A 141,092-nucleotide genomic window follows, 5' to 3' on the forward strand; every position below is an offset into this window, starting at 1 on the left:
TAGACAGGAATAAGATAGTTCCTCCTGGCAAGTAATGGAGAAGATTAGGCTATGCTGTAATCCTCTTTCTAGATCTGGTCTTCAGCTTTACACTTGGTAGAACTTTATCATAAGGTCAACTCATGGCATAGTAAAGCCACTAGAACCGAGTGGGAAGGCAATTATTGTGAGGTGATACTCCGAAACTAGATAAGATTTTGTGATTTGTGTTAATACAAAGAATTGGATGTTACCTGCAAATTCTTGAGCAGAAATGCATGTGCAGATCTTTGTGGACAGAGCAAGTGTCCTAGTGCCATGTTCTAATGTATGCTTTTATCAGGGTTTACCAGAATGTGATCGATACTTTTGCAGAAACTATGTTTATGTTGTTAGGCTGGCCGCAGACCTCAAATCAACAATTGAGGAAGAAACACCAATTGCCGATAAAAGCAGGAAGAAAAGCTTGAAAACAACATACTATCACAAAATAGCTACATCAAGGAGCATGAATGGAATAGTTAATGTGTTTTCAAATCAATATAAGCAGCTGTTGGGAATCTTTAAGTTTTCAGATCTATGACATTGGAACACTTAAATAGTTAATACTGTAATTAAACTAATAGCAATAGAGAAAACAAAGATTTGGAACACTTAAATAGTTAATACTGTAATTAAACTAATAGCAATAGAGAAAACAAAGATTCTCCAACAAATATATGGCAGTTATTCCAGAGTTTCTACCAAGGAAACCAAGAAAATCACAGATTAAACTACATATGCATCACTTTGATCCCCCAAAAGGAAGAAGGCTAACTTACTAAGTGACTTCAGGCCGATTACTCTTGAAACCATTAGCATTAAACTGAGGTCCAGAGCCCTTTAAAATAGATCACAAAGCTACATCAGCTCAATTGTAAGTATCAGTTTGCATTCATGAAAAACAAAGGTGCCAAAGACTGGAATTAGTGTCACAAAAAGATAATTGAAATTGCACTAATCAGTAGACTGAAAGAAAAAAACACTTTTAATAGCAATGTAAATTGGGAATCCTCGACCAAATTGTAACTACATCTCATAGTATGTGTCCTAGTAAATGAAGCTCCTGGAACTTGGATCAGAAACAGGAAGGGCTTGAGACTCCCTTAATTTTTAATATCTTTTCAGATATTCTTCATAGAATTCTGATAAGAAGCAATAGAAATGGAGCTCTAAGATTTGCTTCCTCACATTTAGACAAGGTAAATTTTCAGAAATAGGTTGGCATTGCTTGGCTAATAGCTTGGGAGTAGATTTGGAGGAATGCACACATAAGTTTTATGCAAGGGGATGTTGAAAATTTTCAAGGAAACTGAGCTAACATGGAGAGAAGCTTGGGTATAGGCAATATGATTACAAATAAACAAAATTGTTTTCCAACATATAATGAGAGAGCACATCATGTGTTATTTGTGATTGTAATGTACTTCTAAAGTTTAAAGAGAAGTTTTACAAAACGACGATTAGATTTGCTATGTTAAATAGAACTGAATATTGAACTATGAAGTGAGCACACAAATAGAAAATGAGAGCCAAAAGATGGATGTGTACATATGATGATGGATATAATACGAAATGAGAATATTAGAGAAAAAGTAGGGTTGCGCTTATTGAGAGAAAATTTCAATAGATCGCACATTAATCATGAAAAGGAAGATTATGAAGATTTGATTGACAATGATAAAACATGATATAATTCATTTAAATATAGATGGAGATATAGTAGAGTATTGAGTCCAATGTTGTAGGAGGATACATATAGTTGATCCCGCTTAGTGGGATAAAACCTGGATTGTTATTGATGTTGTAATAAGAGAGGAACAACAACCAACTTTTATCCCAATAGGTGAGATCGCCTGATAAGAGAACACATCACTATATAATTGTTTTTCAAAATTATAGATTATGGTTGGTCAGAACGTATGTGAAGAAGAGGCTGAAAGCTGAATTCACAGGGGCAAGTGAAAGCACTGATAAATTACATTATAAAATTTCAAATATCATTGAGGGATGGGAGCGAGCAATTATCCAAACAAGGACAGCAATAGGAATCCAAGTTGTTGATTATGGACATGAAGTAGTGCCTTAAATTATAAACCACTAAATCCAAGCAATGCCCTCTAGATCTTAAACCTCTAAGCACTTCTTGATGACATCTATATTTTTTTTAGATGATGTTTATCCAAATTATGAGGCTTTTGGAAAGTCTATCAGCCTTCATATTTGCTCGATTTTAAATCTTTAAACACGTCTTTCAAGTAAAAATTTGAAGACAAAGAATTGCAATTCTTTTATTCTTCATATCATAAGCATTATAAATAAAATTTTATCAAATAATTAAATTTCTAACATCACTCAATATGCCAAGGTAATGTTAGACTCTTCTATTGCTGAAATTTGTAGTGCAAATGTCTCAATAATGAAGGATGATCTCGTAATGGTTAAAAATTTTAAGTTTGAAGGTTCAAGATTACTAACAAATTAGTTTATGCCTAAAACTTAGTTTATTCTCCAAAATAGTTTAAACAATGAAGGTTCAAGACATCCCAACTGCAGATAACAATTAACAACTAAGCAATACTCCTTGGTTTACCTTTTTTTTTTAAAAACTTTGAATAAAAAAAAACATATGACTTCCCGAATTCTCTAGCAGAACTTTAGTTCTTTTATTTATCATAAAAACCAGTTCTAAACGTGCAGTCAATGCACGATCATTCATTAGATATAAAAATAAGTAGCCTCTTGTCTTCATTCAAAGTGTTCATACTGATTAGCAAGTTTATATTACAATTTATCGATAATGGCTACTCTTTAGTCCTAATAATATTAACTTAATAACTTAAACATGGATCAAAATTGGTCAACGATGTCCTGTCAATATCTGCATTTGGTGCATCAACAACTACCAATTAAACAAACCTTAAACTTGTTTAGCTTCTAATTTGTTTTATATTTCAAGTTGTATGAAAGAACATATCTTCAAGGCCCCCAAAAGCATGAAACTTGACCTATGTGAGCATATTAAATCATCAGTGTTGTACTTAATTGTGTGGTTTCCTATTTAATTGCATTCATAAACTAAAATAAAATATTTTTAAAAAACAAACAGTATAAATAAAAAAAAATCCCGGTCCCACGGAAATTTCCCACCGATCACCAGGGTAAATCGGGAAGCGCATACGGCGGCCAATCCAGATGCCCAGCATCCTTTGATTGCGTTCCTCATTTGGAGGAAAATTCCTACAAATACGCCGTAGCTGGAGATCGAACCGCGAGTCCCTAGGTCATAACTCGGATATCCTACCGTTGCACCATTGCCCCAGAGACAAACAGTATAAATAAGATAGAGGATGATGTGAAGACACTAGACAGACTAATTATCAAAATAATGTTACTTACCAGGGCATGTTAAAATAGGAGAAGTATCAAGGGGTGAAATGAAAAGATTGCCTTCATGATGCTGCTGCTATAAAAGCACAGCCTTCTTAGCGGAGCTCGTCCATGGCGGAAGAAGATTTCATTGGCATGGACTTCGCCGGATATTCTCCCCGGTCGGAGGAGTTCGAATTTCACATGACCACTGATGACGACCCAGCCTTGCTCTCTCCGGCCGATGAACTCTTCTACAAGGGGAAGCTTCTCCCTCTCCACCTCCCCCCGCGCCTGCAAATGGTCGAGCAGCTTCTGGACAAACCACCCTCCGCCGACGCCGCCGAAGCCGCCAACGATGAAGGAACCGCCTACAACTCCTGCAACGCTAGCGGCGCTCATTTTCATTCCCACTCGCTTCCTAAGAAATCATGGGCCAAGAAGCTCCTCAACCTCAAGATCAAAGGTCCGAAATCCTACTTGAGGTCCTTTTTCCACAAATCCAGATCCTCCGACGAGGACTTGAAGACTTCAAAGAGCATGAAACGCGATCAAAATGAGATCTTGGCGGACGACGAGCACTTGAACAAGTCCTCTGTTTCCTCCTCCTCCGCTTCTGCGACAAAGTCGTTGTCCTTCTCGAGCGCCGCCAACTCGGGCGGGAAGTCGACACTGAAGAGGAGCAGCAGCGTGAGCTCCGACGTGGAGAACTCGATCCAAGGAGCGATTGCCCACTGCAAGGAGAGCCAGCTGGCAGTTGACTCGGAGGCGGCCAGGAAGAGCGCGGGCAATGTGGGCTTCTACCTCCTCTCCGTTTCCAAGATTGCTCTGGACTGCGAACAGAGCAAGAAAACAGAGATGATGCAGTTTGACTTTTGTTTTTGATGTTTTCATGTACGAAAAAAAGTCAAAAGATCATCTTCGAGCTCAATGAATGTTGATCATCCAGATTCTTGACATCGATTTGCACCTTCAGTTCTGCACAAAATTAATCATTCTCGACTCTTCAAAATCTAACTCCAAATGGTTTTAAGCAAACAAAGATTCATGAATACAATTATCTTCAGAAAGAATATTAATGAAAAGAACTTTTCTCCCCTAGTTAAACTGCTTAATTAATAAAGAATTCCTACAAAATTTGTAGATAATCGTTCGCATAAAAATAAACTATCTAAAAAGACAACCACTTGTTTATAACTGTCTGAGTGTTCTTAGAAGCCAAGGAAAAATCTATTAAATGAACACAAAGCCAAGACCACGGCAATTGTAATAACAGTAGAGCTCCACTTGTTCAAAAGCAGCAAATGTTTCATAGTGGACACACCCACTGAAGAAAAGATTCAAGCTTGACAACAAAAACTGGTGAGAAAAATTATTTGAGGTGGAGACAAATAAATCCTAAACTATGCAAATGCGTCTTTAAAATAATTGACATGATTGAACTCAAAAGAAGCAGAGCAGCCCACTTCATGAGATGCTGTGGAGCATTTGCTAAATATGGAGACATATTTTAGTCAATTTGTACAAATTTCAACATCCTCAAGTCGACCCCTCACAGAATCCACCTCGTTGCTTCAATTCAACTCCAGTGTCTGTCTTCAGCTCCTAGTGCAGTCCGCAAGCAGACTGCTGCACTGCTGACTCTTGACTACTCTTCGGCCGCACAGTCTTGCAGCTCCCCCATCATTGTTCTTGTCAACCTGGAACCAATTGTCACCCTATTCGATGGTGACACGGCACCATGTCATATCAGTCTCAGATGAATCATCAATGAGTGTGTTTGGAGTCCATTTGAGAGGTAGTGCAGTGACACCAGAACAGCTGCTTTAGTGCCAGAGTAGTTTGAATCAGCTGTTGGAGATGTGTTCAGGAGCAGCTGGTGAAGAATGAGAGTTTTCTAGTTTGATTTCCCATGTATCATTCATTGTTTCCTTCTCGCTCATCCATGTAGTTTTGTTGCTGTCTTTCCAACGTATTATGTTATGCCCACTGCTAAACTATATTTCCATTTGGTCAAACAGTGTTCATATCTCATGCTCAAATCCACAACAATTTGATGCCTTGGATGGAAGCATTCGAGTCTTGAGAACGATGACTGGCATTTATTTTTGCCTTCTTCTGCTTGTTCAACTGTTCTTTATTGACGCTTTGCAGGAGTCTTCGAAGATAGAATGTGAGATGCTTCACGCTGAGGAAGTATGTCATCACAGCTTAGACTTTGAAACCTTTTTGTTGAATGTTTGCTTGCTTAAAGACGTTCTTTGTGCCACTGAATTTTGTCATCTACTTTGAAGATTAATCAGATCATGCCTTTGTACCTGAAATCAGTTGATCATGAAAACGTCATAAATTTTGTTGATTTCATCGTCGGCTGCTGCTTTCAATAGATAAAAAATAAAAGGATGCAGCAATTTAGCACAAACAAAGAACAAGATCCAGCAGATAATATGGTCCTTGAACTATGAAAAAGGCAGTATATAGCTAAATATATTCTGAAAATAGGTCTTGAACAAATATAACATCAGCTTCTAATTTTCACAACTAAACAGGATGAACTAAGTGTATATGACCATAGCCGATGTGGTAATAATAGTTATCTAAGCAATCCAAACTTCTAAAGTAATAGAGGATTAACAAGCAGCTTAAGTCCTAACATAAAGGATATAACTGTTTTCTCTTAAGTTAAACTGTTACTCTTAAAAGTTGATTAGCTCACTACTTATTTGTTAAGAAAGAGACATATATATACATTTATATTCTAAGAGTTTTTCATGTCTTGATCGAATGGTCCTTGGAAATAACAAGAGAGACGCTACACAAATTGCTTACCAGACTAGTTGCCTACCAATGTAGAGACTGCATACCCTCTTAACCCTCTACAGCTACAACTACTACATTAAACTACCATACTACTACATGACACAGTTTAACACAAAGTTTCACAGCGATAAAAACATCTGAAATAGTTAGACAACCACATTATATTAGCAGCTAAGCCTCCTGACTAACTGAAAAATCTAAACATAAAGAGGTTGTCTAGTCTTGAGGACTCCTCTGAGCGAGAAGTTTCTGCAATTCTCATTAATTATCTTTGTAACACTTGGCTTTCAAATGGATCCTCAGCATCCAACCTCAGAATATCCTCCTCCATTAGCACCACTATCAACATCTCCACCTTCACATATACATCAATTCCTTTCCCACATATAGTTCTCAATATTTTCTTTTTGTGACCTCAACTGTTTAAATATCCTCTTTCAGACAACCAAAATGGCATGTATCTAGCATATGTTAGAAGTTTGATGAATAATCCTTCAACATTTCTGGCTCCTTGATCTCTACTATTAATTTCAATCCACAGCAACTCTGACTCCTTGATCTCTAGTATTAATTTCAATCCACAGCAACTCTGACCTTGATCTCTCCAAACAATCCCACACCCCTTTCTCTATACTAGAGACATTGATCCTCTTGGTCATGTTGTGTTTAAAGAGATCTTCCAATTCATAGCAAAGGAGCCTTCCCTTGATCACCTATCACTCTAGAATAAGACTTCGCCCTCATTTTCCACCTTGTATCTGCGTCCAGCTAAAACAAAATTCCTCACAGCCATTACATCATTCCATATAAAAGACAATCTATTTGCTTTAGGTTCGTTTCCAGTGTGTTCTGCTAAAGTATCTGTGTTTAATCATTTGATAATGAAAGACAAGTATCAAATATTGGGGGGGAAAAAAGAATTGCCATGTTTAAAATAGTAAACTCATTATAATTAAATTTACAACTTGAGAACTCATGACTGATGTTCTCTTTGTGCGCTCAACATGTGCAACACAACATGCCTAATGTTGGTGTTGTACGATATAAATATCAATTCTCTTAATTATTGATGACGATATTATACTAGACTAATTTGACAAATTTAGAGAAACAGAAATGGAGGTAGGCTGAAGCACACTGTCCTAGTGTAAAATTGGAACACTCATGTGGATTTAATTTGATCCTCTCACACCTAACGATACAATAGGCGGCACTGCTTTTGTCGAACAACTATTGATAGACCATTTCAATGTTAATGGGAAAGGTCAACAGAGCACTTGATTCGGAGTTTTCCTTGGTTGCTTTACTCGTTAATTTAAGGTTGCGTTCTTAACTATAGTATTTATGCATCGCAAGCATAGGCCTTTTTCTTCCACACAGACTCACTATACTAAATACAATTCCGATATCGAAGCACTTCCTTTCTTGCCCTTAATTGTAAAAGCAAGTATTTCGAAGAAAAACTCACTCATGATATCCATTGCTTATTCCCTTGAGATGGATCGTGCGAGGAGGGGTTGACGGCCACTTCATCCTAGGCGGCGCCGCCGGCGGCGGGGGCCTTGTTCGGATTGGAAGCCATCAGCCTCGATAACAGTATGGATTCCGGCGAGGAGTTAGGGTTTTATAGCATCGCACGTGCATAATGTTCCGGTCCATTTTGAGCAGTCAAATGAATGGATCGGGCCGACCTGGTCCTGTCCGGCCCATATATGAATTCTAGGGCATTAGTAATCCCTATATATAGAAAACGCCAACCCAAGCTCACGCCTCTCGTTTGATTCCATCTTCGTCTAGGGTTTTGCGCCGTGCTCCCGTCGGCGACTTCATCCTATAACAAGGTGTGGTCTTTGTCTTCTGCTGTGCTCAAAATTTTCTTCTGTCGATGTGAAGGATCTTTGCTTGTAGATCGATCCGGTGTTTTAATGTTTGTGGAATAGCTTTCGGTTGTTGTTTGATCTCCATATCTTTGTGTATGCTTTATATTCTGCTTTTAGCGTCGATCAAGGTTTTCGTTCGCCTGCGGAATATAGTTCTTCGATTTGTATACTGGATTTCTGAAGCTTCTGTAGTATGTTGATAACTAAAGCCTTGGCCAAGTCCTCGTTCTCTCAACAATGCCTGCTTTTTTAATTCAAATTTCAAACTATGTGGTAAAAAGTGCAATTTTTTTTTAGTATAGCGAAAAGTTTCACTATTTATCTGTAAAAGCTTAAAAATTATATGGTTGTAATTCATTCAATCTACAAATTGTAATTCCCTGTATTTCGTTCGCTGAACACAATCTAAACTAGGCAAACAATGGCTGAAAGTTTTTTCGTTTAATTGAAGAAAAACATGAAAAATTGACCTTGATTTAATTGAATATTACCTATTTGGTTTATTCTAGTATAGTTTGTCCATATAAACCTGGATCTTCAAGCAATAATGTTGTTAGAGCTCCTTTTTTTGGATGATTCTCCAAGCCTTCGCTGGCTTGGGTCTAACCATGAATCAGCTGATTCTTTCTGTGATTATGTTTGGATTAGAAATATATGTAGGAGGTTTTGATCTACATTGCAGATTACTTTTGGAACAACTTATAATTTACGTTGTTTAGATTTGAACACCTTAACACTTGACCTATTCTTAAGTTATAGCATATGGTCAACACTTGATTCGTGATTACAATTTGTAGATAAATCTTCATATAAATTTGATTCTTTCTTGTTTCCGCAGACTTGATCAGGATGGTGAGAGTCAGTGTACTGAATGATGCTCTCAAGAGCATGTACAATGCTGAGAAGCGCGGAAAAAGGCAGGTCATGATTAGACCTTCCTCAAAAGTGATAATCAAGTTTCTCCTTGTCATGCAGAAACATGGTTTGTGCTTTTGACAACATCTTTGTTCTGTTGCCGCAGCCATTTCATTTTGATGAGTTTTATGGTTGTGGGTTTGCAGGTTACATTGGTGAGTTTGAGTACGTGGATGACCACCGTGCTGGTAAAATAGTTGTCGAGTTGAATGGCAGGTTGAATAAGTGTGGTGTTATCAGTCCCCGCTTCGATGTGGGTGTCAAAGAGATAGAGTCTTGGACTGCCAGACTGCTTCCATCTCGTCAGGTAAATTTGCTAGAATGTTTTGTTTTTTGTTTCTATATTCCTTTTCATTTGTTCTCATTAATGTTGGATGATACTAAACTGGTCTATTTTTCTTTACTGAATTACGCAGTTCGGTTACATTGTGTTGACAACATCTGCCGGAATCATGGATCATGAAGAGGCAAGAAGAAAGAATGCCGGTGGCAAAGTACTCGGCTTCTTCTACTAGATCCATTTTTGGCTTCCCTACTTCCATTTTTCTGATGAGTCTGATTGATTTGCTTCAATGTCTTATGTACTATTTTTGCAAAACCATCTGAGTTTACATCTTAATTGTTGAATTAAGTGTTCAAGATCTTTCTGAATCTTCTTCTGAAGCAATGCTGAATGTGTGATTGAGTTTCAGTTCCAGTTTCATCTTTTATCCGTGTTGGTTTCTGCAAGAAGAATGTGTGTTTGCTGTTATTTTTCTTAACAAAATTTTAGTGTGCCTCCACTTCAAAATGAATTATTTCTCTGAATGGGCTTCCCCCCTCAACGCCATGGTCGCCGTCGCGTCCTTCGCCCCATTGCTGGCATTCGTCCAGGCAGTCATGCCCGCCCGGCCAGCCCCTGCCGTGAGGGTGCCGATGGAGGGGCCGGCGCGGGAGGTGATCTGCTTCCCTGCGGTGCGGCAGTCGACAATGGACCTGTAGGTGCTGCCACTCGCCGCCTTGGTCGTTGGCGGCTCGACCTGCGTCATCCGGGCCGTGGGGTTGTGGGAGTACGAGGACGATGCCATCGACTCATAACCGTATCTACTTCGTCGCCATGCTTGATCTGTACGCACAGAAAGAAGCCGAGCTCTTCCCGAAAAGCCTCAAACACGCCTTCTCCTTCTTAGAATAAGATATTGATTTTATTGGAGAAAATGCCTTGCTCAGAAATTTCGATTGACATAATCAAACGAGTCTAATGCACTGAGGTAACCTATTCCCTCTCCCAATTCTCATCCTTGTTTGAATTTGGCTAGGGTTATCAAAGTTTCTCTTACCGGTCAGACGATAGGATTGGTTCCAACTTTAAGAGGCATTTTGCAAACTTCTTTGTTTTGTGTTTTGATTTTGCTATCAATTGGAGCTTCATTCCCTCGAGTGGTGAGCTCGTAAGTTCATCATCTGCTTGATTTCTCATACTGTAAATTGAGAATGGAAACTTTCTTGACTCCCTTCTTCCACATGTTCTTGAAACAAAGAAAGCTTTGAAGCATTGCTTGATTCTAGCAGAAATATTACTGAGCAGATGAGAAAATTCATGGCTAATGGTAAAGCCCTGAATGCAAAAGATTTATTGCAAAATCTCATTGAAAAATTAGATGAACAATTTCAAGATGAAGATTGATCATTTAGCAGTTCAGATGCATGCCAAATGCAAGGCAATTTGCAATGTGTTTTTTTCTATCGATCTATGATTTTCTATGGAAAAAAGACTCCATGCTAGCTACTCTTTTGGGGAAACGGAATCAAACAGCAAACAAGCTCGTGATAATTGATTGGCCAATGATGAACTGGAAACAAAGAGATTAACAGCGGAAAAGGCGGCGGACGAAGTCCTTCAGCGGAGCCGGCGCCGCTCGATCGGTGACTTCCAACCGTTTGAAACTGATGGCGGCCCACAAGATGAAGAGGACGAACACCCAGAGGAGGATGTCGAAGATGAGACTGGTCTTGGGCTGCGACGAGATGAAGGCGAGGACGAGGCTGGAGTAGGCAACTGCGAAGGGCCACCGGATGAGGCGCGACTCCACGCGGACTCCGGTGAGCAACGCCAGCGTCATGAGCATGGAGTTTCCGAACCCAGCCCAGCTGGCGGCCATGAAGAGCCAGTAACGGCGGCGGTGCTTGTCGCGCAGGATGGAGTCGCCGGCGTGGTCTCCGTCCTGGTAGTAGCCTCCGGGGAGGTTGGTGCCCATTTGGTAGGTGAGAGCTGTGATGAGCGTGGCCACGACGAGGAGGACGTTGCAATCGTTTCTCTCCCAGCCGGCGAAATGCCTCTGCTCTTGTTGTAGTTGCTGCTGCTGCTGCTGCTCGTGTGATGGTTCTGTCGCCGGTGTGCTTTTGTCGAGTCCGTTCATCTCTATGCTGACCGCCGGCGGCTGAGACATTACGCAAAGGCTGAGCAGGATCGGATCAAAATCGATGAATTAGCGGCTACGGAGGAGGAAGTGGAGTTGCCTCTCTTAAGTAGACTTGGTTGACTTGACTGATCCCGGAATTTCCAAGAAAGAGCAATGCAATTGCGGAGAAGAAGGTCGCAGCTTTTCCAGTTCTACAAGCCAACATCCGCGTCGAGTCGTCGACGACAACTTAAAATAGGCGGCAAGACATTTTCAACACGCTCTACCGTGGAAATATATAATATATCCCAAGTGAAGTGACAAGTGAAGCTGAGGAAGGAAACGGAAAGACTGATAAACTAAAAATAAATAAATGAGAGTAAGCTAGAAGAAGAGATCGGAAAGGTGAGCAGGATGCAGAGTAAGCTAGAAGAAGAGACAGGAAGTCTCGAGGCTATGGTGCAATGATAGGACATTCAAATTGTCACTTAGGAATCCGTGATTCGATCCCCAGCTATGGCGTATTTGTAGAAATTTTTCTTTAAATGAGGATCGCAATCAAATGATGCTGGGCATCTGGATTGGCCATTGTGTGCGCTTCCCGATTTATCCTGATGGTCGTTAGGAAACTTCCGTGGGACCGGATCGATCACCCCAGTGATTGAGTCAATACGACTGACTAAAATTTATCATTTTTTTTAGACGAAGAGACAGGAAAGGTGAGCTTTGGACTTTAGTCGGAGGACTCATTTTTGAAATTTAGAGAAGAATTTTGTATATTTAAGAATTTCTAAATATGTTTAATCATTTTAGTCCTATTTTAATTTATTATTTATTCTATCAATTCGGATATATATATATATATATATATATATTATCAATCTATTGATAATAAAATATATCTGCGTTTTATTTTGGAGCTGTTTTTACTCAAACAACTCTACTTACTTTTGGAGTCGTTTCGACTTAAAGATGTATTTTGAATAAAAATTTATAGGTAAAATATTATTTTAATATTTTTAAAGTGGTGCTAATAATAATGATAATAAAAGGTGTCTTGTAATTTTCTATTAAGTATTTTATTATAAATGTCCTTAAATTTACTGAATTTTATTTTAAAAATTAAACAAATCGGTTCAATCTTCTAGTACACACCTACACCTAAATAGATTAATCGGTTCAATCTTATAAGCATATTCATAAGCATATTTGATAAGTCTAATGCTCGATTCGATGAGATCAAGTTTGATTTAATTATTCCCTTCATTAGGAAGATGAATTGAAATGAAAGTTGGGTTAATAATATAATATATCGATAATTTATCAATATGTACCTAAAAGTGTCTGAATTTGTATTTATCAAAGGACGTATTTATTTTTTTCAAAATACATTTTGATTTGAGTGTTAACATAAAGACCATAAGACATAGAGAGACTCAAAAGGTAGAAGAAGAAGAAGACCATATCGGTCATAATTTTCATTGGAGTTGAAAGAGATACGACGATCATAGTTATCAAGATGGTCAGAGATTGAGGTCGAAGAAAACAACTCAGTCAAGATTCTTCCATAAATGTCTTAGTGGGTTTCTTTGGACGAGCATTGGAGTGGGTTTCTTTCGAAAGAGTTCATCCGAACGAAGCCCACAGAGAATGTTTTCTCTTGGGATGTCTGTACGTTGATTGGCTGACAGACCTAAGCGGTCCCATCGGGTATCAAAACGAGTTGAGAATTTAATGCATTTAGGGATGAAGATCTAATAAGATTCTTATTTTAAGAATGAAAAAAAAAGTACGTTAAATGAAATTATATGCCGTTATAATAATTAATAAAACATCCCTAATTCTTCAATTTACAACCTCCCTACAAAGTAACACCCATCGACGCCCTCTCGCCAAATCGGACGGTCCGCAACCGCCCAAACCCTACCATTCCATTAACTGATAGAAAGGGCCGTTTAAGGTTCAAACTCTCTCGTGCTCTCGCAACGGTAACGACGCCGCCCGTCAACAACCGTTGCCGCATCTGCCCCCTCTCCAACGCGCACCGCTAACGCTTCCGTCACGTCGCCGTCACGCCGCCTTCCTTTACCCGTCCGATATCGAGCAAGTTCCCTTTTGCTTCAACGGGCGAAGGCGAAGGGGTTTCCTTTTGAACTCTCCGGCGGAACGCGAGCTTCCCGCGAGAGCGTTGCTTCGATTCGAGGGTTTCCAGTCCGATCTCCGGGTTCGGGCCTTCGTGCTCTCGAGGTACTCGATATCTGAAGCCCTCTGGATCCTTTCGTGGTCCTGATAGAGGGATCTCTAATTTTTTTCGTCCTGAATTTGTTTTAGAATTTAGATCTCAGCTTCTGGATCCCTTCTGAACCTGTTCGGATCGATCCTTTTCTGGGGATTTGCCATCCGTTCTGGTTTGCTTCTGTTTTTTTCCCCCTCTTGCTGTTTGAGCCTCGTGCAGTAGTTTTTGGTTCCGGTTCCAAACATAGCGGCGTTTACGTTCGCCCGTTGGAGTTGGGTTTGATGTGACGATTTGATCTGGCGTTGTAGGGTTTAGAACCTGGTTGCCGCTTGCATGGGAGATGGTGGCGCCATGGCTGTCGGAGTAATGAAGATTGAGCAGAGTTGTGTAGAGAACAAGCAACCGGGGGCTGCTTCGAGCTCGTCCATGTCCGAAGGAAGTTATGGGTTTTCTGGGATGTCTCCTTCTGTTTGTAGCTCCTCAAGGTCTTCCCCATCCAATAGGTACTGCTTAGTTTGTTGTATTATGATTTAGATGCTTAGTATGCAATCTTACTACTAACCATTGGTTTCCTGTTGAGTTTTTACAGTTTAATTTACTTGAAATATTGCAATCTGTATATTTTTTTTCTATAGTTTTGACTGTTCAATTTCTATAAGATGCAGAGAATCTTTGTCTGAGTTAACTAATCGGTGTTAAGTTTGATTTTTTGTTAGCCTATATGCATGAGTTCTTACTGTAGGGATCGAGTCAAGTCTGCTTTATCACCACTTGTTTTTCCTGATGCTACTGAAAGAACAGTGAAAAGATCAATCCCAATAAGGTGGACGCTCAAATTTGCTCCTTAGAAATGCCCTTAGTAGATAAAATAGGTGGTCTTAGAATGCAAAATCACCTCCACAGTGAAGCCTAGAATCTTTATTTTTTTATGGAAGAAGCAACAAGTCAAATACCTTGTGTGTAACCGAGATTATTCTCCTCCAACACATCTAGATGATAAGTAAATATGCTCAGGAAAACTTAACAACAATGCAATATGGTTCGATATAAGCCTGCTGCACGAAGAGATTTAAATAATATTATGTTGGTGATATTTACACCTAAACAATCAACAAGAAAAGGAATCAGACAGGTTACTGATAAATCAAAGTTATGCCCTTTCTGTCAGCTAAAGGTCCTGGCTTTGTGTGCTTCTCTAATGAGCCGATCAGAGATCTTGTGTTATTTATACCAGAATGAAAGCTTGAGTTTAACTAGGATTAAGAGGTGGCTTAGGTTTAAGAATTCATTACATAGGGTCTTAGTGTTAATCACCTTACTCATCATCTTTGGAGATGAGAGCCAAGAGATAGAATGACTGTTCATCTGGAGCTTGATGAGGGGTTGAGCTCCAGAGAACAGGAGGGCTATGGAAGGAGATATTTGCAGAAAGGTAAACTCCCAAGAGATTGTTGCGTATTTGAATCCATGATTGGTTTTCTTGCCAGATGCATCTCGTGGTGACTTTCATAAGCTATTGTAGCATTTTGCAAAGTACTCTTTCAAGAAAACATCTAATTGCAGAACAATAGAATCAATATGGTTTGCCTCTAGAGTTTAAGTTCTTGATTACCATTTAGTCTTTGTGGGAAAGGAGGCATACAAGTTGAAGTTTCCATAGATGATTGCATCCAGTGACCTATTAATTAGGTTTCTGCAATAGTAGTGGATTTTTCTGAAAATTTTCTTTTTTGGTTTAAAATACTTTTCTTACATTAAATAACTTGTTTTCTGTAGTAGTCTTTTATTGGTGACTGAATCTCGAAGAATTTTGTTCATATTCCTTGTTTCACTAGTTATGAGTACTTTTTTGGTTAGTGTTGTGTACTGACTTTTAGTTTTTCCCCCTCCTCTATTAATGTAGGAGAACTAGTGGTCCAATAAGGCGAGCTAAGGGTGGCTGGACACCACAAGAGGTAACTGGCTTTTGATTAGTCTTAACTTTTTTTTAGGTCAGTACATAGTCCATCTAGCATTTTCAACTAAATACTTAAAATTGCCATCTTTTTTGTTCTTAGATATCTCTAATTTGAGATAAATAACTTATATTTTTCATCTGATTTGCTCTTAAGCATTTCCATGGTACTAAGTTCCACAACGTCTACTATGCTCCAACATTGGCATTATCATCATTCCAATTGAATGGATTCTTCAGTGATTTTGCTACTACTTCAATGTCTTTTAATGGTTTTACTGATAAATATCATTTATCATCAGTTGATCCTTTCCTAACAACTTATGTTTAGTGCTCACCCAGTCAAATCTTTAGCCTGTTCACTTTGAGATAATAATATCTAGCTTCATAGTAATCTTCCTTAACTCCCCCTAATATTTTACTAAAGCTGAAAAAAGATTTGACCTAAAAATAATGAGCTTGGGAGGGCAAAGTTTCCATTTATTCTGACTTGCATACTAAAGAAGCCGAGAACTCCATCAATTTGTTTAGTGATTTCTTAATGTTTTCTAGGATGTCTTCTCAACTTTAGGCAAAGTATTTTGCATTATAACAAATATAATTCTTTCGGATATTCTCCATGCTATTTCTATTTCATCCTGCTGAGCTGCTGACTACTACTTTATACGTCATAGGATGAGACATTAAGGAGAGCTGTTGAAGTCTACAAAGGAAGGTGTTGGAAAAAAATAGGTAGGGCATGCTATGTTCTTCTTGCTTATTCTATTATGAATGATACACTAAGATGATTCATCCTACTTATTCAGTTGTTCCTATGTTTTCTTCAAAAGATCTATTCGATTTGCTTTCACATTTCTTTGCATATTATGAATTAACTTTGAATAGTAGGGAAATGTAAGCTTCTGAAGATGGCAACTATCACAAAATGGGACAGTGAAATAGGGTAGCAACTGGACAAATGAACGGAGCGATGTAAAAGAATATAAAGACTGACTCCTTTTTCTTATCTCATTTAGTATCACTAGCAATACCAACTTCTAGTTCAAGCCTAATGAAGTTTGTTGAAAAGCATCATATAGATGGATCTTTTAGCATATGACAAATGCAAAACTGAATTTCTATAAAATGTAACCAGACACTCTAGAACATGGAAAATTATATAGGAATTTAAGAAATAAGGAAAATTATACATATACATGCATAAATTGGGTAACTCGCTCTTTCCTTTAGTTTTGAAACAACAACCTCCAAGCCATATCCCACTAAGTTGGGTCGGCTTCCTTTAGTTTTGAAAAAGCTTAAAAAATCTCTTGCCTACAAGAAAGATATGCATCTTTTATATTATTTCTATTTCAAGCACACAGCGAAGAATCTCAATTTTCCATCTGATCTTACATTGGCAAGTGGTGGGTGGATGTTATAGAAATAAAGTTCTTAGTTGTATCTTCTTGTTGATAGCTGATGTGAAGGGTTACAGAATTATGTAACACATCTAAGGCAGGAATGGTATCTGTTTGTGTAATTTCTTGTACCCTTTGAGTTACATGGATGGTTATTCGTTGGGGCTTCAATTGAACTTGAAACCTAACTATGAGAATGAAGGAAGAACTAGTGTTTGTAAATATTTAATACTAATATGCAATTTTTATACATGGGTTAAAATTGTTATAATTATTTGTATAATTCTCTAGCTACAAAGGACCTCCTTTAATGTCTTTTCAATAAAAAGGTAGAACTAGTGCTTCTGAATTTTTACTAAACTAACAATCATGTTTCAACAAAACAAGTATGATTCAGTCTTTTTTTCACTGAAGGAGACAATCATGTATTTAAATGATAAGACAGATTCCCTGTGCTGAAGGTAATAGATATTTTTTTCATAAATTAAAAGACAGAATAAATGATTTGTTGTTTACCTATACCAATATCTAGTTGTTCTTGCACAAGTTTCTTCTTTGGTCTGGGTATTGAGGTCACAGTACTATTTCCACTCTTCACCATAATCTTCTGAAAACCTATTCCCCAATTGTTATGATAGCCTGGATATAATTCAGTCACATTTTTGCAAGGCTTTGAATTATTATCCTCTTTGATAGAAGAGGAAAAGAAATGAGTAGGGAAAGTCCTAGTTGGGTAAAATTATCAAAGTGTGTCTGTCAATTTGTGAAATATCAACCTAAATAAAATATGTTCAATTTTCAAGCCTCTTTTCTTGCATATTTCCAAACAGGGTGTCTTTTTTTCCTCTGTTGGTCAAACTTGGGTTTGGGGCTATACAATATTCTACTTTGGTGATCCAAGTTATTTCTTTTTTAATAATTTGTATTAATCTAATTAAAAAATTCAAAAATGTGTAAAATAAGTAGAGTCCTAAGATTACTACGTGTTTACTTTATTATTGATCTTGCATGTTAATCTTTTACTTTGCAGCTGAATCTTTTCCAAATAGAACAGAAGTTCAATGTCTTCATCGGTGGCAAAAAGTTCTCAATCCTGAACTTATTAAAGGTCCATGGACTCAAGAGGTAATTTCATCTTCTAATATGTTGTATCTTTGAACAGAAAATAGAGTACTCCATGACATTTTTTTTTTGCTCTTTTTGGTTACAGGAAGATGAGCAAATAATTAGTCTTGTAGCAAAGTATGGGCCATCAAAATGGTCTACCATTGCAAAGAGTCTTCCTGGACGAATTGGGAAACAATGTAGGGAGAGGTAAATTTATAGTTCTATAAGCATTGAAATGATATATTTTTAAATATGCCCTTGTTGGGAAAATGCAGTTTCATCATATCACTCCTGAATTATGCTTATGATATTGGTGAACTCCTGGCTCACATGTTTTATGAACTTCTTTTATGGACTACTTGCTCAAACAATATATTAGTTAAAATATTGAGCAACTTTTAGTATCAACTTCTGTTAGTGAAATTCTCTGTAATTTTTTTTTTGTTGATATTGATTTCGTGGAACAATTTGCCTTATGGAAGATAAACTTTAGGCTGCCTAAGGATTTACTTACCCAGGAGCACTTCCTTTTGCCATGGATTCACCCAAGGAAACTGGTTATGGGTGTGTTATGGAAGTCTAGCCCACTTGTCTAAGGATTGTTTTAAGGCGCTCTTTGAAGTCCCTCATGCTTCTCTAAAGTATTTATGATATGAGTCTTGCATTGCCATGAATAACAAGGTGTTGTGCCTTTTGCTAGCTCGAGCTTTAGAAAAAGTTGGTTAGTGTCGCAATCATCAAGTAGCTCACTTTCATGGTATCCTGGAAGCTAAACAAGCAATTTGCTAGTGTGTCAGTTGTACTGTTAAGTGTTAACTCCTTTTACTAGTTGGTTATGGTTTATAGAAGCCTGATAACATGTATTGACATCTACCAGGCTAATTATGACATAAAGCCCCTCAAAACAATGATAATGCGTGCAGATGCAGGATTCTATGTTTTTATAAAGGACGAGTCTGTGACACATTCAGATGGCTCCATCTGTTGAGATAATTGTTTTCACTCAATCTGCAAAAACAAATCTAAGAACTTATATATATATATATATATTTTGTATATCTTATATCAATACTTGGCTTCTGGTGATGGGTTAGGGTATATTTATAGGCAAATGTCAAATACGAATTTACATTTGATGGTTATGCTATGCCTTCTATTACACTTTTGTGTTAAAAAACTATATTATCCATAGAGCATCATCCAGATGGATTAAATATCTAAAAAAATCTATGAACTTACAATCTCAATTCTTGGCTTCTAGTTATGGATCTGGTGTCTTTGTAGTTGAATTTTGAAGACAATCTTTATTTTATGGTTCAGCTAGGCTTTCTATTCCATTTTGGCCAAAATCTATATTATCCAAAGAGCATCATCCATATGGATTAAACATCTGAATTTAGCTACTTAAGCCTTGCCTTCAGGATCAATCTGACTCCTTCCTCTGTTCCCTGAATATGGCTCAAGTATGACTTGCGTGATTTTGAACTTTCTTAGATGGCATAATCATTTGGATCCAACCATAAGAAAAGACGCATGGACTTCACAGGAGGAGCTTGCTCTCATGAATGCCCATTGCATGTACGGAAATAGATGGGCAGAAATTGCAAAGGTCTTACCTGGAAGGTATTTGACTATTCTCTGAAATATTTTTGCACTCGATAGTAAATCTTTGTTGTTCAAAAGCAGAATTCTTTCCACTCATGCAAGAAAATAGTATTTCTCTTATTATTTTGTCATGCTCTCCAAGCAAACTATTTTACTTGTAAAAACTCTTGCTTAACTTATGTGGCCCCAAATTCATTATACTTGTTATTTGTAACAAATATTGTTTGATATTGCATGCTTATATGACAGCCAGTGACCATAATATTTGTTATTCTAACAAAGTTTCTGACTATGCTTAGGTAGTGCTAGGTTAGGATTGTACTGTGACTTCCAACAAACATAACATCTCTTTTAAGTTGAACCTTGTAAATTTACATCCTTTTTCACTTGCTGTAATTTGCTTCTCTTTTTGTATTTAGAACTGACAATTCAATAAAGAACCACTGGAATAGTTCATTGAAGAAAAAGTCAGATTTCTTCTTGGCAACTGGTAAGCTTCCACCAGTTCCCAAAGCTGAAATTCTTGATGGCCCGAAGGACATATCAAACATAGGTAGTGGAAATACACTTCTAACTCCGAGAGACAGAACAGAGAATGGTACTAGAGCTTTGTCTGGATCAGCCAGTTCCTCAGATTCTGGTCTGCATTCCGAAGCATTTAGATTGGATGGTCAAAAGAATTGGTTGCAACTATCATTAGCTCATAATCCTAAAGCAGATACTTCAACAACTATAATGGCAAACCAAGTTCTTGATCCAAATTCCCAGTCCAACATGCACACTCCAGTTTCTGAGATCTGCAATGGATATGAACGTGGAAAAGAGCTTGCAGATCATGAAAACATAATGGAGACTGGCCAACCGAATGATGCATCTCAACTAACACAACATGAAGAATCTCCTCTTGGTCATGGTTGTTCACTCTTTTATAAGCCACCTCAGCTTCAAGATGTTTGCCTTTCAGCTGTTTCTACTCTATCATATGATCTCATTGAAAAGCAATTTCACTGCTCAGCAATTGTATCGTCACCAAAAGAATATCAGACGCCTCCCTCTTCAAAGGTGAAGGAACCAACCCAAAGTATCGAATCAATATTAAAAGATGCAGCTAGAAGTTTCCCGAACACTCCCTCTATTATCAGGAGGACAAAAAGGGAAACAGAGACGACTCTTGCTTCTGAAATAAGTTTGTCACATACAGATAGCGTGAAGTTTTCTGATAATTTTGCAACTATTGCTACTACTGGAAGGAGCGGAGAAAGCTCAGAGCCAGTTGAGTCTTCAATGACAAAAAATGGTCCAATAACTTCTGACAGAAGAAATAATTCATACCATGACAACAGCTTCAATGGGTCTCCTCCATACAGATTGAGGTCCAAAAGAACTGCAATTATCAAATCTATGGGGAAGCAGCTTGATTTTACAGTCGAGGAAAATGATTGCAACGGTAATATCAAGCCCCTGTGCTTGGCCACGCATCCTCCCAAGCATACAAAAGAGGGAACACAATGAGAATCTAATTGGATTTGAAAAGCGCAAAAATATAAAGAAGTTCGAACGCACCAGATTCATGTAAGTTCTTTTAAATTTAGAAGTGTCATCCAGCATTCTTGAGATTTAAACAAAAAAGTATCATAACAAAAGAAGTCATTTTTGTTTTCCCCCTCATTCTTGAGTGGTAACTGCATTTTTTTTTTCTCTCTTCGCTGTAGGTTTGGACAGCAAGGATACGGGAAATATTATTTTCCACTTAGATCCCACACTGTATTTAAGTGGTACAAAACACATTGGACTGCATACGTTTCTCATTTTCCCTGTGCGGGCGTTGTTTAAATTGCAAGTGGATTTTGTATCTTGCACCAAAGTTATCCAAATCATCGGCGCAAGATTTGGGCATTAATTGTTGTTAAACCACCCCTTGAAATGGGAAGTGGTAGAATCTTTCGGCCGAACAAGAACTCGTCTAGAGCTGATGCTGAAAATTATTCCCAATTGAGTAGTAGGACTCATGATAATAAACCCATGGGCATGGGCACATTTAATGGTTACAGTGTTATCAATATGACATGAATAAATGAATGTCATGCCCTTTTTTTTGTTTTATTATTATTATTTGTTAGTTTTTTTTTCTTTAGGGTTTAGAAAAATGAGTAAACAAGCATCCATATCAGCTTTAAGTGCACCTAACGGATGACAAGCAATATGCCGGGGCTCGACGAGCCTCCCCACCAAAGAGTGCCGTCCTTGGTCGACATGTCCATTTCCATCAGCCTGGCGAGGCCAGCAATTTATAATATAATTAATGGGGCGATGGAGGAGGCCGTCAAAGAGAACAAACAGAAGCTGATCGATCCTTTCCATCGGTTCAGGTTCATCCTCTGTGAGAGAGATCACGTCGCATCAGCCCGTGGGAAGGGAGGGAATGGGTTTGTGAGCGAGCGGAGCTGATGGCGATGGGCCTCCAGTAACCAGCAATGCATCTGCTGGTGTCTCTGTCGTGTCGATGAGAATCCAGCTGATGCACGGTGGAGTGATGGAACAGGGCGGTGGTCCAGTGGACAAGGCTAATGAAGATGATGCAACAGGCTTGACTTCAAGGAGTGGTTGTTCCCGTAAGGTGCGGTGCATTAAAAGGGTTGCATGGTCATTTGATTAAAATCGAATCGAACTCAATTAATTAAAATTGAATTAATTAAATTTTTTTTTTGAAACAAATGGAATCGATTGAAGTTTGTCAATAAAATCGGTTTTTTATCAGACAACGCACTATGATCGAAGTTAAGTAATGATCATAGGACGCATCCTAATTTGATATTTTTCAAATGACACTTGTTTGCCTTTCAGTTTTATGTTAACAAATTAATTTGATGTTGATTTCTTCAAAATATCAGCACATTGATGTTAATTTCTCACCATCAACACCACTATGATTCTGATATTTAAACAACAACACTATATAGGTTCTGATTTTTGAAACTCATACCATCGTGGTTATGTTCTTCAAATAACATCACCAAAGTGGTGTTGATCCTTGGAAACTAACACCATCACTTTGTGATATCAACATTACATTGTGATTTTATTTTTCTCATAACAAAATCATAGTGGTGCTGATCCTTAGAAATCAACATCATCCTTTTGTGATATCAACAAAATACTATGATGCTGATCTTTGAATACCAATACTACAATAGTGTTGATCGTTGAAATTCAACACCACGTTGTTGTGATATCAATATAACACTGTGGTTTTATTCTTCGAATAACAACATCACAGTAGTGTTAATTATTGTAAAACAATACCATCGTTTTGTGATATCAACAGTACATTGTGGTAGTATTGTTTTTTCGAATATAGCACCATAGTGGTGTTGATCCTTTAAAATCAATATCACCTCTTTGTGATATCAACATAACACTGTAAGTCATGATTCGAATCAATAGAATTGGCATGAACCCATAACTTCTTGTAGGGGATCTTAGAATCAGAATTTCACGTCATAAATATCTTTCTTATACTATCATCTTCCAGTATATGTCAGTTTTTCAAAAATTCAAATTCCCTGTCCATCAATGGATTTGGATTAAAATCTATTGATGGACCTAATAATTTCTGATTAGACTCAATCCATGCTCGATGGGTTTCTACAGTGCTCTACAATCCAGATGTGTCCTGAGTTATCTACTTGAAGACATTCCCAACGGTGTTGAAAAGATTTTTAATCAGAATTTGAGGCAATTAACACAGATCCAAAACTTCTTGAGGGGTCTTAGAACCATAATTCCACACCATAAATGCATTCCCTATATTACCCTCTTCTAGTATATGCTCAGATTTTAGAAATCCAAATCTTTTAGATCTATCAACAGTTTTGACCGAAACTCATGGATGGACTTACCAAGCTCTGATTAGACTCATTCCAAATTTGACAGATTTTTATAGTACCCCGAAGTCAAAATGTACCCTGAGTTAGTTTGAAGGCATTCTTAGTAGTGTTCAAAAGGTTTTTAAAGTTTCAGACTTTAAGGCAACTAGTACAGACCCATAATTTCTTGTAGGGGTCTCAGAATTAGGATTTCATACCATAAATACTTTTGTTATACTACCCTCTTCTAGTACATATCAATTTTTCAGACATTCAAATTTTTTAGGTCTATCAATAAATTTTAATTAAAACTCATTGATTGACCTAACAAATTATGATTAAACTCATTTTAAATCCAGTAGATTTCTACAATACCCCGGAATCCAAATGTGTCCTGAATTATCAACTTAAAGGCACTCCCAACAATGCTTAAATGGTTTTTAAAATTTCAGATTTTGAAGCAAATAGCACAAACCCATAACTTCTTGTAGGAGTCTCAGAACTAGAATTCCACATCATAAATATCTTCCCTACACTACTCTCTTCCAACACATGTCAATTTTTCAGACATTTAAATTGGTCCATCAATGAGTTTCAATCAAAACTCATTGATGGATCTAGCAAGCTCTTATTGGACTCATTCCTAGTCTAGTAGATTTCTGCAGTGCCTTGAAGTCTAAATGTAACCTGAGTTATTAGCTTGAAAGCATTCCTAGTGGTGCTCAAAATGTTTTTAAAGTTTTAAACTTTAAAGCAATTTACATAGACCCATAAGCTCTTATAGAAACCAGGATTCCACACCATAAATATTTTCCTTATACTACCATCTTCTCGTGCATATCAATTTTTCAAAATCTAAATCTCCTAGGTTCATCAATGAATTTCGGTCAAAACTCATTGATACACCTAGCAACCTCTAATTGAACTCATTCTAAGTCCAGTATGTTTTTTTAGTGTCTCGGAGTTCAAATATGTCTTGAATTATTAATTTAAAGGCATTCTCAGTAGTACTTAAAAGGTTTTTAAAGTTTTAAACTTTAGTTTTGATATTAAAATTACAACACTACAATGATGTTGATCTTTAGAAACCAACACTACCGTTTTATGAGATCAATAATTCATATTGGTTCTCATATTCGAATAACAACACTACAATAGTGTTGATCCTTAGAAATCAATATCACTGTTTGTGAGATCAACAAATTTCATTGGTTTTGATCTTTAAATAACAACACTATAGTCGTATTGATCCTCAAAAATCAACATCAAGGTGGATTAAGGTGGTGATACTTTAACGAAATCAACACCAAAGTAATAATGATTTAATCAAAACAATACCAAATTAATTTATTTTTAGAAAAAATAAAGTTTTTTACATATGACTTGTATATGAAATTCCTCTATGAAATAATTAAGTTTTTATTTTATTTTTCATTTGATTCAATTTAAATAAAGAACATTAATTTTTCCTTTAATTTAAGTCTAAAAAGATGGGAGGGTATAATCGAAAATAATAAGTACGCCTCTTGGAAAATACCAAACTGTGATACGGCGAATTTGTTAAAAAAAAAAAAAGACTTTGCCTTTTCGACTGCAGACCAACCAACCATGTAATTGTTCACGATCTCATTTAATGAGATAAATTTTGATGATTATTTTTGTTCACTTGATTATTTATTTTTCATTAAAAAGTATTTAACTCGGATAGATTATAATTCCCGATTGCAATCAACAGTCACCTTCAATTTTTATTTTTTTTTATTTTTATTAATTTAGATATCTAATTTTTATAATCCAACAAATTTAATAAATTTGGAAGATGAACGGCGGTAAATTCAGAAATTGAAGGTGAATCTGATTGACAATCCAACCACGGTTCAACTGCACGGGTGTTTGGGAATATCCAAAGTGAGATTCATGGGAAGCAACCTTTCGATCTCCATTCTTTTCTGCAAAAAGATGGATCCGCCACCTTAGCGGCTTCACACGGTCGGCCCTACGATCATCTGTGAGGAGGTAAATCGAGAAAGTGCAGTTGGTTACGACGCAGGAGGGTATTGTCTGACTTCGTCAGGATTCGAACCCTTGTCCTCTTCTGCAAATGCGTCGTAACCAACTCACCTATGCCCAGGGACTTTCGATCTCCATTCTTTTCTGCAAAAAGGTGGATCAGCCACCTTAGCGGCCCCACACGGTCGGCCCCACGACCATCCGTGAGGAGGTAAATCGAGAAAGTGCAGTTGGTTACGACGCAGGAAGGTATTGCCTGGCTTCGCCAGGATTCGAACCCTTGTCCTCTTCTGCAAGTCTGCTGCGTCGTAACCAACTCACCTATGCCTCGGGGGCAAGATTCTGTACATTCGATCTCCATTCGATTCTATGGAGTGGAGTGATCTAAATTGGTCCCTGTGAAATTGTTGTATCTCATCACCGAGGGCGAGGGCAAGGACCACCCGTCGATGGCAGTCAAAAATCACAAGGACAAAGAAAGAAAGGTGCTCCGTGCTGGTGGGTCTCTCCCTGCCTCCTCTGCCTCTTCATCTTCGTCGTCATCTTCATCTTCATCTTCATTTCATTATATTATAAATGACCCTGCACAATTCCTACTCTGTCAATCCAATTCCTCGATCGATTTCTCTTTCTTTCTTTCTTTCTTTCTTTGTGAGAGCAGAGATATATTATATTATATGGACGTGTACATGGGGGAGAAGTGGACGAAGAAGGGGAGCAGTGACGGAAGAAGCCGGAGGAGAAGCAGCGCCGCCGCCGCAGCAGCAGCCGGGTCGTTCCCGAGGCGGTGCGCGAGACTGGTGAAGGAGCAGAGGGCGAGGTTCTACATCATGCGCCGCTGCGTCACCATGCTCGTCTGCTGGAGAGACGCTTGATTCATTGCAGCGCTAGCTGATGCTGACGGCGGCTGCTTCGTCCTTGGTTTTCTAGGAGACGGTCGCCGGCGGCGGCGCCGTCCAAGGAAGAGGAGGAAGAGTTAGATTTAGGAGGACAAACAGTGGGAAAAAAAAGAAGTTTTTTCTTCTTTTGTTTTTTGATCTGGAGATTTCTTGTGCTTTGTAAAGTAAACGCGAAGATCCGGTAAAAGAAAGATTTACAAAGTTTGCAAATTTCGATTTGGATGAGAAGAAGAAGTTTGATTGTTTTCCCCCCTTGTGTTCCTAGCGGTGGCTTGATGAAGCCGTTTTCCTTACTGTGTGTCTGTATATAAAATAAAATTATACTGCACGATCGCACGGTGCATGACTGTGCACATCTGTGCATCACCCAATTTTTTTAAATTTTTTTATTTACGATTAATCATTCAAAATTTAATTTTTAGAATTTAGATGTTGTATAATATTAAATTTAATTTTTTTAAAAAAAATTAAAAATTTTTTAAGAGCTTATGAAATGTGCAGGATAAGAGATGCATGATTAATTTAGATGATTTTCTTTTTAATTCGAATAAATTTGTAACACAACTTATATATATATATTTAGACGTGGACTATCAGTCCCCGGGGCTATGGTACCACAGTAGGACATCCAAGTTGTCACTCAGGTATCCTATGGTTCGATCTCCATTTATGACATGCAATCAAAAGATGTTGGACATCTGGGTTGGCCGCTGTATCAGCGTTTTCCGATTTATGGGAAATGATCACCTCAGGGATTGAGTCAATGCGATTGATTGAGATTTATCATTTTTTTTAGATGTGGACTTTCAAAATGTTCATCCGATGTGGGGTTCTTATAAAATTTGACCTCCGATGTTATATCAAAAATATTATGCGTTCATCGTCGCTATATTTTAGATGGTGACAAATATATATTATACAGAGACAGAGAATGAAGAAAGAAAAAAAATAACACAAAGTATAAGAAAAAGAATAGATCATGACTATTACAACCACAAGTTTGCGATCTCATCGTGAGGTCACTACTGCTACAACCATGAGTTCACGGCCTCGTAGCAACACCGTGAATTCGTAGCTGTCTCGACCGTAAGTTCATCAGCCTCACGGCAACACGTGAATTTATGGCTAATTGATTTTTTTTTCACGGCGGAAAGTTCATTTAGCCCAATTTTAGGTGGACGAGTAAATAAATCAAAATTAATTTAGGATTTAAAATTTATTATTTTTTAATAGATAAATAGGTAGCTAAAAAAAAAGGTATCTTGGCAGTAAATTGTGAAGCTCAAGAACATTTAATGGATGTCTAACTAATCTTTGGTTAAGAGTTAATTGTGAAGATGCTCAATTTCATGTGGCAAAGAATACTTTAATGGATGTCTAACTAAACTTTCAATTTGATGGAGATTCATAACATTTTATATAGATATGATTATGGTAAATAAACCATTAATTTTTAATTATTCAAACAGTTATTATACATTTCTCGCATGATACTTATTCAGCAACGTAGATTAGTTAAAACCTTCAACAAATTGTCTAAATGGTGAGCGATTTGTTTTAATATTCAACTCTTACAAATAATAAAATTTTTAAACTCCTTGAATATAATATACCTTGATGAAATTTAAATTTTTATTATGTATAGAGATCATCCCTGCAATAAAAAATAAAATTTATTACCCTAACGATCCCATACAATTGGTCACTATAAAAGAAGATATTATCTCAATTTCATCAAGATTTGATCTTTACCCACTATAATAAATTTACTCTGCAATAACCAACTCAATCATATCCCAAAAATTATAAAACTCATCTCACCTCTTACTATCTTGTACCACCAACATAATAACTCTTAGATTCTATTTAAAACATATATCTAGTAATTTATTTTGAATACGTATTTAATATATTAAGTTTTGCATCCTAAAACTTTTGATCGGCATTCGTCCAATCCACAAAATGCACTGAGAATAACTATTATGTTTTTTAAAAAAAAATGAGATTAAGATTTAATACTAAATAAATGATTCATGTGTTCTGGTATTTGGATAAAATGAAAGCGATTTGAATCAATACAAACCAAATGAATAAGATGGCTGTCCTTGAGGTTGAGCTATCCCAGTTGCAAGTTCATCTTGGCTGTCCATGTTAAGGATCTGTTGGCTCCCAAACAAACAATTTAAGCATGTGCATCTCAAATAGAATTTGTCCACTGCTAATATTCTAAAATGTAACTTGGCGATTTACAGGTAAAAAAAAAATGCATCGACGGCATTCCAAAGTCGAGCCAATTCTAGTCACAACCAATTCTAGTCAGCTGAGCTAATTCAAGCGATAAAAGGAGAATCACTGGAGACAAGGCATACAATCGTAACGATTTGGTTTCGTCAAATACTCTAAGTGCTTATTACAATGTGAAGATGTCTCTGCGCCTTCCAGATTTCAGGTGATGCCTACCAGACAGACTTTGGGCGTTTAGAATATACTACTGCACTCAATATTTCTTTCCTTCATCGAGAGCCTTCATCTTCCGATAGTCTCTATCGGTACCAAACAGCCTACAAAGGAAAAAAATAACAAAAAAATGAATATTTTACTGGTGATGCAGAGATGCCTAAATTATAGCAACAAACAAAAAGAATTTATTTTCGCAGAAGTTTCTAAAGGATATGTTCATGGCGCTGTCCAATTGTGACCACATTAATCAAAGGAAAAAGAAATGATTGCATCAGTTAAGATGCCCCATCAAATCAAATACTGGATGAAATCAGTAACCAATACTACAATACTTGATGATAACAAACAAAGTATGTTCTTTTGATAGCTGATTGAATCCAATATATATAGCTAATTAATTAGGCATGTTAATTTGTTCAGTTATTTTACTATGGGAAGTTTTGACAAAGCTGTTTGATTTGCTGCTTTATCCAATTAATCAAACATGCGTACGAGAGGAAATTGTACCCACCAGTCCATGTAAACGAAAGTCGACGCATAATTGCCTGACTTTGTATAAAGCACACGGTGATGATAGTCATGGAAATCAGCACTGCAAAAGAACAATCAATAGATATGAATTAACAATGCATAGTATCCAAGAATTTCTCAGGAGCAAGCTGACAACATGCAACTCACCCTCCATACAAGGGCAAGAAATTTGAAGGGCTCCATGGAAAATCATATCCACTGTGCGCCTCAACAGTTTCGATGACTCTCACTATCATCCATAACCACAATGTGAAGAGGTGAGGGCCAGTTAGGGCTGGACCCAGGATTGTGGCAAAGCCAAGGAATAAGATTTCGGCAGGATGAGCATACTCGGATGTGAGCCCAAAAGGTGTAGCATGCCTGCAAAGACAATACATGTTAGACAAGCCACTCAAGCAAATCTTAGATGAAGCCATTTGACTTACTCATGATGCACACTGTGGACATGCTTATATAGCCATTTGGTGTGCAGTATTCTGTGCCCCCAATAGAACACAAAATCCTCCAAGATGAAGTAGAAAATAATTTGAGAGACAATAACACTCCTACAAGGAAATCAAGTATAACGAAAAGGAAATCAAGTATAATGAAAAGCTTCTCAAAATGAAAGCACAAAAATGAGCCGACATATATGGAGTCAATTAAGCTGAGTGTAAAAGATTTATAAGCATGATACCCTGTGGCCACGTACAGGTGTCAGGTAAGAGTGTAAAAGAAATTCAATAACAAGCTGAGTTGTCATTCACAGGGATATTAGGACTCAATTGTATTTATGTAGCCTTGTAAATTGGTAATGGGAAGATGCAATTTACCAGTGTGGTAATGGAAGACTACTTCTTAGACCCATGAGTCTGAAAGTAGGATAGGAAAGGAGCATGACAGGTAAGTTGACGCATAAATGATACAAAATTAGGCGCAAAATACATCTCCTTTGTGCTTCTGGAGTGTTGACCTTTTTCTGAGGAGTAATATATAGAGTCAATTAATATGTAAAATCAAGCAGAAATATGAGAATAAATAGTAAAATAAATAAATACTACTTTCAAACTCATCTAATAACCTGAACAAAGAATGGACAAGAGCAGAATAAACCTAGGATGACATTCTTTTGAGATAGAAAAACAGAAATATATTAGAGTCCAAGTAAAGAGTATCTTTATGAACAAAACGTTTGGCAGTGGCATATACCTCAATGTCATTTATATGACACAAATTTTATATCATAAAATAATGTCAGAGTAAATAAAAGAATTAAATGAGGTCCATGCTTAAAGGTATCTAATTATCCATTAACATTAAATGAACTCTATGATGCACATTTTAGCAGTTCAAGATGACAAACCTGAATTTTGTATTTGCTGAAAATCCCTGACCTTTCAAAATATATAGATGGAAGACCAGACAAGAAGAAGACGCTTTCATGAATTAAGAAGGATCCAATAGTTGCCAACTGGAACTCACTGAAATGTGTAATAAGATACTGCATACCACCAAGCAAATCTTATAAGGTAAAAATTGTACAATTGGGGAAATAATAGTTTAGATACTAGAATGAATCTAATAGAAGCTCTTTTATTTTTATCAGCAAAACGAGGGACTGAGCTTTACATTAGAAAGGTAAAACCTTCTTGGTCATAAAAAGAAGAGAGCACTCTATTAAGAAAGGCATGTGACTAACAGGTTAAAACAGGAAATGTATCCAACTAGAAACATCAAGCGACAACATTGAACATGAACCAAACCTGAACCACATGAAGACCAACAATGCAAATTCCAAGTCATATTCTTGAAAGTTGATATGAGTCATTTAATAATTAATATTATCTGTTGAATTTAGAAGGTATGCAATCCTAGATAAGCATCAGAGCAACTAGTGAAAACCTGTTGTAGAGATCATTCTTGCTGCAAAAGGTTGGAATCCGCCAACCTAGCGGCCCCACACGATCGGCCCCCCGACCATCTGTGGAGAGGTAAATCACGGTGAATGCGGGACTGACCAGGGCATGGTGGCCGAGGGATTTGGAAACATGGCACAAATTGATGTTATCGCAAATGCAACCATGAGCCCTCGAACCGCCCACCTCATGCTGCAAGCACCCATGCCCTGACCAGCTGACCCCGCCCGTGGGGGCGTTGTAGAGATCATTCTTAAAACTATATAATGTAGCACATCAGTCAATTAACACATACAAATCTCACAGCTATTCAAAGCGAATGATCCGTGCTAGAGAGCAGCAGCTTGGACCCAATTGATGGCGAGGGATGAGTACATAGGCTGGCAAGAGGAGACACTGGCAGTGAATTTGGCTGGCCAACGAAGGTGATTTAACAGCAGATGTACCAGAAGGAGATGGTTGTAGTGAACAGGATGCACACAAGAAGCGAGAACAATATTGGGGGAGAGAGGGAATCTACAGATGGCAAACAAATGTACTAGGAGGAGGAGGTGGTAGGAAGCAGGGTGTTGTGGATGAGAAAGGGACAAAACATCAATCGGAGGAGGTATAGAACCAAACTATGTTAAGGTTTTAGCACTGATACCACTTGGTGTAGCACGACAGATGAATAACAACAAACTCACACAAAGAAAATGCAAGTGGAAAATCAATATTGACTAGAAGATGGCAATCTGAACTTTTTCAATATACTCAACTCTAAAATAAATGGAGAAATAAATAACCCAAATTAGAAAAACACGCTAGACGCTAATTGGGAATACAATTATCTTATCTACCGAAAGAGAAAATACTAACAATCCCTAGATTACCAAATGATAAAATTAAATTTAAAATTTATTTGCAGATATCAGGTTATTCTCCAGTTCGTTTCTCCAATTTTATTTCCTTTTTTGGTTATTCATTTTTTTCCTGCATTGTATTAGAGGATGGTTTGTGGTTCAGGCAGTAACAATGACAAGATCCTATTTTACCTAGATTTAGATTATAAGCTTGAAAACCATTCAGTATAACAATTCCTATGATCACGTAATGCCGATACTAAAGTTCTATAGTAACAAAATCAATTGAGCTTAATGAAAAAGTAATGAACAGAAATTTTAAAAATTTCAACTGGAATGTAAATAAAGCACCTCCAGCTAAAATACATGTGATGGCACATGGTACCATTAAGTCACTTAATCACAGTTGAACACTACACTGTAACACATACAATATTGCTCCTACCTCTTACATAATTAATCAACACTAGTTCCTGTAAATTTTTTATCAAATTAGTCACTACCAAACAGTACTATCTCTCGATAGTCTGAATTTTGATCCCTTTGTACTAATTTGCAGAGAGAATACAAACCAAAAATCTAAATGGCAGATCTAGTGTTTCAAAAGCGCCAATCAAAAATAATGTACGAATTAGTCACTTTCACAAGGAATGCAAGAGTTCTAGTACCATTTGCATATCAATTTCTAGGACGAGATACTTCTCTATCACTGATTGCTAAGAATACAACCCCCTGTTTGTGCAGGGCCAAAGGAAGAAACATAAACAACATGAAGAAGAAAGGAAAAAAAAACTAGAAAAACAAACTGAAAAAAAATTAAATGTGAGACAATGACAGAGTTATGTTGTTCGACCCAAGTGCTCTCCATCCATGGTCATACTGAGAAAATTGCATTTCCTATGTGAAACTGATTTGCCTTCTACAGGAGACTGGGTTGTCCAATGACCAAATCATGCAATGAGATCAATTTTGGAAGGCCACAAACCCCATTAAAAGAAGGCTTTTCATGCAACATCAAAATCAAATTGTCAAACCTTCCACCAACTAGGGACAAAATTGATGAAGCGAAGGAGACAAATATTTTGAAGAGAAAATAAACGTGAAGTAGAGGAAAATCTCCCATAAACAGAATTCTCACCATGAGAATTAAAAGAGAAATTGTCTTAATTCCAAAAACTTTTCCAAAACCAGAGTATTTGGGATCCTAACCCCTCTTTTATAATTGGCAATAAGACATTTTTTATAAAATAAAGACTCAATTTATCCCAATCAAGAGTTCAAGACTCTAATTGACTTTTTTTTAAAAACTAAACATCCTTTAAAAATTCTTCTACTATTTTCTAAAAAACATAACAAATTATAAAAATATATCAACTAAGACAATTTTGAACTTCTTGTCTCCTTGTGTGTATTATTCTTCCCCACTGAGAAGAGCTCAACTCTAAACAAGTTGTCCGCTTCTCTTCTTTGGATGTCATTTCTAAGCATAGGGAATAATTATTTTGCTAATTTTGTTTAGTATCCTTCTTCATTGTTTGTGTTGTTTAGACAACTGTTCTAATGAGAATGATGCACTTTTTTTATGTATTTTCATTTTAACTTTATGAATTCCTTTTTGGTTGTCCTTTCCAACAAGTAATGAAACATATGAGTTTGTTATACTACGAGAATGATATCCAAACCTTCATTGAAATCATGTCACATGAAGGCGGTAATGATGAGGATGATTCGCAAAACCTATAACAAAATTAATATACAGATGCTCGAATTTCTCTAACAAATTAGCTTATCCTCCAATTTAAAAATTGAACTTATATTTAAATAAGTTAGAATGTTAATTAAACAATCACAAAGCTTAGGCTTTAATACCAATTGACATAGCACCAAAATCAAATTGATGACTCACCTAGGAACTTAGAATGAAATTGATGAAGTGAAGATAATAACCTCATTCAAAGAAAAAATTGTCGTATATTAAAGTCAAATTAAAAATATTATCAATTCAAAAATATTAATTAGAAGATTTAGACTGATAACAATACAAAATAAATATTTTAAGAAAAAAATATATGTTGATCTTAATATGGATTATAATGTTTGCATATTTATAACAAAAATATAAAATATTAATTGACAATATATTATCAAATGATAAAAATGAAAATAAAAATTGATGCAAGCATGCAAATCTCAAATGTTTTATTTTTAGTTTCTTTCCCTTTCTCATGGATGCACCCACCTTGAATAAATATTTAATTTATTTTCTTTAATTGTTTCTTTTTTTTCGAAAATTGAATAAAAAAAAAGAGGAAAGGACATTTACAGAGTAGCTAAAACGAAAGAGAAAGACAAGAGATCTTATTCAAATAAGATATATTAAAGATGAATGTAATAAGGTACTATTAAATGATGAGGAAATAAAAAAGTTATGGAAGAGATATTTTCATCAACTTTTTAATGAGGGTTTAAATGAACAGTTTAACTTAGTTAATTTAAGTAGGTCAAATGAATATAGAAATTTAAATTTTTATCGTAAAATTCAAACTTTAGAAGTAAAATAAACTTTAAATGGGATGTAAAATGAAAAAATTATTAGACCAGATAACATCCGATAGAGGTATAAAAGTGTCTAGGGAAATAAGGTATTGAATGGCTTACAAAGCCATTCAACCTGATATTGAAAACAAAAAAAAAATATCAAATCAATAGAGTAAGTACTCTAATTTCCTTATATACGACAAAGAAGACATATAAAATTATACAAGCTATAGGAGTATTAAATACCATGAAATTTTGAGAAAGAGTCATAGAAAAAAGACTAAGGAACGAGATCATGGTGATCAAAAATCAATTTGGATTTATGTTTGAAAGATCGACAAAGTTATACATCTTCTCAGACAACTAATTGAAAAGTATCGAGAACAAAAGTAAGACTTACATATAATCTTCGTCAATTTAAGAAAAAGCTTATAATAGAGTTCTAAGGGAAATTATATGAGGAATTCTAATAAAAAGAGGTGCTAACATAACGTATATTGAATTAATTAATGATATGTATAAGGATGTAATGGCAAGAGTGAAGATTTCAAACGAATTAACCAAAGTGTTTCCCATAAAGATTAAGTCTCTATCTTTTTACACTAATCGTGAACAAACTCATGGACACATCCAAGATACAGTATCGTGGTGCATGTTGTCTGCATATGATATTATTTGTATATGCATGTTGTTTGCATATAATATTTCTATGTATGGGTATACAATAATACTTTGTCGAGATAAAAATTATTAATAAATCTAATTACCTATTCTAATATTTTGAAATGATAAATAATAATAAATCTAATGACTTATTCTAAATTATAATGTTTAGAAAGAAATAAAATTATTAACAAATCTAATAGTCGATCTAAGGGATAATATTTTGAAAGGGGCTATTTGAATACGTTTATTTGGGGATCCTATCACCACTTCTCAACAAACTTGGAAATCTGAACCTTTTGAACCATAGATCGAAGAAACCCCAAACAAATAGATAAAAACGTAATCTATCATAAAACAAGTACCCGTATAACTAGCGTATACCAGTCTTCACCTACTCAGCCTATAACGCTGGAGAACAAACAATATCGACTCAAACGGAGCCCTCCATAACAACAAGAGTAAAAACCAAAGAAGAACCGAAGCCATAAAGCAACGCTAATGAGAACAAATTAAACACATAGCCCTTTAGGACATTTCCAAGGAAACCCTCGCCAGCACCGATCTCCATTGTTAAATAACCGATAGATTCAATGCACATCAAGAGCGAAATCCATACCAGCCAGCACGATTCGAGGAGAGACGCCATGGCGGAGCGGAGAAAATCACCGACGCGAGAGATCGACCGACCGGAGGATTCCGCTCCGAATCCGATCGGCTGAACGTGCGAAGGCGAAACTCAAAAAGCCCGTCGAGCGAACTGAGTTACAACAAAGGCCAGCCTGTCGCTCCCGCCCACTGTTTGGCTCTTTCCTCTCGTAAAGATGTTTTCATAAAAGCACACAAGATCTTCTCACTCATTTTTTCTACCCTTCATATTACTTGTTCATACGGTGGGCCAAGAGAACCTACGCGACCTTGACCACGACCGCGGACTCCAGTGTGAAAATGTGGAAGGGCAAGTCACATCGTGGGTTCTGTAGGAGCGAAACGTGTAGGCTTCTACTACTTGTGGCAAAGAGATGGGAAGGATGCGCAGGCTTCTAATTACCAAAAGACAGCGTGCGGTTGAGAGACGCGAGTTGATATGTGAACGAGGAAAAGCCACGCTATTTGGGGAAAAGAAAAGAGCCGAGTGGTAGAAACATGGGTGTTGATTTTGTGACGGTGATGCATGTTCGTGAATAATGAAGCCAACCAGGCCGCTAATATATTTTGTTTTGTACTATTACACGTGGAATTATCAGTTCTCGCCAGCTAAATACAATTGTGATCGTGTGTTGTTACGCTTTTAGCAGACATGCCTTCGTAAGCTTGTCCACTAATGTTAAAATCAAAGTTCATTAATTTTTTTTATTAAATTTGTACTATTAAATGATTATGAATAAAATTTTGACTTTGAGGCCTTACGGTTTTCGAAATTGAAAATTAGGGGAAGGTAAGTAAGATCTTAAAAATAATAGATTTTATGATTATTTAGTTTTAAATGTTAAATTTTTATTTTTGAAGGATGGTTGTAAAAATTTAACAATTTTTTCTATATAAATAATTTATTACCTCTCCATCCTTCTTTTAAAATTTTACATATTATTATTTCTATTTTAATATTCCACTAATTTTTATTAAAATGTAATCAACAAAATATAATTATATCATTTTAAAAAATATTAAAGTCTTAAATTACTAATATTACTAAATTTTTGCAATTAACATTTTATCAAAACTATGTATCATTTTCAAGTACCTGTTGATGTTTTGATGTTCATATCAAAATTTATGGTGTCGATTGACTATTTTTATTTTGATATTTTGAGGGAAAAAAGGAATTATTCAAAGACTTTTTTAAAGAAATAAAATTTTATTTTCAAAAAGAAAAGTGTTTTCAAATCAGAAAAAAAAATTGTCACTGAATTGAAACCATAAATTTTGATACAAAAGATCAAAACATCAACAGGTACATGCGCTTCCTTGCTGAAGAATGAAGATCCACTACAGTCCCTCAATTTATTTATGAACAAATGCGATTCCACTTAAAGCAAGCTCAGCCCAAGAATTCTTCCCTGTTCCAAATAATGATTCAATTGCTCCCTAATTAAGCCTACAAATGAAAAAGAAAACAAATCCTAGAAGCTAATTCTCAGATGCCCCTACTATTTAATGTCCTACAGTAATTGCATATTTCTTAGAATTGTGCCTGGCTTTCCTTTCCATGAATCACTGGATATTACTCGCTAGAAATCTTGGCATCACCTTTTCGATTGGAATAAATGTACAATCCAAACTATAAACATGAAAAATCCATGAGTAGAAATGTCGGTTAAATATTGAGCTAGACGGAAGTAGAAATACTCACAATCAAGTTAATTGTGGGGGAGGGAAGACCGTAAGTTTACTGATTCTGCTGCACAACTAAAATCTCTGTGGTTTGTGTACAATTTGTGAGCCAACCACAGGAAGTGATAACTGCTCTGCGACCGGTGAAGGATTTATTGGATGATCACTCCCAGAATTGTTTACCTGTTGCTTATTGGTGAATTTAGAACCACCTACATCTCCTCCGGATGGATGTGTTTCTGCTGACTCTCGTACCTGATGAAATTTTGTGAGTTTTTTTAGTGCCTGGTGCATTTTCATGTCACCGCTAGAAATAAACGAAAAAACTACACAACAATAATCACCACGTTCCGTCGCCTCTTGTGGATATCCAAAGATAACTACAATTCAAAAGAATTAATATCAGACACCTGAAATCATCAAAGTGAGCTGAAGAAGATTAAACAATCAAATATCAGCAAATATATCACTATGAACTATGTTCCTGCAAGACGTTGTAGGTTTTACAGAAATGAATGGATATAAGGAAACTTACAAACTGGAACTGCAAGTATAGCAAGGTAAAAAAAAATTAAAAATTAAATAAAAAAAGCCATCAAGCATAAGTGAAAGGAATTCGTATTGGTCTTCGAAGTAGATTTTATGATGATTCACTATATCCAATTGAATTTAATTTTCCATCATAATTAGCAAACAATATCAACGACTAACAACAATAGCCATTCTCTCTGAATCCGATATAACACGCCAACCAATAAAACATGGTTTAACTTTGTTCACTAAAAAGGTTAAGCTCTAGCCACTGACAGTAACAATAGGCTTTCATGCATTACCAAACCACTCAGCATCTTGTGATTTAGGACCATTGAGCATTCACATCAACCAACACTGTCAAAGTAATAAGTTCAAATCAAAGCACTACGTTGAACATTTGGTCAGCAATTTGCCTGTTATATATATAGAAACTATGACTTAGCATATGGCTAGATCACCAACCAAATGGCCAATCTATAAACCACTACTAATGAGGAAAGGAAAGCAGTACTAAACTAAACTTAAAATATATTAGGATTATAGGGCTATACAGATTTAGACCTCAGTAAAAACAAATCAAATTGATATTTTATTGAAATGATTTGAATTGTTTCAAAGATCCAAGAGGCATTTTGTCACAATGGGCTTTTCACAATAGGGTAAACAGACTATGAAAGTTTAAAAGTGAATATCAGTTCAAACATTCCCCAGATAGGTACATGAAATAGCCTTTTGACAACTTCGAAGTCTGTTTGATAAAAATATTAGTTTTCTAATCTTGGAATTTCATTTTACTCATTGCATTTTATCAAAGTAAAGACAGAAACTTACAAAGTCTATTCACTATTTATTGATTAATTGACTTATCACAGATCAAATACCAGACAATGGATGATTAAGAGCAACACTTACTGATGTTTTTGGGTATTTCCTTTCCTCCCTTGAATAACCTGGAACAGTCAAGTTCCAGTTTTTTTCTGCAAAAGATCAACCATAAGTCATGTCAAATAAATAAAAGCCAACATTATTGAAATGCAATCCAAACCATGAATGAGGACAGAAGAGCATCTTCACCTTCCCTTTGATTGAATATTAGATCATATAAATATCCAAGATCGATATTCTTTTCATTGATTATTTCACAGGTCATACTTGCTAAGCCCAGAAAATGAAGAACTTTTTAATGACATAGGTATCTTTTACAAATAAGCGTCAAAAGAAGCAGTCAGTGGGGATATAGAAATTGCAAGTTGGGATTTCTGTAAAATTCATTGTGTAATATGAAAAGAATTTTATATTTGGAGGCCTTGCTAAGTTACAAACCTAGGTGAAGCAGTACATCCTTAGTGTCCAAGGTGGAAGATTTGCGATGTTTTGCTAGACTGCAAGCAAATGTAGTAACCTGCATTTCAGTAGTCGTTGCATCAATGTGATTGAAAACAAGAACATCACTTGATGACTGACAAAACATTTAATACATATTTACAGGAAAAATATAACCTTCTAGATACTAAACCACAGAGCTGACACCATCAAAATTCAACAAGCATGCAGAATAATCAATCAAGAGAAACAATGGTGTATGCTAATGAGTAGTTTATGAATGTGCAACTGATTCAGCTAACATAAAAGCTTCAATATTTATACGGAATAAGCTTCTCCTAGTGATTAAAAACAGAATAAAACCAGAAATTCCTTCTGTGACATACCAAGGCATACTTCAATATGTATACAAGAGGATATCTTGATGGATACTTCCACATATGCAACACAGCTACTCATCAGTTTGCAGAGTCATCGCACTCGAGCAGAATTTCATCTGTCATTAGAACTTTACCTCCTCCATATTCCAGCCACCAAAACATTTTGCTAACCACAAATATTTGATGATAGGTCATTGATTAGCGATTACTAGTACACATCACATGATGTATACAATATTCTTTATAGCATTCACATACCAAGTTTTTCAGGATGCAAATAACATATAAACCTTATAGGGGTGTTTAGAATGCCTAGAAGGTGACAGTTAATTTCGTTGAACAGAAATATTAGTAGAAATTGAGTCCTCTTGTTGTCTCCTGATTTAACTTCCACACATAAACTAGGGATTGTCTCAAATTCTTCAAAAATTACACAACTAATACTCAAAACTTATTACATTTTGCATTATATTCCAGTACACCATCATGTACAAAGAAACTTTCACTGGATTGACTTAAATTCTTGGTTCACATGATATTGGACAAATTAGAACAATCAACCGTTTGTTTAAAATACAAAAACATTTTAAGAGGTTGATTTTTTTAATGCCAAATTTTTAATGCATTTCTTACTAAAAACAGGAAAACCTCAGGTTTGATGAGGTAAACATTGTGTATAACAGAGGCTTCTTTTAGTAAAACTAACCAGACATGACATCATAAATTTAAAAAAACACCTTACAACTAAGTTACCAGATAAATATTGTCCAAAGAAGACAACTTGTGAATAGTCAAAGTGATTCCACTATTAAATATGCATGCGAGATAAAATGCAGTGGTGTTAATTGGAGTCCTGAACCACACAGGTTTTAGTTTTCATAAAACAACTATATATACAAGCTCATCAAATAAAAGCATCTAAACCAATCTCACCTTTTAGCATAGACAAATTAAAGTATAAGAGCGAAGCTAGATTCATCGCATCATCATGCTACCATCTAGTGTTGGGAAACTTTAACGAAACAAGAACCTTGCATGTTACCTACCGAGTCAATGAAGTCGTCAGCTATCTGCAAGAGGAGGTCCTCAACTTCAGGATCCAGTTTACCATGAGGATCTACCTGCAATGTCCACAAATTTAGAACATAGAAACTAAAGGAGAAACAAGGTGCGGAATAGACAATTTGATCATAACAGTAGATGAAATTTTAAGGTACAACCTTAGCAATAAGGATGCAATTTAAAGAAGGCCAAATGCAAAAGAGAAGGATACCAGTTACTGTAATAATTATAACATATTCTGAATTAGGATGCAATTTAAAGAACGTTAAATGCAAAAGAGAAGGATACCAGTTACTGTAATAATTATAACATATTCCATTCAGACACCTCCAACAAAGTTTATAGCTGCATGATCATTTAAATTTCTACCAGTAGTGTAAATATATACACAAATAAAAGCATATTGTGGCACACTTATAATTTCATCAGAAAGCACATCAAAAATTCAAAATCTACTCAAACTACAAACATAACAGCATTATGCCTCTGTCTATTTAATTGCTTGCTGCTAGTCTAGTAAATTGCACAATGGGAAAAATCAAATTACTGGAATAAACGGAGTGCTTATGGTTTTTCCTTAGGAAGGTCACAATCAGATTCCACACTTCATATTTTAACTAATTCTATGATGGAATCCTCATCCATCTAACTTCGTTGTTGTTCCTTTTTTCCAAGCGAAGGATACATATATAGAAACATTTCAATATTTTCGTAGTAATTTACATAGTCATGGCCATTCTAGTAAATTATTGATACCGGTACTAATCAACACAGGTAATCTCTTCCATGCCATCCCTGCCAAGTAGAATCTTAACATGTCAAACTAGCAGCATGCTTCAAAGCATGCCAAGTTGAATTCAACTAAAGATGATTAGGAATCATGATGCTTATCATAATTTTGTAGCTTGTATCTCAAAATTTTTAATTTGACTATCCAATTGTTATAATCTTATTATAAAAAGTAAATAACTAAAGTGGAAAGAGATTTTAGGAGTAAAAGTTATTTGGATTATGGCATGGTATGGTATAACAAAATTTTAATTCAATTGACCATATAATTTTTCTAGTCGTATTTTAAAAAGTAAAAAAAGTTAGGTGGAAGAATAAAATGTTAGTGCAATCCTACCCCAAGTTCTTGTGCTCAAATTTTATATTTTTATATGTTCACCCCAAGTTCTTGTGCTCGAATTTTATATTTTTATATGTTCAGCAAATGGTTTAACTTAGGTTTTCCTTCATTACTAATGTGTGCATGAGTTTGTAGGGATTTGGCAGGATACAAACTAATCTCGCAGAGTTTGTATCTTGATGATTTGTTGGGCTTGGTGTGACTAAGTTGGTTTGGCATGAAGGCTCAAAGCTCCACTGGACTTCAATGAAGGATGGTATCAGACATCCAAGAGATCACAAGAAAAGGAGCATGGAGTCATTCAACAGTTTGATGGCTACAGCAAGAAGTGAACCACTTAGATGACCTAACAAATGGTGGCATGTGGAACAAGCTGAGGGTTAGTGCATCCGAACTCCAAAGGACTAAGATCTTGACAAAAGGTGTGCTTTTGGGCAACATAAAGATATGACAAAGTGAAGACCTAAACACAGTAAACTGAGACATTGTGTGAATTGTAATCTAGGAGTTCATTTTTTGGTTCAATTGTCTTGGGGGTTCGTAGTCTATGTTCAAGCTCAATCCGGAGCATTGGATGGCCTACAAGGCGTAAGACAAGCTATCGGGATCCTCTTGGGTCAACTAAAGTCAATTCTTGTTTCAATTGAGTCGACTAAAATCTAAATTCAATCAACTCAAAAGTTCGTTGGAGGGTTAAGTTTGCTGAAGCAACCCGTTGAGAAGACTAGAATAATTTGAGTTACTAATTTAGATTTGAGTGGATTGAAACATTGTTGAGTAGACTGTGGATGGCATCCATTTGACAGATAGACTTACATTTTTATCGAGTTGAGACTAGAGGTAGTTGAGTCAACTCAAAGGGATTTAGATTGATTGGGTGTAGTCTGAGTTAACTGAAATTAGCCATTAGCTGATAAGATTTTCTTATTGGGATTCCAATTGAGTTGACACAAATCGGCTAGAAGTTATCCATATGAGTTGTCTCATCCTTTATTTAAATGCTCCCTTGCTACTATAAATAAAGGGAAGGGGACCTCAAATACACAACTCCTACATGACACATATACAATCCTAAGTGCTTATTCTAAGGCTTCATATGATATCTTCTTTCTATATTCACTATTGTATTATTGTAAAGAAGATACTTTCATTATGAGATTTCTCCGCTATGATAAAAGAGTTTTCTATTGGTGGAATCTTGGGTTTGATCCACTTAACAAATCATTAAGCCGTGGAGTAAGACCTAGGGTCCAAACTATGTAAATATCTTTGTTAGTGTTGTGTTACTTTGAATTTGTTACTGTCAATATTATTCCACTCTGCTTTCTCTAACTTGAACAAATACACAAGTATGACAAGAACCACTAACTAATTATTTGGCCTTGCACAAGTACAAGAGAAAGAGAAAAAGAATATTAAATTCACCCTCCCCCTAACACTTTGATCCACATCACTAATCCTCAACATAAAATTCAACTAGCACAACATGGTGGATTAAAAATATGCCAACAAATTTACACACATTTGACATATTGAAGTGTGTCAGATGAGTGTAAAATGCTAGCACAATATGGTGCATTAAAATTTTACTTTAATTAATTATCTAATTATTCTAAACTCATTTTTAAAAGTAAAAAAATTAAATGGAAGAGAATTAAATGAATAAATCTCATCAGAACTCATCTTTGCATACTCAGTTGCATACTGAAGCATGCCAAGTGTCAGCACTGCATGTATTGAAATTGTGCATTTTGGTTAGGGATAGGACACCAGCTTCAAACATTACTTTAAACCTTGGTAACCATATTTGTAGATCTTAAATCCATAAACATAAGGCTTTAAGTAGAATGATAACTAGTTGTTTTTAAATACAGATTTTCAAAGCAAAAGAGAAAACCAAAAATAATGCCTAGCAAGATAGATCTTGGGAAACTGTGTACCTGCATAACTAGATCATGTATCTTTCGCTTTCCAAGAAGTTGATTAGTTGCTTCTGTTCCTTGACTAGAATTTCCACCTGTCACTCCAGAAGCAGGTGCCTCTTCTTGTGATCCGCTCAAAGATAAAGGATTTTGGACTGCAGACCCAGCAAGTCTTGGAGATTGCAATTGCTGTTGTTGTTGTAACTGTTGAATTTGTTGAATCTGCTGCTGCTGTAGCAAATGCTGTTGCTGACCTCCTAGCTGCGGCTGTGGCTGTTGTTGCATCAGTTGAGAAATCTGCTGTTGTGTCAGGGTCATGGGCTTCTGGTGGTGCTGTGATGAAGCTAGTTGTTGTGGCAAGAATGATTGCTGCTGCCTTTGTTGCTGAAGATGATACGAAGGAGAAACTGGTGAAGGCAATGATGGTTGTAGATGCTTCAACCACTGCTGCTGTTGAGAAAGAGTTGTTTGAACCATTGTTGATTGTCCATTTTGTGTCAAACCAGACATCTGGGAGTTGAGTGCAGCAGCTGAAGGTGTCCTAGGTAAGCTTTGACCAGGCAGCTTCTGCTAGATAACTCAAGTGTTACACAGTTTCTCACCTATACTAAGTAGCAGGAGAACACAAAACAATAACAGAACAATCATGGTGCTACTAAAATGGTATATGGATAAAAATAACAAAAGAGAGTTGACATTGATCAAAAAGATGCTGCAGTTTGTTGTTGTTGTTGTTGCTGCTGCTGCTGCTGCTGAATTATACACAAAAAAGTAGCATCTAAAAATAAAAATGATTATTGGTAGTAGCAAATTATTAGGACAAGAAAGTTGCTACAGAAGCATTACAGAAGGATGAAAGAAACAAAATTGTCTTTAAAAAATCCCGTATAATTGTCTTAACAAAACTATCAAAAACAAAGAAAGAGAAAGAAGAATACAATATCCAGCTACTTGTAGGCAAGTAGAAAGCATCATATGAATGCTTGCTAACATATCATCCAGGAAAAGTATTGGTTTCATCAATAGCCTAATAATAAAATTTAACTGAAATTGATAGAGGGATTGAAGTCGATGGGATTTGATTGAATTTGGACAAATTTAATTGGTCTGCTAGGCTTCATGAAAAGGAATAGAAGTGATGGCGACAACGAGATGACAGGAATTCAAAATTAGATAAATGCAACAATTTAAAAGAGAAAATGGTATTATATTATATTTTCTATACATTTCAATCATCATATTTATACTAGCTACCTCCTTTTTGTGATAAATATAATCCAGCACAGCATGGGATAAAAGGTAGAGAAAAGATAATTCAAAGGATGAAATTATTTACCATGACATCATCATTACACATAAACCTAATATGGTGTCCCATAATTAATGTATCAAAGATCGATATTATCTTATAATTAATTCCTTCTTGTTATTGGACTAGAATGCTTCTCGATACTAGGATGAATTATTATCATGCATACCAATAGCCAATAATGAGAACTTCATAAAATGCTCAATGATTACATCAACATACTATGTTTATTCATGTCATTGTAGCATATCAAACCCAGCCTCTATCTTTCCGGATTTGATATTATGCATCTAGGTTTGGAGGGATTTCTCTAATCAGCAAGGAAGCCCATAAAACAAGGTATAATACACATCTTACATGATTCCTTAACTAAAATAGATGCTACGGGAAAAGCGTGAGAGCACAGAATATATAGATGCAAACCTGAGGTGATGTAAGGGCTATTTGTTGCTGTAGTTGTTGTTGTCTTATCTGCCCATGCACAATGCGTTGACCAAATGCTCTTACTTGTGGATTCATGCTAAGGTTACTGATCATACCCATATTCTGCATTCCTTGCAAGGCTTGCACAGAAGTATTTCCTGGATTAAACTGGCCAGCTTGAAGTAAGCTTTTCTGCCTTGGCTATTAATAGAAAATAAAAAGGGAAAAATGAGTTTAAAGCAATAACGAGGAATTGAACTAAACTAAAAGCAATAACCAGGAAGTTCAAGTTTAGTTCAAATATTCAATTGAACTCCCAAAGATTCTTATTTTCCATATAATAAAACTTCCATAGCTCAAAGTAAGAGTTCTCAATTCTTATCTTTATGAAACAAGAAAGACAAATTCTCATCTAAAATACAGTTCCACATATTTACTTCAATTTTCTTAAAATCTGGACTATGAGATAAACTAATTTTACCTTTTTCAGTAGGAAAATTTTATTCAAGGTTTTAAATAAAACCACGCTCAAGCAGACGCATATACTACAGCCTACGCGAATTTGGAAGGAAACAACACAGCATATTGGATATGTGGTTTCCTTGAGTTGTAAGCATGAATAAGCAGTTATAAAAAATACCTAATCAGTTCGTTTGAACTGTTAGACTGGACCAAATTCACTAAAAAGCCAAATAAACTATGTGTTAATTTGAACATTTGCTTTACAAGTGTAAACACTTTAAATATTAATCATATGCATATTGATTATATATATCATCTGTTCTACATTGATAATTAACATTGATTTATATCATATGCAAGGTTTCAAATCTTGAGTTGTGTCGGAGTTTGGTCTCTAACTGAAACAATATAATTTTGGTACCATACTGCATTGTGTGGGTACAATTTCAATAATTATTTAACTGAATCATTAATAATAACATTATTAATTTTAAATATTTTATTAAACTTAATTATTTTCTAAATAATTAATTAGATTGATAATATATGATTATTTTCTATTTATATTTGTTGATTAATTCAATCATCTAATCCTTGCAACGAATTAAGTTTTAGTTTTAGTCACTCGTAGATAGTATACTTCACAAATAATTTATATTTATAATCTATTAAGTTTTGCAAGTAAAATGTTAGAATGAGCAACGAGAAAATAAGACCTTCCTTGATCCACTGTAACCTAGGACATGTTTTGCTTTTGAATTCTACAATATTAAAGCAATTTCATATTTGAAGGGCCAATCCTAGATGTAATTTGTTTAAAATGAACGTATATTTTGTTGGAGAGGCTTTCATATGTTAAAGGGCTCTAGGTTCGTTGGGGATCCAACAACTAAAGCCTACCACATGATATTAATGACACTTACAAGATTTGAACAAAAGACTCATGGCACCAATAAGTTGACCACTTATCTTAAAGCTTGAGCTGTTAGGAAAGGACCAATTTAGACAATTATATTTTTAACCAAAAACAAATATTTTCCAAATAAGTCTCACATGACTTTAGCCACTACCTATTTGATTGTCAATCTTCAATAGTATTTGGGAATCATAAGCTTGCGAATACAAAAATGCTAGATTGACAGGTAAATGAGGAGATAAGCTGGGTAAGATACTGCAAGGCATTAATGGCTAATTTCTCTTTGGAAGAATTAAAGTAAAGCTAAATACGAGAGCAACTGTGTGTTGGCAAAAGTTAATCTGTACCCTGTAACACAATTGCAATGACAAGGAATTTTGGTGGGACAGCTGAACAGAAGTGCTTCTAAACAGATCATAACTGAGAGTTCAAGTTATAATGTAACAGCCAACAGAGTGTCCTATGCTGCCTCTGGTAATTCACTAAAATAACTGCTGGTTTTAGCTTTAGAAAAAAAAAAAACAATGATATGATATTAGACACAGCATGATGCTGCAAAGTTTCCTTATCTTTATGGAGCAATAAAAGAATGATTAAGGAGCAACTAATCTAGGACTTATGAATTAGGGTTGTCTTTCCTTCGGAAACTGAAACTTCAATTGTTTCCCAAGAAAACAAGAATGCGAAACAAAGAAAAAGTTGTCGTATGACCTGAGTAAGCATCTGAGACTGCAGATTGAAATGCTGAGTAGTCTGCCCAGGTAGCATCGGCAGCTGAGCCGCTTGTGTCATAATCCCTGATCGACCCATCCCTCCAGCAGCAGCGGCGGCAGCCAGCTGCTGCTGCTGGATCTGGGCGCCGCCAAGATTCATCTGCCCGCCGTACATCCCTGCATGCTGCCGCATCGCGCCAGCGGCCGCAGAGGCTCCGAGCTGCTGCTGGATCTGGCTCAGCCGCGGCATCGATCCGGACCGCTGGAGGCTCTGCTGCATCTGGAAGCTCATATTTGGCTGCTGAGCTTGCTGCTTCTGTTGCTGCTGCTGCTGGCTCTGGATCTGCAGCTGAGACTGGGGTTGCTGCGACGACGGCAACGGCTGCTGTTGCTGTGATTGGATGCTCTGCTGCTTGGAGGCGTAGTCTAGGGCAGCGGCGGGGCTGAGAGGATGGGACTGGGACAATTGGGGGGAGTTGATCTGGGATAGGTCGCCGACGCCCATGGACGTGGAAGGGGGAATCTGCGGGGACGGCAGGTTAGGGTTGGAGTTGGCCGGCGCGATTGCGGCGTCGCCGCCGCCGCTGGCCGGGACCTTGCTAGGAGAAGCGGACGCAGAATTCTCCGCCATGCCAATCCCCTTCGCCCTCTCTCTCTCTCTCTCTCTCTCTCTCTCTCCAACGGCGCCGAATCGAGCGATCGAGGACTCAGACAAAGGAAGAGCTGATCAAGTGTTCGTTGTCGAAGACAATGATTAAAGAAATTTATAAAGTGTTCTTAATTGACCAATCACGCTCGTTCAAAAATAAAATATTGCAAAACAAATTGTAGAGATAAAAAAAAATTCACAGAAATATTTTTTATTAAAAAGTTCGATGTAATCATAAAAATGATATTGAGTTAGTAAATTTTTTTTTTCCCCTTCTCTTACCTTTCCCTCCCTTTCCCTCATTGGCTTTAGAAGAGTTAGATTGACTTCGGTACTTAAAATCAAGTCATATTCAATTTTTTTTTAAAAAAAAGTAGAATTTATCGAACATTATAACATACATACAAGAGGCTTAACCATTCGATAGAACCTACCTACCAGAAAGCATCGAAACCTCATTCTAAAATTTCGAATCTTAGAAATTTTATCAAATCAAGCAATGCATAACCATTTTTAAAAAGAATTAAACTTTTGAAATGCTTCTAATATTCTTTTGTTGATAAAAATTAAAAAAAAGAGTTTTTTTATTTATTTATATCATTAATTAAAATAATATCTTATTTATAATTTGTTGTCTAATATATATTTGTATTATTTCATACATTGAAATTTGTTAGACCAGCTCTAAGGCTTTGTTAAAAACTATCAAAATAAAATCTCATTTATAATTTTCAATTCAAAATACTCTTCTATATTCCATTTTGAAATTTCTTTAAATAAAATTGTGCCACTCTGGAGCTATATACTGGAATCTTGCTGATTAACTGATCATAGCATAGATAAAATCACAAATACATCTATTGACTTATAATGGTGGAACAAAATGATGGCATGTTAACTTAAATTTCAAAAATCAAGGCTGGAATTTTCAACCTTGATAAACATTCTTTGCTACAACATAACAAGGTCACAATCATGAATGGGACTCAAGATTCTTGCAGAACAGGTAATTTCTAACAGCTTTAAACAAGTAGATGTTATCAAACAACACAAGCAATTATGGGGAAAATAGAGAATGCAACATTATTGGAGGGAGTAACTATGCAGCAGGTGGTCTTAGCACATGATCTAGAGAAGTATCCATGGCTGCAGGGGGTATCCATTGCCACATTCCCGTCGGTATATGGCTTGGGTATGGGATTGTTTTGCTGAAAGCTGTGGGTGAAGCTGGTTGAAGTGTCACGGCGGTAGGTTGAGTGAAGAACTGGGTCATGGTGCTACTGCCTTTAACCATCTGTTCGATACGCTCCTTCTCAGACTTCAGCCTCATTTTCTCATTCCGAAGTTCCAATTTCTCGTCCTGCACAGCATGCAAACCAAGTGAGATATTGTGTGCAACCCTATCTGGTGAATTTTCATTTAATTGATTGAAGCATGTTCATGGTAGATGATACCCAGACAAATTCCCCGAACACCTTATATGCAATAGATTCACAAGCACCTAGGATGTAGAAAATTTTGAATTCTTCGATACCAGTTGTCGAGAGAAAAAACCCTTTCTCGAGCCAAAAGTCATGAAAAGAAATCCAAGGCCTCACGCAAATTGAGAAGGTAATAAGATTCATGTGGTTCCCCACGATGCATGGTTACATCCGTGGGAAGAGAAGATGAATCAACTACTCAACAATTCGGAATAGTATAGGTTATAGGCAAAACTTCCCCAATGACAATGCTTGAAAGAAACCATAATATCAAAACATCCAACTCAACAATATTGGAACCACAAGGGGATGGGAAGAAAGCAAATAACACAACTCCTTCCAGAACCACAAGGAGACGTCAAGAGTTGCCTCCACTCTTCATTCTCTCTTTAAGAACTCTTGCAAAATGAGAATGCTCTAGTCAAAAGAAACACAAAGAAAGTCTTCATAGGGAGGGTTGTTTCCTCAATTCCTACATACGAGATACATATTTCTGCATATACTCTCACTTAACATGTGAGAAATGGGTTCTATCATATAACCCATGCAATAGACCAACTTTTGACACCATAAGGCCATCTGTTATTTCTTCAAGGCCTGCTAAATGATGAAAACTTAATTCATGGTGATTTTGGATCACCATCCCAACAAAGGTGACGATTATAGTCATATTACAATTAAGAGAAACACAATAATAACTTTTGCTGGTTTTCACTCATTCAAGTTAGAACAAATTTACTGTAACAGGAGATTAGTATATCAATTCATTTCATACCTTAACACTTTTTATAAAATTCTGGAGTGCTTCATTTGACTCCTTAAGCCTCTTTGCTTCACGACGTAATTGTTTTATAAGACGAGTAGCTTCACTCAAAATGAAAATTTTATCTGTTTTAGGAGGCTTTCCAGGATCCATGATGGAGCACAACTCTGTGAACCTGAGCAGATGCATCATTGGTCAGAGGTGGGGTTCCAACATATGAATAATTACATTCATAGATGTTTTTAGGTGTTTATTATACATGCCTATCATTAAGTTTATCTCTTCGTATTTTCTCACGGCAAGCTTTTGATCCTGGCGCAGCACATGACTCCTTATGGTTTCTGTAGAATGACAATAGAGGAGCCTTTTGATCAGAGTGTGTTATAGTAGAAGTGAAGAAGCATGGTAATTTGTGTTATTGTTACATAAAAACAAAAGATTACTACATCAATAGAAATTAGGTTTTCTTTTCAATTTTTACATGCTGTTGCATGTATTAAATATTATAGGCACGGAAGAACTAAATGGATAAAAAGAAATAACATAAGATGCATACATGGCTTTTCATTTTCTTTCCATGTATGTTGATCACATTAAAGATTAGTTCATAGAAAGAGCAAAAGAAGTTGGAAAATAATGAGTATAAATTGATAATTTAGTTTTATGTTTTTTAAACAACTGTATAGGAGACAGCACAAAAACATTTAACACCATACCAAAGAATTTTGTCTGAAGTTTGAATGTAGGTGAAACAATAACATGCTCCTATGCATAATAAAATAGACAAAGAAATCAACTCGTACCGTTTCTTAAGGGAACCGGTGTTTGGGCTTTTGTCCTCCTCAATCACGGCATCAAAATCAATCATTGAACTGAACATTACAAGCTATATTAGAAATGTTCACCAATTTGAGATATACATATGCAAGAATTAAGTGCAAATTAATCACAGAGAAAGAGAAACCAAACGAAGTGGCCTTTCATATCAATTCATTTCCTGCTTCTTCTGAAGATAATTCAATTAATAAATTGTAAAATCCTATAAGCCGAGCGAGGTCAAGGTGACAAGTTCATTAAATATTGCAGTCTCCATCTCTCTGTAAGAACCTGATATTCACTATGTTTGATACAATGTAATTGATCTAAATCCGAAGCAATTATACCTAGGGATAGCAAAAAAAAAAAAAAAAAAAAAAATCTGCTCTTACCTGAACCCACATCGACCTACCTAACTTATAAACGGGGTAGAGCAAAACTTCATAAACAAGAAGTCTTAGCTTCTTTCTTTTAATTTTAGCCAAGAGACCTACAGAGATGCGCTTACAAGAATAATCATAGTGCATGAGTATCTTTTGGAAATTCGTGGAACATGAAAAATTTAGACACAATCCTAATTGTCTCAATACATGTTTTAAGATGCTTTTAAGGAGCACTATTAAAAGTGATTGTTTGAAGATATATTTAAAAAAAAGTGATTTGGTTGGTCTTGAGGAGTTCGTGTGTGGTTTTGAATGACATTAATCTATTATTCTTGTAAATGAAAGAATTGATCGGTCTATATTTGCTTTAATTCTGATTAGCTTAAATTGTAGTGCAAATGTGTTTACTTTTAATTAATATGATGCTCAGGGAGAGCGAACAGGGCAGGACAAGGGTAAACTCAGGGAACGAATGGTTCAACGGGGTGGGGAACAATCGAACAAGCATAAGTACAATCCAGCATACTCAAGCTACAATCTGGAGGACCTCCAAAAGTCTTGATCGAGCTAAAAAGTTTAACAAAAGAACACAAAGAGAATAAACTGGTGCGCAAAAAAAAAAAATCACCTCGAAGCAGAGGGATCATCGATGATCCGAGCGCCCCAGAGGAAACCAGGCTCACGGACGTCGTCACCGATCCCTCCGTAGTCTATAAGCCATCCCCCGCCACTGCTGTGCACCTTCGGCCCCACCATCCCGCTCCTTCAAAAATCCCCCCAAAACCCCCCAAGAAATCGAGCCCACCGCCAAGTTGAAAGAACAGGATCCACAGATTTGATCACTTCACGCCCAAATGCAGATCTTAGCCTTATCGCCCTCGATTTCTTCGTCCTTCGTCTTCGTCTTCGTCGTCTGCGATTTATCTCCGTCCGGAGTCCGGCGACGAGAAGACTAGGTCGATAGTTTCACATGTACCTTCGGTCAAGTTTACTTATCCTGTTCCCCTAAAAAAACAAGGATTTTTTACTTAAGATGCGCGCATTGCAGTATGAGAAGGGTGGCTTAATTCTACTCCTGCGGCATATTTGAACCGGTGGATTAGATTAGATTATTACTTAATTAGTTAATGCAATTAAGCAACGTACCGAGACACTTCCTAATTATTATGATTATCTCGTTAAAAGGATTAGATTAAAAAAGATTAGGGCGGTTAATTAATTAGTGTCATTCAAAATGACAGACTGGAGTGTTATTAATGATAATTAACATGAATAAGTGAGTTGATTGGATCGATTAACGGCGAATAGGACAAAGAAAGAAGAGAATAATTAGACCTTTTTTTAATGAATTAAAATATAGTCATTTCGTTGCCATTAAATGAGACAATTTATTTTATTTGAAGCATCTTTATTGATGATCTCAATGATTCATTAAGTATTTTATTATGTAATAGTTAAAACCCTCTTCGTACTTTGGAATTTATAAAAGGATATTTTTATTTTCTAAACTATGAATTTGAGTTTATTAGATGTCGATCGATAAGTTTTTAGTTATAAATTATGAATTTGAATTTGCTATTTATTGTTTTTCCGGTCGGGCAATGGAACTCAGATTTTGACAATGACATTGCGGTACTTCAATTTTGTTGAAATATTTACTAAATTTTTATTGTATTTTTTTAATTTTAGAAAAATATAATAAGGTAGAATTCTTTATGTTTGAGATATTTGTATGAAAATAATAAATTGTAAAATTAAAATAACCAAATACAGATTTAATTTTAACTGAAAAGATAATCTCGATCAACTGATAATTAAGTAAAGAAAGATAAGCTGTTTGAGATTGTGATACATTCAATTATAATTCAAAATCGATGAATTCGATAGTTCGACAGTTCTTAACCGGTCCACTCTTAATATTAATCATTCAAGACGATTTATATATATATATATATATATATAGGAATGGGATGTTGCGTGACGAGAAATTTACGACCCGTGTGTGACACTCGTGATCCACCGCCGCTGCCGCCGTCCTCGCCGCGCCGTCCGGCCACCGCCGACCTCTCCCTCAGGGCGCGATCGACATGCAGCTCGCCGATACTCCGTCCGACGTCGGATTACGATCGGATAGTGGCCGAAATCTGACGAATTTCGGTCGGAAACAGGATCGGCAGTGGCGCGGTCACTACCGACCACGATCGGGCCTGTTTCCTGCCAATTCGCGATCGTCGGACGACAAAGGATGGGTCGTCGTCGCACGGCGATCCTTCCTCGGACGGTCTCTGACCGTGATTTGGTCGGAATCCGGCCCGATCACGGGTGATCCATCGTCGGAAGGAGCGGCGCGTCGATCACGATCGAGTCGGCGATCGACGGTAGCCGGACGGGGCAGCGGGGGCGACGGCAGCGGCGATGGGTCAGGGTGTTATATGCACGAGTCGTGCACAGGTGTGTCGCGCAAGATAACATTCTCGTGTGTATATATATATATATATATAAACATCAGAGTGTGATCCACAATTATATGATACTTATTTAGAACAGTGGATAGTATCAGTCAAACGAGACTATCAAGCTAAACACGAATTAGACATAAAAACAGGAGAAGGTATGATGAGGGTAGGAGAAAACTACCTAGGTGATGTAGCAAGAACAGCCTGGGAATCATATAAGGAAAAAATTTCTAGAAAAAATATCTAGAATAGCTTCACAAGGAAATAATATTCTAAACTTTTATTATACAATACACAGATTGTTAACAGCTAGGGATCCCAATACAGGTCTGGACATTAGACAAAAAGAAGTCATGAGAGACCTAGAATAATTACAACTTTTTAATTGAAATTGGATTAAACTCTTTTGCAATGACTTTATAGCATTAACAGCTGTGTCTGGAAATTACTGTAATCCAGAATTAGGAGAAAGACTTTTTAGTAAACTACCCGGAGATCCAGGGAAAGAAATACATAAGGCCTGGACAGATATGAAGGTACCACCACAATATGACAACATAGGAGTACGAGTACAACATATAATAGAAATATTAAAAGAAAAATGTACCTATATTCAAATCCAAAAACAACTGAAAAACCAACAGTATGGATTTTGTAGTCAAATTTATACACCTCAATAATATGGGTTAACCAAACAACAACAAACTTATCGTAGGAGACCTCGACCTGCTATACAACCAAGACCAAAAATGAAACCCAAGCAAACCTACTATTTAAGAAAAAGTAAAATCAGAAAACCCTACTTAAACAAAACTAAACATGTGAGACGATTTAAACCACAAAAGACATATGTCAATACAATTACTTGTTTTGCTTGTAACAAACCAGAACACTTATCATCTGCATGTCCCAATAGAAAAAATTTATACACAAGAGAAGCCAAATTAGTTTCCTGTACAAACTTAGACTTAATAGAAGTACAATCAGATGTCTCAACAGCTTCTTCAATCTACTCAATAATATCAGTACAAGATATAGAAGAAGTAGTTTCTTCTAGTGATTATACATGGATCAATTCATTTTTAGACAATCCCCAAATACTAGAGTCTCCTTATACCCAAACTTTACAATAAGACTTGGATAATATTACACAACAATTAGAACACCTAGAACATGAAGATCAAAATTGGGATTTAATGTTTTCCCATTTCTCCCCTAGTACACTATTAAATTTACAAGAAGGATGTGATCATGAATGGAATTTAAAAACAGGAACAGCCAATATTCCTTGTTATATATGCACATTTTACCCTGCAATAGACAAAAGAGCAACTTGTAAAATATGCAGAAAACAAATATGTAATATATGCTTACAACAAAGATACCAAATAACAATTCCTACCACACATACGATTAGAGAAAGTACCAGAAATACTTTACTAGAAACTAGAGTGTCCGTTCTAGAAACAAGACTGAACCAATTAGAAGCAGAACTAACAAACATACAAAAACAACTCCAACCAAATAAAAAAGGCAAAGGAATAATTATACAAGCTAGAAGAACAAGAATCACCGGATACAGATTTAGTATTTATTAAGACCCCTAGCATTTGTAACACAAGTAAAACAGTTATATATATATATAATGGTTTGTACTAGTTATTTATGTATGATCTCCTAGGGTACATGAGAATCAGAACTCACATTAACCACTCACGTTTTTACTCTTTTATCTTATAAAGCAGTATTATTACTCACTTTTATTTTTTAATTCCTGTAGTATTCATTACTTTGATATCAAAGTCTTCTACTTTATCATCATCTGAAAGTTGTATTCTTTAGATTCTTTTTTTTTTGCTCTCGTTTAATCATCAAGTAATTTTTTATCTTCTAAAGAGTCGCAAAACAAAGTAAATCGTAGTTCATCTAATATATTACCTTCAAAATTAAACGTCTATCCTAGACAATAATTTTTTTAGGTCCGTTAATTGTTGTTTGAAATTGGCTGATAAATCTAGAGAGTTTCAAATCACTTCAAATCAAAATTAATGTATTCCAGAAAACCTTTTTAATACATTTATGTCGTCGGATTTGAATTCGATAGTATAAAATGAGAGTAGTAAATTTTTAATTAAACTTCTAAATGCTCGATAAATTTTATCATGAGCTATTATAAGATTTAAAATAATGATACTCACTAATCAACATCACTAATTAATTAATTCTCATGACTCTCTTGGTTCTTAAAAATTAAATTTTTAAATTTTTAAATTTTTAAATTTTTAAATGATATATATAATAGGTCCATTTTCATTCCAAACTGATTCATGGATTTAATTAGAGAACTCCCGAATTACTTAAAATCATGATCAATGTACTTTTAAAAATCTTTTTTAATATATATATATATATAAATTATATATATATAAATTCATCAAATTTAAATTTAATGATAAATTAAGAGTAATAAATTTTTTAATTGATAAAGATATACTCTCAATTTAATTTACTAGTCTTAATTTAGGCTATTAAATTTATATATAAAAAGTACGTTATTTTGATTTGAAATTATTTAAAGTTTTTTAAATCCCACTAAATTAATTAACATTTATGGAGTAGAAGAACGGGAATATTTTAAAAATATGATACGATTTAAGTACAATAAAAATTAAGTAGTAATTTAGATAATATCAAAATTTACTTATGAAGTCCAATAAAATATAAAAAAAGAATTGATTGCGTTGCTAGACTACGGAACGCAATATGAAAACAATTAGCACAATATATCAAAACATTTATATCATGCTCCTTTTCAACATTGGAAATTTGACAAAATTGATGTGACATAAATATGTTGAATGCCAAACAATTGTTTTAATTCAACGTTCAAGACGGGTTTGATTTATCAAATAAGTCAAACCTGTTTATTTGACCAATCTAAATTAAAATTGAACTGAAACTTTTGCTTCTCTTTCCAATCAATCAAATCAAAATTATTTATTTATTTTATTATGATTTTTCGTTTTCTTTCAATATATATATATGTATCAGTTTGACTTTAATTTGGTTCGACTAAATTGCTATATCAGTTTGACTTTCAATTAATTAGGTTTGCTTTTCGTATTCCTACTATCTTGATTTTTCACTTTTCATGTAAAGTTCCATATGCTTATGTAATTCTCGGTCCATTTTCCACATTGTGGTAGCATATTCAAGTATGGCATATATATTTCTATTTATTTACAAAATAAATATAAAAAAAGTATTTTAGTTTTTACAAATTAATAAAGAAACATTTCATTTAAATTTTTTTATGATATCCCACCTCTACCAATAATTCATATATACCTAACTATTCTAAATTTACAACAAAAATATAATTAGATGTGCGGTCTATGTCAAATTTTTAAAAATCTGAATTATCTATATCCATCAATGAATTTTAGTGAAAACATATTGATGAATCTAAAGAGTTTCGATCAGATTTATTCCAACTTTTATGGATTTATTAGGTGAGTCTAAGTCTAAATAAGTCATCTTTTACTATTTAAGACATTTTCAGTAATGCCTAAAATGATTTAAAACTTTTAGAACATCGTTATAATATTAGTTTTCAAAGACCAATACCATTGTAGTTCTTTAGAAATCATCACTATAACGATGTTGTATTTAAGTTGTGACATTGGTTTTAAAAATTAACAACAATGCTTATTTTATTTTATTATTTTTATTAATAACTTTCATTATTATTATTATTATTATTTATTCTTTTATAATTAGATATTAAAAATACAAAATATTTTTAATATTTTATTAACCTTACATCTATATATTTTTTATTTTTTAAAATTTTAAAATAAAAATTAATAATAAAAATAAAAATAAATAAATTTAGAGGATTATTTATTAAAGTTTAAATGATACCAAAATTTAAAAGACATTTAAATTAGTTTTTAAGATGGAAAAAAAGAGAGGGAAGAGAAGAGAAAAAAAATATTGCATGTATACACAGAGGAGAAAGGAACGAGGAGAAAAGTCAGTCCTTACGTGCAAAGGGGTAAAATTAAAATTAAATGCAAATTCTAAAACCTTAAATGGGTCTTTTGGTAATTTATCAAAAATGAACAAATAAATTTAGATTATCAAATTTAATAATTAATTAAATAAATTTAAAATATAAAAATTTTAAATAATTAAATAATTTTGAATTGAGAGCTAAGATAACATCTAAATGAATCAAATTTAAACTTATTAAAAAGAAATCAAATTAGTATAAAACTTTATCTAAAGGCTACAGTAGCTTATTGTGTGCCGTTATGATTTAAATACTTAAATAAATTATGATTAATATTATGATCAATATTAAAATTTAACTTTAATTTTTTTATAATCGTCTCAATATATCTTTAATGTTAAAAATAGTTGCAACTAATTAAGTTTTTATTTTAGTTACTTAAAAACTGACTTCTTTCGTTTCACGATTAATATATTCAACTAAATCATTGAAATGAGCAAAAATAATATGAAAGCAGAATATAACAATTAAAAACGGACTTCTTTCGCGTCAGATTTACTGATTCTATATTTCAGGAGCATAAAAACAATATTGTAATTAGACGTAAGATAGAAAAATTAGCATTACTCGACCGCCTAATCAAGTTTAGATATCATGTTCTTAATTTTCATAATATTTAAATCATAGGTTATATTTCTAATTTCTGAAATATTGTTCTTTCTCTCTAAGTTCATCCGTCAGTATTATCCGATAGATCTAGAGAATTTTAAATTATTTTAAATCAAAATTAATATATTTTCAAAAATATTTTTAATGTATTTATATTATTGAATTTGAATTTGATAGCATAAATTAAAATAATAATTTTTTAAATTTATAAACACTTGATAAAATTTATCATAAGTTATTATAAGACTTAAAGACAATAATACTCACTAACTAACATTACTAATGAATTTTGAGGACTTCTTTTATTTGAAAAAATATTAAATTTTCAAATGATGCATAATAGGTATATTTTAGTTTGAAACTGATTGATGGATTTAGAAAACTCTGAATTACTTAAAATTAAAATTAATATACTTTTGAAAATCTTTTTTAATATATATATGTCATTAAATTTGAATTCGACAGTGTAAATTAAAAATAATAATTTTTTTAATTGAAAAAATAAAATTTTAAAAATATATTTTAAATTTAATTCACTTGTCTCAATTTAGACAACTATCAAATTTATATAAGAAAGCATAAATATATTAAAGAGATTTGTAAGAATATATTGATTTTGAAATTATTTGAAGTTCTCGAGGTCTATTATATAGTTGGATGAAATTAATTAAGGAATAGGTAGGGAAAGAGGAGGAATATTTTAAAATTATGATACGTGATTTAAGTATAATAAAAATTAAGTAGTAATTTGGACAATATCAAAATTTACTTATGAGGTCCAGTAAAATATAGAAAAATAATTAATTGCGTTGCTGGCCCGCGGAGCGCAATATGAAAACAATTAGCACAATATATCAAAACATTTTTAAAAAAATCGCATATCCCAAAAAAATTTATCTCATGATCCTTTTCAACATTATTGGAAATTTGACAAAATTCGTATGACATAAATATAAGTCAAACCTTTTTATTTGACCAATCTAAATTAAAATTGTACTGAAACTTAATTTTGCTTCTCTTTTAAATCGATCAAATCAAAATTATATTTCAATTTGACTTTAATTGGGTTAGACTAGAATTGCTATTTCTAAGCCACAAATGTAGCTATCTCTAAGAGATATTATTTTTTCTTATTTTCTTATCATTTTTAACGTGTTTGAATAGTTGACAATTAATTCCTACACCACTCAGTCCTGATCTTGAATTTTCACTTTTCATGTAAAGTTCCATGACTTCCATATGCTTATGTAATTCTCTGTCCATTTTCCACATTGTGGTAGCATATTCAAGTATGACATATATATTTCTATTTATTTATAAAATAAATATATAAAAAAAGTATTTTATTTTTTACAAATTATTAAAGAAACATTTCATTTTAATTTTTTATGATATCTGCACCTCTATCAATAATTCATATATACCTAACTATTCTAAATTTACAACAAAAATATAATTAATTAGATGAACCGTAACAGATTAATTAAATAGGATTATTATAGTGTAATAATATTTGTACCGTAATAATCAACTAAACCTTCCCCGGGGCTAGTAGGACTATTATTATATATTACTTATGCAAGTTGCAAACGTATTCTTCATCCAACTGTACGTTTGAAATTTCAACGTACGTAGCCAGCCTTAATTCTATATATACGACATATATATCCTTTAATTAACAAGCCACCATACCACATTGCAATATTATTGCATTGCTTGAATCAAAGTAGTGATTGATTATGGCTTTCTTCTCGAGTAGTTACGATGTCCTCATCTTACTCCTCTTTGTCGGAGCCACTGTAGCTTCCGCCGGCGACGACTTCACCTACGTCGTGCCATTCTACTCACACGAACGCAGCCTCGGCTCGACCAACCCCACGGTAGTACAGCCAGTGGATCTCCAGCCGGACTCCCCCCGCCCCGGCTTCGGCAACATAATCGTCCTTGACAACCCTCTCCGCGTCAGCGCCGATCCCAACTCCACGCTCATCGGTCGATTCCAGGGGATCATCGTCTTCGCCGACATGTCGATAAACTCGACCTTTTCGGCGGGGAATCTGGTGTTCACCGGCGGCGAGTACAACGGGAGCTCGCTTGCCTTCTTCGGGGTGTTCCAGACGGGGACCGGGTCGGTGAGGAGCATCATCGGCGGCACGGGGAGGTTCGGCATGGCCACAGGCTACCTGGTGAATGATCCCATCGTCTACAACTCGCCCACCACGCTCTACTCACTCTGGACCGCCTACGTCAAGATTCCTGCCAAATAAATCAAATGATCGATTTATTATACTTATATTTATATATTGATTTGATCATTAATCTATATATATAATTAATTGCCTTGCTACTGCAAATTAAATAAATGGATAATTTATCAAATGCTCTTGACTTTAAACAATACTCAAAACCTTAAGGAGCTAGCACAGTGATCCTCTAAATGCCTCTTTTACTCTTTATTTATTATAGTCTGAAATTAATCAAATAGATTTGTTGAGTTGGATCTCTTCGATCTCAACCTTCAACAATTCTTAAGATATCATACCTTATGATGCATAACCACCCATGTCAAGACTGTTTACAGTACTGAATGAGGCACCTGACCAATAACCCAACCATACCAGCTGGTGTCGTGGCTTATGTGGCAGCTTACGTTGTTTGTGCATTAGTTCATGTGGATCCCCTTCCTCTTCAGCTATACATGGTCGGGCGAAGGTATAGTTTTTCTTCTCACGCATAAAGACTTCTCTTATCTCTTGAGCCACTTGTCTTCTTCTCTCACGTATCTATGAGCTCCATCTATCAATCCAATGCTAATTTGACCGAAAGGGTCACGCCAACCATGCATGCCAGCTCTACTGACACGTGTTGATTAGTAGGACACCAAGATCAGCCAGAGGATAGTCGCAATGTCCGAGATAAAGATGATGAGCATCCTCCTTTCATTATATATGTAGAAGTAAAGTCGAAAGCGTACAGAATTGAAGTTGAAATCAATAGAGATTTCAGAATTGAGAATGAGAGTAGAGAAGATGGCGTGGAAATGATGAAATGAGCTCCTTATTTATAAAGTTTGATAAATATTGGATACTAAATCGTAGTCATTGGTCAAAAAATGATCAAATAATCTCAACTGTTAACAAAATCTAAAAAAATACCCACCCCCTTTCTCACTAGTCAAAACTACGGGTTAACTAATATACTTCCAACAGCTATAACACAAAAAAAAAACCCCACTGAATCGGCGATTAATAGTTGGTTCAATGGTTAATAAGGGTCTTGAATCATAATCGGGTCGACCCTTGCTAGGCTGATTACGATTCAGACCCCACGACCTGGGTCAACGGATAACCAACCCATTGACTCGATTACAAGGTGGGTCCGGTTAAGACATGGCCCATGGGCAAGTTTAATAGCTAAGCTGCCTGGAAGGTTGAGCTGCCATGTATGACTGAGCTGAGCTACTTGAGCTGTGCCGAGCTTGTTAAGTGCTAATTGGGAAGCTGAGACACCAAGGTTTGCGTTTGACGCAATTTCTTTAAAACAGATTCATCCCCTTGGGTCATGCTTCGATGTCACGTTAGACGTTTGTTTCCTAAGATACAATAGCACATCCACATAAACACTACCAAACATTATACTAATTATTCATGGAGAACTGAGTGAATACTTGAACACTATCACCAAAAGAGATGATGTCAAGTTGGTCATCTATTTTCTAGGATACAATGACACAACCACTTACATAACTAGGCACTGATTGTTCGTGGTGAACCAAGTGAGTACTCGAACGCTATCACCAAAAGAGTTGTCAAGCAAAGTGGCTTGAAATGCCAACCACCAACCATCAATGATCAACCATTTTAAATTGACAAATTCACAATTAATCATCCATCATTTTAAATTGGCATATTAATGCATCCGTTACATATATACTTGAACAGGTGCTCAGATACGAGTCACTTAGGTTCAGTTCAATTCGAGCTCTGGATTTGCACCAATACATACTCATGCATGAAAGAGAGTCTCTCTCCATGCATATTCACAACATTCATTGGTTGTGATTCAATATAAACCAAACATAAAATTATAAACTCTCCATGCGAGACTAAATTTTCATTCACATTGGAGTCTTCTTCTTTTCCATTCATATTTTTTCAACACTTTATTATTGTTTAAAAGTATCAATTTAGTTTGTTAATGACTTAGAAGTTGTACTCAAAGAATAACAAAGTGAAAAAGGAATAGTGGGAGAAGAATTATTCATTTTTGCCACCTCAGCAAAGTACAATGGTAAGAGGTGGTATGAACTCTCATGCAACAAAAGTTTGATTTCCACGACACTTCATATGCCTGTGGTGCTTGAATCACTTGAGATGTTGGGTCATCCGCCACAGTATTGGTTCTAATCACACATGTGGTACTGATTTCTGAAGATTAGCACCACAATATTCTGAAATATTGAAATTGTTTTGAGCATTATTAGGAGAGCCTTAAAATAATAAAAGATGACTTATTTGAACTCAGACTCACCTAATAAATCCACAGGAGTTGGAATAGGTTCAATCAAAACTCTTTTGATCCATCAACGGGTTTTGATCGAAATCCATTGATGAACCTAAACGACTTGATTTCTGAACTTTTACAATGAGATGAAAGTGTGAAGTGTGTAAAAAGTAGATATAATGTGAAATCTTAGTCCTGAATCTCCTATACGAAGTTATAGGTCCGTGTCAATTGGCACAAAGTCTAAAACTTTCTAAATCTTTTGAACAATATTGAGAATCCTATACGATGATAACATAAAGGCATCCTTGGACTCCCAGGCACTGCAGAAACCTATAGGAGTTTGAATAAGTCCGATCAAAGCTCTCTAGATCCATCAATAAGTTTTGATAAAAATCTGATGATGGATTTAGGGTATTTAGATTTTTAAATTTTGTCATGAGATGAGAGAGATTAGTATGTAGAAGGTATATATAATGTTCAATCTTGATCATAGTACACGTAGATGAAGTTATGATGGTGTCTCAACTAACACAGACTGTGGTACTGGTTTCTAAAAACCAACACCATAGAAACCAACACCACTATGGTGGTTCTGAATACGCACTATGATGTTGGTTTTCGAATACCATACTACAATAATTTAAAAAGTTTAAATCATTTTGAGCATTGTTGGGAGAGCCTTAAAATAGTAAAATAGTGCTTATTTGGACTCGGGTTCACCTAATAAACATATAGGAGTTGGAATGAGTTCGATTAAAATTCTATAAGTCCATCAATGAATTTTAACTAAAACCACATGATGTACCTAGACGACTTGAATTTCTAAAAGTTTACAATGAGATGAAAGTATAGTGTGTAGAAGGTAGATATGATGAGAAATCCTAATTATAAATCTCCTACATGAAGTTATAATAAGTCTGTGTTAATTGACACAAAGTCTAAAACTTTCTAAACCGTTTTAAGTAATATTGAGAATCCTTTATGATGATAACAGAGAGCACCCTTGGAAGTCCATGGATTTTGATCAAAATTGATTGATGAACATAAGGTATTAGAATTTCTAAAATTTTATCATGAATTGGAAGATGTGAGTATGTGGGATGTATATATGTTGTTCATATCTAGTTCTATCATTCCTATGATAAATTGTCATAATTTTTGACTCAGTTATCAAAATAGAACGCATAATGCATTTACTGTACTATCCTCTTCCATTTCATTTCAAGTTTCAAAAATTCAAAACCCTTGTCCATTAATGGGTTTTGTCTAAAATCAATATTAATGAATTTAGAGAGCTCCAATCGGATTCATTCAAGGTGCTATAGTTTTCTAAAGTTCCCCGAAGTCTATATGTGCTTAGAGATATGCAGTCTTTAAAAATAGTGATTAGAAGGTTTTCAAAATTTTAAAATTTAAGATAATTAACACATACACATAATTTATTGTTGGGATGTCGTAAATAATAAGAGCAGTGAATTTTTAAACTTTTGTAAATTAAATACTCGATAAAATTATTATAAAATTTAAGACAATAATACTCACTGACTAACATCACTAATGAATTCTCAGGACTTCCGTTCCAAAAATATTAAACTTTTAAATTTTAAAATGATGTATAATAGGTCCATTTTCGCTCTAAGCTACTTGATTGTTTTAGATAACTCCAAATTTCTTAAAATCAAAATCAATGTACTTTTCAAAATCTTTTTTAATATATATGCCATCAAATTTAAATTTGATAGCGTAAATTAAGAATAGTAAATTTTTAATTGATAAAATAAAAATTTAGAGATATACTCTCAATTTAATTCACTAATTTATCAAATTTATAAATGAAAGCATAAATACATGATTTGCAAAAATATATTAATTTTGATTTAAATTTTTTTTAGGTCTATTAGTAGATGAAATTAATTAACGGACTTGTAGAAAAAGAAGAGAAATATTTTAAAAATATGATATGTGATTTAAGTATAATAAAAATTAAAGAATAATTTGAGACTCAGAAAAATATAGAAAAATAATTGATTGCGTTGCTGGCCTGCATGCGGAACGCAATGTGAAAATAATTAGCACACAATATATCAAAACATTAAAAAAAAATTTGTAAAAAAAAATTTGTATCATGCTCCTTTTCAACATTAGAAAGTTGACAAAATAATTCATATGACATAAATATGTTGAATGCCAAACACTTGTTTTAATTTAGTTGGCTGTCGGAGTATGCTTCTGCATCAAGTCACTATGCTTACGTTCAAGACGGTTTGATTTATCAAATAAGTCAAACCTTTTTATTTAACCTATCTAAATTAAAATTGAGTTGAAACTTTTGCTTCTCTTTCAAATCGATCAAATCAAAGTTATTGCGTGAGAACGTATAATAGCCCTACTAGACATATATTATTACAATATAATAACATATCTATTATAATTATTATAATAATTATAATTTTATAACGACTACAATAAAAACTATATAATTATTATTATTATAATTCAATTATTATAGCAATATATGAATTATTAGTAGAGAGGTGGGGTATCATAAAAAATTAAAATGAAATGTTTCTTTACTAATTTGTAAAAAATGAAACACCTTTTTTTATATTTATTTTATAAATAAATAGAAATATACATGTCATACTTTAATTTGAATATGCTACCACAATGTGGAATGGACAGAGAATTCCATAAGCATATGGAATCTAATTAAAGTCAAATTGAAATATATGATAGTAATTATAAAATTATAATTATTAGAATAATTATAATAAATATATTATTATATTGTAATAATATATGTCACCCTCGGGACTAGTAGGGCTATTCTATGTTCTTTCTCCAGCTTGCAAACTTATTCTTCACTCAACTGTTTGATATTTCCACACGTGTTACAAACGGTAACTACATACGTAGCCAGCCTTAATTCTATATATACGACATTTATTGCATTGCTTGAATCAATCACTATTGTGATTGATTATGGCTTTCTTCTCGAGTGGTTACAATCTCCTCATCTTACTCCTCTTTGTCGGCGCCGCTGTAGCTTTCACCGGCGACGACTTCACCTACGTCGTGCCATTCTACGCACACGAACGCAGCCTCGGCGCCACCAACGCCACGATAGTACAGTCAGTGAATCTCAATCCGGAGTCCCCCCGCCCCGGCTTCGGCAACATAATCGTCGTTGACAACTATCTCCGCGTCAGCGCCGATCCCAACTCCACGCTCATCGGTCGATTCCAGGGGATCGTCGTCTTGGATGACATGTCGATAAACTCGACCTTAACGGCGGGGAACCTGGTGTTCATCGGCGGCGAGTACAACGGGAGCTCGCTTGCCGTCTTCGGGGTGTTCCAGTCGTGGACCGGGTCGGTGAGGAGCATCGTCGGCGGCACGGGGAGGTTCGGCATGGCCACAGGCTACCTGGTGAATGAGCCCATCATCTACAACTCACCCACCACGCTCTACTCGCTCTGGACTGCCTACGTCAAGATTCCTGCCAGATAAATCAAATGATTGATTTAATTGTACTTATAAATAAATAATGATTTTAATCATTATATTAATCTACACATGTTATTTGCCTTGCTATTGCAAATTAAATAAATGATAATTTATGAAATGCTCTTGACTTTAAACAATACTCAAAACCTGATCTTGACTAATTAAAGAGCTAGCACAGTAATTCTCTAAATACCTCTTTATTTATTATGGTCTGAAATTAATCAAATAGATTTGTTGAGTTGATTCTCTTGGACCTCAACCTTGATAACTCCTTAGATATCTTACCTTGTGGTACATAACCACTCATGTCAAGATCGTTTGCACCGAATGCGACACCTGACTAATGATCCGACTATACCAAGTGTATGACTTTGTAGTTGCCTTCCTTGGTGCCCAACCATTCCCTGCCCCGCCATTCGGTTCCCAACTCGTGGCTCATGTGGTGGCTTACGTTGCTCATGCTAAGTTCATGTGGATCCCCTTCCTCCTCGACTATAAAGGTTGGGCGAAGGTATAATTTTTCTTCTCACACGTAAAGACTTTTCTTATCTCTTGAGCCACTTGTCTTCTTCTCTTGCATATATGTGAACTCCATCTCTCAGGCCAATGCTGATTTGACAATCAAAAAGGTCATATAAGCCATGCTAGCCCTGCTGACACGTGTTGACTAGCAGGACAACAAATATGCTAGAGGACAGACATAGTCACAACTCCGAAATAGAGATGATGAATCTCCTCCTTTCATTATAATTATTTATAGAATTAAAGTCAAAAACATGTATAATTGAAGTTGAAAGCGATAGAGATTTTAGAATTGAGAATGAGAGTAGAGAATATGACATTAAAATAAAGCTCTTTATTTAATTTATAAAGTTTGAAGAATATCGAATATTACCCTCCGGGGCATAGCTGAGTTGGTTACGACGGAGTAGAATTGTAGAAGAAGAATATCGGATATTAAATCGTAGTCATTGATCAAAAAATGATCAAATAATCTCAACTGTCAACAAAATCTAAAAAAAAAAATCCACCCCCTTTCTCAATAATCAAAATTATGGGTTAACTGATAGTTCCAACAGCTATAATTAACACATAAAAACTCCCACTGAATCGGCAGTTAATAGTTGATTTGATGGTTAATTAGGGCCTTGAATCATAATCGGGCTGACCCTTGCTAGGTCGATTATGGTTCAGACCCCATGACCTGGACCAACGGGTAATCGACCTGTTGACTCATTTACAAGATTGGGTCCGATTAAGACCTGGCCTGTGGGCAAGTTTAATAGCTAAGTTGCCTGGAAGGTTGAGTTGCCATGTATGCCTGAGCTGAGCTACTCGAGCTATGCCAAGCTTGCCGATTGGGAAGTTGAGGTGCCAAAGTTTGCGTTTGACACAATTCCTTTAAAACAGATTCGTCTCCTTCGGTGGTGCTTCGCAGTCATGCTGGATTTCTGTTTCCTAGGATACAATGTGTCACATCCACATACACAACCAAATATTATACTGATTATTCGTGGAAAACTGAGTGAGTACTTGAACACTATCACCAAAAGAGATGAGGTCATGTTGGACATATGCTTCAATGATCAATCATTTTAAATAGACAAATTCACAATTAATCATCCATCATTTTAGATCAACACATTAATGCATTCGTTACATACTTAAATAAGTGCTCACACACAAGTCACTTAGGCTCAGTGCAATTTGGGTCCTGGATTTGCACCAATACAGGTCTATGCATGAGAGAGAGACTGTCTCCATGCATATTCACAACATTCATTAGTTGTGATTCAATATAAACCAAACATAAAGTTATAAAACTCAAAATGTGAGACCAAATTTTCATTCACATTGGAGTCTCCTTCTTTTCTATTTATATTTTTCCACACTTTATTATTGTTTAAAAGAGTCAATTTAGTTGGTTAATGACTTAGAAATTGTACTCAAAGGATAACAAAGTGAAAAAAGAATAGTGAGAGAAGAATTATTCATTTTTGCCACCTCGGCTTGGTATAATGGTAAGAGGTTGGATGAACTCTTATGCAACGAAAGTTTGATTTCCACACAGGACACTTCATATGCCCATGGTGCTTGAATCACTCGTGATGTTGGGTCATCCGCCATAGTATTGATTGTAATCACACATTGTGGTGCTGATTTATGAAAAATAACACCATAATGTTCTGAAATATTCAAATTATTTTGAGCATTATTGTGAGGACCTTAAAATAATAAAAGATGACTTATTTAAACTTAGGTTTACCTAATAAATCCACAGAAGTTGGAATAGATTAAATCAAAACTCTTTAATTAGGTCCATCGATGGATTTTGATCGAAACTCATTGATGAACCTAAACGACTTGATTTCTGAACTTTTACTATTTACTCATTGATAAAATATTTTTAATATTTTATTAACCTTCAATTTATATATTTTTAATTTTTTAAATTTTAAAATTAAAATAAATAAATTTAGAGGGTTATTCCTTAAAGTTTAAACGTCACCAAAATTTAAATAACATTTAAATTAGTTTTTAAAATGAAAGATAATAGAGGAAAGAGAAGAGAGAGAAAATATTGCATGCATACATAGGAGAAAGGAACTAGGAGAAACCAATCACCACTTATTTTTTTGAATGTCCCAAGATTTGTGAGGTATGAGGCAAAGTCAAGCATTGGCTTGGTATTGGATAAAATTTTACTTCTTTTGACGATATGCAGCAGGTTCTTGGACGACATTACAAGAATGAGGGACAAAAAATCAAGACGTGCTACCTCGGCATCTCTAGCTTGATATACTATATATGGGAGGCACGTAATCGAAGGTGTTATCAAGGCATTATCCCAAATTTTGATTAGATTTTTTACAAGGTGCAGGTCCATGTGTATCAATTTATAGATCTCAAACCACGGTAGTTTGTCGGTGGCTTTGTTCCTGAGATGAGATTGGTTTTGTGGTCTGTGGTGCTTTGTATGGCCCGTAGATGAACATGTAAGTGTTGTGATGTGGGGACATGTGGGACTATGGTGTCTTGGTGTTGGTGGTGTCATGAGTTTAATGTAGTTCCTTGTGTGATGTAGTTTCTTGTATGATGGGTTATATGTATGTGCCTAACGGCTAGTGCTGTTTAGGTTATGATGTTGATCTTTTGATTGTACATTTAAAAGGTCTAACCTCTTTTTTATTTTATCTATATATGAACCATTTTTTTTTAAAAAAAAAGAACTAGCAGAAAAGTTAGTCATTATATGCAAAGGGGTAAAATTGAAATTAGGTGTACTTTTGAGAATTCTAAAATCTTAAATGGGTCCTTTGGAAATTTATTAAAAAAATGAACAAATAAATTTAGATTATCAAACTCAATAATCAATCGTTTAAAATATAAAAATTTTAAATAATTAAATAAATTTAAATCGAGAACTTGATAATATCTAAATGAATCAAACTCAAACTTATTAAAAAAAATCAAGTTAAATTTGAATAATCATTTTAACAATTTAATCCATTTTAAACTTGATTTAACTTTACTTGACTCGTTTATCTTATTAAATATGTTTAAATACTATAAAATTTAACTTGGATTGACTCGTTTACGATTCACAACAACAAGACTAGTGTCAATCTTTAGCTAAAGGCTACAATAGTTTATTGTATGCAATTACGATTTAAATACTTAATTAAATTATAATTAATAAGATGATCATATTAAAATTGAACTTTTAATTATTTTTTATAATTATTTGTTTATATAATAATTAATTACACTATTAATATATTTTTTATTTTTATTTATTGATTAATTGATCAATATATCTTTAATGTTAAAAATATTTACAACTAATTAAGTTTTTATTTTAGTTACTTAAAAACTGGCTTCTTTCATTTCACAATTTAATATATTCAACTAAATCATTGAAATGAGCAAAAATAATATGAAAGAATAATATAACAATTAAAAACGGACTTCTTTAGCGTCAGATTTACCGACTACTATATTTCAGGAGCTCTTAAAACAATATTGTAATTAAATGTAAGATAGAAAAATTGGGACCGCGCAAGCAAGTTTCGATATCATGTATTTAGCTCCTGAGGCATAGGTAAGTTGGTTACGACGCAGCAGACTTACAGAAGAGGGCAAGGGTTCGAATCCTGGCGAAGCCAGGCAATACCCTCCTGCGTCGTAACCAACTGCACTTTCTCGATTTACCTCCTCACAGATGGTCGTGGGGCTGATCGTGTGGGGCCGCTAAGGTGACGGATCCACCTTTTACAGAAGATATCATGTACTTAATTTTTATAATATTTAAATTATATATCATATTTTTAAATATTTTTCTTTCTAGGTTCATTAATCAATATTGTCCAAAACTAACTAATAGATCTAGAAAATTTTACAATTACTTCAAATCAAAATAATTAATATACTCTGAAAATCTCTTTCATGTATTTATATCATCATATTTAAATTGCATAAATTGAGAACACTGAACTTTTAAACTTGTAAATACTTGATAAAATTTATCACAAGTTATTATAAGACTACAATGATACTTACTAACCAATATCACTAATAAATTCTTAGGACTCCTTTTGTTCAAAAAATATTAAACTTTTAAATTTTTAAATAATGTATAATAGGTCCATTTTCGTTCGAAATTGATGGATAGATTTAGAGAACTTTGAATTACTTAAAATCAAAATCAATGTACTTTTTAAAATCTTTTTTAATACATATGTCATCGAATTTGAATTCAATAGTATAAATTATGAATAATAATTTTTTTTTAATTGATAAAATAAAAATTTATAGATATATTCTTAATTTAATTTACCGATCTCAATTTAAGCTATCAAATTATATATGAAAGCATAAATATGTTAAAGAGATTTGCAATAATATATTAATTTTGATTTAAAATTTTTAAAAGTTCTCCAGATTTATTAATCGACGAAATTAATTAACAGATATGCAGAGAAATAGGAGGAATATTTAAAAAATATGATACAAGTATAATAAAAATTAAGTAGTAATTTGGATAATATCAAAATTTACTTATATGAGGTCCAGTAAAATATAGAAAAATAATTGATTGCGTTGCTGGCCTGCGGAACACAATATGAATTAAAACAATTAGCACAATATATCAAAACATTTTTAAAAAATTTGCATATTTAAAAAAAAAATTATATCATGCTCCTTTTCAACTATTGGAAATTTGACAAAATTCATATGACATAAATATGTTGAATGCCAAACAGTAGCTTTGATATGCTGTCGGAGTAGGCTTCTACATCAATTTCTGTAAAAGGTGAAATCTATCATCTCAACAGTTTCATACTATCGGTTTTACAATTATTATGAGAAGATAAATTAAGAAACTATAGTTGACTATGATGGAGGAGGAATGCTTCTGCACCAAATCACTATGGTTACGTTCAAGACGGTTTGATTTATCAAATAAGTCATACCTTTTTTATTTGACCAATCTAAATTAAAATTGAATTGAAACTTTTGCTTCTCTTTTAAATTGATCATATCAAAATTATATATCAGTTTGGCTTTAATTGGGTACGACTAAACTTGCTATTTCTAAGCCACAAATGTAGCTATCTCTAGGATATATTATATTTTCTGATTTACTTATCATTTTTAACATGTTTGAACAATTGACAATAAATTCCTACTCCAAATCAGTCCTGATCTTGATTTTTCACTTTTCATGTAAAGTTCCATATGCTTATGTAATTCTCTGTCCATTTTCCACATTGTGGTAGCATATTCAAGTATGACATATATATTTCTATTCAAAATATAAAATAAATATAAAAAAGGCGTTTCAATTTTTCCATATTAATAAAGAAATATTTCATTTTAATTTTTTATGATGTCTCACCTTGATGTCGGATGAGATAATGATTATCTTGGAGGCAATATTGAATTCGTTGATTCGACTGTGAACGTCGAAAATAATCTTCTAAAATATATTAATTCGAAAGAATAATAGAAGATAGGGAAATAAATGACATTGTCGAAATTATTATTAAACTAAAACTTTTTCTCCTAAACATTCATAAGATGTTTATGTATACTCAAATCTGAATAAAAAGAAAATTTCTTAACAAATTCGGAAAGAAAGATTCCTAATTAAAAAGGAAATTTCTTAACAAACTCGAAAAAAAAATTTCAAATAAAAAGGATAATTTTTTAATAGACTCAAAATCTTAAAAAATCTAAACGGACTCCAAATATAAAATTCTAAGAAAATTTTTTAACAGACTCAATCTTAAAAACATAGATAAAAATACTAGATGGATTTAAAAAATTCTAAAATAAAAATTTTCAAAACTACTCTAAATACTAAATTTTTAAAAAATTACTAAAAATAAAAATTATTAAAATTAATAATAAAAATATTCAAATCCTCCTAAATCACCTCTATCAATAATTCATATATGTACCAAACTATTCTATATATTCTACATTTACAACGTAAATATAATTAGATGAACAGATTGAATCTGCATTATATAGTAGTTATAAAATTATAATTACTATAATAATTATAATAGATACGATTTTATAATGGTACGTGAATGATAAATTTTATCTCGAGATTAATTAAATATATTTATTATATTATAATAATATATATGCCCTGCGATAGCGTATTCAATCCTAGCTAGTAGGATTATTATATATTGCTCACGCGAGATTAATTAAATAGAATTATTATATTATAATAATATATATATGTCTTGCGTTATATATTGCTCACGCAAGTTGCAAACTTATCCTCCATTAAGTGTATTTGAAATTTCGACGCGTCTTACAAGCGATAACTACACACGTAGCCAGCCTTAATTCTATATATACGTCCCTTAATTATAACAAGCCATAACTACATGATAGCGCATTCAATCCTATTAGGACTATTATATATTGCTCACGCGAGATTAATTAAATAGAATTATTATATTATAATTGTTACGGCAGATATCCACGATGACGTCAGCATGAGCTCGAGTCTGATCTGGGTCTGACTTGAATCTCGCCCAGAGACCTGATAAACCCTGTACAAATCTCCCTTGGTCTGATAAGCCTTGGCCGAATCCCCATTCGACCGAACCCATCGCCGGATCCCCATTCGGCCGTAGCCTTAGCCTTAGCCGAATCCCCACTCGGCCACACCCATCGCCGAATCCCCATTCGGCCGTAGCCTTAGCCGAATCCCCACTCGGCCACACCCATCGCCGAATCCCCATTCGGCCGTAGCCTTAGCCGAATTCCCATTCGGCCGAACCCATCGCCGGATCCCCATTCGGCCGTAGCCTTAGCCGAATCCCCACTCGGCCACACCCATCGCCGAATCCCTATTCGGCCGTAGCCTTAGCCGAATCCCCACTCGGCCACACCCATCGTCGAATCCCCATTCGGCCGTAGCGTTAGCTGAATACCCATTCGGCCCTATCCCTAAGCTGAATCCCTCATTCGGCCACAGTCCTCGCCGAATCCTCATTCGGCCCTAACCCTTTGCCGAACCCTCATTCGGCCCTAACCCTTTGCCGAATTCTCATTCGGCCCTAACCCTTTGCCGAATTCTCATTCGGCCCTTACCCTTTACCGAATCCTCATTCGGCTCTACCCCTTACCGAATCCTCGTTCGGCCACACCCTCGTCGAATCGCCCTGCGACACCCGGGCCCACCTCATCATGACTTCTGACAAGCCCACGCCCCATCCAATTAATGTTGCCTGTGTATAAATATCGACAAGGTGATACTTTTACGGCGATGGGACAGAGAACTCAATTGTTCCTGATATCTCATTAATCATGATAAGACATTCCTTAATGATGACGTGACATGTGCGCACGCTCATCTCTTCCTTTAAAAGACCACTCCGTCGAACAGGTATCTCTCTCTGAACTCTCTTACTCTCTTTACACGCTCAAGCTCTACTGTTCATCTCCTTCTCCTTCCTTCGCCACTGTCCTTGACTTGAGCGTCGGAGTGGTCGCGTCGGAGCCACCTCCGGTCGTCCTACTGACGTTTGCTGTGATTGCAGATCCTGAGGCACTCGAGCTTCTTCTTCTCCCGCTCTTCTTCCCCATCGGTCCCACCCTACGGCGAGCTAGGTCCGGTGACGTGTCTAGAAGCCATTCTCAATAGACCACTCCGTCGGACAGGTCCGAAGGTCTTCGAAGCTCTCCTCGCTCTCCTACCTCCCTTCGTCTCCTCCCTCCTTCTTCTGTTCCAATCCACGGCGAGCTTGGGTCCGGTGACGTGTCCAGGAGCAGTTCTCAATCGGAACAATAATAATATATATATATATATGTCTTGCGTTATATATTGCTCACTTAAGTTGCAAACTTATCCTTCATTAAGTGTTTGAAATTTCGACGCGCTCACGCGCCTTACAAGCGATAACTACACACGTAGCCAGCCTTAATTCTATATATACGTCCCTTAATTATAACAAGCCATAACTTCATGATAGCGCATTCAATCCTATTAGGACTATTATATATTGCTCACGCGAGATTAATTAAATAGAATTATTATGTTATAATATATATATATATGTCTTGCGTTATATATTGCTCACGTAAGTTGCAAACTTATCCTTCATTAAGTGTTTGAAATTTCGACGCGCTCACGCGCCTTACAAGCGATAACTACACACGTAGCCAGCCTTAATTCTATATATACGTACGTCCCTTAATTATAACAAGCCACCATACCACATTGCAATAGTATTGCATTGCTCGATCGAATCAATCACTATTTTGATTCATTATGGCTTTCTTCTCCAGTAGTTACAATCTCCTCATCTTACTCCTCTTTGTTGGAGCCACTGTAGCTTTCGCCGGCGACGACTTCACCTACGTCGTGCCATTCTACGCACACGAACGCAGCCTCGGCGCCACCAACGCCACGGTAGTAGAGTCAGTGGATCTCCAGCCGGACTCCCCCCGCCCCGGCTTCGGCAACATAATCGTCGTTGACGACCCTCTCCGCGTCAGCGCCGATCCCAACTCCACGCTCATCGGTCGATTCCAGGGGATCCTCGTCTTCGCTGACATGTCGATAAACTCGACCTTTTCGGCGGGGAACCTGGTGTTCATCGGCGGTGAGTACAACGGGAGCTCGCTTGCCTTCTTAGGGGTGTTCCAGACGGCGACCAGGTCGGTGAGGAGCATCATCGGCGGCACGGGGAGGTTCAGCATGGCCGCAGGCTACTTGGTGAATGAGCCTCCCATCTTCAGCTCGCCCACTACGCTCTACTCATTCTGGACTGCCTACGTCAAGATTCCTGCCAAATAAATCAAATGATCGGTTTAATTATACTTATAAATAAATAATGATTTAATCATTAATCTACATATATATGTTATTTGCCTTGCTACTGCAAATTAAATAAATGATAATTTATGAAATGCTCGACTTTAAACAATACTCAAAACCTGATCTTAACTAAAGGGCTAGCACAGTTATTATCTAAATATATACCTCTTTATTTATTATAGTCCGAAATTAATCAAATAGAGTTGTCAAGTTGATTCTCTTCAATCTCAACCTTCGATAACTCCTGAGATATATCGTACCTTGTGGTACATAACCACCCATGTCGAGATTGTCTACATCGTACTGAATGCGACGCCTGACCAATGACCCGACCATATATACCAGGTGTATGATTCTGTTGTTGCTTCCCCTGGTGCCCAACCTTTCCCTGCCCCGCTATTTGGTTCCCAACTTGTGGCTCATGTGGCGGCTTACATGGCTCGTGCATTAGTTCACCTTTTTGCAGAAGCAGAAGAGAGGGGGTTAATTCAACCTACCACACAGATAGCAGGCCAGCTAGCCCATGCCACTACCCACAAGTTCCAATGGTGAAGAGAATGACCATGCATAGAATCTCATTCCATGCGGCAGATCCCAGTCGGGAGTTCTCAGATGATATAACTAAAGAAGGAGCTATACCAATAGTAGCATTTTTGCATGCCCCATGTCAACAACTACAACGACACCAGATGGCAGGTCTAGTGGAGCACTTATGTCGCTTGGAGAATGCAATCTTGATGCATCAATACTCTGAGGGATTCAATTATATCGTGTCTTCCTCACCACTCTAATTGGGCCCATTTAGTAGTGGTTCAACACCTTATGACCTGGGTCCATACGGTCCTTTGACGACTTTGTCGTGATATTCTTGCACCAATTTTCCAACAAAAGAGGTATCCACACACCCCTCTTCACTTATTTAATTTCAAGCAGAAAATCGCAGGAACCCTTACATGAAAATATCCAAATTAAGGTTCACTCGATTCGTGCTTGCAATACCCTCGCCGACATTAGAGATCTTGATGAATGCCTTTACATAGACTTCACGAGAGAGACTTCTTCCGATCACTAACAAAGAAACCTCCAATTGATTAGGACTAACTTCTAGCTTGTTCCGAGAAGTATATTAATATGGACAAGGCTAAAAGGGCCCAGCAAGAATAGCGGGTAACCTGATTGGCTGAGGCTATGGAGTGTTGCATGAAAATCGCAGCTCCTCAACAACCCGTACCGCCTCATTATCAACCCTACATCACCCCTCTACTGGTCTCAAAAGAAAGGGCTATATAGATCTATATATGATGAGCAACAACTCTCGAGAAGGCCAATTGGTTTGAAACAGGGACCTCACCGATCACACATCCCCACCTACTGCGCCTTCCATCAAGAATACGGGCACGACGCACGGGCGGGGTCAGCCGGTTAGGACACCCATTGTCATAAGCTGCGATAACATCAATATCTGTCCATGTCAACCACCATGTTGTAACCGGTCTCGCGTGATTTACTCATACTTGTGGGACGGGGATCTCCAACCAGCAAGAATACGGACACGACACCCATTGCCATAAGTTGGACCAAGAGTTGGAGCAACTCATCGGTCTCCACCCTCAAGAGCGGGACTGGCCCTCACCCCTTATCAATAAATGTCGCATCCGCACTACCCACCAAAGCAACCCTGCCTAAGCTTCCCTAGGTCAGCACTGTCGTAATCGAATAATCCAACAGCAAGGCAGTGAGAGGAAGCACCAGCCCAGGATAATTGCTTGTTCGGGGAGTCATTAATATCATTTCCAAAGGTGTTACGGATGATGATTCTAATCGGGCTTGGAAGAGACATAGCTAGGTTGAATGCATGGTCATCACAACTGCCAAAACCGAGTCAAGATCCATACTAGGGTTCAGACCTAGTGACTTGAAAGGGATTGCAACCCCTCACAATGACGCCTTAGTTATTCAGGCTAATGTAGTTAACTTTGATTGCTTGAGTGTTTGTGGATGCAGGCAATTCATTTGTGGATGCAAGCAATTCAGTTAATATCCTCTTCTAGATGACCGTGGAGCAAATGGGGATAAATATGGAGGATTTGCAAGTTGTTTGGACTTGCTGTACAGTCGTTTGGACAAATCAAGCTATCACTTTTCTTGGATGAGGAACTCAAATGCCACACTATTTTGGCCACATTCACAGTGATGGATGTTCCCTCTGTACAACATCAATTATCTTAGATTGACCAACTCTCAGTGCCTTCTAGGCCATCACTTATCCTTCTCATTGGAAGATCAAATTACTGTAGGGAAAGAAGTAGGAGAGATCTGAGGAGACCAGTAAGTTGTACATAGTGTTATGTGGAAATGATCTATACAAACCAAAAGGCTAAGCGGCAAGTCTCAGTTGAATGGGCAAGGCATATGCAGGGAGGAGGTATGTGTGGTATAGGAGGGAGAGTCTTCACTTGTATCTGAATAAGATACAAAACTATTCGGAGTGACTCCTCCTCAACCTGAAAGAACAACTTGAATCTCTTGGGATCTCTTGTTCGAGTTAAAAGAAGATTTGGTCAATTACTTGGTGAAGAGTCCAAACATCTTTGTATGGTCACGAAAAGGCTTGATGGGTGTGGATCTAGAGGTGATGGAGCACTACTTACATTCTTAGTAAATGCTCACCCGATCAAGCGGAAGCGACACCATTTCGGCCTTAAGAAAGATAAAGGTTATTCAGGAAGAAGTGTCGAAGTTGTTATAAGTCAGGCATGTACGAGAGATAAAATATCTGACTTGACTGCCTAATGTGATGCTGGTGCCCAAGCCTTCACGACAGTAGCGCATGTGTATAGATTTTCAAGATTTTAATAAAACTTGCCTTAGGGATTGCTACTCTTGTCACACATTGATCAGTTGGTAGATTCCATTGTGGGACATCAATTCATATCTATAATGGATGTACACCAAATGTAGATCAAAACAAAGTTAGTTTCATTATATTGTCATGTCATATTGTCATGTCATTCAAGAAAGTCAAGTGACTTATAAGAGGCTCATGGACAAAGTGTTTGCCGAGCAACTAGAGGTATAATGATGAAAGTGCAATGATGAGGTTTAGGTCGATGATATTCTCATTAAGTCCTGGTTGGCAAACGACTTAGTGCTCGATTGGAGAAGACTCCACTCTTCAAAAGTATCAAATGAAGCTTAATTTAGAGAAAAGCGTCTTTAGCGTTAGGAAAGAATGGTTTCTAAGCTATATGGTAATCGAGCAGGGAATTGAAGTTAATCTAGAAAAGATAAAGACTTTACAATATCCCTATGCGGTTCCGGGACATACAAAGGTTGGTTGGGAGAATTATGGCTTTATCCCGTTTCAATTTCTAGTCTATAAATAAAAGCCTCTCATTCTTTAAAATTCTCAAGAAGGCCACTGGATTCCACTGGGATGAGTAATGCGAGAAGGTCTTCTAGGAGTTAAAGGCTTACTTAGCCAAGTTGTCAATTTTGACTAAGTCTAGTCCGGGCAAAAAGCTCTGGGTGTATTTGGCTATGTCTGAAATAGTTGTAAGTATCGTGCTAGTTCAATAGGAATAAGGAGAGCAATACCTTGTATATTATATTAGCTATCTATTCAAAGGGGCCTAGCTTTGTTGCACTGATCTTGAAAAACTAACAATGGGATTAACTCTAATAGTTCAACAGTTGCATGCTTATTTCTTATCCCATCTGATTATTATTTTAATGATACGCCACTCGAAAATATCCTCACACATTTGGAGGTGACAAGAAGACTTATCAAATGGGAAACGAAGCTAAGTGAGTACAACATTGAGTACTAGCCCTGCCCTTGAATGAAAGTGCAAGTTTTGGCGGACTTCTTAGTGGAGATTATGCATTTATGCGGGTAGAAGAACAAGAACCCTGGATGGTCTATGTGGATGGTTCCTCTAATAATGAAGATAGTGGAGCAGGAGTAATATTGATATCTCCATGGGAGGAAGAAATCAAGTTAGCCATATGACTCCATCTATGTGTCAAATAATAAACTAAAGTACGAAGCCTTACTAATAGGACCGTGCCATCATAAATGTAGGGGTCGTGCAGGTATTAGTTTAGATGGATTATTAACTTGTTGTTCAATAAGTAAAAGGTGTTTTTGAGATCAAGGGCAGGAAGTGCCGAAAATATTGAGAAGCAATAGAGAGAACCAAGGAGTATTTTGTGTTTAGGAGAGCAATAAGTAGATTACATGCTAAAAGAACTATATGAAGGATTGTGTGGGAGTCATGTGAAGGGTTGCCGCAAAACACTTTTGGTCGGCTACTAGTCTACTCTGGAGCAAGATGCAATGTAATTAGTGAAGTCCTTCAAATGCCCACCAACTCTGGAGTCCTGACCAACTGAGTTAATGAAGTCGGCAATAGTTGTTTGTCCACTCCATCAATGAAGGATGGATATAATAAGACCCTTCCTACTCAGTACGATTCAGAAGAAGCTTTTGATAATGACGATTGTCTATTTTTTTCAATAGGTGGAAGCTGAGCCATTGGCTAAATTATACTCCCACCGCTTCAACCATAAACACAGATGCATCCTTGGTTTCTAGGCGAATGGATAACCGTGCAACTTTAATTCTCATGCTCAATTAGACAATGAACTTACTATGGTTATTGTGCTCACCATGTGATAAAATCCTCTTTGATCTCATCATGTTGAATGGTCCATAGTGTGCGAACTAGCTAGATGGACAAAGATGCTACTTAACACATAAACTACTCGCTAATCGAACATGACCTTGATCAGACAATTAAAGTGGTTCTCGAGAACAAAGACATCCGGGTGAACACAATTTTAGGTTGGCACAACCAAAAGACCAAGAGATTCATTATTCCTAAGTCGAGCGCCTATCGATGAACAAGTGCAACCTTGGTCAATACTTATATTGAGCGATCATAACTTTGGCTTGGAGCAATCAGATGATATCTCTAGGAAAATAAATGCACTCCAAATCAACAACTATCAATGGACAAATATAATTTTAATTTAGTGAAATTAGAAGACCAAAAGAGCTTCTAAAAAATCGTTGCAATTCGAATAAATATTTTACGAGGCCACTATTTAAAATATTAAAATAATATTCTATTTTTTTAATATCCTAAAATGGGGTTCAACTCGAGAGTTGCCCATTTATATTTGGGCATTTCCACTGTGTGTTGTTAAGGGATTATATCGGACGTTTGTAACACAATGAGCAACTGGTAACGGACAGAACTAAAACCCTTCTTAACCCCTTCCTCTGTATAAAAGGTACTCCCATTTCTTCGTTGCTGAGCCCCCAACGGCCGCCACAGTCCGAGTTAGGGTTGTAGGAATCTATCGCCGGCGACCATGATCGGCCGTTTGATCCCCTTCCGCCTTTTCCGCTCCTCCGGGAGCCTCCGCCTCTCCCGCTACCGCGTTGCTTTTGCTGCCACTCACCCGTCCTCCGCCTTCAGCCATCATCCCGAAGACTATCCTCTCGGTTCGATGTTTTTCACTACCCGCTCATCGAGGTCGGGTCCCGGCCCGGGGACGCGGGAAAATCGGAGAGGCGATTTCAGGTCGAGGGGTGCTGCTGGGCAAGCGAAGAGTCTGATCGACGACGAAGCAGAGCTCAGCGATTGGGTCGGTGATCTGAGGAAGGATTCCTATCGCTTGAGAATGAAGAGCGATGATGATGAGGAATCGGATGAGGAGATGTACAGGAGTGATAAAGGAAGGGGTAGAGGTCGAGATAGCGATGAGTTAAGTTCCAGGGGAAGACGGTCGATGAATGATAGGTCGCCTTCTAGGAATAATGATTTTTCTCGGGAATCTAGTAGAGGGAAGTTCCGAAGTTTTGAAGGTGGTAGAGGTCGAGATAGGGGTGAGTTCAGCTCTGGGGGAAGACGGCCGATGATGGACAGGTCGCCTTCTAGGAATGATGATTTTTCTCGGGAATCTAGTAGAGGGAAGTTCCGAAGTTTTGAAGGTGGAAGAGGTGATTCTTTGCGGTCAATGAAGGATAAGCCGCTGTCAAGGATGCAGCGGGATGACGATTTTGATGATTTTTCCGGACCATCTGGTAAATTTAAGTCTCGTGCTTCCAGGAATTCTCCAGTTAAGAGACGGTTTGATAGTGATTTAGAGGACGAGGATGAGGATGATGATGATGAAGAAGAAGAATTTGGGTCTTTTTCTAGGAAAAGCAAGGGGCGAGGTGGTCAAAAGATGCCTTCTACATTTTCAAGAAAAGATAAAAGGGATAATGACTTGAGCTTTAAACAGATGCGAGGCGTGGAAAGGTTAGCAGTTTCGGAATCAGAGGGGGATGTTTCAGAATCAGAGGGGGAAGAAGATGAAGAAACTGAGCATGAGGATGATGTATCTGGTTTTAGTGATGATTTTTTTGGCAACAAAGATGGCAAGGAGGCATCTGTTAATGATCTCTTGACGAGCTTAGGTTCCACCAAGCTAGGAAATGAAGACAATGCACAATCAGCGCTAAAGAAATCAGATTCAAGCAGTGATTCTTACCTGAGCGAAACTAGGTAATTTATAGCTGTTACTGCACTAGAATGCTTTACTTGAGTTTTTGTCCCTTTAATTTTTGTAAAATTCCCATAGTGGTTAGCCAAGAAGCAAGCATGCAGAGCTACATGAATCAAGTATTCGAGTTGTCTCATAGTACAAACAAATTTATGTGAACTTCATTTTATTAGGAATTTAGTTTGCTGATTGAGTCAAGTTTCTTTTCACTTTTTGTATGCTTTGGAAGAAGACATTTCTTAAGTTACTTGTATGAATTTTAATATATGTCTCAAGAGAAAAATGAAATATATCAATGGAGGTGATATGTCTATATGATATTTGTGCTGAAGATTACATAAGCACATCCAGATGCAATATTCGTAGCAGTTTATGTATACAAGTATTATTGTCTGTGGTGTGTCCTATTAGCAAGGATTTAACGTATAAGTTGTGCGAATGTTGTGTTGGCTCTAAACTGTAACTAGTACTGCATTTTTCAGATTTGATGAGTGCTCCATCTCACCTTTGACGCTTAAAGGAGTAAAAGCAGCTGGATATGAGAAGATGACACTTGTGCAAGCGGCAACCCTTCCTGTCATACTTCAAGGTTAGCCATCTTATGTCATTTCTTGCATTTGCATGCAGATGATATAAGGATCATTCTTTTATTTGACGTTGAATATTATCTAGTTTGTCAATGCCTCATGGTTAATAATTCTTGAGATTCAGCAATCTGATAAAGGGTTGCTTTGTTGGAGAAATTGACTTAGATAAGAATGACTGTCCTATAGAGTGCTTATAAAATGATATCTCCCTATGGCGATGTGCACAGGAATATGAAGAAAGTATATTGGTTTCCATAAGCATAATATTTCTAACTGATCTAGAGCTTTAGATATGTATTTTAACTAAGTTCATTAGAGTATTTAATTCCAGTCTTCTACAATTTTTCTTTTCCATGATAGGTGCACTCTATATAAGCAGTTAGACCATTTTTTTTTACATCCTTGCAGCTTTATTCACATGCTCAATTTGCATAGAGATTTTCTGCCATATCTGTGCTATGCCCCTGATAGCATTTCCATATATGTCACAGATACTCAGGTGATGATTTTTGAAGCTATGATGCGACATGCTCATAGTCTCACATAGTTGAGTGTGGTGGTATATAATGCCCGTATTTTAAGGCCTTCCATTCAGAGTGACTACACACCCATCATCCTTAAGATGCTCCATGTGATAGTTTAACATAGGCAAGCTGGGTAATCCTTAGTCTAGGAGGTTGCCGCCATCCAAATAAGTAATAATTTTGGAATGGAATTGTATCCACTTCATTTCATAATTATGATCTGACAATGCCAGCACTTTGGTTTTATTTGCAGGTAAAGATGTTCTTGCAAAAGCAAAAACCGGAACTGGGAAAACTGTTGCATTTTTGGTGAATAATCTACCTTTGGAACTCTGCACTTCTCATTTTATTCACATAGCATTTCCCCCATAGTTTTGCCATGTGATAATTGTGAACAAATTGGCTGCTTCAGCTTCCAGCAATTGAAGTCATCTCAAAATTACCTCCTGTTGATCGTGATCAAAGAAGACCACCAATCAATGTTCTTGTCATTTGCCCTACTCGTGAACTTGCAGATCAAGCTGCTGCAGAGGCTGATAAGCTTATTAAATTTCATCCCTCAATTTGTGTACAAGTGGTGATGGGCGGAACACGATTAACACTAGAACAAAAAAGGATGCAAACTAACCCATGCCAGGTAAAGTATTGGTATTCTTGGGGAGATGCGAGGGTTCTTTCAACAATGGAAGTGATTCACGTTGATACTCAAATATTGCATTTGCAGATTCTTGTAGCTACTCCTGGAAGGCTTCGAGATCATATTGAGAATACTCCAGGATTTGCTACTCAGCTGATGGGCGTCAAAGTTCTCATCCTTGATGAGGCTGACCGTCTCTTGGATATGGGTTTTCGAAAAGATATTGAGAAGATTGTGGCTGCAGTTCCCAAACAGCGGCAAACACTTTTATTTTCTGCAACTGTTCCAGACGAGGTATGTTTGTTTCCAATGATATGAATACTTGTAATCTACTGATTATGAATTTCATTAATTTGATTCAAAATGCCCAGGTCCGCCAAATATGCTACATTGCTATGAGAAGAGACCTTGAGTTTATTAATACAGTTGAAGAAGGGACTGAAGAAACACACTCACATGTACTTTTATTTGTTTGCTTATATAACTGCGCCAACATCTGGATTTCCATTGAATTGTGTAACTGCTTTTCAGGTTAGACAGATGCAATTGGTTGCACCTCTCGAGAAACATTTCTCAACATTGTATAGTGTTCTGACTGAACATATTTCAGAAAATGCTGACTATAAGGTAGATGTTACTTGAACCCTAGTGGCTATCCATTTTGTCATGTTCTGGACTCTTTGTTTTTAATGTATCATCTCAATGCAGGTTATTGTGTTTTGTACAACAGCAATGGTGACAAGGCTGGTGGCTGATCTTCTTTCTGAACTAAAACTTAATGTTCGGGAAATTCATTCTAGAAAACCACAGAGTTACAGGACCAGGGTTTCTAAAGAGTTTAGAGAGTCAAAAGGTCTTATCCTCGTCAGTTCTGATGTTTCAGCGCGAGGAGTGGATTATCCAAATGTGACACTTGTCATACAGGTAGTCATTTTGTTATATAACTCAGTTTTTGGTTGACTCACCTTCATGTTTTGGAACTTCTATTAGTCAATTTTGCATTGTTCCATGGTCTTTAGTTGTTCTGATTAAGATCCAATGATCCTGAATAATGATAGTGCAATTCCCTTTGACTCATCTGTGCAGATTATCTGCCCTTAACTGCAGATACACACCATCATGAGTGGTGCTAGTCTTTGTCTATGTGCTACTTATCCCTCTATGCAAGACTATTTTGTTAGTGATTTTCAAATCTTTTAATTTTGTTAAGTAGAGTTTTGTCTTGTTTGCCCCTTACACCTTATCTTAATTGATGCAACTTATCTAATGGTAGAATTTTATAGTCGATTTTGACATGTCCATACTAGATTAACCTATTTTCTCATTACATCATTTTTGGGCACTTAATTGCTTCCAGATAATAGTATTTTCATTTTTTAAAAATAATTCCACACATCTGTTCTAGTATTCTAATCTCTCTTAAATTAATTGTTTTTGATTTCCTAATATTTCAATCCATAAAATTATGGCATGGCATACCACAAGTCTTATAAAATTTTTCTTTCAAGGGTTGATGATAATTAAACAAGACTAAATGTTCATCGATTGTTCTTCCTTTATCATATGTATGATATATTCATCAGGATCTCATTCTTATTGAATAATAAATTGAAAATATTTAAAACTACTTAATATTTATTTGAGATTATCTTAATTATTTCTCACTTCATTTTTTGTAATTGAATACTTTTATTTTTTTACTTAAGGTCTTTAAAGTTTCTCTCTGCAATTCTGGTTTGAGTATAATCTATTTACTCTTATTAGTTAGCACAATGTCATGTGAAAATAACATACATTGAGATTTATTTTTTTCATGGACTTAATTGTGAAGACCATGTATTGCAGGGAATTTCATACATTGATGAATAAATAAACATAGGTAGAAGGGATAATCAGGATTAAAATTCCTAATTTTTCCCACCTCTAACAATCTTGAATATAATTGGTTAGTTCATCTTGAATTGACCTAAAAATGTGTAGGATTTGGTAATGTTGCAACCTACATTTATTGGAAAATCATTTGTAACACTCCTGGTGGCTTTAACATTAGTAAATTATCATGCTGATACAAATACTAGATATTCCTTCTCCAAAATTTGCTAATTAGTTAACCAAATGATATCTTGATTTCTAAAATTCTTTTAAATTTCACTAGGAATCTGGACGTACTGAACCTACATATCTACCTATATTTAGTCTTTAAAATTTCTTTGACCCCATTCATTCTAATGTGATGAATTAATGAATGATTCGTAACATACCATATGTCTCAGATTCTCAGTCTCTAAAACCTTTTTTTATAATGGTCGTAAAGTGTTGTAGAAATGATCTCTCTTTCCATTGTAATGGTATGCTTATCATTTTTTAAAATTGTTGTTAGTTAGCATGATAAGATTTCTTTATGTGGTATATTTGACAATACAAGGATCAGTTATTTCATTTCAGACATCATGAATTTAGGATTTTACCAAAGATCCAATGGGTGGTATGTCCCCGTGCCTCAGATATGTTCATGGTTACAAGTTGCTTGAAATAGGTGGATCAAATGAATTCTTATTAGCAAGTATATTTAAGATGACTGCAAATCCCAATCTGCTGCAACTGCAGTTTGGACATTTAAGATGGCAGGTGTATAGTTTTCACTTATTTGCGCATGGCAATTAGAGATGCAATTATGCCAGTTCAATTTACATAGGAAGTAGCTTGCAGGTTTCTAAAGATGATAGCTTTTCCCCTTCAATCTATCCAATTCTCGTTGATATCTCATCTTGTTAAGGGAATGTGGTCCCTTTGATATGGTCATTTTAAACTTAAATAGTCAACCAGTTGATTACTGATTGTGAAATTTACTGATCTTTGAGCATGTCTGTTTGTGCCACAGTTGGGAATCCCTGCTGACAGAGAGCAGTATATACATAGGCTAGGTAGAACGGGCAGGAAAGGCCAGGAAGGAGTAGGCATTTTGATGTTGGCACCATGGGAGGATTTCTTTTTAAGTAGCATCAAGGATTTGCCAATAACAAAGGCTTCAGTACCGACAGTTGACTTGGACACGAGAAAAAAGGTATCTCTTAATTATTTCATTTTATATCATTGTTGCCACTGTACGGGTTTATAATCACTTTGATGTTTCTTTGACTTGCTGTTTTTATTTCATTCTTTCATGAATTCTCAGGTTAGACCCCTCCTAAATCTAAACTGTCATGTTTTAGTTTTCCGCTATCCCTCAGTATTTAGTTTCCTGATCAGTGTCTTGTGGTCAACAGTTTTATGTGCACATGTACATTTATACAAATCATGCTGTCCTCGTTGGCAGTCATTGGTTAAATTTGGCTGAGATTTTTCTGCAAATTGGCATAATATTCCACTAATATTCTGTGTTTCTTATACACAAAAGAAAAGATATCGTTTTTGTTACATAAATCTTACCAATAATTACTTCTTTTTGTTGGCTGAAATCTACTTTTAGTGTGGGATTGATGTGCAGTACATACTTTTCATAGTGGACACTAATTTTCTAGCTTCAAGTGCAATCAACTCGTGTTTACTTGACCTTCGTCATGTCTTCGATGTGTTAACAGTCAACAGGGATAATTGGGTGTCTTATTATATGATAATTATCCACACTAGACCCAGGCCAATTAGGAATTGATGGATTCCGATCTTAGGAATGGAGCTTGCGTTATATGTTGGTGTAACATAGCATTACTATCGTTACAATTATGCTATTTTGCATTTAGATTTTTAGTTTAACCTTTTTAGTTAACTTAGATCATTATTATAAAAAATCCTTGTTAATCCCAACTATTTATGGCCGACTACATATATCTTTTTCCTTGACCAAACACTTAAGCTTAATTGATGCAACTGGTGTTGAACTCCTTCTGTTGCCCACGCAGGTGGAACGAGCAATTGCACATGTTGAGCCGAAGCACAAAGAATCGGCATATCAAGCATGGCTCGGATACTACAACTCTGTCAAAAAAATTGGCCGTGACAAACACCATCTCGTATCACTCGCCAACGAATTCAGCCGAAGCATGGGACTTGACAATCCACCCTCTATAGCCAAAAATGTACTCAGTAAGATGGGGCTCAACAATGTGCCTGGCTTGCGAGCTAGATAGCCCCTTATTGGTTTTTAAATTAGTTTATTAAGAAACATCTTTTTATTTACATTGTTTTGATATTTGAATGATACGCCACTTCCCCTCCCTACGAAGACCAGCTCGGTAATTTTTAACACTCGTTAATGGTGTATTGTGCTCAGAATGAATTTGTCTCGTAATTTAGTAGAGGTTAGCGCCACCATTGGCATGCCTCAACTATATGCATATTTTTATATCAAATATTATTAACTGTCTGAATAGCAAATCTTTGTCGAACAGATTTTGGAATAATTTGTGCTGTAAGTATCACTCAGACTGGGCTGATGCATTGCAAATTTGAACTGCCATATTGAACTGCAAATCTGTACTTTGACATTTTGGAAGTTAAACTTTACAGTGTTTTATTATCAACCTGTGTCTCTCTGTTCTTGTAAGTAGGATTTCACATTGCTAAGCTCACAAAAGGATATATACTTGAATTGCTGTGTGGCAACTGCTGGTCAGCTTTGAGGAGTTTGGTGTGCAGTAGGATCACAACACATCACAACACAGTTTGGGGTTGGCTCTGTACATGTCTGCTGCGGCTGCTGGTCTATTGTACATGCAGAAGCTGCAGGTGAGTCCTACAGCACAAGTTGGAGAGGGCCAAAAGCCTGAGGCCTCTGCATGCTGCTGGGCTTGCAAATGCAACCTCGAAAGAGATGGCTGAATGGTGGAAGAACCAAGAAAGATTAGGGTTTTGGAATAGAGCAAATATTGTATTATGAGATTCTATACTTGATGGAACACTCTTTGGTTGATGCTGCTTGGAGTTGGACAATACAAATTGGAATCGATTGCTTGTTCCTAACACACCGACAAATAAATGAAATGGCTACTCAAAATATAAAGTATAAATAAAAATTTTACAAATTCCAAACAAGATTTCATTGTTGCAAACTGCATTTTTAAGAATGCCAATGAATTTAAGATGAGAAGGAAAATAGTTAGAAGATAAAGGCAACAAACGGTAAATTTAGTTTTCTAATTATTTTAGCACAATTTTCTTATGGTGAAATTGTTCAACTGTGCAAAATCAAGGGCCAACTTGGGATTTGCAAAAAGGAATATTCATCAATCCACTCCAAAATTGGGAAGTGACAGAGATTCTGGGACAATTTATGTATAGATTATTTTCTAGAAAAGGACAAAATATTAAGCATTGAATGAGGACACAGTTCGAGTTTGGTTCATCATTGGCCTTGAATCAGACAAAATAAATGGACCAAAATAGGAAATCTCCAATCTTGCTTTTTAATACTTTTCATTATGGCCCACAAATAATTATGATAGTTTTTTTTCTTCAAAATATATATATATATATTAAAAAATATTTTAAATTCTGCAAGTAAAATAAAATAGGAGTTTAATTCTGGAACATTTCACATTATCACAATCCGCCACCTTAGCGGCCCCACACGGTCGGCTCCACGACCAATGCAGTTGGCCAATTCTCGGCCTCGCCAGGATTCGAACCCTTGCCCTCTTCTACAAGTTTGCTGCGTCGTAACCAACTCACCTATGCCCCGAGGGTGGCCCATGTACATTTTCAATTACACCCCTAGTGGTCTCAAATTGATAAATGATTTGTGTATCTTGAATGATTGATATACTCCATAAAGCATTCGATTCGGTATAGTTATGATCTCACCTAGTATTTACTTTGATTCGACCTAATAGCCTCACCATCACTCTTATAGAAATTATGAATTGATCGTATATGCAATGTGTAAAGTTATAAAAGTTTTAGCTCACGATGCGAATGCTAGAATATTGGCAATTTAACAAGGTATTTTTTTTAAGGAAAAAGGTCTTTATTTAATTATTTTAGAGATTTTGCAAATTTATTAACTCCAAGTTGAAATCTCTCGTTCGATCAATTTAGATTTCAAAATGTGATACAAGTTGGAAATTGCTACTCATTATAAGTCAAAGTCAACTCCCTCTTCGTCTCGCCTGAGAAAAATAAAATTTCGGCGATTAGACGGGAATTAAACGGGGAGCCGAGGCGTCGTCGGAAATAAATCACCGATGTCGCCGAAACACTCGTCGTCCTCCCACCCTGACGGTCCGAATTCCAGGGCAAGCCCGGCGCCCACGAGTGCGTCGCCCATTTCTTCTGCTAAGAAGCCGATCGGAGCGGAGTCGTCGAAGTAGCTCCCCGGCGCCGGCCCGACGACGACGTCGAAAAAGTCGTCAAACAGCAGCGGAACCTCGAATGCCGTTGACTCGACGAGGTCCATTGGCAGGCTCCCGCCGCCGGCAGCGCAGTACGACTCCGGAGGCGAGGAGGGGGAGGTGGTGGTGGAGGAGGGGGAGAAGTCGCGGAGGACCGAGGTCGGCGAGCAGAGGCCGGGCTTGTCGTCGACGGAGTTGCCATAGCCAACGGAGGTGGATGGCGCAGGGAAGTTGGTGGCAGCGCCGGGGCCGCGAAGCCAGACGGCGGCGGAGTCGTACACCTTCGCGGCCTCCTCCGCGGTGTCGAAGGTGCCGAGCCACACCCGGACGCGCCGCCAGGGGTCGCGGATCTCCGCCGCGTACTTCCCCCATGGCCGCCGCCGCACGCCGCGGAACCGCTTCACTCCCCCGTCGTCCCCTCCCCTCGCTGGTGCCACCTTCGTCTTCCGCGGAGGTGCCTTGGTGGGCCTGGCACGCAGGCGAATCTCCTGCACGTACCAGCGCACGCGGCGCCGGGGATGCACCTCGTCGTTGCCGGAGGAGTCAGTAGCGTCGAAGTCGTCGCAGAAGATGCGTACGGTCCGAGAGCGCGGCGGGGAGACTGGCTTCCGGGTCACGGCGACGTGCTCCGTCCGCAACAAAAGCGTTCCCTCCATCGCTCCAGGCAACATGGGAATCAAAACCAACCGCAAAAAATCAAAAATTTTAAGGCCTTCGGCAAAGATTCCTGTTCTTGGATCAGCAAAACGACCATAATAAAAATCCAATTTTTACGGCCTCTCGCTGCGATTCCTGCTCCTGCATCAGCAAAACCAACTCAAAAAACTCAACTTTTGGACTTCAAAAAAGCGAGAGGATGAAAGAGTAAAGCAGGAAGGGAGAGAGAAAGCGAAGCGAGGGGATAAAGCGATTCCTCTGCAATCCCACGTCGCATACGAATAAAGTCGGCAGGGATTTGGATAGCGCGATCCGCATCAATGGCAACAGTAACAGCAACGACTCTCCCGGAGCAAAAGGTCGAGTATTCTACATATTTCTGCTACGGATGGGCTTCCAAAACAGTAAAGCAGTGAAAACCTTGTGAGCTACGACACCAGACAGCAAGCAGAGGAGGGAGGCAACAAAAAGGAGACGGATGGGCTTCCAAAACAGTAAAGCAGTGAAAACCTTGTGAGCTACGACACCAGAGAGTAAGCAGAGGAGGGAGGCAATTGTTTTGTAGCTGGAGAGAAGGAGAGGAGCGACAGAAGAGACGTGGTGTCGATCAGGGATAGAAGGAGCAGAGCAGAGAAGCAGGCAGCAATGGCGGGGAGCAGATGGAAGAGTTTTCTTGGCTTAACACTGCAGCAGTAGTACAGTAGAAAAACTAGCAGCTGAGGAGATGATGATAAGAAGATTACTGCGGAGAGAGAGAGAGGAAACTGGAGAAGAGGAAGACGGAGTAAAAAAAAACATATATAAATAATAAAAAAGGATAAATAATCAACGGGACGTCTCCAAAATATATAATAACTATGGAGAGAGTTGTTAAAATGTTACTTCTCACTTTTAATTATATTGTAGCAGTTGAGTTAATATAATATTATTATAATATTATAGTAACAAATAACTATCTAAGTTATCTATTATTTTAAAATAATTTTGATAAAATTTAATTTTTTTAATATAATGATATTTAAAAATTAAGATTTTAAATTTTAAATTTTAATTTAAAGTTAAAGTGATTTTATTAAATTTAAATAATTTTAATTAAATTAGTAAAAAAATATTTTAATATAATAATATTTTATATATACTAATTTTGATTAAAATAAAATAACTAATTTTTCATATTATAATAGTTATTTAAGAGCTATTATAACAACGTTGGAATTAAAAGTATTTTAGGTATAAATATAATATTTTATGTAGCGGCCCACTTCTAACCAAATAGTGGCCCAAGTGAATCGGTTCGGCCCAGCCCATATTGCAATCAACACAGGAACACAAATAGACAAACAGATAAGAAGAGATTGAGGCCTAAAAGTTGTTCCTTCAGCCATGGATGATCATCCTGCTGCTGGTGGTTCAAGCAACGCCAATGCCGCACTGGAGGTGTTCGACGTCGGTCCCTGCGACGAACCCTACCAGATGGGCTTCCTCACCGGCCAGAACTTCTCGGCCATGATCAAGAGCAGAGTGGCTCAAGACCAGATCCTGCAGCACCAGCTCCTCCCCTTTGCCCTAACCCCTCAAGCTGAGCCACTCCTGGAATCCATCTGCGTCGCGAATCGGCAGAGGTATCCGAGGTACTGGCAGGAGCTTCTCGGGATCGCCAGCGGCAGCGGAGTGCCGATTCTTCATGTAGACATTTCACCTGATCTACTCCTTATTGTTTTCTCCCCCAAACCCAAGCTCATTTCATTTGTCCATGGCGACAGATACTGTTGCTGAACTTCCGAAAGGAGTTGCTTCCTTTCATCTCCGAGGAAGAGGTTGCTGCTGAAGATGATTGCTCGGATGTTCTCATGGTGAATGACTCGATGGCCATTGCTGCACACAACGAAGATGCAAATATGGCTTTGGTCGGCCACACGTAGGTCACGCAACTCTGAAGCAAGAATTTGTTGCAAAATGTGATTTTTGATGCTCTTGAAACATTGTGCAGTTTCATGGTGAGGGCTCGGCTGCCGGACGGCTTGTCGTTCGTCGCGTATTCGTACGCAGGCGAGCTACCGAGCTGCGCATTTGGCTTCAACAGCAATGGCATTGTAATATCCTTCACTGGTTCTTCTCTGCTTTGCACAAGCTTTGGTTCCTGAGTAAGCTCACAATGGCCAAAGCTACATGAACTAGGCCTTTACGCTGAATTCGGTCCCCCCGAAATCGGAAGAGATCACAAGAGGCGGCATTGGACGGAATTTCATATCGAGAGATCTACTCGAAGCTAACAACCTCGAAGATGCCCTGAATGTAAATTGTCGATGTGTTAAGAACATACAGCTTTGAGTTAGTAAGTTTCTGATATGAAACTTCCTTTTTTTTTTACAGAGAGTTTGCTCATCCAACATTGCCACTGGACATTGTTACAACTTGGTGGATCTAAGAACTCGACGAATACTGAACGTCGAGACGGCATCGAGAAATCGCCACTCGGTTCATGAAGTCAAGAAAACACCATTCTTCCATGCAAACATGTATCTCCATCTTGACGTGAAGCAGGCAGGCAACAAACTGGTGAATTTAAACTTACTGAAACTGCATACTGTGGAACATTAACTAAGCCATTGTGCTTCGCTGAAGGTTGAAGATGAGAACTCTATCAGCAGGCAAAGAAGAGCAACTCAACTTTCAAAAGAAACAAAAGCTGAAATACTTTCAATTTTAGGGGATTCTGAGAATGCAGAGCATCCAATCTACATGACAGGTAATCAATGGACTACTGGCCTTTGTATGTTGTATTTGAGTTGACTGATGAACTGTGTTTGGCTAAAATGGTCAGGGCCAAGATTGTATACCCTTTGCACTGTGTTGGTGGATGCAGATGAGAGAACAATTTCCATCTTTCAGGGCAACCCAAAGAAAGGAAATGCTTCCTTTGTGCTTCCAATGGATTGAATGGAAAGGTAGGTAATGGAGATAAAGGGAGATTGAGATTTTTTTTTTTTTTACTTTTTAAACAAAGCTTAATTATTAATAAAAATAATAATAAAATAGATAAAATTTAGATAAGTTTAATGAGATCTATATAGTATTCTATTTAATGATTCTAGCTAGATTTGGTTGTTATTATGGTCTATCTTTACTATCTAATTATTTGGTTAGTCCATTCAAATTTTGTTATTATTATTATATATTTTGGGAAAAAACAGGATGGTCATTTTTTAATTAAAGATTTTTTTGGAAAATCAAAAGTGAAAATAAATAAATAAACAGTTTCTATTGGTGGAAGCGTTCGTATGGGTCCCTATCGATCACATGCTCATTAAATGCTTGGCCGGGAGACTCCCACCGACCTTCTCTAGTAGGCAGCCGGCGATCCTTTCCCACTCCAACGATGCCACCCTTCTCCGCTGCATCATGTCCGCCGCCGCCGCCTCCTCCTCCTCCTCCTCCCTGCTCGCCGCCCTCCCCCGCCTCCTCGCCATCGCCCTCTTCCTCCTCCTCCTCTCCACCCTCCTCGCCTTCTACCTCTGCCTCCGCCGCCGGCGCCTGCCAAACCCTAACCCCGACCCTCTACCCGACGACTCCACTACTCTTCCCCGGATAATATTCGTCGCTGAGGACGACGCCGACGGCGGCCGCGCGTCGGGGCTCGACCAGGCGGCCATCAGCTCGTACCCTAAGTTCCCCTTCGCCGCGGCCAAGGGTGGCGACCCCCTCTGCTCGATTTGCCTCTGCGAGTACCGGGAGGGGGAGATGCTCCGGATGCTGCCCGACTGCGGCCACTGCTTCCACCTCCTTTGTGTCGACGTGTGGCTCCAGCTCAATGCTTCCTGCCCCGTCTGCCGGAACTCGCCGCTGCCCACGCCGGTGCAGACTCCGATCTCGACGCCTCTGTCGGAACTTGCTCCGCTTGCGCAGTTCGCGGCTGGCCGCAGGAGGAGGTAGAAATTTGATGGCAAAATCCGGCGGATTAACCAGGTGATTCATCTTGCCCCACTGTAGGTTTCTGAGTGTTGCTTTTTTATGGAACCCGACACTGTAGTTTTTAAAGTTAGATAGAAACTAATAGGGAATGCATTTTGGGATTGCATATCCATCAAAGCTTTACGATATGTTCTTGGTGTTGTTTAGAACATTATTAAATGGAACTTTTTTTTAATCTCTTTATTGATCCAAAATCTGTCAAGAGTATATATTTCGTCTTGAGAAGTTTGATTCTTCATCAAAAACCAAAAGCTTGGTAGTACGAAATATTGAATTTATGTTTACTTGGTACAAGAAAACTGTAATAACATTAGCTATATTCTTTAAGTGACATGGTTATTATAATCTTGAAGAGGTGGATAGGGAAATGTATTCTGAAGTGTCATATATGTTATGTTAACAATGAAATGTCATGTGTAGATGACTATATTGTACTTTGATTGTAGATGACTATATTGAAAATTTTCAAAATGTCAAAACATCAAGAAAGAAGAGAAATAGAGCTGTTGAAGATCTTGAGATTCTCATGGGGGGCTCTAGTCTCACATTTAGAATTAGAGCAATATTGTGGATTTAAAATATATATTCTTATATAAAATTATGTCTTGATAAAAGGTGGACTTAGTGGAGGCACTGAGTCCTTTGCACATGGCGTATTTGAGTAATGTGTAGGGCTCGTAAAGGGTGTGGCGCATTGTACCATATCGTGTTATCGTGTGCATTAAGCTTATTGTGCCATTTGCATGGTGCACTTGTGCACATCGCAGATGAGACCTTGATGCACATGAGCACATGTGGGAAAGCACACACCTTTTTCATTACATAGGATGGTTGGTCCGTTAATGGCCTGTGTGTGCCAAAATATCTAGTTGCTTCCTATTGTTGTGACTAATTGACACAACAAATCTGAACAAATCAATGCTTTGAACTATTGTGATCTTAACCGTCTAAGTGATATGATGACCCAAGATAAACTTGAATAAGTACAATTCAAGATGCAACCCAACCGAAGGGTATGGACCCATCTATATATGGGCTAGGAGTGGACTAGGCAAAATCACTCTAAATGCAATTGTGAATTCACAACATACAATCTCCTCTCTCACTTCAAGCAACATCCTTCTTCCTCTGGTAGACAAAGTTTTGGTTGCTAAATTTTTGCACTCGATGACCATGTCTCTGAGAGCAGATTAGGGCTCTTCTTTTGTAGTACAAGTTGTAGAAGAGTGGACAATCTCATTGTGTCTTAAAGAAAATTTGTAGGACCTCGGTTGCACACTATTGGTGGAGTGGATTAAGCCTTAAGAAAAGTAAAAGTTACATGCTTTAGGATTGTCAATTACTGAGTCTGAAAACCATTATTTTGATCCACTGACCCACAGCAATCAGATCAAAATATTCAAGAGACTATGCTAATCCACTTCAACACCAATATTTTTTAATCACATGCTGGATTGGGGAATATTCGTTCCCATTCTATGTCAACGTAAGGAAATATCACTAAGTTGCCTGTGTGATATGGTTTCAGTGTAACTAATTGAGAGTTGAGACAACACTTTATTTAAAACTTACCGAGACTTACCATGACTCATTCTTTAATTTCGTCTGCCAGTCATAAAGTGGAGATAAAACATTAAAAGGATGACAAGGGGAGAGGAAATGCACCAACTGAAGCACTCACAATAGCAAAGCCAAGTGACACTCGAATTGGAGAAACTAGGATGTATGCATGTGTTGTACTTAAACTTGTTCTAGTATTTTTTTTATCAGTCTTAACTCCAAATACCCAGTGGATATATTTATGGACATATAAAGGAATCAATTGCAATACTAGATATCTTAAAAATATTATTTGATATGGACTTTGGAAAATTATAAAGTTAATCTCAATAACATGATATAAGAACCAATTCTCCAATTTAATGTACGAGATTCATTGAAGCATTAAAAAGGTATATGATCATTAGATGAGATGTCTGTGATATTTTTGAAAATTGTTGCTCTAAATTTGAATTCAATTGATTTTGTAATTGCTATGGATGTATATTTAGAGTTAAACAAGCCAAGTGTAATTTTTTTTAGTTGATTTCAAAATGCTTCAAAATATGATAAAGCTTGTCATCATTGTTGAATGGAACATAAGCATAGTAGATGTAGCCTTATCTATTTTTCTATAGGTTTGAGAATGTTAGATAGGAAAGCCTATGATCTCTTGTCAGCTTTTGCCTTAGATGTTTGAAAGTTGTATTCGATTCAAGTTAAGTTCTATAGAACCTTACGATTTATACCTCTTGAAATTTCCTCCTATTCTTATGGATTTAGGTCTTGTCTTTCACCAAGTCACATTAAATTCAGTGTCTCTTTTTTATCCATTTAATCATGAAAATGCCAAGTCTATTCTTGTTTGGTTTCGCTTAAGATGTGAGCCTTGCATCCTCATCACCTGAATCAGGACCAGAACTGTAGCTGTTATATCATGTTGCATGGCCCAATTCTCTCCATCCAACTGTGAGAATTTGCTTCTCTCATTTTTCTTGTCTTCGGATTTATATCATTGGAATGGTCAACTGACAATTGGTGATCACTAAATATTCTAAAGTTCAAGTTTACAGGTCAACTGATCTGAACCCTTCCCAGCTGCCTGACGATTACTTTTTGTTTATACCAATTAATTAGCTCACTCTTGTTAAATTGATCATTTTTGTATGACTTGAAATCTGATCGTGCTTCTATTGGTTCCTCTTTTGTTTTTGTAATAAAGTTTCTATTATCTTGAAACAATCAAATATAGTGTATCTGTATGAATATCGACTGGGGCTGTTTATTGCCAATTATGATGGATGCTTTTCCATTTATGGTTGATGATTATGTAATCATTTTAAGATGGACAAACAGTGGATAATCTCACAAAAACTTGTCCCCAAGCTAATGGTTCATCAAGGCTACCATAATCCATGACAGAAACACAAAAAATGCTGCTTATCTATAACCTTATCCTGTGCACTTTACAACACTAAAGAGTAATCTGAAATGCCCCAGGATCATGTATGGTTTACTTTTCACTTGCTATAGTTTGAAAATTTTACTTAAGGCTTATGGTAAGCTGGTCATGAACTTTCTCTGTAACCTATCTTGAGGATCCCCTGTATTTTGTGGAATCCATGTCCTCAAATATGAATCTGATAATATAAATTGAGAATAATAAATTTTTGAATGAGTAGAATAAAACTTTAAAGACATACACATAAATCCACATAATTATTTTGAAGAAAGAAAGGAGGGATATAATGGAAATGTGATATGTATTTTTAGAATTATAAAAATTAAGTATGGGAAATGATTAATAATGAAAACTTCTCAAGTGGCTTAGTAAAATATCAAAAATATTTTCTCCTTCGTATATATAAAAAATTCTACAAAGAAAACAAAGCATATCTTACTTAAAAGAATATATTATGAAAAGCGACGCGCAATATAAAAATAATGAAGGGAATGAATATTCCACAAACAACGACCTTTGCCCTTCTTTTTCCTTTTTATTTGTTCTAAAAGGCAATTTTATCTTTTTGTAGCAGAAGATATGAGCCGTCCATGGCGCGATCATGCCAACCAATAAACAAGCAGACTTTGTTTCATTGCTTTTTCCGGGAAGAATTGACTTCAGATTCCATGCCGTACAACTTTGGTAAGTCAACCAAAACACAGGGAAAAAATAAAGTCAAAATAAAGAAGAACTTAACTGAATTCTTTAAAATCTCGAACAAATACTAAAATCTAAACGTTAAATAATAACACGAGGGAGGAAAAAAAACTCATATGATGAATAGGAAGCCCTCGCGTATCATAAGATATTTTGATGATAAACTGGTTCTAAATGGGGAACGCAATCAAAAAGATGTTGGACATCTGGATTGGCCACCGTATGTATTTCCCGATTTATCCTGGTGGTCAGTGGGAAACTTCCGTGGGACCGGGTCGGTCACCCTCAGGGATTGAGTCCATGAGACTGACTGGGATTATCATTTTTTTTTATGATAAACAGGAGCATCACGGTTCGAATCCTATCCAGAAAATATTTGTTTACAATGGGATCATAAACAATGAATGTCTCGAGTCCAAGAAATTTTTTATAAGATCGAATCAATCATCTCAAAAAAATCAAAATGAATAGGTATGCAATTCTTCACTTACCTTTTTTTTTCCTTATACTTCATTTGCACTACTACAACTAGTGCTATAACTTTCTTAATTCTCGAATATATTTTTTGGATAAATTCCATCTTTCAATATGTTAATTTGGTTAATTAAGGAGGTCAGATCTAAGTAGGTTAGGGGACTATCAAGTGTTTTGATCGATTGGATAAGGATTTGTTTTTATTAAATATTAAGTTGCGCAATCAATTAACCCTAGAGTTTTCAATCAATTAGATGTAGAATTTGGGCATATAATAATTTTATTTAGGCCCTAGTCAATAGGAAGGCTTTTAAACCAATTAAATGATGGAGAAATTGATGGAAAGATTACTTCAACCGATTGATAATGTAGTTATTGGAGCACAATATTTTGATTTGAGTTGTTCGATCAATTCAATTGGATCTTACTCTTGGATGATGGTGCATCAAGTGTGTAGGTGTAGTCATGCCGGATGGATTATAATCTAAGGGTATCGCTAAGGAGATACAAAAGCCCTTGAGGGCAAGTACCTTGACAGCGGCTTATCGAGAACATGCTTATCGAGAACATTCGATCCTTCCCCACTCCTCGTCCGACCTATTCTACAATAGAGAGAATCACCACATGCATAGTAACCACAAGAGAATCACCATGGCCATCACCAACAACCATCCCTAAAGGGAACATTTGACTGTCTATTCAAGTAAACACAAATCTAACTTTTAAAAAAAAAATAAATAAATAATAAAGGATTTAATATGACGGTCCTTTATAACGGTACGCATCCGATACGTTCGACATGTACCTAAAAAGGGTGAGCGTTACAGTGACGGAAGCAAATGGATGTGGTTTATTAGGGCTCCGAAGTTGACACCGCGCTCCTCTTCCGAATCGATCCATGGCTGACGGTGGAGAACGAAGCCGGATGAGAGCATAAGGGGGAAGAGGAATAGGGAGAGCGAGATCGCCTTCAATCCCTCCTTCGATCCTCATCCCGATCGAGCGAAGAGGTGCGCTGGAATCACGAGGATGCCCATGGACAAGGCGGTGCTCGACAACATAATAAGGCGGCTTCTGCTAGCCAAGGGGACCAAGGCGGCGAAGAGCGCGCAGGTGACGGATGCGGAGATCCGGCAGCTTTGCATCACATCCAAGGAAATTTTCCTCAGCCAGCCCATTCTGCTTGAGCTGGAGGCCCCCATCAAGATCTGCGGTATACGCCGAAAAGGAATTTTTTTTTGGCTTTTGTTGTTTTGAATTATAAAGCTCCGTTTGCTAATATTTGATCTTTGTTTCTTGTGCCATTTTTTTTTTTGTTGAGATTGTGTGTTCTTTCTAATTTGTGAACCACCAAGAAGCTTTGACTTTGATAGCTAGTTGATGTCATGGTTTCTAGTTTTTCTTGCTGCATACTTTATTGTTTGTTTTTAATTCTTTTACTTGAGAAATCATGGCGAATGCTTATGATGGTGGCTTGGAATTTTGACTATTGAGTAGAATTTACCCGCAAGACTGAATTGTTTGTTCATAATTAGGTTTTCATGAATGCATTTTATCCTGTTCTTTTGTGGTTGTTGAAAAGCTAATATATGTTTGCTTTCAATGTTAACAAAACTTCCTCTTCACAAAGTACTCATTGCCGTTTTATCTGTCAACCATGGGGGACCCATAGAGAAGCAATAGTTCTTCCCTATTTTGTATGAGATAAGGATGCAACTTGGAGCATGGTTTATTCCTGATTGGTTTTGATCTGATCATCTAGCTAGTAGTTCCAAGGTAAAATATGATTGTCTGAATTGGATGATAATGATCTGTTTGTCTAAGATGGGATAGTAATCAGTGCCGAGATGCTTTAAAGCTATTTCAGTTTTACTGTAAAAGATTCTATAGAAATTCCTTGCCTTCCCATAACTAATTTATTTTTCCCTAGCAACTCATTTGGCAGATATTATGATGTCATTAGCTTTACAGTAAAATCTCTTTGGCTTGCAAATGGTGATAAACTTGTGCCATTAAAGTGCTGTAGTATTGGAGTGTTTCATTTTGTTCAGTTAACTTTAAATGTATTATATGAGAACGAAGGTGTTTTCTAGTTCCAAAGGATATACTTGGGATTTTAATGGAAATTGTTCACCACAAATGTGTTTGGACAATATAAAGTAGTTCCACAGAACTGTTTTTGTATGCAAAATTATAGCCTTGATAGATAAAATTTTATGTAGATATTTGAGTGGTCACAAGATTTCAATTGGGGAAATGGCAGTTCTACATATTCTGAAGTTGAAGGCAAGATAGGTGAAATAGGGAATTTATAATGCAAAATTTGTCCTATGGTACTATTTTCATGAGAAGGGAAATTATCAGCCTCAATAGATGAAATTTTTATATAGATACCTGAGTGGCCACAAGATTTCATTTCGGTAAATGGAAGTTCCACATGATAGAGAATGGTTGATACAAAGTTGCTCCTTGGTACTATTTTCCTGAGAAGGATAATTGTCGGCTTGCATACATAAAATCTTTATCTAGAAATTCAAGTGGTCACAAGATTTCAGTTGGGGATTTATAGGAGTTTTACATATTTGGAAGTTAAAGGTAAGATAGGTGAAATCGGGAATACTATCAAGAGAAAAATGGTCTATTTCTAGTATAAGTCATGACAGAAGCTTACATACCTAACTGTGCAAATAACCCATGTTACTGCTAAGAAGATCAACTTTATGTTGATGGCCATTTATTCAAGTATTAAGAAAAGAAATACTTGTAGTCAGCCATAAATAACTGAGACAATAAGACCTAGAACTTGTTGTACTTTAGGACTTTGTTACTTCTTTTTCATACTATTTTATATTGTATTATTTTAGGCAAGCTTTTAATTGTCTCAATGGGCATTGGTTTGATAATTAATTTATGCGAAGATAAGTTGATTTTTATTGGTGGTGTGTCGGGAGGAAGAATTATTTCAACTCAAAACTTTAAATCCAAAATTAATTTGAATTGTTTTTGAACTATTTCAAGAAGCATTAGTGTTGTAACAGAGGCTCTCTTTTCTTGCAAGAGCAAGGCCATGTGCTCACTTTAGCGTGGTGGCTTAACACACAACACTATGATATTTCTAAAAGAACGAGTTATAGTTTTTGAATGCTTGTATGGTGTATAGATATATAATTAGATTTAGTTGATTCTTAAATTTGGTTCTATTTTGGTTCTATTTTGGCTAAAGACTTGGATCTATTAACAACTCAACACAAATTGATATTCTATTTTTGCTGCCTGTTTTGAGAGACATATGAAACCAATTTTCATGTTTTGTTATGGATATTAAACTTTTGATGTTGCAGGAGATATTCACGGTCAGTATACTGATCTTCTTCGGCTTTTTGAATATGGTGGGTACCCACCACAGGCAAATTACTTGTTCCTTGGGGACTATGTTGATCGTGGTAAGCAAAGCATAGAAAGTATATGTCTGCTGCTCGCATACAAGATTAGGTACCCAGAGAACTTCTTCCTCCTTAGGGGTAACCATGAATGTGCTTCCATCAACCGGATATATGGTTTTTATGATGAGTGCAAGAGGAGATACAATGTTCGACTGTGGAAAGTGTTCACAGATTGTTTTAACTGCCTCCCAGTTGCTGCACTTATTGACGAGAAGATAATTTGCATGCATGGGGGTCTGTCTCCTGAACTAAAGAACTTGGATCAGATTAGAAATATTGCTCGTCCTGTGGATGTTCCAGACCAAGGGCTGCTTTGTGATTTGCTTTGGTCGGACCCAGATAAAGATATTGAAGGCTGGGGAGAAAATGATAGAGGTGTATCTTATACTTTTGGGCCAGACAAGGTGTCTGAATTTCTACAGAAGCATGATTTGGATCTCATCTGCCGAGCCCACCAGGTAAGTAGCAACTAACCACTTGCTTCCAAGAACATGGTCACTGAATGAATACATCCAGTTGGCTTCAACATATGGAGCTGATTTTGGCAGGTGGTGGAAGATGGCTATGAATTTTTTGCAAAGCGCCAGTTGGTGACGATATTCTCTGCTCCAAACTATTGTGGTGAATTTGATAATGCTGGTGCTATGATGAGTGTAGATGACACTCTCACATGTTCGTTTCAGATTCTTAAACCAGCTGACAAGAAGAAAGGATTTGGAAATAACTTTTTGAAACCAGGAGTGCCTGCAAGAAAGGTAATAAGTTGATAGTTTTCTCAGCAGTTTACAGTCATCTGAAAACACTTCATGCTCATGTTCAAGATAATCTGATCTTTTTTTAATTGCAATCTACCAGATATTATTCAGGTTATTGACAATCTTCTGTTGCAATTGTTTCCAACTTCCTGGCCATTTCTTTAGTTATACAATGTAGATTCACTAAAATCTGAACCTTTATTTATATGAAACATCGCCATTCTCTAGCAAGATGGCAAATGTTATTTTCATGTGTTTAACCTGTTTCTCTTTTTAAATATCTGTTACCCTAGGTTACCAAAAGGTCTAGTGGTTCCCACAGAATATCTAGCCGCCTGATGATGCACTTGGGTTTTAAGAAGTTTTTGATATTTGAAGTGCATGCTTTAGATGTATGTTCCTGGAGATCTTTATAGGTAGCCAAAACATGCATCATATAAGTGAGCAAATGTAGATTCATTTAACATCCTTAATAGTTATGCTAATGAATGAGCAGGGAGTCATATGCAAATAATGAGACAACTAATTCAATAGCAGATCTGATTTAGAACCACTACTAAAATTGATCAAGAACTTTCAAAAAATGGCTCTACTTTCCAAAAATCACAATTAAAAGTCCTGAAGTAACCTAAAATTGTGTTAAAGCTTTTTTCCACAGCCATTATCATCGGTATCATCAAATAATGTTTAGCTCCAACTATTTGGTATCATAGATCTTATTCATCTATTGGCCTCTAAACCCAATCACTACTAGCACTCAGATATTTTAAATTATTTTAAACAAATTGTTCTATAGTTTTTTGTTTCCTATCCCTTACTCTCATTGATACATTTCATCTAACTAGATAACCTATCAGTCATCTTTGAATTAGCATTTAATGAGGATAAAAAAAACACGACTCTGTTTTTGGCATAGGTTTACCTTATTTTTTTGTCTATATATTTCATGAACCATCCCCTTATCTCAAGCATGTTTTGAATTGTTATTGGAAAACTAACATATTATATTATTCATTTCGCCGCCTACTGCATGGTCACACAATCTTTACTAGTTTCCTGCTTTCTATTCTATGTTTGTATATATAACTTGGCCTCAATTCAACCTCTAATCTGAACTTGTTTCCTTACTACCGCACTAATGTTTGAAGAAGCATATATAATGAGTTCAAGTATGGATTCAACAGGGAGGCAAAGATTGACAGACAATGATATGGGGAGGGTTGTACATTTAGGACTTGAAAGAAGCATGAAGGGAAGAGATTCTCGGAACTGATGCTACATGACGAGTCGGGAATTAGTACCACGTTGAAGTTTACTGTTGTAGCTGAGCTCAGGCAGTATTTGTAAAGTATTACCCAGCTCATCAGATATTGTGAATTCTGCAAGTTTTTATGACTCACCTATATGATGGGGCACTTTAGGTTTAGAAAGAATATGTTTTATATGAAGCCCCAAATGTTTCTTCTCTTGCACAGAGCAAAAAATTTGTTTTCGTCAATTTATGATCTGGTTCCACGTCTGTGATGGAGTTTTGGACCGACCCCATCGGTTCTTAGGGTTTTTGGTTAAGTGTATTGAAAGTTTTATTTCACCTATATGATTGAGTCAGGACCAAAAACAGTGGAAACAAACTGTCTAGGTTGCCCCTTCCAACAGCATTGGTTCTCAAATAACTTAAGAGATTGGCACTTTCATTTGATTAGGATGAATCTGAATTGTACAGCTTTGTAAATGAGTTTTGATCCAAATTTTTTGATAATTAAAAATAGTTTTGAATTAGGAAATTTTAAGAAAAATATCACGAAGAGAATAGGAAAAGTTTGGAGTGACTTTGCGTGTTTAAGTGCTTTGATGACTTCTGGCCAATGCAATTCTTTAAATCTCACGGATGATTAAAAAGTGTTTGGAATTAGAGAATGTGAGCATGTTTTGACTTAGGAAAGTACTAGCAAGAGTATGATTTATGTTTACCATGAATTTAATATATCTAGATAATGATTGGATTTCTTTTTAGGTCTTACACAATTCGAAATCAAGAATTTGAGCATGTTTAGATTCAGGAGAATGCCAGAAAGAAAATTCACTTTGTTGATGGTTGAAAAATAATCAGAAGGTTAGATATAGAGTGATGTAAGTTTAGAGTGAATGTATTTAAGTTCATCAATGACTTTGTTATTAATAGATTTAATATATATATATATATACACTTTCAATATAAAATTATTGATGGTCCTAAAAGTTTAAATATGAAAAAAAAAAGAACTTGAATATATTTAAGGGACTAATATAAATATGAATTTTTTAAAGAGTACTTTAAATAAATATAATGGCACAAATTATTATTATTATTATTATTATTATTATTATTGTTTCAGTCTAACTTAAGTAAGAAAGGTTTTGCTTTAGTTTGAGGTTACAAGAAGTGAAAGAGCATTTTAGAAAATAAATGTGTGTTTTTTTATAATTTAAGTGATTGGATTAAACATGAAAGGATAGTGCATATTTTGTAAAATAAAATGATTCTTTTATTTCGTAAGTTAAAAGGATTCTCATTTAATAGTAATTTTAAAATATGATTTCGCTTTCAATGAATGAGAAAGTCTACACTGTGGCCATGACTATAAGGATAGGCATAGTTGTAAAAACCATACTCAATCCGTAGAATAGGATTGATTTGAATATATTTATATTATTTAAATTTAAATGATAAGATAATTGAAGTATTCCATTAAATTTTATATTGTTTAAATTTCTTTGATGATGAGCTAAATCTAAAATAATCAAACTGTTTCATCAAAATAGCTATTTAAATTTGATTTTTTTATATAAATTTGAGTTTGATTTATTTAAAGTTTAATTTTAATTTATTTGATGGTTTGAAATTTTTATATTTTGAAATATATTTGATTAATCAATAAATTTGATATTTATTTGTTTAAAAAAATTTATTTATGAATATTATTTGTGAGACACACATGTTCTAGCTTTGAAGAACATTTAATTCGAGCCACGTGTAAATTCGTTAAAAAAAACAGATAAATTCTGGCCTCTACTTCCATGAGTGTTACGAGGGTTCGGGTTATCAGTTTTCAACTGGATCCGATAACTATTGGGCTTTTTGAACGGGCCTTTTCCATTTTCAATAATGCGGTTCGCTTAGGATGACGTCACCCGTGGCAGTTTCCAGCGGTGAACTGTCCGTCTCAAGTAGCCGGTCCATTCCTTGGCGGTGGAATGAACCAGCGATGTTTCGCAGAGCTGTGAAGAAAGCCTCAGACACCTAGACGACGGCCACCGGCGCCGGATGAAGTGCCCGTCGGCCGCGTGCCTTTGGCCTGCCGCTCCTCCCTCTCACCGTATCACCGCAGCTCTCGTCCTCAACCACCCGTCTCCCGCCCTCTACACAGGTGGATCCGATGGCTCCATCGTTTGGTGGAGCCTCGCTGCCCCTCCCGAGATCCGACCCGTGGCCTTGCTCTGCGGACACGCCTCGACCATTTCCGATCTCTCCCCTTGCTCGTCCTCCGAGTCCGATCTGCACGGCGCCAAAGCGCTGCTGAGTGCCTGCGCCGATGGCGTGCTCTGTGTCTGGACCGCTGGGAGCGGCCGATGCCGTCGCAGGAGAAAACTTCCCCCTTGGGCAGGGTCTCCTTCTCTTGTATCGCCCCTACCTTCGTCTCCGCGGTACGCGTGCATCATCTGCACATCTCCCGACTCCGTTGGTCGCCACGCGCACGAGGGCTCGAAGTATGCTGTGGTCATAGTCGATTCTTGGTCGCTGAACGTGCTTCGGACCGTCTTCCACGGAGGCTTGCCAATTGGTCCTGTGAAGTCGATGATGGTGATTCCGTTGTCGGATGATGGAGGACAGAAGAGGCACGAAGCGATCTTGGTTGACGGGCATGGAAAGACAAAGTTTTTTACGGTTTCCGAGAAAGAACACGAGGGTGAAGAAGCCGCATTCCCTCAAAGAGACTCATCTTCCGACGCTACTGCATCTATCTCCGGAAGGAGTTTTCAGGACGAACCAAACGCCGTAGCTGTGGCAATTTCCATCGATGGGAAAATTTTGGCACTCATATGGGCGAATTACTGTGTGTTCAAGTTGGTTAAAGATGGTGCCACCCTAGGTGAGATCCATTTAGCTGGTAGCTCCCTCCTCAATGAATACTCTTCTAAGAAGTCACAACTGATTGGAGGTATGTTTCTCAGAGAAGAATATGAACAAAATCCGTCAGAGCCTGAGGATTTGGCCGATGGGTTTACCAGGAGATTTTTTGTTTGGAGCAATACCGGTGCAGGAGTGGTATATATGGTTTCGATCTCAGATGTTACATTCAAGTTTCAGCTTCTGTGTGAAATTCCAGCAAACCCTAACATGCTCGATGAGAATATATCTGTTTATTTCTGTCAATTAAATCAACGTCTAGTTCGTGCAGAATCATTGTGCTTCAGAGTTGGTGGTTCTTTAGTATGGAAACCTGTGATTACAAATTGGTCCATTACAAAATCAGAAGGCATGGTAGATGATAGACCATATGCTACAGAAATGCTTGGGGAAGGCAGTTTTTCTGTTGAACCAGCATTTGCGTGCATGAATGCGGTGGGGGAAGGCACAGATAAATACTCCAGTGGTTCATCTGGCAAGTATGGTGATGATAGCAGTGATTTCTTAGGAGTGAATAATGCTGTCTCATCTTCGATGGTCCTTTCTGAAGACTTATATGGCCCATATGCCGTAGTTTATGGTTTCTATAATGGTCAGATAGAAATATGCCAATTTGTAAATGTGTTTCATGAGGAGAATTCTTGTCCTGGAAGGTCAAATAATTCCAATTATCTGCAAATTTCTGAGCGTGTATTTGATGGGCACACAGGTGCCGTTCTTTGTTTGGCTGCACATCATATGGCTGCATATTCAGAGGAGCTTACTTTTCACAATGTTTTGATTTCTGGAAGTATGGACTGCACAACCCGAATATGGAATATGGATACAGGTGACCTTATTTTAGTAATGCATCATCATGTAGCTCCTGTTAGGCAAATTATATTGCCACCAACTTGGACCTGTCATCCTTGGAATAATTGCTTCTTGTCTGTTGGAGAAGATTGTTGTGTAGCTCTTGTTTCACTGGAGACTTTGAAAGTTGAAAGAATGTTTCCTGGGCATCCCAGTTATCCATCTATGGTCGCATGGGACAGCACAAAAGGATATGTAGCATGTCTGTGTAGGAACCTTCAGTCACTATCAGATGCTGTCAGTGTTTTATATCTTTGGGATGTGAAAACAGGTGTTCGAGAGCGGATTATCAGGGGGACAGCATCTCAATCAATGTTTGATCATTTCTGTAGAGGCATCCATAAAAACTCTATTACTGGAACCATTTTAGGTGGTACAACTTCAGCATCTTCGCTGCATCTTTCAGCTCCTAAAGATGCAATAATTTCACTATCCAATGCAAAACCAGAGACTGGTGCAATCTTGCCTAAAATTGTTAAATCTCATAAAAGTATGGATTCTTTCTACAGCAATACTAATCAGCCAGAGCACAACAAGTCGAGGAAGCCAATTTTGATGCATGCTCCTGACACATGTGATGTTGATCACGATTTAGCTAGAAATATCTCTACAAGCCAAACGAAGTCACAAAGGGCTAGCAGAAAGAAGCATCCTGTGAAATGTTATTGTCCATTCCCTGGTATCGCAGTGTTGAAATTTGATCTTTCTTCTCTTATGTTTCCTCTCTCTAAACAAAACAGTGGTAAGCAAATGAATGTTCAAGTTTCTGAAAATGATATCGCTGAGCCAAGTGGTCGTCACAAATCTTCTACTTTTAATTCTCAAGGACCTGATAGCAGTCTTATAAAAGGGTCACTTGAAGGACATATACTTAGATTCAGTTTATGTTTTCTACATCTATGGAATGTTGATGATGAATTAGACAAATTACTAGAGGAGGAAATGCACATTTGTAAACCAGAGGGTTGCCGTATAGGTGCTGGAGTGATAGGAGATAGAGGATCCCTAACACTGATGTTCCCTGGCTTATGCAGTACTCTCAAGGTAATTGCTTCAGATTAGCACTTTTATTAGCTTCTCAGTTTTACTTTTATTAGCTTGACTGAGTTAGCTTTCTCTTTTCAGCTTTGGAAGTCCTCACATGAGTTCTCTGCGATGAGATCTTTAACAATAGTATCTCTTGCACAGCGCATGATCACTATATTGCATACTTGTGCAACAGCTAGCAGGTTTGCTTTCTTTTGCCTGCTATGAAAATTTTCTTTGAAGATGTTGTACATTCAGGTATTTGTGTTGGGCTATGCTATCATTAAAGCATCAAGCTAATTATTTGACTTGATGAATCAAATACTATCCATGACATGTGAAACTAGAGGACAATGAACTTAAGATTTCTCAATATTCTATTATAACAGAAGGTATAAACATATTGTCTCACTAGATGTGCACCATGTACCATGTATCTACATGAATATTTTGAAAGGCTCTATACTGTTTCTGTGTGACATGTTTGTTGAAAAACCTAGTTGAGATGTTAATCAAAAGACAATTAGACATCTGTTTCAACCATGAAACATTGAAATAACACCTACTTGTGAGAGAGAATATCATTATAGGTTTAAAAGAGAACAACTGTAGGACTCTAACATAACATCTAATGATTAAGTAATCAATGTGGAAATATTAATTCTAACATTCCCCTTAATGGTTCTAAAATGTGGTCATCTAGGTCATATGTGGCCACCTCGATCCATTTAGAAGTAAATCACATATAAACTGCGCATAACTTATGCAGCCTACATCATGCAGATATAAAAGTTTTGGCTCGGCTTATTTTGGATCATTTAAATTGAACTAATTTGACTTACAATGTTAACCTAGCATATTTGGTAGCATATAGCTCATAAGTATCAACTTGTTTTATAAGTGAGGGACACTTTAGATATTATTCTATATTGTTTATTAAATGATTGGCATATATTTTTTATACGAAAAATTATAAATTGAATGTGTTGATTAATAAATTAGAGTCATTACGATTAAAGGAATTAATCCACATGACCTTAGGTGATCCTTCTATCTATATTTAGATATTATTATGAATATGGAATTTAAAAATGGACCCTTGTATCTTACACATTTATATATGAACCCAATTATCTCATGACATTTTCCCTTAAGCTAGTTCAATATATTTTAAAAACTTGTTATTATAAATATATTCAACTTCAAGCCCTCTTAGCGATTTGGTTTGCAAATTTGCTAACTAATCATTATAACTAACAAAAGATATGATAATCTTGCATTTTTTTCTCCAACGAAGTGACGATCAATATTTATATTGTTTAGCCATTTTACAAAAAATGAGATTCAAGGCTATATACATCTTAGGTTGATTGTCACAATAAAACTCCATCGGCTTTATACTAGCTTGGTCATTAGATGCTAAGTCTAAACACGCTCGTATGTTGCTAGGGTCATAGCCCTATATTCTGCCTTTGTATTTGACTTTTTCATTTTCTTTGCTTTTTTACTCTTTTAAGAAATAAGGTTTCCTTTTAAGAGAACATACGATCTAAATACTATTTCAATCATAACATAAGATATTTTTCTGTACTGTACCCTTCAAATAGTGTGGCATCCTTGTGAATACTATCTAATGGTTGTGATATAGATTTTTTTAGAAACTAACAAATCATATTAATAGCAACTGAGATGTCAGATTTGGTGACTTGAAGTTTGGTGGCTATGAGATAATTAGTGATTGTGAGATAGTTCAGATTTTCTACTATCTTTTTGATTTTCCCAAGGTCAATTAGTGGTTCTTACTATTCTTCTATCAAAATCACATTAAGATCTATGGGACTATCTATTGATTTAGTCTTTAGCATGTTAACTTCTTTAAGCATATCAAATACATTCTTATATTGTGAGATATAAATATCTCCCTCTGAACGAGTCATCTCTATGCTAAGGAATTATTTGAGATTAGCCAAACCTATTTCAATTTCAATACTAATCTTTAGCTTTTTGTGTGTTTGGTGTTAACTGATTCTCTTGGAGCTTGCTTTAGAGAAACATGAAGCCACATCCTCAATGCCATCTCCATCTAAGCAACCTATGGCCACCTACCAACCTTTCCTAGTTCTCATTCAGTATCATTGTTGTTGACTACCCACCCACCTCAATAACAACCACAACCTTCTGCATGACACCACTATTGCATCCTAGCGATGGCGTTCCACATCACTGATGTCCCCCTCATGGCCTGTTCGCCCTATTCTTAACAACCACAATAGCCACAAGACACCTAACAACCTTCTTTGACTTCCTTTCTCCTTTGCTTGGGCTGTAGGAACTTCTAATCTCCTTCGGTCCCCAAACCTTCCTTGTGATCGAAATCAACTATACCTTTACGATCCTCCACTCTAGGTCGCCCCTTCATCCTCTATAGGAAGTTTGATGCTCACCACTATGAGAGATGATCAATGTCACCTTGCGTAACATCTTTACACCATGAGCTTGTTGCAATGTCGCTCTTTTGTGATTTGAGTGACATGTAGGTTAGTCCATCTAATTATAATATTTTAGATTGTCCCTAAAAAAGTATGCCTCTAAATTATTCTAGTAACTTGTTCTTTGGGAACCATGTGTAGCAAACTTTGCAACACAAAGGATCACATTGACATTAGCACCATTATAGCTCCCATAACAAGCTCACATTGACATTGGCACCATTATAGCTCCCATAACAAACTCTTTTATTTCTTTGTCTGCATTATTTATTTCCTTGTCTACATTTACATCCTTTAGGGAGATTAAGGAAAATATGATTAAGGCTTATGTTCTAAAACATCCTGACCTCTCTAAAAATTTTGAGGTGTTCTAAGTTGTGTCTAGGATAGGGATAACAGGAACCTCAAGCCAAGAAAGGCATCCCATTGTATACGCAAAAATCTCTATGAAATTTAAAAGTGTTACTTAAGCTACGATAAAGAGTTTTGTGCTATCATTTAGGCCTTTAGGCATTGACATCACCACTTATTACCTCTTGAACTCATCTTGTACTTGGAGCATAAGACATGGAGTTTCATCCAATCGATAGAGGAAACTAAGCAATTATGCTAAGTGGGTTGGATATTTCTCTAGGAATACACTTTTGTCCTAAATATCAACTTGGTGTGGATGATAAAATTTTTTTGTTATATTGAGCCGTGTGGTAGTCAAATTACACACAATGAACACCGTCAATGATAAGATTTGATTGTTGGGATAAATATGTCTTTAACGTTTGAGATGGGGATTGTCATGATCTTTAATTTTTTGATCAGGAACAAGTATGTGTTTATGCATTTCCAAGACATAGCCTAGAGACTTTCTTGTTTGGGAAATACACACAAGTGATCTAGCTAGACACTTCAGAAAAAGTAAGACCATTATCTTGATTCTAGATCAATTTGGCTAGCTCATTGTCACAAGATATTGATTGGATCGTATTGTAGATTCACATGTCACTTGGTCAATGCAACTAAGTAACACACGAGTCTTTACATGTCATTATTATTGATTCTCCATGAACCTGGAAAGTCTTTAGCATGTACTTTGTTTTGAGTTTACCTGGGCTTAATTAAAGCCATAACTATATCTTAGTAGTTGTAAATTGATTTTAAGATGTCACCGTGTAACAAGACAAAAAAATGCATCACATAACTATTAATAGCACTTATTAAATTCAAGACATTATAAATTTAAGGAATATTATGTGCTTGTTGTACCTGCCCTAAATGCTTTCCAAAAATCTTATTCAAAAAACTTTATGTTCATTTCTCTAGACCACCTTTTAGATTGTGCGGAACATTAGTACTAATGCATATGTTAATTTCTCTAGAACCTAAAACATTAGTCTAATTTTCAATATTAAGTACTTACTATTATGCTAAGGACTTTTGAATCTTGTCAATTGATTTGCCTTTATATCACACTCCTACAGTGTAGTTCCTGCACTTCCATCAGTGACATAATCCACTCTTTAGATTGAGTGCGTGTATTATGGACACTCTGATGGTGGGATTGATGGATTATTGAGGATGAGCAATGACACCATGCTCCCTAATTACTCAAAAAACAACTGGAGAATTAGTCACCCAAACTATCTACAATGGCGTCTCCACTTTGCACATGTGCAGTGCCATAGATTCTGATTTGGAAAGTTTCATTTCTCCGCTCAACAAAGTCAAGTTTTTTTTTTATAGAGGAGAATGATGTAAAAAGGAACCAAAATATAGAATAATTGAATTTAGATTTGAATTATTGGTAATAATTTAAGATGTTGGTAATTAGTCTATTTTGGTTTAAGGGATTATCTACTGACCAGGAAAAAGAATCATATTATATGTTAGAATTGCAAACGATGAACAATATGCTATATTAATTTAGAGTGAAAGCACAGCATGTGTTGGAATTACATGCTTGATACTTGACTACTCAATAAAAGACAATAGAATAACGAAACAAGAGCAGCATTATCTTATTCTCACTGTTTCTGGAGGAGAAATACAATTTGAGCCACTATCCAAGCCCTTGCCTACTAATCCATCCAATTTGTATAGATCATATGTATAAGTAAGAGCATCGACAAGTACAGGTTTCACAATGGAGTTTTAAAGATTGCTTACGAGGATAGATCTGTCAAACATTCAATAATTTTCCCTGTCAAAACACAAATTTTGTTCTGATGTTAAACCATTACTGTGGCATGAGATAGTGGTGAATTTTAAAGCATTTGCCTCTTGCAGTGCATTGGCAGCATTTTATACACGAAACTTTGCAGAGAAAGTTCCAGAAATAAAGCCTCCTTTACTCCAGGTTGCATAGTATGCTAATGGTTTGCATCTTCTCTATCTATTTTTTTCCTTAAAATATAGTGGGCTCCTAAGTCTTATATGTCTTTGATTTATTCTAATTAGCTTACTAATCTATTATTATATCAGTACTTGAATATATGATCCTTTAAATGGGAGAATGAATTGCCATCTTATCGTCCATGACCTGATATACCAGACAGAACAGTGAAACTATAAATGTTTAACTTCTATTGATCAGCGGATTAGATCTTCGCTTATTTTCATCTGTCTATTTATGGTCTTCATATGCCATGGTGGGAATCATTTCTTGGGTATTTTTCTTGTTAAAATTTTACGTAGTTTTTTTGTCTGTTTTTGTCTGTTTCACAAATATTTGGAACAAATCCTGTTGTAAGGCTTTCTACACTTGATTTTGGAACTAAATATACTCCAATTCCAGCTTTTAGTAAGCTTTTGGCAAGATCCCAGTGAGCATGTACGCATGGCTGCACGTTCTCTGTTCCATTGTGCTTCACCACGGGCTGTACCACATCCTCTGTGCTGTCAGAAAACAACAGTTCCTGAAAGTACAAGTTCTGCTTTTATTTCTAGTGTCAATAATGAACACTCGAGTGGCTACTTAGACAGATCTGTCCAAATTTTTGCAAGTGTTGAATCTGAAATGGCCTCCATAATTTCATGGCTGGAATCTTTTGAATTTCAAGAATGGACTTTGTGGATCAGAGGAACAAACCAGGATGCAATTGCCTCAAACATTGTAGTTGCAGGAGCTTTAGTTGTCTGGTACCCCAGCGTAGTGAAGAATACTCTTCCCAAGCTGGTTGTTAATCAACTACTGAAGTTGGTTATGTCAGCTAATGATAGATACAGTTCAACTGCAGCGGAGCTCCTTGCAGAAGGAATGGAGAATACGTGGCAATTGTGTCTAGGGCATGAAATTCCTCATCTTATTGGAGATATATTTTTCCAAATTGAATGTCTAAGTGGTTCTCCAGCTAAAAATGCAATACAGAATCCTGCTGTAGCTGTTACTATCAGGGAGGCTTTGGTTGAAATTCTTTTGCCAAGCTTAGCAATGGCTGATGTTTTAGGATATTTGAATGTAATAGAAAGACAAATATGGACTACTTCATCAGATTCTCCTGTTCATATTGTATCAATTAAGACTCTCATCCGAGTAGTTCGTGGCTCTCCAAAGCACTTAGCTCCATATCTAGATAAGGTACAAAAAACAATTTGTTTGAATGTGAAAGGTTTCCTTTTTATGCATCTCTGCTCCTTTGGCATTACATCAATTATAATTTCTTTGAGACAACCATATGGACCGGAATGTAGTTCTAATGATAACAATGATTTTTTGAGTTTGGTGTGACAACAAAACTTCTCTAACAAAATGTGTCTCCTGTCCACCCTTTTCTAAAGTGATTTATGTTTAATGGACTTCACTGTAATCACTTGCAAATGGCTTTTTGTACGTCAGCTTCTTATATACCCCAATATAGAATGTATGTTCTGGTTCCATTTTTTTTACATCTTAATTATTCAATATGGAAGCAATCTGCCTATTTCACTCTTAAAGTATATGAAAGTGCAATTTCACACTAATCAAATGGTTTGGTTTGGTTCTCTCTACTTTTCTCTGGTGGTGTAAAGCATTCAAAAGACATCTTAGAACCTAGAAAAAAAATTAAAGTGATGATATTTTAGAAATTAAAATTCAGATATTGAATAATTCCAAATCAAATTTTAGGAGCCTCTAATGGCTGAGCCTTTTTGTTTTGTTTAGACCAAAGAACTCTTATTGTGACAGCTATTTTGTATATTGTGGGAAACATTGCTAAACTGGCATTGCTTGGATAGGCTTTATTCGTTTATCTTTCTTGTCTCACATAAATGATTTGGCTTTATTGTAATTATGCTTGCATTTATCATTTTCACAAAGAAAATTTTAGAATTGTCTTTTAAATTGTACACATCCCTGCAGTCTTTCCATACTAATCCATTTAATGTTACCTATTTTCTATAAAATTAAGTAGTTTATTTGCTGGTCCAGTTATCGCTACTAGATCTTAACTACTGACAAATTGCAGGTAGTACACCATATTCTACAAACTATGGACCCTGGAAACTTGGTCATGCGCAAAGCATGTTTCAGTAGTGCCATGATTGCTCTAAGAGAAGTTTCTCGTGTATTTCCAATGGTTTCTTTAAATGAAGCATCCACTCGACTAGCTATTGGAGATGCTATTGGAGATATTAGCACTGCAGCTATTCGAGTATATGATATAGAAAGGTATGCCAATGATGGTATAAATTAAGTTGGAAGGTACATCAATGATGGCATAAATTAAGTTGGATTTGTGTGTACAAATGTTGTTTCTTGCTGTTATTTTCCAACTCCTTATGTTAGGTTGTTATAGTTTAGTTTTAATTAATTGAGATATTTCTTTGTTAAAAAGTTAAGAAAATAAAATGTGCTTCTATGAAAATGTAAACTAAGTGACCATTTCTTTTGGCTACACAAGTTTCCATATTATTTTTGTTAGTTTTTAGGATTATATTATTTGATATGGGATTATCTTCCAGCAGTTCCCCTTTTATTTTCTTCTATATCTGGAAGATGGGAAAATTAGTTTATATGGATTGAAATGTTCCTCCTTTTATAAATGTAATCATCTCAATTTATGAAACTTTAGCCAATTGTACTTGTTGGCATAGTTTGGACTACCAATTGAAGCAGTAACTACTGTAACTGTCAATTAAGCTTTGAAGAGGACCTTAAAACTATCTGTATACTGAGCTTTTGCCTGACTGGCGGACAGTCGAACCTCACTAATTGATTCACTGAACAGACATAAATAGATGCTATAGGCCCTTTTACTATTAGGAGCAATGGAGAAGCATGGCATATTTAGTAATATCATTTCAATTAGATTGAAGGTTGTAAATATACCTAACATTTGTGAACAAGCTGGGTGCTTTAGTCAATATGAGCTTGTTAAACAAAAAAAACTTGAACACTTTTTAGCGCCCCCCCCCCCCCCCCCCCCCCCCCCCCCCCCCCCCCGGAGCACGGTGCAGCGGTATGACATTTCAGTGACAAGCAGGAGCATCAGCGTTAAATCTCACCCAAAAAGCATTATTTGCCTACAGTGGGATTATGGACAATGAATGTCTGATGCCGAGTGCATGACGCGGATGCTTCCCGAATTTACCTTGATGTCCAGTGGGAAACTTCTTAGGGCCAGGCCGATCACTTCCACGATTAGTCGATTCAAAGAGCTAGATACCTAGATTACAAAAATAAAAATAAAAATGATGATGATGAAGCTTAGCCTACTCGTAAACAGATCTTTTAAACTTTAGGCAAATACAGAAAAAGAAGCATTCCTGGATTATTGTTCTTCTTAGAGTTTTGGGTCTTCTGTTTCTTGTTTTGTTATCTTAAATATTTAAACTGGTTTTGTAACTACCATTTTTTTTTCATTGTAGTGTTTCAAAAATAAAGGTTTTGGATGCTAGTGGACCACCAGGACTCCCAAGTTTGCTTGAAGAATCATCAAACACAAGAATTACCACGGTCATCACAGCTTTGACCTTTTCACCTGATGGAGAGGTACTTTTATCTATATCTTAATGCCTTTTGCACCCTTCTTCATGCCTATTATGTAGTATTTCTTTGCTTTCTGCAGGAAGTAAAATTGTTTGGTGCATTGATTTGCAGCCATAATTGATCTCCAGCTTGTAAAACCGTGTCTAGCAGCTACTTGCTTTGTGGCACTTCTGTTTTAAAATTTTAGAAGAACGTTCATTTGTATCAAATTTTTTTTTGTTGTTAAGTATACCTTTTAGTCTTGATCCAATGCATAATGCATTATGCTGGTTCGTAGAAGTTGTCACTAATCCCGATGCATGAGCAGTATAAACTAAAAGTGCATTTCATATATTATGATCTTTTGTTTTGTGTTACATGAGTTTATGAATGCAACATCTCTCTTCATGGCTACAAGAGACTATGAATGGATCTAGGATTGTTTCATTTTGTGATTCTCGTGATAAGCTTTTCCATAACCAAAATTTATAGATACTTTTAATTTATTAGCTTTTACTTTGCCTGCCTTTTGGGCTTAATATACTCTGTAAATCTGTAAAACCATGATTCTGCAATATTTTCTGAGTCTCAAGGTTGCTTGTATCTTGTTGCGGGTCTGACATTGTTTTGTGCTGATCCAGGGATTAGTTGCATTTTCTGCTAACGGATTGATGATCAGATGGTGGTCTCTTGGTACGGCATGGTGGGAGAAACTGAGCAGAAGTCTTGTTCCTGTCCAGTGCACCAAGCTCATATTTGTTCCTCCAGAAGGATTTTCACCCACTTCTTCTCGCTCAAGCATGATTTCCAGCATTATCGGTCGCCCTAAACAGAATTCTCAGGTATATTTATCTAAAGGATATCTCCAAATACAACTGAAGAATGCATTCCATAATTTTCCAAGTTCCAATTGACATAAGTTGCTCAGGACTTGCTGTTGGCTGTGTTGAATTGGTGAAGGAAATGGTTATTTGAATTGATTCCTCTCATAACTTCTTCCCACTATTTTATATCCTTGAACATGTACAAAGAACAATCTGTTAATTTCATATTTTCACAAGTTTTTAGAGTTCAGAATGAACCGTGTAAGAGGTACAGGGAGATCAAACAAAACTCTAGATAATATATTAAATGATTTAATTTGAATATTACTAGTGATACAATATTGCATAGAGCTCAACTAAATGTAGTTCACCCCAAATATTTCAGACAAACATGGATTGATGGTGACGATCGCATTTCTTTGTCAAATGTTAGACATCTTAATGTTTGGTTATTAATAACAACATTGTAACGATATGGTCTGAATAGCATGATAAGACTCATGTAACCAACGTCAAATAGTTCAGATATGTACGAGTTCTTGTTTTGTTTCATTTGTCAGAAACAGAAGATACAAATGCAGTGATTTTTATAAATGTGATCCATTTGCAGGATGAGATGCAAGACCCAGATGATGCAGATTTGCTAAAGCTATTGATTCACAGCCTTGACCTTTCATACCGTCTTCAGTGGGTCGATCCAAGGAAGGTTGCGCTTATCCGGCATGGCCATGAGTTGGGAACATTTCAGCTGTGAGTTAAATCTCATTCGAATGATTCGGATGATAACAAATGCCGATAATACTAAAAAAAATAATGAATCAAATGCACGAAAACTATGCTGTCGGAGCTTCCTGAACCTTGTGGGACTTCATCTTGTAATCTAAAGATTGCTTCACAACTTTTTCCCACGGTGATAAATTTTTGTAGTTTTAGTATGCTAATTGAGTAAATTCCGTATCTTAAGGTGTGTTAAGGATACAGATTTGTATCCCATGAATCGATTATTGTGTTAAGGATACATACTTTGTGTTCATTTCAACTAAAAGAAGAAAAATGCAAATGCAAGTGTAAATTGTTTTTTTATAGAAAAAATGGGTATAGATGCTTGGTTGTTCTAGATGATTGGTTGTATAAAATAATATAGATTTTACAGTTTTGTAAGATTTAAAGTTTATTAAATCCTCTAAAGATAATGTAGTAAAAATAAATATTACTGAGCTTGCAAGGCTAAGGAACTAGTTGGTCGTCTTGTAGTCTTGTTAATTAATAGTTTGCCATTCGATGAGGAGTCATCCTTTGTTTCGAGTTGAATTTAACAAGTCGTGGTTGTTCGTGAGACTCTTTCGTAGTGATGCGACGCAATCGATCGTTAATACCATCTAAAATATCAATCATTCAATCTCGAACCGAAATGCAATCACAAAGGCGGAGATTGTTGTTGGTGTCCTATCTCCTTCTGCTTTCACAACGCTATTGCAATCAATGCAGCAGGCAGGCAGGCAGGCAGGCCAGCTGAAACAACACCATCCAAGCTCTTCTTCCAGTGCTCCAATTCTTCCATAGCGTGCCTTGTTTGATCACTCTCATTCAACCTTCTCCATTATTAGGAGGTTATCGAAGCCGAGTTTATCGGAGTTTATCGGCCGGCGAGTAGAAGTTAAAAGTGATTTCCTAGTGTGGAATTTGATGAAGAGGAGGTGTGAGGGTGAGGGCGACTGGTAATCAGTCTGTTGCATAGAGCTAGCTAGCAGCTACATTATATTGGTCCCCTTCCACCTACAATTCTGGATCAAGTAGCTCAAATCTTTCACTGGATTCCACTGCCCTCCATTCCCAGTAAGCAATCATCCATCTCAATTATTGAATCTCAAGTCTGACTCATCTTTCATTCCCACTTTATCTATCCGATTAATTCTAAAAATAATTAAATTGTTTTTCCTCTGTTCATCGTACTAGTTAAATTCAAAGTACAATTTATACGCGTTCAAAAAAATATTCGATTTTAAAATAGAAGATTAAAAAGCACTCACAATTGTAATGTAGTTCGCTTGTGAATAGGTTACCCTTGTAGGTAAACTCATCATTAGGCTCATAGTAGCGGTGGAGGTTTGGGAATGAGTACTTAAAATTTTAACTAAAATAAATTAGTAGATGAATTATAAAATTTATTTTTATAACTTTATGTCTAGTAAATAAAGAAAAATATAATCAAATATTTATCTAACTTTTTATTTTTAGAATAAAATCTCAGTGGAAAATAATTAAAAAATTTCCCCCCTTCAAATAGCACTCATTTACTTGAATAAAAGACTTAAAGAATTATATATGAAACTCTATTATCTATTTTTTTTCTCATTTTAAATTTTTTTTCTATATAAATAAATGAAAATTTAATAGAATAAAAGATGATTGAAGTGAGTGGGGGTGGGGGACAAGGGAGGCCCACAAGAAGGGGGGTGGAGAGGCATCAAATGAGGAGAAAAGGAAAGGTGCATGTGTGATGTTTCTTCCATGGCCAAACTTCAAAATTAATATTACAAAAAGAAAAATAATTCAACTTTGTTTGAAGTTCTATCGCAAGAGAACTCTTTCCATAATTTTTTTTAGTTAATTAATAAATCTTTCATAAATTTTACATTAATCTTTTCATTTTCTTTTTTATTTACCAAGTAATATCTAAAAGTAAACACCCATAGTTTCGAAGAGAGATAGAACGAAGCCATGAGTGATCAATACAAATGAGTATGCGGGAGCAAAATCAAAGTGATAATATGCATCGAAAATGATAAACTAAATGAAACACAAACTAACAATAAGAATACGATATCGTGTGCTTCGGAAACTTTATGCTTACTCTATGTCTTTTACCGATTGTTCAAAGTTATCAATATCGATCGATATATACTTAATTTGTTTCATCATCTTATAGTTAAGAGTCAACTCCGAATCATAAGATAAACTATCAAACACCCTCTAGGACTAGGGCCCATGATATAACTCCCCTCGATAACTAACTCTATCACTAAGTCAATTCGATCGATACAATCAATCTATGTAAAATAAGCCCAAAAGAGTCTAAATATTTTTATAATATTATCTACTTTTAATAAAATATAAAATAATAGTATTTTATGTTATTATTTTTTTAAATAAATAAATAATTAATTAATTAAAGTTTCCCTTCCCTCCCTCTCTTTCTCTCTCATCCTTTTGGTTTTTTTTATTTCCTCCCTCCTCCATCAGAAATTGGAATAATCCTTCTTCCTCGCTCTCGCCTGCCTTCTCTTCTTCTCTCGAGCTCGCCGCTTTTAATGGTAGCTGGCTCTAGCTGCCGAGGCTGATGTCACCGCCTCTCGAGCATGACTACATAGGCCTCTCCGAGCTCCACTCTCCGGCCGCCGTCGCCGCAGCCGAGGATGGGGCCCTCAACCTGAAGGAGACGGAGCTGAGGCTCGGCCTCCCAGGGTCCGGGTCCCACGACCGGAGTGACTTGGCGGGGAGGCTCACCTTGGGGCTCATCCCCAAGCCCTTCGTCTCCGGCGCGAAGCGAGGGTTCTCCGACGCCATCGACGGGACCGGCAAGTGGGGGCTCGCAGCCGTAGGGGTTAGATCTGAGGTGGATTCTGGAAAATGTGGCGCCTTGTTCTCCCCTAAGGGGGAGAACGGCGACGGGCAGCTGCCCGCTCTTGGAAATGCGGGCAGAGGCATGGACGCGGTGGCCAAGGCGACCGAGCATGAGAGAAAGGCCACCGGACAGGGCGGGAATTCGACTGGGAATGAGCGTGGAGTCGCGCCTGCGGCAAAGTAAGTGTCTCGGATTTTTGCTACGGCTCTTTGATTCAGGAAAGGTACTCACCCATCTTAAATCTTTATCTTATCTCGCCTGTCCTGTGTGATGGATTTGTTTCTTGCCGAGAGTGTCCATTTGTTCAGAGAAGATTGTTCTTTTTTGGTTTACATCCAGAAAAATACAATTGTTGTTTCCTATTAAATATATATTTAAGTGATTGCCCAGAGAAGCAACATCTGAAAGTCCTGATGAACTTAGTTATTCACAATTCTTCACCATAGATTTATTTTGTGATTTGCAGATAACGTCCAAGTATCCCACCCAAAATAGTTGAGACTAAGATGGTTTGTTGTTATTGTTATCCTTAACTTGAAGGATTGCTGTAATTTTTGTTTTGTTTGTTCTTGTTCAGTTTCAAAAATATTTTCACTTAGTTTCTTTTAATTTTGCTGAGATACAAAATGATGAGGATGAACTCTTACAGGGCACAGGTGGTAGGTTGGCCACCAATTCGTAGTTATCGTAAGAACAGCATGGCTACAAATCCATCAAAGAACAAAGAAGATGCTGATGGGAAGCAAGGATCAGGATGCCTGTATGTTAAAGTCAGCATGGATGGAGCACCATACCTTAGGAAAGTTGATCTGAACATATACAAGAATTATAAGGAGTTCTCATTGGCACTAGAGAAAATGTTTAGTGGCTTCACTATGGGTGAGCTCTGGTTTTTGTCCAATATTTTCATACTCGTTAATTCTTTGTTACCTGTTCATTGTAATTGATCTCTCACTCTTCTTTAGATATCTTGATAAACATATTGTTTGAGTTCTTGCCAAAAGAAACTTTTCTTTCATGCTGTTTGATTTTTTTTTTAGATAGTGTCTTGTTTTCGTTGCTTTTCCATGTTATGATATCTTGAAAGCAAAGTTATTTCTTTACTATTATATTTTTATCTTTTTTAACATCTTTTCTTCATTCTAATTTTACAAGCCATAGATGAATGTAAATTGCCATTGAGAAGTATGTGGTTGTCTTCTTATATGAAATACTGAAAATGCACATTGTATGTATGTGTATATTGGATTTAGGATCAATTCATGTAAAATTCTCCCAAGTAATAATGCAATATTGCAAAATAATATTTATAACAAGCCCCGTGGGTTGATCATTGCATGAGGAAGGGGGCCAACATTAACCCCGCCCCCCCCCCCCCCCCCCCCCCCCCCCACACACACACACACACACACAGATATCTAGTTCTAGTTCCTCCTTCCTTGATCAATCCACTACTCTTGCCTATGGATTTCCACTTGATTGCAAAATTACTCATGCAATCTTTGATAGATTGACTAGATCACAAGTGTCTCATCTTGAGCTTCCCTGAGAAATCGTAGGCTGTGACCAATCTAAATCCCATGGGTGCATTTCTATCAGCCCCATCTTATTCTGTATGTTTGTTTTTCTTGTCTGAAAGAGTTCAGAAACAATTATGGAACAAAATGTGTTATACTTGTGGAAAGCCATAATGTATGGGATTCTTATAGCTGAAGCAGAATCTGTATGTGCTTTTTGTTCTTGAATAGAAATCTTTACATACTATGATTGCTTGGTTTGGGGAGTTTACTTGTTCTGTGTAAGTTGTGGTGACTTCAGGCCAGTGTGATTCTCATGGAATACCAGGCCGAGATGGATTGACTGACTGCAAGTTGACTGATCTTCTAAGTGTATCAGAATATGTGCTCACATATGAGGACAAAGATGGTGATTGGATGCTTGTTGGGGATGTGCCATGGGAGTAAGTACAAAGTATTCTTAATGTGATGTTAATAGCTGTTAGATAGGCAAAAAGTAAAGACTATACCACTTCAGACTTTTTTTACTGGTGGTTATATTCCATGTTATCTGTATATTTTGGTATTGGCCGCCAAGAAATTTTGTGGCTTTAATTCTGTTTGAACTACTGGATGACTAATTACTTTTTTCTATTAATCTAAGGCTGCTCTAGGTTATTTTTCTTTCTTCCTTCTTTCCTTTTCTGTTCCAGATTTCATGTCCAACTTGTTGCTTGACAAGTGACTTTTTTTAATCTTTTTTTTGTGTATTTTTTTAATCTTTGATTTAAAATTTCAGGATGTTCACCGACTCTTGCAGGAGGCTGAGGATAATGAAGGGTTCAGATGCAATTGGACTTGGTGAGTACAAAAAACCATATGAAAGTAACCTGAATGGCCATTAAGTTTTCATAAGCCATTGAAATTTATTCCCATACATGACATAGGCCGACATACTATGATAATCTATGACTAGACCAAGCAATAATGCATCATAGTAGGCCTTCTTTATACTTCAATAGCAATAACTGTGTTTGATATATTGCTGCACTTATGTATTGTAGTTTGATATTTTGTGTTTTAAATTTCACCATATATTTGGAAGCTTTTTTCCCTTTTTGTACATACATTTTCTACTTGATTCGGAATCCACTATTATTAGCCTTATTATCCTTTTCCTTCTTTTAATGCATTGCTAAAACATGTATAATTCTGTTCTACCAACTACAATGCAGTAAATAGTAAGGCACTGATATACCAGCATCTCAAAATTTCAAGACTTGAAACTTAACATTATGTTGCATCACAAATCACCCTGCTTGTGGCTTTGGTGTTATGGCAAGGATGAAAATGCATGTTTTAAACTAACCAAACATGAAACATTTCTTGCAGCTCCAAGGGCCATGGAGAAATGCAAGAACCGTAACTAGGTCTCTGGGTTGGACCCTTCAATGAAAGGAAATGCACACCTGATCATGTCACTAAGGCTCTCCTTGAGACCGAAAGGTCTAACAAGGTTCTTGGCAAATTGTTATATATCTATTAAATTAGCTGGTTTGCTGCTTCTTTTCATGTACTAAGACTCCTTTAGATATGATTCTCTAGGGGAACTAAGCTTTCTATGATTGTGAATTCAGCATTTGTATGCACTGCAACTACTGTGTCTGTATGTTTAAACACTTGGCTTGGCTGTTTGGAATTGCTATAATTATATTTCCTGTTTGAAAATGTTGTTCACAAAGTCTTTTTCACGGATCTCGATCCTAGCTACTGAAGAACAAAGGATAAATAGTTTGTATTCCATTTTGTTGAGATTTGCAAGCAGCTCTCTGGTCATGTAAAGGTCATTACTCTTCATAAACCATTTCTCATAACTTTGACTTGCTCCCTTGTGTGTATGTGTATTAATTGATGCAGAAATATCTGTCTCTTTGAAAAATGATTCTTCAGGTGGGTTTCTGAGAGTTCATAATTTTATATGAAAAGTCTCATGGCTATGGCTATAGTCTCTGTTTCTTGTCCTGCAATTTTGACGATCCTTCCCTTCATGCCTTTTTCTTCCTCTTCTCAGTATTAGACATGCATGGTGATCTCTGCGGCTTTTTGGAGAAGCTGTGTTGGGTGAGAACCTGCATTCATTACCTATCTTTTTTAAGAACCACGATAGATACTGTCAAGGTAGCTCACGGACTCCCAAACAATCATTAAATCTGGGAAAAAATATAGGCAAATACCGTTGGTGGCGGGTTCATTCTCCCTGGTAACATGGCTTTCCTTCTCCTGGGAATCAGGCTTCCTTCTAAGCAATGATGGTGCTTCACTCCACTTCCTTTACTCATGATGTCTCTCGTTGGTGCCCTTTAAAGTACTGCAATATATCTAATACCACTAGAAAAATGGCTACTTGATGCTCCTCATGCAAACATTTATCATCATACTATATGCTACAGAGTTCTTAAACTTTGATGCTTCCTAGCACATTTATACTTCAACTAGAGTTATTGTTTTCTACTAGTATGCTTCTTTTTCTAAAGTAAAAGAAAATTCCATATGTTGGCAGATTGGATGGATGCTTTTTTAGAACATTGCTTCTGATATATTTTCAATTATGCTGGCACATCATGGCAGCTACTGTTTCCTTTACATGCTTCAGATATATTTATGCTGATTCTTCCTTGAACAGCAGCTGTCAGATCATATAAAATGTTGCATGTTTTTAGCTGAAGCTTCTAAAAGAAACAGCAGATAAATTTGAACACAGATGAGCACCAAGGAGACACTCAACACTGCTCTTACTTTATAGCTTCTAATTATTATTCATTATTCTAATGATTCCTCCTGAACAAGCCTGGGAATATATGAAATGCCCCAAAACCACAAAATCATGAACAAGCTTGAATTGGACTCATGTGTCTTATTAGTTTCTTCCATGTACAACCACAAACAAATAGATCAAGAATCCCAGTTATGGCCAATTTGGATAAACATATTTTAGCTTGAACTGGACCTATTGTTATATTAGATGTGATCTGACGTTGTTACTTAATTTCTTCCACATATTTATGTTATTTTTGCTCCTTGAACATTCCTTGTTAGATCATAGAAACTATCGCAAAACCGTACTAACACAGATGAACCCCATTCTTGATACACTCACTAGTGCTGTTACTATCTTCCATGTAATTTTGTCCCTGGATTACTTTTGAGATATAGAAAAGGCTAACATTTTCAATCTCAAGGCTGCAGATCAACCAAACACATGAACACAATTCATCCACCCACTACTGCTGTTTCTTTCCTCCATGTAATATGTTATTATATAGCTTAAAACTATGCTGTCTTCCTTGAACGCCACTTTTGTCACTTCAGTAAGACATCTGCAAGCTTCAGTCATTTCTTTCCTTTATCTGAAGCTTCTAAAAAAAGCTGCAGATTAACCAAAACACAGCTGAATGCCATTGATGCTCTCCAATGCATCAGAGAAGAAAAGCAAAAGATGATCCATCATCCACCATGACTGATGTCGATCAGTAAAATTGGGTAGCAATTCATGGAAGACTCTCAGAGCAGTGGATGCTGATATATAGGAAAGTGATGTGGGGCAGTGACATAAGGCATGGTGCAATGAATAGGGCCCCAATGTGGCATGGAGATTGGTGGTGGGTGATGGAACACCCCTTTGTTTAATTAAAAGAGTGGCCATAAGGTGACTGATAGAATGCAGCATCCTGTCCCAGAAGCTGTTTGGTTGACCCCCTTGAGTTGATTTCATATACTCAAACATGATGAACTCAGTTTTTTGAACCTGCAACTACTATTTACGTGGACTTTTGAGGTTCCTGAAGCATTCAATCATTGTGTTCGTAGGTAAGTAAATGTTCATCAATTGCTTAGCAATATAATACCTAGCTATGATTCCAATTGAGGTACAGTATGATGGATGGCACAAATATATTAGCTACCTGAAGATTTCAAGAGGAGAAAAGTAATCACACTCAAAAAGTACAATGGTTATTCCTCACAAAAGAAGACTTCAATGGTCTTGGCTGGCATTTTCCACTTTATATAAAGGCTATCAATTACTTTTGCTCAAAAGTGATTGATGGATCTACATTGTTTAAACAGGTAATGTTTCACTATGAATGCCTTCTTAAAGTTTTAAAAGTCAATATATTACACTATCGAGGTTCTAAAAGTTCATATATGTTCTTGATTGGTATTTTCCTCTACTATATTGTTCATCAAGTACTTCATCTAAATTTGGTGGGCTTACACTAGTTAAATATAAATAATGCTAATTGGGGTGAAGTTAATAATTTTAAGGGATGAACCATTGTTAGTGAGCTGACTAAAATCACAGAATCACAGAGAAGTAGGAGAAGGGAGCTTTACTAGTATAACAGAAGCTCATAATTTTAATTTTTACAAACACATTTTTTTCCCTATAATGTTAGAGTGAACTACAATACAATATATTATAAGATAAAAATGCTAGCGATTGATATAGGGGAGGAGGAAGGCATTGTTATAACTTACAACAGTGTTGCAATGATGTTATTGGTGTGAGTGGTCGGATGATCGGTGTAGTATGAGGAAGTGAATAGCCTACTTCGTTGTGCAAGTTAAGTTATTAATCTAAAATAAATTATGCAATAAAATATAAAAATATAACATAGGCAACTTTTAGATTCTCATTTCATGGCCTATAATCCTTTAATTGATCGTTCTCGGAATTTTCTATATTTTTGCATACAAGAGAGTTACAACATAGGTATTAAAGCTTACAATAAAGTTTGAAGAAATAGCAAAATATTGGTGTTTGAGAATGATTCTGTTGTTATATTGCAGCCTTTGAAACCTATGAAATAGTCTCTTCCTTGAAATGCATGTTATGTTAGTGTTCATCAATCGATTGGTCTAATCAATCCAGTAGATCACAATCGTTTCTTTTGATGACTTCTTTATTCAAATTTCACTAGTTGATTGGACATAGGTACCAGACGAATAGTCTCCAAAGAGGCTCCATTTGTTTGGTATTTGATTTGAATACCCAATTAATTCAACCATCAACCGATCGAATAACTACTTCAATTGACTACTGGTATGGGAATTATAGTTAATTTAATGATCGAGTCCGTCTAGATTAAATGTTACCCTCACCCTTTAAGTTTACATACAAGTTTAGTTTTATCACGCTTTTGAGATTTTTTTTTTTCGTTAAGCTATTCATTCTTTAGATGTACCAAGAACTGGACTCGCTATACATGTCAAGATGAGCCACTTGATCCAACTAGTTTAAACTATTGGCGCGACCAATTGAATCAATTGGTTTGCTTGACTTGCCCAAATCACTCAGACCTGATTGGTTTGCCCAAATTAAAGCAAAGTACTAAGGGTGGACTAGGAATTATTGATAAACTAATATGGATATGTAGATTGGTGAAACTTTGACTTTTATTTTTATTTTTAAAATAAATTCTTTTAAAAGAAATTATATTTTTAAAATTTCCTATTGGCGTAATTTTTTTATAGCACCAAAAAAATATATATAAATAATAGAATATTGTTATGAAATATATTTTTCACCAAACAAAGGGGAGTAGTATTGGAGTGAGTAAAATTTAAATTATATTGAAATAATCAAATTTTAAAGTTTGGTTTGATTATTTTAAATTTTTTATTCTTTCGATTTGTTCAGTTTGATATCAATTTTAAAATTTTCAAATTTGATTAACCCGATTAAATCAAATCGGCATCAAGATTGTTGCACTTGAATCGGATAGTGATTATTGTGCAACTTCACTGATGACTGATAATGAAAGTTACCGGTAGACTCGATTACTTAATAATAATCGATTGATGTTGATGATGTAGTATTAATTGACTATTAAAAAGTTTAATTAATTTGATAATCAATCAAATTAACTAATTTTATATCAGTTTAATTTATTTGAATTTAATGATAAAATTAAATCGATTTTATTTATTAAAATAATTTAATTGCGATTTATTCGATTCGATTGATATCACCTTAATCCTAGAGCTGTCAATGCCACTAACTTTATTAGGCTAAGCGTCGAAGTCCATGATCTGCATTTGGGGCCCTCTATGTAGCCGTACAATGACATTAGAACTTGAAAGGTGCTCGCATTAGCTAGAGTTTTTGCTATTAGGACACTGGTGTCGTCGTGCTACTTGTTAGTCGCAATCGCAATGATAGTCCATGCGACAATAGCCATATGCCTATGGTACTAGACATGAATGGATCCACAAATCTAAATCTAAATCTATGATACTAGACAGGAACACGGATTCAGAAATTATAGATGTGTTGAACTTTGAACGTGAAAGGGATGAATTAAACATCAAAATAAAATGAATAAATAAATATTAATTTTTTTAATGCTAAATTATAGATTATAATATATATATATATATATATATAACTGGGTTACAATTTAGGATAGTTGCATCTTAGATTAGATCCGTCTATGGGAGATGCCTTTAGTCATTCAAGGGATCTTAAATTTCATCGGAGATCAACCTTGAACAAGATAGTTGTGGCATTAGTTACTTGAAAGAATGCACCATAAATAGTTATGTATGATAGGGGGGTTTTTATCATAGAATGTTATCATCATTATATCATTTAATACCATATTTAATGACAATTTAAAATTTAATATTATCATTAATATTTGTAATCATAAAACATATATAGGTAAATAAATTACCACTGAAGTAAACAAGGAGCTAAATGAGATGTTTCAATTTTACAAAGTGAATAATTAATGTGTCTATCTAGGAGAAAAGAGGAGAATACTTTCTCATGATTTTCTTCGTTTATCTTCTTAATTTATCTTCTAAATTTATCATGATTTAGTCATGAAGCTCTTCATGGCTTGCGAGTTGCATGCAACTATGTAATTTGTGTATATTTTTTTTTAGTTTTTTATTTAACAAAAAACATAGGCATGATTGATGATGATATTATGTAGTGTAGTTCTTGGAGGTGTTACCTAGGGTTGTGTCTACATCAACAAGTCAACCAGACAAAGTATATAGTTAAATACTTTCACATGAACAGCAAGTCAAAATGAGTTGTCTCTTATCTGTTAGTCGAGGTTTTCTTTTTATTTTCTTTTTTTTTTAAAAAAAAGATAATTGTTGCTGTCTTGCATGTGAAATCAAGCTTACACTATTCTTTATTATTTGTTAATTAATAAATTGATCTCATTACATGTGGCAAAGGTGAGAAATAAAATAAAATAAAAATATATGAAAGTTGACTCCATAATTTAAGGGCCTACTCCATCATCTTACTATGCTACTGGCTACAATCATAGAAACTAGAATATGATATCCACTCGTTAGCTCCGATGGTGATAGACGATGATGATAATATGACTCATATACATTAAGTATATATATTTTAAATTGTGCCATGCTGTCAACGAGTTGCCTCCAAGGGGATGATACGATGGTTAAATCAGTTAATAATAGATCAGACATTTAAATTTTGAAACTCAACTACAATGAATTTATAAGACTTTTTTCTCAAATGGATAGTATATTTGAGAACGTCGATTGTTAGATTGGGTAGCCTTATGCTTCTCTAATTTATTTGATGATTGATGAAATTTTTATGAAATAAACTATAAAATTAGTCGTGTCTAAAGCTTGAATATCTAATGCTAATTAAAAATATATAAATAAATAAATTATACATGCTTCCTCGGGTTGGCAACGAGTATGATTAGTGTCTATAATCTATAATCTAGCATGAGGAGTTAAAATGACTATATGAAATTGAAAATTAATGTATGAAAATTTAATATTTTTTAAAATTTTATTTATATTTTACTTGATAATTTTAGTAACTGAAAATTATTAAATTATTTTTAAAAAATTTTAAAAATATATAGGGGTGTAATAATGCATGAAGGCATGCTTTGTTTATAAATTCAACTTTTTCTTGTCTTCTCCTCAAGCAATCCTGATGGTTTCTCAATGCGCTTGTTTCAATAAAAAAAACTAAATATAATTATTTTAAAGGAAGAAAATAGATAAAGCAATAGCATAGATATTAGTTTATTTAGTCTATACAATATTACTTTGTTCGCCTCCTCGATACTGTGTTGGTAAGGACAGGACGGTTAACTCATGCAATTTGTCGATTCTGTCACGAGGCATATCGTACTTCGATAGTGTTCGAATTATTAATGATATTGGATCGTAATATTAGAATCCGTTTATGTTTCTAGATTTATCCAATAAACGAATTAACAAAAAAATCATCCACCGCCCAAAATAGTTGAGCTGAAAGTTTGGATAATTAAATTAAAACATAATAATAAATTTTCATAATAAAAAAATTATATTTATATATATATATATATATATATATATATATATATATAAGCAATCAAATACTTTTGGGTGCTTGTAATAGTCGGATATTATTCCAATTTGCTAGTAAGCATGACAACCCTATAAACCTCAAAATTAAATTTTTTAAAAAAAAACAGAAATTTAATCGGGGTTGTTGTAAATATTGCACATTTGACCTAAATTAAAGATGATGAACAAATTAGAAAAAAAGATAATCCATCTCTAAGAATAATCAAGCAGAAAATTTGAATAGCTAGATTAAAAAATAATAATAAATTTTTATATATATATATATCAACGAGCACTCAAACACTTTGGGTTGCTTGTAATAATTGGATATTATTCCAATTTGCTAGTAATCATGACTACCCTATAAACCTCAAAATTAGGTTTAAAAAAAAACATAAATTTAATCAGGGTTGGTGTAATAGTGCTTATTTGACCATAATTTTTATTAAGAGGTTTAAGGATTTATAGAGCTTTAATCACTTTTGACAAAAAAAAATTGACTGAATGCTATTCTAGTAGATTACTAATTGAAAAATAAATCAATTATTTAATTACTAATTAACCACTTAGTAATTATTTTTAATTGCCAACGGTTAATGGCCAAAATTAATAAATTTGATTACTAAAGAGTAGTAGATGATCAAAGTTATTAATTGTTTAGGAAATAAAAGGAGTTGGCTGCCAAAATTATTCATTATTTAAAATAAATATAATTATTAATTATTTGACAATGGAAGGTCACACTGTAATTCATTTATTTTCTTTTTAATTAACAATAAATTATTAAATAAATCAATTATTTAATTCCAAATGTACGTTATTTTTTCAATTAGCGAAGAAGTTGAATTATTAATTTAATAATATATGGATTAATTACATTCTTAATAAGAATATATATATATATATTAAGGCATTAAATTGGTTAATCGATAACTTCAAAAAGCGTAAATTCATATAATGTGAAAATAATTATATTCTTAGTGGTTCTTTATTCAAATAATTAATTTAGCCAACTAGAATAATATTCAACCGACGATTAATTATAAGTATTTGATGAGTAATAGCCGATTCAAATTAATGACCGAGCAAAGAAAGATGGATATAGAAATATTTTTAAAAATACCTTTTAAATATTTAATAAAGTTGGAATATTTTTAATTAAAAAAATTAATGCTATATCGTTTTTCCTGCATTTTATGTGCTCTCATTAATTGAGAACTCACGTGATTAATGAATGAGTTGTCTCCTCTATAAAAAAAGGGCGACGCTGAAAGCTGAAGGCAGAGCAAGAGCACTCGCCACAAACACATCAACAATGGCGAAGATCGCGTTGGGAGACCACCGGGAGGCGGCGGAGCCCGGTTGCATCCGGGCCGTCCTCGCCGAACTCATCCTCACCTTCCTCTTCGTCTTCGCCGGCGTCGGCTCCGCCATGGCCGCTGGTGAACTCACCAACCACCACTCCCTTTCCTTCCCCTGTTCCCCCTCTTCCGTCCAATGCCCCTGCTTCATTATTTGAAGTACGCGTGGCGTGAATGATTAACTGTTGCATGCGTGCAGAGAAGATGGTGGGCGGGGACTCGATCATGGGGCTGACGGCGGTGGCGGTGGCGCACGCGCTGGTGGTGGCGGTGATGATCTCGGCCGGGCTGCACATCTCCGGCGGCCACCTGAACCCGGCGGTGACGCTGGGGCTGGCCGTGGGTGGAAACATCAGCGTCGTGCGTTCGGTGCTCTACGTGGTGGCGCAGCTGCTTGCCTCCGCCGCCGCCTGCTTCCTCCTCAAGTACCTCACCGGCGGACTGGTAATCATTTCTCACATTTTACTTTTTACCCTAAAAGTTAAGATTATAACACTATGGTACAATTTCATAATTTATTAGCATTTTACTCCCCACGATTCTATAAGTTATACAAATGCCCTTTATGAGTTATTATTTCATTACATATAACTTTCTAATGCAACATTAAAACATATTTAAATATACAAAAGCTTTGGTTGTACTATATTGCATTATTTTACAAATTTCTTTAATATATCTTTTGCATCATTTTACTTTACATTATTTATAAATAAGTCAACTATTGCATCATATTTTTAAACCCTTTCAATATTATCATTATAAATTTGAATATTTAACCTTTGACACAAAATTCTCTAAAGTATTCGACCAAATAATTATTAGATTTAATATATAAATCAATAAACTGCATTTTGACTGACATAATTCGACTGATGAAATCAGGACACTCCAGTGCATACTCTAGCAGTTGGGATGGGCTCTCTACAGGGAGTGATCATGGAGATCGTCCTCACTTTCTCTCTTCTCTTCACGGTCTACGCCACCATTGTGGATCCTAAGAAGCTCATCCCTCCTGGACTCGGACCCTTGTTGGTGGGTCTCGTGGTTGGGGCCAACATCCTCGCCGGTGGCCCATTCTCCAGTGCATCAATGAACCCGGCTAGATCGTTCGGACCAGCCTTGGCCTCCTGGAACTGGACCGACCATTGGGTCTATTGGGTCGGACCGCTCGTCGGAGGAGCCCTCGCCGGGCTGATCTACGATCAAGTGTTCCTGGTGAGGCCAACACATGTGGCCCTCCCCAGAGAGGACGTGGACTTCTGAAGAGCTAATTAACTATGGCTGTAGCTTCTTTGTTTGTCTAATAATGAGGTCATGAATGTTTGAGCTTAAGCTAGTAATTTAAACAAACAGGTTGATGCCTGGCCTACATGTAAGCAGGTTGATGTTTGGAAGTATTGGTATTGTCTTCTTGGTTGAAATTGAACATTATCATATAACATGGCTCATACTCCTACAAGTTCTAAACCGGTTGGTCTTTTCAGAATGCAAAGACACTCAGTGTGTTAGGGAGGGAGCTATAGAAACTTATCTTGGACTTCTTTCTTCAACTGCTCTAGCCTCTGAATGATCTTTGGGTTCATCAAGTCCCTTGCTTCCTTTACTAGTGTGCCTTCCCTGCTGAATAGGTAGGCATCCACCACTGTGTTAATCAAACTGTACAATACCTCTGGAGTTCTGCAAGCAATGCACATAGATTCAATCAAAAAATTTACTCGATAAAATGGAAATCTGAACAGGAAGAGCAATGGTGTTAGTCGGAAAGACTTACGTGTACAAACAATCGACATTCTCTCCTTCCAATTCATTCCCAGGTGTAAACGCATCTCGAAGAGCAGATAGTCGTTCTTCAGGATCCTCGATTGTGAGGAGATATTTAAGTATCCTGACTTCCTTCGGCATCAGTCTCTGAAGATTACCAGCAGCAGTCTTGTATAGATGATAAAGTATATCCTTTGCCTGGTCGATATTTGAACGACAAATGCAAACATGTGAAAGATCAAAAAAGGGATTCCAATACGCCTCTAATAAAGGGAACTAGCCGTTTAAGAATATAACCTTTGAACTTCTTGTAATTGATTAAAATGATTAGCAATGCTAGTACCTCATCTTTCATCAAATTGGATTCTTTTGCAGCTGACCAAGCTTTCGTGAGCATCAACGTCAAAGCAGAATCAAGTTCTTTTTTCTCAGCTAGATTGTCAATCTTCCTGCAGGCAGCATCTAAAGTCGGCGAATTGAGTATATCATTTAACTTCAGCTCGGCAGTATTGAGGGCCTCAATGCTTTCTGATGCATTGTCATATGATTGTACAGCGGCAATACAAACATTTCCTAGCCTTGCAATCTCTGTTGATCAATTAATTGACCAGAAGCTATATTACACCGAGATCAGAAGATCTACAAGAAAAGACGATAAAAAGGATATCTATAAACACCACCACCATCATCATTTAGCCATTTTGTCCCAACTATTTGAGGTCAGCATGATACTCATCTATAAACAAACCTCTGAATATTCAACTCCAAACAAAGGACAGATACCTTTGCAAGTATACATGTATACTCATTTATTCATATTCAAATACTGGATTAGGAACCTAAATGTTAGAGCCGCATCCTAATCAAATAAATTGGTGGATTAAACAAGAAGTGGTAAAAAAATTACGTGTTCGTCTTAAATTTATATTCAACAACTAACATTGAAGCATTGCAGAAAGAAATGTTATTGCTATAACAATGGCCAAAATACTTGGGACAAATTGGCCAAAAGTATAGAAGGAATGTTGCTAGTGGAGTGAATTTGTCAAGCAATCTGCACAACTCAACTCTAATTAGCAACAAGAGAGTTGGGTTAAGCCTTTCAAATTTGCATTGCTTACCATTTTGTTTTTCTGGGTCGGCATAATAGGATTCTGCTACAGTGTGAAGATGTACAAAGAATTCTTTTGTGAAATCCTTCCGACGCTTAGCAACAATAGAACCTATATTATCTGGTGTCTCTATAATCAATTGAAGAAGCTCTTCATGCCTTTGCACGTCATCATCAACCTGAAATAATTGAACAGGAATAACTGATCAAAGATAAGAAGGCACTAATTCGATCCCAAAGATAGATAGAACAACAAGATATGCTAGTCCCAACCATTTTAGGGTCAACTATATGAATCTTATCCTCCATTGAACTCGCATATACTATATCACTAGCAACATCTCTATAATCACTATCATCGTCAACCTGCCTTTGTCTCAACTATTTGCATCAGATACATGGATGGTTGTCCTGACATTGAGCTCGGAATCTCACTAGTAATATTCAAATCATTAAATCACTTTTAATTACATTAACCAGAATCTCTTGCATTATCTCTTAACCATTTACACGGAATTCTAGTTGAGTCAGCTTCTCTGACCATAGAATATATTAGTTAGCTTAAATATATTTATGTTATACTTCTTTCACTTTTTGGAACTACACAATTTTTCCTGAATATATTTTTAAATATATCTTTAATCACTTGATACTTAAGCATTCCTAGGCATTGCTTAGCCTTATGAGATTAAGGGGAAAAATAATTCTCTTATTACTCTGTCCTTCCACCTTAGTCCCAACATCACCAGAGCTGGAGGACTAAATTTGGTACCATGTACGAGCCCAAGAGAGCCTCAATCCAACAGCAAGGCATTTAGGTGAAGGACCCTTGATATTTATGCCTGTTCAAGGAGTCAAATATGTGAGACTAAAATGAGGAGGTTAGCACTTATTATACCCTCAATACTACAAACATCCATTTGAGTGCTCTCGTTGCATCACTTTTTTTTCTGCCAGTTTCCTTTTCTGACTACCCTATAATTTGACCTCTGAAAATAAAACTCATCTTTTACCCACTCCGTAATCGTGTCAAATACTAACATTTAGACACCAACGCTCCTGGTGGACAAGATATCACTATTGACCATATACAAAAGATTTTCGAAATAACGTATCAAGATCCACAACAATGTCAGATATTCTATTTGAGTCCAAGTAACATAGACTTGGACTCATAAAGTATAGCTGATTATACCATAATCTTACAAATTTTCCTTTTACCCTAATGAATACACCACAATAATCCACAAGAATCTAGAAACTCATCTTCATTCCAATAATCTACTATATCATAATTATGATATCTTCATCATCCAAATATTTAGACTCTTTATTTCCCCTTCATAACCATGATGAACACTGACATTACCCTATTGATCACTTGTAAACAAAATTAAGAAAAAATTGTGTCAAACACTTGGATGCACAGTCTACACCCATGTTGGATAAGTGGTAAGCGAATCAAACCAACATAATTCCATCAACATCTTTTTGAACAAAAAAATACAATATATCTAAAATTCTAATAGAAATTTTGTGTGCCTCCAATTTAATACTTTCCTAATATCTTTTCTTACTCTCGAACTACATTTCATTGCTTATTCTATTTAAATGCTAATCAATTAGTATATTAGTGCCTACAAGTAGAAAACACAAAAAGATCTGTGTTGATTATGATCCCAAACAATAGATGGACTACAGAAAACATTCATCACTATAATACACCAAGGTAACTGTCAAACAAGTGATCATATTTGAAAAATGAGTTAACACTATTGTGAGCGCTACCCATCAAGGTTATTCTAGAACCTAAAGAGCATTCAGAAGAACTTGGAGAATCATACGAGCAGACTTGATAATGCAAAAAGAGTATTCAAAAGAAAAAGTGCAAAAAAACCTCTTTCAATTTTCTACTCAATCGAAGAAGCTTGTGCTTCCTCCCTGGATCACTCTCACTATCTGCTCTTTCCTGACAACGCTTGTAAAAATGTGGCCGGATATTACTCCATTCCCTGCTAAAAGCTAGCAATCTTCTCCAATCGGTTGTTGTAGGTTTATCAACAAGGAACACTCCAATTAGTTTATCACAAACTTTAACCATCTTAGAATCACTGATTTTTCCTGGGTCACTGCCATCATTTTTATCTCCCTTGTCATCTTTTGATTGCTCTTCACACAAGCTTGTATTCTCAGACTCTGTAAGATTTGATGAAACCTTTTCAGTAATGCTACTTGGCACTGCTGTCATGTCACCGAGTGCTGCAAAGAAAACAGCAATATCATGAGCACTTTGGTAGAAACAACAATGTAGAGACGGCCAGATAGACACCCCAAGTCTAACTAGTTCGAACTAATGCCGAAGAGATGATTTGAAGAGTATAGTCAGTTCCAAATGCTTCCTAAAGCACAATAACTACAGATAAATCTTATACCAACCACTCAACTGATCTGCAATAGTGAATTGTTCAGATATGTAATAAACGGACAAGAAAAAGCAAATTTTTTTTTCACGAGCAGCATAATTTACGCTTCAAAACAACCAACAAAAAGAAGGGAAACTGATCTGAACTAGTCGAGTTACCTCTAATTGTAAAGGAAGAAAACAAGATTCCTCTCCGACGATCCGATTGGATGGGAAGAATCCTCACAGATACTGTGACACGCGAAAAGACCGGAGCGGCAGTCGAACTCCGTGACGAACAAGAGCCGATACAAAGAGGCAGGGACGGCTGGAGAACGAAGGGAGAAACCATCTCTGCGATTCTATCAATCGTTAGGGTTTCTGGGCTCGCAGATCACCGCGCGAGAAACCTCAAGAGCCAACAAGACGCCGCGACGAAGGCATCGTAACGACGCTACTTGCGATATTGCTTGTAGCGTATGGAGTGATATACCGGTGGACGTTACCGCGCCGGTATATTAATTTCGACATATTCTGATCTGAAACGCAAATTTTCAGAAAAGCCCCTCCTCGAACTTCGGCGAGCAATTCCCTCCCTTTTCTTTCATTCCGCTATTTAAGTTTAGTTACAGCATTCGAACCTTTATTTGAACCATCAAATCTTAATTTGAAACCATTAAATAAAAACTCACAGATGATTCAAGAACAAGTACATATTGCACGGTAGACAAACTGAAAAAATATTCACACCATAGAAATTTTTCCTAGTTGCAAATTGCAACGAGTTCGATACAATTTATTCTATACAACAGGGAAAAGATCTCAAACTTACTAGAATCAAAGAATAAAATACTGACTGAAGACGTGAAGAAGCCTGTACATCGATAAAATTTGGGGAAATAACCGAAAGAATGAATGAAATGGAAGAATACACACGCAGAAGGACGACTAACTCTTCAAGATATGCACTTCACAGGTAGAGGAGAAGATTTTAATCCTAAATAAATTGCCTTCACAATGGCAACGAATTTTAACAGGGTGTCTTCCGTGTACCACTTCAACTTCCATGTGTGGACCTTTGGGGTTTCAACTGGTTGCTTCTCCTTCTTGATCTTATCGGAAAAGAAGTTAGTAGCAGGCATGACTTCGACGAATGTCAAGGTCACACATCCCTCGGGACAGAGCTCAATGACCTGAGGAGGCAGACATGGATAAGTTGTAAATACTCTATGCCACAACAAATCAATGTGAAGGATCTGTGAAGTAACTTCAAATGCAGGTCAAACACAGATATGTCAAACGGTATTAGTCAGCCTTTCGACTACAATAAACATAGTCACAATATAATGATTTTCCGATGACATGAAAATCATGCTTTGTGTGGTCTGCATGTTTCAGCTAGGCACATTGCATGTATGTGAACAAAAAGCAGGTTGCAACATGTTATCGAAGCTATGTATATGAGTTCAGGAAGAATAATATCATGGATAACCATGTTTATATGCATATTC

At 36.1% G+C, this 141,092-nt stretch overlaps 19 protein-coding genes and 1 pseudogene across 22 annotated transcripts in view; 13 read left to right on the forward strand and 7 right to left on the reverse strand.

The window, feature by feature from the left end:
- Window positions 1-3,519: 3,519 nt before the first annotated feature.
- LOC141820320 (putative membrane-associated kinase regulator 4) lies at window positions 3,520-4,272 on the forward strand. Its single transcript, XM_074707604.1, has one exon. The coding sequence runs from the start codon at window positions 3,520-3,522 to the stop codon at window positions 4,270-4,272; it is 753 nt and encodes a 250-aa protein (XP_074563705.1).
- Window positions 4,273-7,977: 3,705 nt separating this feature from the next.
- Window positions 7,978-9,699, forward strand: LOC141820417 (small ribosomal subunit protein uS8z/uS8w). The gene is made up of 4 exons (XM_074707724.1): window positions 7,978-8,048; window positions 8,926-9,069; window positions 9,149-9,309; window positions 9,419-9,699. Exons 2-4 carry the CDS (start codon window positions 8,937-8,939, stop codon window positions 9,515-9,517), a joined length of 393 nt encoding a protein of 130 aa, XP_074563825.1. The 5' UTR covers window positions 7,978-8,048; window positions 8,926-8,936; the 3' UTR covers window positions 9,518-9,699.
- A 1,093-nt stretch (window positions 9,700-10,792) lies between these two features.
- On the reverse strand, window positions 10,793-11,497 carry LOC141820429 (uncharacterized). The gene has a single exon (XM_074707739.1). The coding sequence runs from the start codon at window positions 11,429-11,431 to the stop codon at window positions 10,850-10,852; it is 582 nt and encodes a 193-aa protein (XP_074563840.1). The 5' UTR covers window positions 11,432-11,497; the 3' UTR covers window positions 10,793-10,849.
- Window positions 11,498-13,516: 2,019 nt separating this feature from the next.
- LOC141820450 (transcription factor MYB3R-3-like) lies at window positions 13,517-21,791 on the forward strand. 2 transcript variants are annotated; one of them, XM_074707766.1, is made up of 10 exons: window positions 13,524-13,630; window positions 13,715-13,791; window positions 13,928-14,122; window positions 15,523-15,574; window positions 16,248-16,305; window positions 18,004-18,098; window positions 18,184-18,287; window positions 19,575-19,703; window positions 20,105-21,257; window positions 21,398-21,791. In XM_074707766.1, the coding sequence occupies exons 3-9, from the start codon at window positions 13,953-13,955 to the stop codon at window positions 21,195-21,197; spliced, it is 1,701 nt and encodes a 566-aa protein (XP_074563867.1). In that variant the 5' UTR covers window positions 13,524-13,630; window positions 13,715-13,791; window positions 13,928-13,952; the 3' UTR covers window positions 21,198-21,257; window positions 21,398-21,791. The 2 variants fall into 2 exon arrangements, with proteins under 2 accessions (XP_074563868.1, XP_074563867.1); XM_074707767.1 differs by lacking the exon at window positions 13,715-13,791 and having other exon boundaries at window positions 13,517-13,630.
- A 6,858-nt stretch (window positions 21,792-28,649) lies between these two features.
- On the reverse strand, window positions 28,650-36,143 carry LOC141820423 (very-long-chain aldehyde decarbonylase GL1-8-like). The gene is made up of 7 exons (XM_074707731.1): window positions 36,009-36,143; window positions 30,794-30,931; window positions 30,264-30,409; window positions 29,877-29,996; window positions 29,599-29,811; window positions 29,432-29,512; window positions 28,650-29,021 (listed from the first exon to the last, which is right to left on the reverse strand). Exons 1-7 carry the CDS (start codon window positions 36,036-36,038, stop codon window positions 28,958-28,960), a joined length of 792 nt encoding a protein of 263 aa, XP_074563832.1. The 5' UTR covers window positions 36,039-36,143; the 3' UTR covers window positions 28,650-28,957.
- Window positions 36,144-37,330: 1,187 nt separating this feature from the next.
- Window positions 37,331-48,599, reverse strand: LOC141820379 (transcription initiation factor TFIID subunit 12b-like). Its single transcript, XM_074707683.1, has 9 exons — window positions 47,895-48,599; window positions 45,806-46,006; window positions 44,092-44,640; window positions 41,007-41,081; window positions 39,581-39,659; window positions 39,170-39,234; window positions 38,068-38,103; window positions 37,743-37,978; window positions 37,331-37,670 (listed from the first exon to the last, which is right to left on the reverse strand). Exons 1-8 carry the CDS (start codon window positions 48,525-48,527, stop codon window positions 37,799-37,801), a joined length of 1,818 nt encoding a protein of 605 aa, XP_074563784.1. The 5' UTR covers window positions 48,528-48,599; the 3' UTR covers window positions 37,331-37,670; window positions 37,743-37,798.
- Window positions 48,600-49,439: 840 nt separating this feature from the next.
- Window positions 49,440-52,744, reverse strand: LOC141820466 (transcription factor bHLH115-like). The gene is made up of 5 exons (XM_074707792.1): window positions 52,617-52,744; window positions 51,593-51,661; window positions 51,053-51,130; window positions 50,802-50,964; window positions 49,440-49,905 (listed from the first exon to the last, which is right to left on the reverse strand). Exons 1-5 carry the CDS (start codon window positions 52,742-52,744, stop codon window positions 49,645-49,647), a joined length of 699 nt encoding a protein of 232 aa, XP_074563893.1. The 3' UTR covers window positions 49,440-49,644.
- Window positions 52,745-60,867: 8,123 nt separating this feature from the next.
- Window positions 60,868-61,395, forward strand: LOC141820321 (dirigent protein 2-like). The gene has a single exon (XM_074707605.1). The coding sequence runs from the start codon at window positions 60,868-60,870 to the stop codon at window positions 61,393-61,395; it is 528 nt and encodes a 175-aa protein (XP_074563706.1).
- A 5,221-nt stretch (window positions 61,396-66,616) lies between these two features.
- On the forward strand, window positions 66,617-67,144 carry LOC141820322 (dirigent protein 2-like). Its single transcript, XM_074707606.1, has one exon. The coding sequence runs from the start codon at window positions 66,617-66,619 to the stop codon at window positions 67,142-67,144; it is 528 nt and encodes a 175-aa protein (XP_074563707.1).
- Window positions 67,145-75,941: 8,797 nt separating this feature from the next.
- LOC141820323 (dirigent protein 22-like) lies at window positions 75,942-76,469 on the forward strand. The gene has a single exon (XM_074707607.1). The coding sequence runs from the start codon at window positions 75,942-75,944 to the stop codon at window positions 76,467-76,469; it is 528 nt and encodes a 175-aa protein (XP_074563708.1).
- A 5,364-nt stretch (window positions 76,470-81,833) lies between these two features.
- Window positions 81,834-89,147, forward strand: LOC141820368 (DEAD-box ATP-dependent RNA helicase 31-like). 2 transcript variants are annotated; one of them, XM_074707667.1, is made up of 10 exons: window positions 81,834-83,050; window positions 83,531-83,637; window positions 84,413-84,468; window positions 84,572-84,796; window positions 84,884-85,090; window positions 85,168-85,254; window positions 85,328-85,423; window positions 85,505-85,720; window positions 87,678-87,860; window positions 88,696-89,147. In XM_074707667.1, exons 1-10 carry the CDS (start codon window positions 81,870-81,872, stop codon window positions 88,921-88,923), a joined length of 2,586 nt encoding a protein of 861 aa, XP_074563768.1. In that variant the 5' UTR covers window positions 81,834-81,869; the 3' UTR covers window positions 88,924-89,147. The 2 variants fall into 2 exon arrangements, with proteins under 2 accessions (XP_074563768.1, XP_074563769.1); XM_074707668.1 differs by lacking the exon at window positions 85,328-85,423 and having other exon boundaries at window positions 85,168-85,327; window positions 85,527-85,720.
- Window positions 89,148-90,878: 1,731 nt separating this feature from the next.
- LOC141820478 (pathogenesis-related genes transcriptional activator PTI6-like) lies at window positions 90,879-91,864 on the reverse strand. The gene has a single exon (XM_074707804.1). The coding sequence runs from the start codon at window positions 91,791-91,793 to the stop codon at window positions 90,936-90,938; it is 858 nt and encodes a 285-aa protein (XP_074563905.1). The 5' UTR covers window positions 91,794-91,864; the 3' UTR covers window positions 90,879-90,935.
- Window positions 91,865-93,162: 1,298 nt separating this feature from the next.
- Window positions 93,163-94,743, forward strand: LOC141820468 (uncharacterized). The gene is made up of 7 exons (XM_074707795.1): window positions 93,163-93,465; window positions 93,543-93,697; window positions 93,770-93,872; window positions 93,958-94,074; window positions 94,153-94,323; window positions 94,405-94,528; window positions 94,604-94,743. Exons 1-7 carry the CDS (start codon window positions 93,163-93,165, stop codon window positions 94,717-94,719), a joined length of 1,089 nt encoding a protein of 362 aa, XP_074563896.1. The 3' UTR covers window positions 94,720-94,743.
- A 242-nt stretch (window positions 94,744-94,985) lies between these two features.
- LOC141820463 (RING-H2 finger protein ATL67-like) lies at window positions 94,986-97,444 on the forward strand. The gene is made up of 2 exons (XM_074707789.1): window positions 94,986-95,745; window positions 97,364-97,444. Exon 1 carries the CDS (start codon window positions 95,080-95,082, stop codon window positions 95,710-95,712), a length of 633 nt encoding a protein of 210 aa, XP_074563890.1. The 5' UTR covers window positions 94,986-95,079; the 3' UTR covers window positions 95,713-95,745; window positions 97,364-97,444.
- Window positions 97,445-100,760: 3,316 nt separating this feature from the next.
- Window positions 100,761-105,621, forward strand: LOC141820356 (serine/threonine-protein phosphatase PP1-like). The gene is made up of 4 exons (XM_074707650.1): window positions 100,761-101,138; window positions 103,267-103,826; window positions 103,917-104,123; window positions 105,308-105,621. Exons 1-4 carry the CDS (start codon window positions 100,955-100,957, stop codon window positions 105,320-105,322), a joined length of 966 nt encoding a protein of 321 aa, XP_074563751.1. The 5' UTR covers window positions 100,761-100,954; the 3' UTR covers window positions 105,323-105,621.
- Window positions 105,622-107,394: 1,773 nt separating this feature from the next.
- On the forward strand, window positions 107,395-120,416 carry LOC141820445 (uncharacterized). Its single transcript, XM_074707762.1, has 8 exons — window positions 107,395-110,187; window positions 110,269-110,372; window positions 114,939-115,008; window positions 115,447-116,229; window positions 117,098-117,300; window positions 118,500-118,623; window positions 119,241-119,441; window positions 120,034-120,416. The coding sequence occupies exons 1-8, from the start codon at window positions 107,428-107,430 to the stop codon at window positions 120,175-120,177; spliced, it is 4,389 nt and encodes a 1,462-aa protein (XP_074563863.1). The 5' UTR covers window positions 107,395-107,427; the 3' UTR covers window positions 120,178-120,416.
- Window positions 120,417-122,734: 2,318 nt separating this feature from the next.
- On the forward strand, window positions 122,735-126,272 carry LOC141820349 (auxin-responsive protein IAA21-like; annotated as a pseudogene).
- Window positions 126,273-134,215: 7,943 nt separating this feature from the next.
- Window positions 134,216-135,767, forward strand: LOC141820390 (aquaporin TIP4-4). Its single transcript, XM_074707694.1, has 3 exons — window positions 134,216-134,386; window positions 134,505-134,749; window positions 135,191-135,767. The coding sequence occupies exons 1-3, from the start codon at window positions 134,260-134,262 to the stop codon at window positions 135,569-135,571; spliced, it is 753 nt and encodes a 250-aa protein (XP_074563795.1). The 5' UTR covers window positions 134,216-134,259; the 3' UTR covers window positions 135,572-135,767.
- LOC141820389 (uncharacterized protein At4g37920) lies at window positions 135,625-140,021 on the reverse strand. Of its 2 annotated transcripts, none has more exons than XM_074707693.1 (6): window positions 139,762-140,021; window positions 139,078-139,439; window positions 137,191-137,359; window positions 136,413-136,657; window positions 136,080-136,267; window positions 135,625-135,977 (listed from the first exon to the last, which is right to left on the reverse strand). In XM_074707693.1, exons 1-6 carry the CDS (start codon window positions 139,931-139,933, stop codon window positions 135,956-135,958), a joined length of 1,158 nt encoding a protein of 385 aa, XP_074563794.1. In that variant the 5' UTR covers window positions 139,934-140,021; the 3' UTR covers window positions 135,625-135,955. The 2 variants fall into 2 exon arrangements, with proteins under 2 accessions (XP_074563794.1, XP_074563793.1); XM_074707692.1 differs by having other exon boundaries at window positions 135,625-135,985.
- A 298-nt stretch (window positions 140,022-140,319) lies between these two features.
- Window positions 140,320-141,092, reverse strand: part of LOC141820428 (uncharacterized) — a 7,585-nt gene continuing 6,812 nt past the window's right edge. The window contains exon 11 of the mRNA XM_074707738.1: window positions 140,320-140,774. Within this exon, the coding sequence (XP_074563839.1) occupies window positions 140,538-140,774 (237 nt within the window). The 3' untranslated portion in view covers window positions 140,320-140,537. The remainder of the gene's footprint in view (window positions 140,775-141,092) is intronic.

The sequence above is a fragment of the Curcuma longa genome, unplaced genomic scaffold (genome assembly GCF_044706935.1).
Source record: "Curcuma longa cultivar G26 ecotype Majalengka, Jawa Barat unplaced genomic scaffold, ITB_CL_G26_1.1 utg3290_np1212_1714210_RagTag, whole genome shotgun sequence".
In the NCBI taxonomy this organism is placed as follows: Eukaryota; Viridiplantae; Streptophyta; class Magnoliopsida; order Zingiberales; family Zingiberaceae; genus Curcuma; species Curcuma longa.

What these genes read in the sequence shown, in the direction of transcription:
- LOC141820320 (XM_074707604.1), top strand. Translation starts at nt 3,520, where the DNA reads ATGGCGGAAGAAGATTTCATTGGCATGGACTTCGCCGGATATTCTCCC.
- LOC141820323 (XM_074707607.1), top strand. Translation starts at nt 75,942, where the DNA reads ATGGCTTTCTTCTCCAGTAGTTACAATCTCCTCATCTTACTCCTCTTT.
- LOC141820450 (XM_074707767.1), top strand. Translation starts at nt 13,953, where the DNA reads ATGGGAGATGGTGGCGCCATGGCTGTCGGAGTAATGAAGATTGAGCAG. An exon ending in GTGGCTGGACACCACAAGAG is followed by an intron (nt 15,575 to 16,247) that starts GTAACTGGCTTT and finishes TATACGTCATAG; the next exon opens with GATGAGACATTAAGGAGAGC. An exon ending in GGGAAACAATGTAGGGAGAG is followed by an intron (nt 18,288 to 19,574) that starts GTAAATTTATAG and finishes GAACTTTCTTAG; the next exon opens with ATGGCATAATCATTTGGATC.
- LOC141820322 (XM_074707606.1), top strand. Translation starts at nt 66,617, where the DNA reads ATGGCTTTCTTCTCGAGTGGTTACAATCTCCTCATCTTACTCCTCTTT.
- LOC141820379 (XM_074707683.1), bottom strand. Translation starts at nt 48,527, where the DNA reads ATGGCGGAGAATTCTGCGTCCGCTTCTCCTAGCAAGGTCCCGGCCAGC. An exon ending in TACATGATCTAGTTATGCAG is followed by an intron (nt 41,082 to 44,091) that starts GTACACAGTTTC and finishes TGGACATTGCAG; the next exon opens with GTAGATCCTCATGGTAAACT. An exon ending in GGAAATACCCAAAAACATCA is followed by an intron (nt 38,104 to 39,169) that starts GTAAGTGTTGCT and finishes TTTGAATTGTAG; the next exon opens with TTATCTTTGGATATCCACAA.
- LOC141820429 (XM_074707739.1), bottom strand. Translation starts at nt 11,431, where the DNA reads ATGTCTCAGCCGCCGGCGGTCAGCATAGAGATGAACGGACTCGACAAA.
- LOC141820417 (XM_074707724.1), top strand. Translation starts at nt 8,937, where the DNA reads ATGGTGAGAGTCAGTGTACTGAATGATGCTCTCAAGAGCATGTACAAT. An exon ending in CCTTGTCATGCAGAAACATG is followed by an intron (nt 9,070 to 9,148) that starts GTTTGTGCTTTT and finishes GTGGGTTTGCAG; the next exon opens with GTTACATTGGTGAGTTTGAG. An exon ending in GACTGCTTCCATCTCGTCAG is followed by an intron (nt 9,310 to 9,418) that starts GTAAATTTGCTA and finishes TGAATTACGCAG; the next exon opens with TTCGGTTACATTGTGTTGAC.
- LOC141820389 (XM_074707692.1), bottom strand. Translation starts at nt 139,933, where the DNA reads ATGGTTTCTCCCTTCGTTCTCCAGCCGTCCCTGCCTCTTTGTATCGGC. An exon ending in TTCTTCCTTTACAATTAGAG is followed by an intron (nt 139,440 to 139,761) that starts GTAACTCGACTA and finishes TTTTCTTTGCAG; the next exon opens with CACTCGGTGACATGACAGCA. An exon ending in AATGTCGATTGTTTGTACAC is followed by an intron (nt 135,986 to 136,079) that starts GTAAGTCTTTCC and finishes CATTGCTTGCAG; the next exon opens with AACTCCAGAGGTATTGTACA.
- LOC141820356 (XM_074707650.1), top strand. Translation starts at nt 100,955, where the DNA reads ATGCCCATGGACAAGGCGGTGCTCGACAACATAATAAGGCGGCTTCTG. An exon ending in GGCCCCCATCAAGATCTGCG is followed by an intron (nt 101,139 to 103,266) that starts GTATACGCCGAA and finishes TTGATGTTGCAG; the next exon opens with GAGATATTCACGGTCAGTAT. An exon ending in TCATCTGCCGAGCCCACCAG is followed by an intron (nt 103,827 to 103,916) that starts GTAAGTAGCAAC and finishes TGATTTTGGCAG; the next exon opens with GTGGTGGAAGATGGCTATGA.
- LOC141820390 (XM_074707694.1), top strand. Translation starts at nt 134,260, where the DNA reads ATGGCGAAGATCGCGTTGGGAGACCACCGGGAGGCGGCGGAGCCCGGT. An exon ending in CGGCTCCGCCATGGCCGCTG is followed by an intron (nt 134,387 to 134,504) that starts GTGAACTCACCA and finishes GCATGCGTGCAG; the next exon opens with AGAAGATGGTGGGCGGGGAC. An exon ending in AGTACCTCACCGGCGGACTG is followed by an intron (nt 134,750 to 135,190) that starts GTAATCATTTCT and finishes TGATGAAATCAG; the next exon opens with GACACTCCAGTGCATACTCT.
- LOC141820445 (XM_074707762.1), top strand. Translation starts at nt 107,428, where the DNA reads ATGAAGTGCCCGTCGGCCGCGTGCCTTTGGCCTGCCGCTCCTCCCTCT. An exon ending in GCTTATGCAGTACTCTCAAG is followed by an intron (nt 110,188 to 110,268) that starts GTAATTGCTTCA and finishes TTCTCTTTTCAG; the next exon opens with CTTTGGAAGTCCTCACATGA. An exon ending in GCCCTAAACAGAATTCTCAG is followed by an intron (nt 119,442 to 120,033) that starts GTATATTTATCT and finishes ATCCATTTGCAG; the next exon opens with GATGAGATGCAAGACCCAGA.
- LOC141820468 (XM_074707795.1), top strand. Translation starts at nt 93,163, where the DNA reads ATGGATGATCATCCTGCTGCTGGTGGTTCAAGCAACGCCAATGCCGCA. An exon ending in TCCATCTTGACGTGAAGCAG is followed by an intron (nt 94,324 to 94,404) that starts GCAGGCAACAAA and finishes GCTTCGCTGAAG; the next exon opens with GTTGAAGATGAGAACTCTAT. An exon ending in GCATCCAATCTACATGACAG is followed by an intron (nt 94,529 to 94,603) that starts GTAATCAATGGA and finishes TAAAATGGTCAG; the next exon opens with GGCCAAGATTGTATACCCTT.
- LOC141820478 (XM_074707804.1), bottom strand. Translation starts at nt 91,793, where the DNA reads ATGTTGCCTGGAGCGATGGAGGGAACGCTTTTGTTGCGGACGGAGCAC.
- LOC141820368 (XM_074707667.1), top strand. Translation starts at nt 81,870, where the DNA reads ATGATCGGCCGTTTGATCCCCTTCCGCCTTTTCCGCTCCTCCGGGAGC. An exon ending in ATGTGACACTTGTCATACAG is followed by an intron (nt 85,721 to 87,677) that starts GTAGTCATTTTG and finishes TTTGTGCCACAG; the next exon opens with TTGGGAATCCCTGCTGACAG. An exon ending in ACTTGGACACGAGAAAAAAG is followed by an intron (nt 87,861 to 88,695) that starts GTATCTCTTAAT and finishes TTGCCCACGCAG; the next exon opens with GTGGAACGAGCAATTGCACA.
- LOC141820321 (XM_074707605.1), top strand. Translation starts at nt 60,868, where the DNA reads ATGGCTTTCTTCTCGAGTAGTTACGATGTCCTCATCTTACTCCTCTTT.
- LOC141820423 (XM_074707731.1), bottom strand. Translation starts at nt 36,038, where the DNA reads ATGGCGTCTCTCCTCGAATCGTGCTGGCTG. An exon ending in TCAGCAAATACAAAATTCAG is followed by an intron (nt 30,410 to 30,793) that starts GTTTGTCATCTT and finishes ATTACTCCTCAG; the next exon opens with AAAAAGGTCAACACTCCAGA. An exon ending in TTCTTGCCCTTGTATGGAGG is followed by an intron (nt 29,513 to 29,598) that starts GTGAGTTGCATG and finishes GTTCTTTTGCAG; the next exon opens with TGCTGATTTCCATGACTATC.
- LOC141820466 (XM_074707792.1), bottom strand. Translation starts at nt 52,744, where the DNA reads ATGGTGGGGCCGAAGGTGCACAGCAGTGGCGGGGGATGGCTTATAGAC. An exon ending in ACCGGTTCCCTTAAGAAACG is followed by an intron (nt 51,131 to 51,592) that starts GTACGAGTTGAT and finishes GTCATTCTACAG; the next exon opens with AAACCATAAGGAGTCATGTG. An exon ending in AGAGATAAACTTAATGATAG is followed by an intron (nt 50,965 to 51,052) that starts GCATGTATAATA and finishes GCATCTGCTCAG; the next exon opens with GTTCACAGAGTTGTGCTCCA.
- LOC141820463 (XM_074707789.1), top strand. Translation starts at nt 95,080, where the DNA reads ATGCTCATTAAATGCTTGGCCGGGAGACTCCCACCGACCTTCTCTAGT.